Source organism: Mytilus edulis, chromosome 1 (assembly GCF_963676685.1).
Source record: "Mytilus edulis chromosome 1, xbMytEdul2.2, whole genome shotgun sequence".
Classification (NCBI taxonomy): domain Eukaryota; kingdom Metazoa; phylum Mollusca; class Bivalvia; order Mytilida; family Mytilidae; genus Mytilus; species Mytilus edulis.
Window position 1 is genome coordinate 46,461,861 of NC_092344.1, and position 121,336 is coordinate 46,583,196.

General features: G+C 32.3%; 2 protein-coding genes across 21 annotated transcripts; both read left to right on the forward strand.

The window, feature by feature from the left end:
- Nucleotides 1-55,057: 55,057 nt before the first annotated feature.
- Nucleotides 55,058-89,358, forward strand: LOC139513117 (ubiquitin-like modifier-activating enzyme 1). Of its 16 annotated transcripts, none has more exons than XM_071301332.1 (28): nucleotides 55,058-55,321; nucleotides 55,708-55,809; nucleotides 56,946-56,975; nucleotides 59,806-59,826; nucleotides 61,709-61,773; nucleotides 62,424-62,592; nucleotides 62,972-63,106; nucleotides 63,415-63,521; nucleotides 68,953-69,043; nucleotides 69,531-69,663; nucleotides 71,704-71,801; nucleotides 72,223-72,369; nucleotides 73,394-73,675; nucleotides 73,949-74,029; nucleotides 74,677-74,829; nucleotides 75,059-75,224; nucleotides 75,986-76,068; nucleotides 77,978-78,091; nucleotides 79,563-79,676; nucleotides 80,574-80,720; nucleotides 81,597-81,671; nucleotides 82,021-82,216; nucleotides 84,928-85,109; nucleotides 85,882-85,968; nucleotides 86,533-86,637; nucleotides 86,903-86,986; nucleotides 87,469-87,569; nucleotides 87,955-89,358. In XM_071301332.1, the coding sequence occupies exons 2-28, from the start codon at nucleotides 55,708-55,710 to the stop codon at nucleotides 88,094-88,096; spliced, it is 3,210 nt and encodes a 1,069-aa protein (XP_071157433.1). In that variant the 5' UTR covers nucleotides 55,058-55,321; the 3' UTR covers nucleotides 88,097-89,358. The 16 variants fall into 16 exon arrangements, with proteins under 16 accessions (XP_071157433.1, XP_071157411.1, XP_071157458.1 ...); XM_071301310.1 differs by lacking the exon at nucleotides 77,978-78,091 and adding an exon at nucleotides 78,144-78,257; XM_071301321.1 differs by lacking the exons at nucleotides 55,058-55,321; nucleotides 77,978-78,091 and adding exons at nucleotides 55,489-55,613; nucleotides 78,144-78,257.
- Nucleotides 89,359-99,210: 9,852 nt separating this feature from the next.
- On the forward strand, nucleotides 99,211-116,375 carry LOC139483431 (universal stress protein in QAH/OAS sulfhydrylase 3'region-like). Of its 5 annotated transcripts, none has more exons than XM_071267453.1 (5): nucleotides 99,211-99,582; nucleotides 107,380-107,460; nucleotides 109,315-109,424; nucleotides 110,786-110,809; nucleotides 113,674-116,375. In XM_071267453.1, the coding sequence occupies exons 1-5, from the start codon at nucleotides 99,510-99,512 to the stop codon at nucleotides 113,866-113,868; spliced, it is 483 nt and encodes a 160-aa protein (XP_071123554.1). In that variant the 5' UTR covers nucleotides 99,211-99,509; the 3' UTR covers nucleotides 113,869-116,375. The 5 variants fall into 5 exon arrangements, with proteins under 5 accessions (XP_071123554.1, XP_071123562.1, XP_071123557.1 ...); XM_071267456.1 differs by lacking the exon at nucleotides 107,380-107,460 and adding an exon at nucleotides 107,523-107,603 and having other exon boundaries at nucleotides 99,411-99,582; XM_071267469.1 differs by having other exon boundaries at nucleotides 99,433-99,582; nucleotides 107,380-107,603.
- Nucleotides 116,376-121,336: the final 4,961 nt, after the last annotated feature.

Sequence of the window (121,336 nt, forward strand, 5' to 3'; positions counted from 1 at the left end):
GATATCTAACAAATTAACGCAATAAAATCCTTCATAAATTTACAATGAAGGAAAGAAGGGGGAAAAATACAAAGTAGAGACGGCAGAAAAGAAGAGAGAAAAAAACGTGTTTCTTTGTGTATCGTTTTTCTTGCAATAATTCATTCCGTTTATTTTTCATTAATTTTTCAAATGAAATAATTTTTTAGTTGAAATAAAAATAATTGCAATACACGAACTATATTTATTAAATTATAAGATGATTTAATCAACTTCATGATTGGATTACAATAAATCATGATTAATAGACAAAGATGTTTGACAATACACACAAGCCCACGACACGAGACTGTTTTGACAATGGACTCGTGCCTAAACTAGAAACTCAAATTAATTACTCTATGATGTCATTACCCTGACGTTTCTCAATTTCAGGTGTCACTAGAAGAGCTATATAACCAATCCTTTCCAAAGAATCATCAGAACTTGTTTCAACTCTTATAGTGCTAACAACTACTACATATTCTTTATTAATCATGAAAGCTAAAGTACAAATGAGAAACCTCAACAAGAGGACCAAATTGGTTGAGAGCGAACGTCGATTCAAGAGAGCCTGTGAACAGATTGTCCAATTGAACTACTCTTTAGACGCACTTCAAAAGAGGTACAACAGAGCCAAGACTGACAACAACAAGTCTTTCAGATACTCGCTACGTCTACGCATAGCAGTTGTTGATGGAATGCGCAACATGTACTACGACTACGCTCACCAGAAAGCAGAATCCGTAGCCGGACTGAGACAAGAACTGTTTGGTGAAGTTGTCGACATTATTTCAGAAGATTCTTCAGCAGACATTGAGATGTATGACTAGAGGAAAAGCACCAGACTTCTTCAAAAAACGGTTCTTTTCAGAGCCACACACATTTTTCAAAAAGAATCTGAATTTGTTGTCATTAGTTTAGTTTATCTATAGTTCTGTTTCCATATATTATAACTGCAGCCCTTTTCCTTCCCGACTGAAAAAAAACAACAAAAAAAACAACAAAAATACCAAAAAAAAAAAAGAGGCTTAAATCCATAACTTTTCTATAAAAAAATGAATGCGTACACCTTATCTTGAAGTGCAACAGGCTATTTTATAAGAAATTGCGTACACCTTATTTTTGTAGCAGGCTTCAAATTTCGAACGTGTTTTTTGGGGGTTAATTTTCAAGTTTGAAAAATAAATAAATCAATGAACTTGGCATAAAATAATGATGAAAGTAATGTTTCGAACAAAATCCCCTCTCTCATAAAAGACTTAACTATTTTCGATATCTAACAAATTAACGCAATAAAATCCTTCATAAATTTACAATGAAGGAAAGAAGGGGGAAAAATACAAAGTAGAGACGGCAGAAAAGAAGAGAGAAAAAAACGTGTTTCTTTGTGTATCGTTTTTCTTGCAATAATTCATTCCGTTTATTTTTCATTAATTTTTCAAATGAAATAATTTTTTAGTTGAAATAAAAATAATTGCAATACACGAACTATATTTATTAAATTATAAGATGATTTAATCAACTTCATGATTGGATTACAATAAATCATGATTAATAGACAAAGATGTTTGACATTACACACAAGCCCACGACACGAGACTGTTTTGACAATGGACTCGTGCCTAAACTAGAAACTCAAATTAATTACTCTATGATGTCATTACCCTGACGTTTCTCAATTTCAGGTGTCACTAGAAGAGCTATATAACCAATCCTTTCCAAAGAATCATCAGAACTTGTTTCAACTCTTATAGTGCTAACAACTACTACATATTCTTTATTAATCATGAAAGCTAAAGTACAAATGAGAAACCTCAACAAGAGGACCAAATTGGTTGAGAGCGAACGTCGATTCAAGAGAGCCTGTGAACAGATTGTCCAATTGAACTACTCTTTAGACGCACTTCAAAAGAGGTACAACAGAGCCAAGACTGACAACAACAAGTCTTTCAGATACTCGCTACGTCTACGCATAGCAGTTGTTGATGGAATGCGCAACATGTACTACGACTACGCTCACCAGAAAGCAGAATCCGTAGCCGAACTGAGACAAGAACTGTTTGGTGAAGTTGTCGACATTATTTCAGAAGATTCTTCAGCAGACATTGAGATGTATGACTAGAGGAAAAGCACCAGACTTCTTCAAAAAACGGTTCTTTTCAGAGCCACACACATTTTTCAAAAAGAATCTGAATTTGTTGTCATTAGTTTAGTTTATCTATAGTTCTGTTTCCATATATTATAACTGCAGCCCTTTTCCTTCCCGACTGAAAAAAAACAACAAAAAAAACAACAAAAATACCAAAAAAAAAAAAGAGGCTTAAATCCATAACTTTTCTATAAAAAAATGAATGCGTACACCTTATCTTGAAGTGCAACAGGCTATTTTATAAGAAATTGCGTACACCTTATTTTTGTAGCAGGCTTCAAATTTCGAACGTGTTTTTTGGGGGTTAATTTTCAAGTTTGAAAAATAAATAAATCAATGAACTTGGCATAAAATAATGATGAAAGTAATGTTTCGAACAAAATCCCCTCTCTCATAAAAGACTTAACTATTTTCGATATCTAACAAATTAACGCAATAAAATCCTTCATAAATTTACAATGAAGGAAAGAAGGGGGAAAAAAACAAAGTAGAGACGGCAGAAAAGAAGAGAGAAAAAAACGTGTTTCTTTGTGTATCGTTTTTCTTGCAATAATTCATTCCGTTTATTTTTCATTAATTTTTCAAATGAAATAATTTTTTAGTTGAAATAAAAATAATTGCAATACACGAACTATATTTATTAAATTATAAGATGATTTAATCAACTTCATGATTGGATTACAATAAATCATGATTAATAGACAAAGATGTTTGACAATACACACAAGCCCACGACACGAGACTGTTTTGACAATGGACTCGTGCCTAAACTAGAAACTCAAATTAATTACTCTATGATGTCATTACCCTGACGTTTCTCAATTTCAGGTGTCACTAGAAGAGCTATATAACCAATCCTTTCCAAAGAATCATCAGAACTTGTTTCAACTCTTATAGTGCTAACAACTACTACATATTCTTTATTAATCATGAAAGCTAAAGTACAAATGAGAAACCTCAACAAGAGGACCAAATTGGTTGAGAGCGAACGTCGATTCAAGAGAGCCTGTGAACAGATTGTCCAATTGAACTACTCTTTAGACGCACTTCAAAAGAGGTACAACAGAGCCAAGACTGACAACAACAAGTCTTTCAGATACTCGCTACGTCTACGCATAGCAGTTGTTGATGGAATGCGCAACATGTACTACGACTACGCTCACCAGAAAGCAGAATCCGTAGCCGAACTGAGACAAGAACTGTTTGGTGAAGTTGTCGACATTATTTCAGAAGATTCTTCAGCAGACATTGAGATGTATGACTAGAGGAAAAGCACCAGACTTCTTCAAAAAACGGTTCTTTTCAGAGCCACACACATTTTTCAAAAAGAATCTGAATTTGTTGTCATTAGTTTAGTTTATCTATAGTTCTGTTTCCATATATTATAACTGCAGCCCTTTTCCTTCCCGACTGAAAAAAAACAACAAAAAAAACAACAAAAATACCAAAAAAAAAAAAGAGGCTTAAATCCATAACTTTTCTATAAAAAAATGAATGCGTACACCTTATCTTGAAGTGCAACAGGCTATTTTATAAGAAATTGCGTACACCTTATTTTTGTAGCAGGCTTCAAATTTCGAACGTGTTTTTTGGGGGTTAATTTTCAAGTTTGAAAAATAAATAAATCAATGAACTTGGCATAAAATAATGATGAAAGTAATGTTTCGAACAAAATCCCCTCTCTCATAAAAGACTTAACTATTTTCGATATCTAACAAATTAACGCAATAAAATCCTTCATAAATTTACAATGAAGGAAAGAAGGGGGAAAAAAACAAAGTAGAGACGGCAGAAAAGAAGAGAGAAAAAAACGTGTTTCTTTGTGTATCGTTTTTCTTGCAATAATTCATTCCGTTTATTTTTCATTAATTTTTCAAATGAAATAATTTTTTAGTTGAAATAAAAATAATTGCAATACACGAACTATATTTATTAAATTATAAGATGATTTAATCAACTTCATGATTGGATTACAATAAATCATGATTAATAGACAAAGATGTTTGACAATACACACAAGCCCACGACACGAGACTGTTTTGACAATGGACTCGTGCCTAAACTAGAAACTCAAATTAATTACTCTATGATGTCATTACCCTGACGTTTCTCAATTTCAGGTGTCACTAGAAGAGCTATATAACCAATCCTTTCCAAAGAATCATCAGAACTTGTTTCAACTCTTATAGTGCTAACAACTACTACATATTCTTTATTAATCATGAAAGCTAAAGTACAAATGAGAAACCTCAACAAGAGGACCAAATTGGTTGAGAGCGAACGTCGATTCAAGAGAGCCTGTGAACAGATTGTCCAATTGAACTACTCTTTAGACGCACTTCAAAAGAGGTACAACAGAGCCAAGACTGACAACAACAAGTCTTTCAGATACTCGCTACGTCTACGCATAGCAGTTGTTGATGGAATGCGCAACATGTACTACGACTACGCTCACCAGAAAGCAGAATCCGTAGCCGAACTGAGACAAGAACTGTTTGGTGAAGTTGTCGACATTATTTCAGAAGATTCTTCAGCAGACATTGAGATGTATGACTAGAGGAAAAGCACCAGACTTCTTCAAAAAACGGTTCTTTTCAGAGCCACACACATTTTTCAAAAAGAATCTGAATTTGTTGTCATTAGTTTAGTTTATCTATAGTTCTGTTTCCATATATTATAACTGCAGCCCTTTTCCTTCCCGACTGAAAAAAAACAACAAAAAAAACAACAAAAATACCAAAAAAAAAAAAGAGGCTTAAATCCATAACTTTTCTATAAAAAAATGAATGCGTACACCTTATCTTGAAGTGCAACAGGCTATTTTATAAGAAATTGCGTACACCTTATTTTTGTAGCAGGCTTCAAATTTCGAACGTGTTTTTTGGGGGTTAATTTTCAAGTTTGAAAAATAAATAAATCAATGAACTTGGCATAAAATAATGATGAAAGTAATGTTTCGAACAAAATCCCCTCTCTCATAAAAGACTTAACTATTTTCGATATCTAACAAATTAACGCAATAAAATCCTTCATAAATTTACAATGAAGGAAAGAAGGGGGAAAAAAACAAAGTAGAGACGGCAGAAAAGAAGAGAGAAAAAAACGTGTTTCTTTGTGTATCGTTTTTCTTGCAATAATTCATTCCGTTTATTTTTCATTAATTTTTCAAATGAAATAATTTTTTAGTTGAAATAAAAATAATTGCAATACACGAACTATATTTATTAAATTATAAGATGATTTAATCAACTTCATGATTGGATTACAATAAATCATGATTAATAGACAAAGATGTTTGACAATACACACAAGCCCACGACACGAGACTGTTTTGACAATGGACTCGTGCCTAAACTAGAAACTCAAATTAATTACTCTATGATGTCATTACCCTGACGTTTCTCAATTTCAGGTGTCACTAGAAGAGCTATATAACCAATCCTTTCCAAAGAATCATCAGAACTTGTTTCAACTCTTATAGTGCTAACAACTACTACATATTCTTTATTAATCATGAAAGCTAAAGTACAAATGAGAAACCTCAACAAGAGGACCAAATTGGTTGAGAGCGAACGTCGATTCAAGAGAGCCTGTGAACAGATTGTCCAATTGAACTACTCTTTAGACGCACTTCAAAAGAGGTACAACAGAGCCAAGACTGACAACAACAAGTCTTTCAGATACTCGCTACGTCTACGCATAGCAGTTGTTGATGGAATGCGCAACATGTACTACGACTACGCTCACCAGAAAGCAGAATCCGTAGCCGAACTGAGACAAGAACTGTTTGGTGAAGTTGTCGACATTATTTCAGAAGATTCTTCAGCAGACATTGAGATGTATGACTAGAGGAAAAGCACCAGACTTCTTCAAAAAACGGTTCTTTTCAGAGCCACACACATTTTTCAAAAAGAATCTGAATTTGTTGTCATTAGTTTAGTTTATCTATAGTTCTGTTTCCATATATTATAACTGCAGCCCTTTTCCTTCCCGACTGAAAAAAAACAACAAAAAAAACAACAAAAATACCAAAAAAAAAAAAGAGGCTTAAATCCATAACTTTTCTATAAAAAAATGAATGCGTACACCTTATCTTGAAGTGCAACAGGCTATTTTATAAGAAATTGCGTACACCTTATTTTTGTAGCAGGCTTCAAATTTCGAACGTGTTTTTTGGGGGTTAATTTTCAAGTTTGAAAAATAAATAAATCAATGAACTTGGCATAAAATAATGATGAAAGAAATGTTTCGAACAAAATCCCCTCTCTCATAAAAGACTTAACTATTTTCGATATCTAACAAATTAACGCAATAAAATCCTTCATAAATTTACAATGAAGGAAAGAAGGGGGAAAAAAACAAAGTAGAGACGGCAGAAAAGAAGAGAGAAAAAAACGTGTTTCTTTGTGTATCGTTTTTCTTGCAATAATTCATTCCGTTTATTTTTCATTAATTTTTCAAATGAAATAATTTTTTAGTTGAAATAAAAATAATTGCAATACACGAACTATATTTATTAAATTATAAGATGATTTAATCAACTTCATGATTGGATTACAATAAATCATGATTAATAGACAAAGATGTTTGACAATACACACAAGCCCACGACACGAGACTGTTTTGACAATGGACTCGTGCCTAAACTAGAAACTCAAATTAATTACTCTATGATGTCATTACCCTGACGTTTCTCAATTTCAGGTGTCACTAGAAGAGCTATATAACCAATCCTTTCCAAAGAATCATCAGAACTTGTTTCAACTCTTATAGTGCTAACAACTACTACATATTCTTTATTAATCATGAAAGCTAAAGTACAAATGAGAAACCTCAACAAGAGGACCAAATTGGTTGAGAGCGAACGTCGATTCAAGAGAGCCTGTGAACAGATTGTCCAATTGAACTACTCTTTAGACGCACTTCAAAAGAGGTACAACAGAGCCAAGACTGACAACAACAAGTCTTTCAGATACTCGCTACGTCTACGCATAGCAGTTGTTGATGGAATGCGCAACATGTACTACGACTACGCTCACCAGAAAGCAGAATCCGTAGCCGAACTGAGACAAGAACTGTTTGGTGAAGTTGTCGACATTATTTCAGAAGATTCTTCAGCAGACATTGAGATGTATGACTAGAGGAAAAGCACCAGACTTCTTCAAAAAACGGTTCTTTTCAGAGCCACACACATTTTTCAAAAAGAATCTGAATTTGTTGTCATTAGTTTAGTTTATCTATAGTTCTGTTTCCATATATTATAACTGCAGCCCTTTTCCTTCCCGACTGAAAAAAAACAACAAAAAAAACAACAAAAATACCAAAAAAAAAAAAGAGGCTTAAATCCATAACTTTTCTATAAAAAAATGAATGCGTACACCTTATCTTGAAGTGCAACAGGCTATTTTATAAGAAATTGCGTACACCTTATTTTTGTAGCAGGCTTCAAATTTCGAACGTGTTTTTTGGGGGTTAATTTTCAAGTTTGAAAAATAAATAAATCAATGAACTTGGCATAAAATAATGATGAAAGTAATGTTTCGAACAAAATCCCCTCTCTCATAAAAGACTTAACTATTTTCGATATCTAACAAATTAACGCAATAAAATCCTTCATAAATTCACAATGAAGGAAAGAAGGGGGAAAAAAACAAAGTAGAGACGGCAGAAAAGAAGAGAGAAAAAAACGTGTTTCTTTGTGTATCGTTTTTCTTGCAATAATTCATTCCGTTTATTTTTCATTAATTTTTCAAATGAAATAATTTTTTAGTTGAAATAAAAATAATTGCAATACACGAACTATATTTATTAAATTATAAGATGATTTAATCAACTTCATGATTGGATTACAATAAATCATGATTAATAGACAAAGATGTTTGACAATACACACAAGCCCACGACACGAGACTGTTTTGACAATGGACTCGTGCCTAAACTAGAAACTCAAATTAATTACTCTATGATGTCATTACCCTGACGTTTCTCAATTTCAGGTGTCACTAGAAGAGCTATATAACCAATCCTTTCCAAAGAATCATCAGAACTTGTTTCAACTCTTATAGTGCTAACAACTACTACATATTCTTTATTAATCATGAAAGCTAAAGTACAAATGAGAAACCTCAACAAGAGGACCAAATTGGTTGAGAGCGAACGTCGATTCAAGAGAGCCTGTGAACAGATTGTCCAATTGAACTACTCTTTAGACGCACTTCAAAAGAGGTACAACAGAGCCAAGACTGACAACAACAAGTCTTTCAGATACTCGCTACGTCTACGCATAGCAGTTGTTGATGGAATGCGCAACATGTACTACGACTACGCTCACCAGAAAGCAGAATCCGTAGCCGAACTGAGACAAGAACTGTTTGGTGAAGTTGTCGACATTATTTCAGAAGATTCTTCAGCAGACATTGAGATGTATGACTAGAGGAAAAGCACCAGACTTCTTCAAAAAACGGTTCTTTTCAGAGCCACACACATTTTTCAAAAAGAATCTGAATTTGTTGTCATTAGTTTAGTTTATCTATAGTTCTGTTTCCATATATTATAACTGCAGCCCTTTTCCTTCCCGACTGAAAAAAAACAACAAAAAAAACAACAAAAATACCAAAAAAAAAAAAGAGGCTTAAATCCATAACTTTTCTATAAAAAAATGAATGCGTACACCTTATCTTGAAGTGCAACAGGCTATTTTATAAGAAATTGCGTACACCTTATTTTTGTAGCAGGCTTCAAATTTCGAACGTGTTTTTTGGGGGTTAATTTTCAAGTTTGAAAAATAAATAAATCAATGAACTTGGCATAAAATAATGATGAAAGTAATGTTTCGAACAAAATCCCCTCTCTCATAAAAGACTTAACTATTTTCGATATCTAACAAATTAACGCAATAAAATCCTTCATAAATTTACAATGAAGGAAAGAAGGGGGAAAAAAACAAAGTAGAGACGGCAGAAAAGAAGAGAGAAAAAAACGTGTTTCTTTGTGTATCGTTTTTCTTGCAATAATTCATTCCGTTTATTTTTCATTAATTTTTCAAATGAAATAATTTTTTAGTTGAAATAAAAATAATTGCAATACACGAACTATATTTATTAAATTATAAGATGATTTAATCAACTTCATGATTGGATTACAATAAATCATGATTAATAGACAAAGATGTTTGACAATACACACAAGCCCACGACACGAGACTGTTTTGACAATGGACTCGTGCCTAAACTAGAAACTCAAATTAATTACTCTATGATGTCATTACCCTGACGTTTCTCAATTTCAGGTGTCACTAGAAGAGCTATATAACCAATCCTTTCCAAAGAATCATCAGAACTTGTTTCAACTCTTATAGTGCTAACAACTACTACATATTCTTTATTAATCATGAAAGCTAAAGTACAAATGAGAAACCTCAACAAGAGGACCAAATTGGTTGAGAGCGAACGTCGATTCAAGAGAGCCTGTGAACAGATTGTCCAATTGAACTACTCTTTAGACGCACTTCAAAAGAGGTACAACAGAGCCAAGACTGACAACAACAAGTCTTTCAGATACTCGCTACGTCTACGCATAGCAGTTGTTGATGGAATGCGCAACATGTACTACGACTACGCTCACCAGAAAGCAGAATCCGTAGCCGAACTGAGACAAGAACTGTTTGGTGAAGTTGTCGACATTATTTCAGAAGATTCTTCAGCAGACATTGAGATGTATGACTAGAGGAAAAGCACCAGACTTCTTCAAAAAACGGTTCTTTTCAGAGCCACACACATTTTTCAAAAAGAATCTGAATTTGTTGTCATTAGTTTAGTTTATCTATAGTTCTGTTTCCATATATTATAACTGCAGCCCTTTTCCTTCCCGACTGAAAAAAAACAACAAAAAAAACAACAAAAATACCAAAAAAAAAAAAGAGGCTTAAATCCATAACTTTTCTATAAAAAAATGAATGCGTACACCTTATCTTGAAGTGCAACAGGCTATTTTATAAGAAATTGCGTACACCTTATTTTTGTAGCAGGCTTCAAATTTCGAACGTGTTTTTTGGGGGTTAATTTTCAAGTTTGAAAAATAAATAAATCAATGAACTTGGCATAAAATAATGATGAAAGTAATGTTTCGAACAAAATCCCCTCTCTCATAAAAGACTTAACTATTTTCGATATCTAACAAATTAACGCAATAAAATCCTTCATAAATTCACAATGAAGGAAAGAAGGGGGAAAAAAACAAAGTAGAGACGGCAGAAAAGAAGAGAGAAAAAAACGTGTTTCTTTGTGTATCGTTTTTCTTGCAATAATTCATTCCGTTTATTTTTCATTAATTTTTCAAATGAAATAATTTTTTAGTTGAAATAAAAATAATTGCAATACACGAACTATATTTATTAAATTATAAGATGATTTAATCAACTTCATGATTGGATTACAATAAATCATGATTAATAGACAAAGATGTTTGACAATACACACAAGCCCACGACACGAGACTGTTTTGACAATGGACTCGTGCCTAAACTAGAAACTCAAATTAATTACTCTATGATGTCATTACCCTGACGTTTCTCAATTTCAGGTGTCACTAGAAGAGCTATATAACCAATCCTTTCCAAAGAATCATCAGAACTTGTTTCAACTCTTATAGTGCTAACAACTACTACATATTCTTTATTAATCATGAAAGCTAAAGTACAAATGAGAAACCTCAACAAGAGGACCAAATTGGTTGAGAGCGAACGTCGATTCAAGAGAGCCTGTGAACAGATTGTCCAATTGAACTACTCTTTAGACGCACTTCAAAAGAGGTACAACAGAGCCAAGACTGACAACAACAAGTCTTTCAGATACTCGCTACGTCTACGCATAGCAGTTGTTGATGGAATGCGCAACATGTACTACGACTACGCTCACCAGAAAGCAGAATCCGTAGCCGAACTGAGACAAGAACTGTTTGGTGAAGTTGTCGACATTATTTCAGAAGATTCTTCAGCAGACATTGAGATGTATGACTAGAGGAAAAGCACCAGACTTCTTCAAAAAACGGTTCTTTTCAGAGCCACACACATTTTTCAAAAAGAATCTGAATTTGTTGTCATTAGTTTAGTTTATCTATAGTTCTGTTTCCATATATTATAACTGCAGCCCTTTTCCTTCCCGACTGAAAAAAAACAACAAAAAAAACAACAAAAATACCAAAAAAAAAAAAGAGGCTTAAATCCATAACTTTTCTATAAAAAAATGAATGCGTACACCTTATCTTGAAGTGCAACAGGCTATTTTATAAGAAATTGCGTACACCTTATTTTTGTAGCAGGCTTCAAATTTCGAACGTGTTTTTTGGGGGTTAATTTTCAAGTTTGAAAAATAAATAAATCAATGAACTTGGCATAAAATAATGATGAAAGTAATGTTTCGAACAAAATCCCCTCTCTCATAAAAGACTTAACTATTTTCGATATCTAACAAATTAACGCAATAAAATCCTTCATAAATTCACAATGAAGGAAAGAAGGGGGAAAAAAACAAAGTAGAGACGGCAGAAAAGAAGAGAGAAAAAAACGTGTTTCTTTGTGTATCGTTTTTCTTGCAATAATTCATTCCGTTTATTTTTCATTAATTTTTCAAATGAAATAATTTTTTAGTTGAAATAAAAATAATTGCAATACACGAACTATATTTATTAAATTATAAGATGATTTAATCAACTTCATGATTGGATTACAATAAATCATGATTAATAGACAAAGATGTTTGACAATACACACAAGCCCACGACACGAGACTGTTTTGACAATGGACTCGTGCCTAAACTAGAAACTCAAATTAATTACTCTATGATGTCATTACCCTGACGTTTCTCAATTTCAGGTGTCACTAGAAGAGCTATATAACCAATCCTTTCCAAAGAATCATCAGAACTTGTTTCAACTCTTATAGTGCTAACAACTACTACATATTCTTTATTAATCATGAAAGCTAAAGTACAAATGAGAAACCTCAACAAGAGGACCAAATTGGTTGAGAGCGAACGTCGATTCAAGAGAGCCTGTGAACAGATTGTCCAATTGAACTACTCTTTAGACGCACTTCAAAAGAGGTACAACAGAGCCAAGACTGACAACAACAAGTCTTTCAGATACTCGCTACGTCTACGCATAGCAGTTGTTGATGGAATGCGCAACATGTACTACGACTACGCTCACCAGAAAGCAGAATCCGTAGCCGAACTGAGACAAGAACTGTTTGGTGAAGTTGTCGACATTATTTCAGAAGATTCTTCAGCAGACATTGAGATGTATGACTAGAGGAAAAGCACCAGACTTCTTCAAAAAACGGTTCTTTTCAGAGCCACACACATTTTTCAAAAAGAATCTGAATTTGTTGTCATTAGTTTAGTTTATCTATAGTTCTGTTTCCATATATTATAACTGCAGCCCTTTTCCTTCCCGACTGAAAAAAAACAACAAAAAAAACAACAAAAATACCAAAAAAAAAAAAGAGGCTTAAATCCATAACTTTTCTATAAAAAAATGAATGCGTACACCTTATCTTGAAGTGCAACAGGCTATTTTATAAGAAATTGCGTACACCTTATTTTTGTAGCAGGCTTCAAATTTCGAACGTGTTTTTTGGGGGTTAATTTTCAAGTTTGAAAAATAAATAAATCAATGAACTTGGCATAAAATAATGATGAAAGTAATGTTTCGAACAAAATCCCCTCTCTCATAAAAGACTTAACTATTTTCGATATCTAACAAATTAACGCAATAAAATCCTTCATAAATTTACAATGAAGGAAAGAAGGGGGAAAAAAACAAAGTAGAGACGGCAGAAAAGAAGAGAGAAAAAAACGTGTTTCTTTGTGTATCGTTTTTCTTGCAATAATTCATTCCGTTTATTTTTCATTAATTTTTCAAATGAAATAATTTTTTAGTTGAAATAAAAATAATTGCAATACACGAACTATATTTATTAAATTATAAGATGATTTAATCAACTTCATGATTGGATTACAATAAATCATGATTAATAGACAAAGATGTTTGACAATACACACAAGCCCACGACACGAGACTGTTTTGACAATGGACTCGTGCCTAAACTAGAAACTCAAATTAATTACTCTATGATGTCATTACCCTGACGTTTCTCAATTTCAGGTGTCACTAGAAGAGCTATATAACCAATCCTTTCCAAAGAATCATCAGAACTTGTTTCAACTCTTATAGTGCTAACAACTACTACATATTCTTTATTAATCATGAAAGCTAAAGTACAAATGAGAAACCTCAACAAGAGGACCAAATTGGTTGAGAGCGAACGTCGATTCAAGAGAGCCTGTGAACAGATTGTCCAATTGAACTACTCTTTAGACGCACTTCAAAAGAGGTACAACAGAGCCAAGACTGACAACAACAAGTCTTTCAGATACTCGCTACGTCTACGCATAGCAGTTGTTGATGGAATGCGCAACATGTACTACGACTACGCTCACCAGAAAGCAGAATCCGTAGCCGAACTGAGACAAGAACTGTTTGGTGAAGTTGTCGACATTATTTCAGAAGATTCTTCAGCAGACATTGAGATGTATGACTAGAGGAAAAGCACCAGACTTCTTCAAAAAACGGTTCTTTTCAGAGCCACACACATTTTTCAAAAAGAATCTGAATTTGTTGTCATTAGTTTAGTTTATCTATAGTTCTGTTTCCATATATTATAACTGCAGCCCTTTTCCTTCCCGACTGAAAAAAAAACAACAAAAAAAACAACAAAAATACCAAAAAAAAAAAAGAGGCTTAAATCCATAACTTTTCTATAAAAAAATGAATGCGTACACCTTATCTTGAAGTGCAACAGGCTATTTTATAAGAAATTGCGTACACCTTATTTTTGTAGCAGGCTTCAAATTTCGAACGTGTTTTTTGGGGGTTAATTTTCAAGTTTGAAAAATAAATAAATCAATGAACTTGGCATAAAATAATGATGAAAGTAATGTTTCGAACAAAATCCCCTCTCTCATAAAAGACTTAACTATTTTCGATATCTAACAAATTAACGCAATAAAATCCTTCATAAATTTACAATGAAGGAAAGAAGGGGGAAAAAAAACAAAGTAGAGACGGCAGAAAAGAAGAGAGAAAAAAACGTGTTTCTTTGTGTATCGTTTTTCTTGCAATAATTCATTCCGTTTATTTTTCATTAATTTTTCAAATGAAATAATTTTTTAGTTGAAATAAAAATAATTGCAATACACGAACTATATTTATTAAATTATAAGATGATTTAATCAACTTCATGATTGGATTACAATAAATCATGATTAATAGACAAAGATGTTTGACAATACACACAAGCCCACGACACGAGACTGTTTTGACAATGGACTCGTGCCTAAACTAGAAACTCAAATTAATTACTCTATGATGTCATTACCCTGACGTTTCTCAATTTCAGGTGTCACTAGAAGAGCTATATAACCAATCCTTTCCAAAGAATCATCAGAACTTGTTTCAACTCTTATAGTGCTAACAACTACTACATATTCTTTATTAATCATGAAAGCTAAAGTACAAATGAGAAACCTCAACAAGAGGACCAAATTGGTTGAGAGCGAACGTCGATTCAAGAGAGCCTGTGAACAGATTGTCCAATTGAACTACTCTTTAGACGCACTTCAAAAGAGGTACAACAGAGCCAAGACTGACAACAACAAGTCTTTCAGATACTCGCTACGTCTACGCATAGCAGTTGTTGATGGAATGCGCAACATGTACTACGACTACGCTCACCAGAAAGCAGAATCCGTAGCCGAACTGAGACAAGAACTGTTTGGTGAAGTTGTCGACATTATTTCAGAAGATTCTTCAGCAGACATTGAGATGTATGACTAGAGGAAAAGCACCAGACTTCTTCAAAAAACGGTTCTTTTCAGAGCCACACACATTTTTCAAAAAGAATCTGAATTTGTTGTCATTAGTTTAGTTTATCTATAGTTCTGTTTCCATATATTATAACTGCAGCCCTTTTCCTTCCCGACTGAAAAAAAACAACAAAAAAAACAACAAAAATACCAAAAAAAAAAAAGAGGCTTAAATCCATAACTTTTCTATAAAAAAATGAATGCGTACACCTTATCTTGAAGTGCAACAGGCTATTTTATAAGAAATTGCGTACACCTTATTTTTGTAGCAGGCTTCAAATTTCGAACGTGTTTTTTGGGGGTTAATTTTCAAGTTTGAAAAATAAATAAATCAATGAACTTGGCATAAAATAATGATGAAAGTAATGTTTCGAACAAAATCCCCTCTCTCATAAAAGACTTAACTATTTTCGATATCTAACAAATTAACGCAATAAAATCCTTCATAAATTTACAATGAAGGAAAGAAGGGGGAAAAAAACAAAGTAGAGACGGCAGAAAAGAAGAGAGAAAAAAACGTGTTTCTTTGTGTATCGTTTTTCTTGCAATAATTCATTCCGTTTATTTTTCATTAATTTTTCAAATGAAATAATTTTTTAGTTGAAATAAAAATAATTGCAATACACGAACTATATTTATTAAATTATAAGATGATTTAATCAACTTCATGATTGGATTACAATAAATCATGATTAATAGACAAAGATGTTTGACAATACACACAAGCCCACGACACGAGACTGTTTTGACAATGGACTCGTGCCTAAACTAGAAACTCAAATTAATTACTCTATGATGTCATTACCCTGACGTTTCTCAATTTCAGGTGTCACTAGAAGAGCTATATAACCAATCCTTTCCAAAGAATCATCAGAACTTGTTTCAACTCTTATAGTGCTAACAACTACTACATATTCTTTATTAATCATGAAAGCTAAAGTACAAATGAGAAACCTCAACAAGAGGACCAAATTGGTTGAGAGCGAACGTCGATTCAAGAGAGCCTGTGAACAGATTGTCCAATTGAACTACTCTTTAGACGCACTTCAAAAGAGGTACAACAGAGCCAAGACTGACAACAACAAGTCTTTCAGATACTCGCTACGTCTACGCATAGCAGTTGTTGATGGAATGCGCAACATGTACTACGACTACGCTCACCAGAAAGCAGAATCCGTAGCCGAACTGAGACAAGAACTGTTTGGTGAAGTTGTCGACATTATTTCAGAAGATTCTTCAGCAGACATTGAGATGTATGACTAGAGGAAAAGCACCAGACTTCTTCAAAAAACGGTTCTTTTCAGAGCCACACACATTTTTCAAAAAGAATCTGAATTTGTTGTCATTAGTTTAGTTTATCTATAGTTCTGTTTCCATATATTATAACTGCAGCCCTTTTCCTTCCCGACTGAAAAAAAACAACAAAAAAAACAACAAAAATACCAAAAAAAAAAAAAGAGGCTTAAATCCATAACTTTTCTATAAAAAAATGAATGCGTACACCTTATCTTGAAGTGCAACAGGCTATTTTATAAGAAATTGCGTACACCTTATTTTTGTAGCAGGCTTCAAATTTCGAACGTGTTTTTTGGGGGTTAATTTTCAAGTTTGAAAAATAAATAAATCAATGAACTTGGCATAAAATAATGATGAAAGTAATGTTTCGAACAAAATCCCCTCTCTCATAAAAGACTTAACTATTTTCGATATCTAACAAATTAACGCAATAAAATCCTTCATAAATTTACAATGAAGGAAAGAAGGGGGAAAAAAACAAAGTAGAGACGGCAGAAAAGAAGAGAGAAAAAAACGTGTTTCTTTGTGTATCGTTTTTCTTGCAATAATTCATTCCGTTTATTTTTCATTAATTTTTCAAATGAAATAATTTTTTAGTTGAAATAAAAATAATTGCAATACACGAACTATATTTATTAAATTATAAGATGATTTAATCAACTTCATGATTGGATTACAATAAATCATGATTAATAGACAAAGATGTTTGACAATACACACAAGCCCACGACACGAGACTGTTTTGACAATGGACTCGTGCCTAAACTAGAAACTCAAATTAATTACTCTATGATGTCATTACCCTGACGTTTCTCAATTTCAGGTGTCACTAGAAGAGCTATATAACCAATCCTTTCCAAAGAATCATCAGAACTTGTTTCAACTCTTATAGTGCTAACAACTACTACATATTCTTTATTAATCATGAAAGCTAAAGTACAAATGAGAAACCTCAACAAGAGGACCAAATTGGTTGAGAGCGAACGTCGATTCAAGAGAGCCTGTGAACAGATTGTCCAATTGAACTACTCTTTAGACGCACTTCAAAAGAGGTACAACAGAGCCAAGACTGACAACAACAAGTCTTTCAGATACTCGCTACGTCTACGCATAGCAGTTGTTGATGGAATGCGCAACATGTACTACGACTACGCTCACCAGAAAGCAGAATCCGTAGCCGAACTGAGACAAGAACTGTTTGGTGAAGTTGTCGACATTATTTCAGAAGATTCTTCAGCAGACATTGAGATGTATGACTAGAGGAAAAGCACCAGACTTCTTCAAAAAACGGTTCTTTTCAGAGCCACACACATTTTTCAAAAAGAATCTGAATTTGTTGTCATTAGTTTAGTTTATCTATAGTTCTGTTTCCATATATTATAACTGCAGCCCTTTTCCTTCCCGACTGAAAAAAAACAACAAAAAAAACAACAAAAATACCAAAAAAAAAAAGAGGCTTAAATCCATAACTTTTCTATAAAAAAATGAATGCGTACACCTTATCTTGAAGTGCAACAGGCTATTTTATAAGAAATTGCGTACACCTTATTTTTGTAGCAGGCTTCAAATTTCGAACGTGTTTTTTGGGGGTTAATTTTCAAGTTTGAAAAATAAATAAATCAATGAACTTGGCATAAAATAATGATGAAAGTAATGTTTCGAACAAAATCCCCTCTCTCATAAAAGACTTAACTATTTTCGATATCTAACAAATTAACGCAATAAAATCCTTCATAAATTTACAATGAAGGAAAGAAGGGGGAAAAAAACAAAGTAGAGACGGCAGAAAAGAAGAGAGAAAAAAACGTGTTTCTTTGTGTATCGTTTTTCTTGCAATAATTCATTCCGTTTATTTTTCATTAATTTTTCAAATGAAATAATTTTTTAGTTGAAATAAAAATAATTGCAATACACGAACTATATTTATTAAATTATAAGATGATTTAATCAACTTCATGATTGGATTACAATAAATCATGATTAATAGACAAAGATGTTTGACAATACACACAAGCCCACGACACGAGACTGTTTTGACAATGGACTCGTGCCTAAACTAGAAACTCAAATTAATTACTCTATGATGTCATTACCCTGACGTTTCTCAATTTCAGGTGTCACTAGAAGAGCTATATAACCAATCCTTTCCAAAGAATCATCAGAACTTGTTTCAACTCTTATAGTGCTAACAACTACTACATATTCTTTATTAATCATGAAAGCTAAAGTACAAATGAGAAACCTCAACAAGAGGACCAAATTGGTTGAGAGCGAACGTCGATTCAAGAGAGCCTGTGAACAGATTGTCCAATTGAACTACTCTTTAGACGCACTTCAAAAGAGGTACAACAGAGCCAAGACTGACAACAACAAGTCTTTCAGATACTCGCTACGTCTACGCATAGCAGTTGTTGATGGAATGCGCAACATGTACTACGACTACGCTCACCAGAAAGCAGAATCCGTAGCCGAACTGAGACAAGAACTGTTTGGTGAAGTTGTCGACATTATTTCAGAAGATTCTTCAGCAGACATTGAGATGTATGACTAGAGGAAAAGCACCAGACTTCTTCAAAAAACGGTTCTTTTCAGAGCCACACACATTTTTCAAAAAGAATCTGAATTTGTTGTCATTAGTTTAGTTTATCTATAGTTCTGTTTCCATATATTATAACTGCAGCCCTTTTCCTTCCCGACTGAAAAAAAAACAACAAAAAAAACAACAAAAATACCAAAAAAAAAAAGAGGCTTAAATCCATAACTTTTCTATAAAAAAATGAATGCGTACACCTTATCTTGAAGTGCAACAGGCTATTTTATAAGAAATTGCGTACACCTTATTTTTGTAGCAGGCTTCAAATTTCGAACGTGTTTTTTGGGGGTTAATTTTCAAGTTTGAAAAATAAATAAATCAATGAACTTGGCATAAAATAATGATGAAAGTAATGTTTCGAACAAAATCCCCTCTCTCATAAAAGACTTAACTATTTTCGATATCTAACAAATTAACGCAATAAAATCCTTCATAAATTTACAATGAAGGAAAGAAGGGGGAAAAAAACAAAGTAGAGACGGCAGAAAAGAAGAGAGAAAAAAACGTGTTTCTTTGTGTATCGTTTTTCTTGCAATAATTCATTCCGTTTATTTTTCATTAATTTTTCAAATGAAATAATTTTTTAGTTGAAATAAAAATAATTGCAATACACGAACTATATTTATTAAATTATAAGATGATTTAATCAACTTCATGATTGGATTACAATAAATCATGATTAATAGACAAAGATGTTTGACAATACACACAAGCCCACGACACGAGACTGTTTTGACAATGGACTCGTGCCTAAACTAGAAACTCAAATTAATTACTCTATGATGTCATTACCCTGACGTTTCTCAATTTCAGGTGTCACTAGAAGAGCTATATAACCAATCCTTTCCAAAGAATCATCAGAACTTGTTTCAACTCTTATAGTGCTAACAACTACTACATATTCTTTATTAATCATGAAAGCTAAAGTACAAATGAGAAACCTCAACAAGAGGACCAAATTGGTTGAGAGCGAACGTCGATTCAAGAGAGCCTGTGAACAGATTGTCCAATTGAACTACTCTTTAGACGCACTTCAAAAGAGGTACAACAGAGCCAAGACTGACAACAACAAGTCTTTCAGATACTCGCTACGTCTACGCATAGCAGTTGTTGATGGAATGCGCAACATGTACTACGACTACGCTCACCAGAAAGCAGAATCCGTAGCCGAACTGAGACAAGAACTGTTTGGTGAAGTTGTCGACATTATTTCAGAAGATTCTTCAGCAGACATTGAGATGTATGACTAGAGGAAAAGCACCAGACTTCTTCAAAAAACGGTTCTTTTCAGAGCCACACACATTTTTCAAAAAGAATCTGAATTTGTTGTCATTAGTTTAGTTTATCTATAGTTCTGTTTCCATATATTATAACTGCAGCCCTTTTCCTTCCCGACTGAAAAAAAAACAACAAAAAAAACAACAAAAATACCAAAAAAAAAAAGAGGCTTAAATCCATAACTTTTCTATAAAAAAATGAATGCGTACACCTTATCTTGAAGTGCAACAGGCTATTTTATAAGAAATTGCGTACACCTTATTTTTGTAGCAGGCTTCAAATTTCGAACGTGTTTTTTGGGGGTTAATTTTCAAGTTTGAAAAATAAATAAATCAATGAACTTGGCATAAAATAATGATGAAAGTAATGTTTCGAACAAAATCCCCTCTCTCATAAAAGACTTAACTATTTTCGATATCTAACAAATTAACGCAATAAAATCCTTCATAAATTTACAATGAAGGAAAGAAGGGGGAAAAAAACAAAGTAGAGACGGCAGAAAAGAAGAGAGAAAAAAACGTGTTTCTTTGTGTATCGTTTTTCTTGCAATAATTCATTCCGTTTATTTTTCATTAATTTTTCAAATGAAATAATTTTTTAGTTGAAATAAAAATAATTGCAATACACGAACTATATTTATTAAATTATAAGATGATTTAATCAACTTCATGATTGGATTACAATAAATCATGATTAATAGACAAAGATGTTTGACAATACACACAAGCCCACGACACGAGACTGTTTTGACAATGGACTCGTGCCTAAACTAGAAACTCAAATTAATTACTCTATGATGTCATTACCCTGACGTTTCTCAATTTCAGGTGTCACTAGAAGAGCTATATAACCAATCCTTTCCAAAGAATCATCAGAACTTGTTTCAACTCTTATAGTGCTAACAACTACTACATATTCTTTATTAATCATGAAAGCTAAAGTACAAATGAGAAACCTCAACAAGAGGACCAAATTGGTTGAGAGCGAACGTCGATTCAAGAGAGCCTGTGAACAGATTGTCCAATTGAACTACTCTTTAGACGCACTTCAAAAGAGGTACAACAGAGCCAAGACTGACAACAACAAGTCTTTCAGATACTCGCTACGTCTACGCATAGCAGTTGTTGATGGAATGCGCAACATGTACTACGACTACGCTCACCAGAAAGCAGAATCCGTAGCCGAACTGAGACAAGAACTGTTTGGTGAAGTTGTCGACATTATTTCAGAAGATTCTTCAGCAGACATTGAGACGTATGACTAGAGGAAAAGCACCAGACTTCTTCAAAAAACGGTTCTTTTCAGAGCCACACACATTTTTCAAAAAGAATCTGAATTTGTTGTCATTAGTTTAGTTTATCTATAGTTCTGTTTCCATATATTATAACTGCAGCCCTTTTCCTTCCCGACTGAAAAAAAACAACAAAAAAAACAACAAAAATACCAAAAAAAAAAAGAGGCTTAAATCCATAACTTTTCTATAAAAAAATGAATGCGTACACCTTATCTTGAAGTGCAACAGGCTATTTTATAAGAAATTGCGTACACCTTATTTTTGTAGCAGGCTTCAAATTTCGAACGTGTTTTTTGGGGGTTAATTTTCAAGTTTGAAAAATAAATAAATCAATGAACTTGGCATAAAATAATGATGAAAGTAATGTTTCGAACAAAATCCCCTCTCTCATAAAAGACTTAACTATTTTCGATATCTAACAAATTAACGCAATAAAATCCTTCATAAATTTACAATGAAGGAAAGAAGGGGGAAAAAAACAAAGTAGAGACGGCAGAAAAGAAGAAAGAAAAAAACGTGTTTCTTTGTGTATCGTTTTTCTTGCAATAATTCATTCCGTTTATTTTTCATTAATTTTTCAAATGAAATAATTTTTTAGTTGAAATAAAAATAATTGCAATACACGAACTATATTTATTAAATTATAAGATGATTTAATCAACTTCATGATTGGATTACAATAAATCATGATTAATAGACAAAGATGTTTGACAATACACACAAGCCCACGACACGAGACTGTTTTGACAATGGACTCGTGCCTAAACTAGAAACTCAAATTAATTACTCTATGATGTCATTACCCTGACGTTTCTCAATTTCAGGTGTCACTAGAAGAGCTATATAACCAATCCTTTCCAAAGAATCATCAGAACTTGTTTCAACTCTTATAGTGCTAACAACTACTACATATTCTTTATTAATCATGAAAGCTAAAGTACAAATGAGAAACCTCAACAAGAGGACCAAATTGGTTGAGAGCGAACGTCGATTCAAGAGAGCCTGTGAACAGATTGTCCAATTGAACTACTCTTTAGACGCACTTCAAAAGAGGTACAACAGAGCCAAGACTGACAACAACAAGTCTTTCAGATACTCGCTACGTCTACGCATAGCAGTTGTTGATGGAATGCGCAACATGTACTACGACTACGCTCACCAGAAAGCAGAATCCGTAGCCGAACTGAGACAAGAACTGTTTGGTGAAGTTGTCGACATTATTTCAGAAGATTCTTCAGCAGACATTGAGACGTATGACTAGAGGAAAAGCACCAGACTTCTTCAAAAAACGGTTCTTTTCAGAGCCACACACATTTTTCAAAAAGAATCTGAATTTGTTGTCATTAGTTTAGTTTATCTATAGTTCTGTTTCCATATATTATAACTGCAGCCCTTTTCCTTCCCGACTGAAAAAAAACAACAAAAAAAACAACAAAAATACCAAAAAAAAAAAAGAGGCTTAAATCCATAACTTTTCTATAAAAAAATGAATGCGTACACCTTATCTTGAAGTGCAACAGGCTATTTTATAAGAAATTGCGTACACCTTATTTTTGTAGCAGGCTTCAAATTTCGAACGTGTTTTTTGGGGGTTAATTTTCAAGTTTGAAAAATAAATAAATCAATGAACTTGGCATAAAATAATGATGAAAGTAATGTTTCGAACAAAATCCCCTCTCTCATAAAAGACTTAACTATTTTCGATATCTAACAAATTAACGCAATAAAATCCTTCATAAATTTACAATGAAGGAAAGAAGGGGGAAAAAAACAAAGTAGAGACGGCAGAAAAGAAGAAAGAAAAAAACGTGTTTCTTTGTGTATCGTTTTTCTTGCAATAATTCATTCCGTTTATTTTTCATTAATTTTTCAAATGAAATAATTTTTTAGTTGAAATAAAAATAATTGCAATACACGAACTATATTTATTAAATTATAAGATGATTTAATCAACTTCATGATTGGATTACAATAAATCATGATTAATAGACAAAGATGTTTGACAATACACACAAGCCCACGACACGAGACTGTTTTGACAATGGACTCGTGCCTAAACTAGAAACTCAAATTAATTACTCTATGATGTCATTACCCTGACGTTTCTCAATTTCAGGTGTCACTAGAAGAGCTATATAACCAATCCTTTCCAAAGAATCATCAGAACTTGTTTCAACTCTTATAGTGCTAACAACTACTACATATTCTTTATTAATCATGAAAGCTAAAGTACAAATGAGAAACCTCAACAAGAGGACCAAATTGGTTGAGAGCGAACGTCGATTCAAGAGAGCCTGTGAACAGATTGTCCAATTGAACTACTCTTTAGACGCACTTCAAAAGAGGTACAACAGAGCCAAGACTGACAACAACAAGTCTTTCAGATACTCGCTACGTCTACGCATAGCAGTTGTTGATGGAATGCGCAACATGTACTACGACTACGCTCACCAGAAAGCAGAATCCGTAGCCGAACTGAGACAAGAACTGTTTGGTGAAGTTGTCGACATTATTTCAGAAGATTCTTCAGCAGACATTGAGACGTATGACTAGAGGAAAAGCACCAGACTTCTTCAAAAAACGGTTCTTTTCAGAGCCACACACATTTTTCAAAAAGAATCTGAATTTGTTGTCATTAGTTTAGTTTATCTATAGTTCTGTTTCCATATATTATAACTGCAGCCCTTTTCCTTCCCGACTGAAAAAAAAACAACAAAAAAAACAACAAAAATACCAAAAAAAAAAAGAGGCTTAAATCCATAACTTTTCTATAAAAAAATGAATGCGTACACCTTATCTTGAAGTGCAACAGGCTATTTTATAAGAAATTGCGTACACCTTATTTTTGTAGCAGGCTTCAAATTTCGAACGTGTTTTTTGGGGGTTAATTTTCAAGTTTGAAAAATAAATAAATCAATGAACTTGGCATAAAATAATGATGAAAGTAATGTTTCGAACAAAATCCCCTCTCTCATAAAAGACTTAACTATTTTCGATATCTAACAAATTAACGCAATAAAATCCTTCATAAATTTACAATGAAGGAAAGAAGGGGAAAAAAAACAAAGTAGAGACGGCAGAAAAGAAGAGAGAAAAAAACGTGTTTCTTTGTGTATCGTTTTTCTTGCAATAATTCATTCCGTTTATTTTTCATTAATTTTTCAAATGAAATAATTTTTTAGTTGAAATAAAAATAATTGCAATACACGAACTATATTTATTAAATTATAAGATGATTTAATCAACTTCATGATTGGATTACAATAAATCATGATTAATAGACAAAGATGTTTGACAATACACACAAGCCCACGACACGAGACTGTTTTGACAATGGACTCGTGCCTAAACTAGAAACTCAAATTAATTACTCTATGATGTCATTACCCTGACGTTTCTCAATTTCAGGTGTCACTAGAAGAGCTATATAACCAATCCTTTCCAAAGAATCATCAGAACTTGTTTCAACTCTTATAGTGCTAACAACTACTACATATTCTTTATTAATCATGAAAGCTAAAGTACAAATGAGAAACCTCAACAAGAGGACCAAATTGGTTGAGAGCGAACGTCGATTCAAGAGAGCCTGTGAACAGATTGTCCAATTGAACTACTCTTTAGACGCACTTCAAAAGAGGTACAACAGAGCCAAGACTGACAACAACAAGTCTTTCAGATACTCGCTACGTCTACGCATAGCAGTTGTTGATGGAATGCGCAACATGTACTACGACTACGCTCACCAGAAAGCAGAATCCGTAGCCGAACTGAGACAAGAACTGTTTGGTGAAGTTGTCGACATTATTTCAGAAGATTCTTCAGCAGACATTGAGATGTATGACTAGAGGAAAAGCACCAGACTTCTTCAAAAAACGGTTCTTTTCAGAGCCACACACATTTTTCAAAAAGAATCTGAATTTGTTGTCATTAGTTTAGTTTATCTATAGTTCTGTTTCCATATATTATAACTGCAGCCCTTTTCCTTCCCGACTGAAAAAAAAACAACAAAAAAAACAACAAAAATACCAAAAAAAAAAAGAGGCTTAAATCCATAACTTTTCTATAAAAAAATGAATGCGTACACCTTATCTTGAAGTGCAACAGGCTATTTTATAAGAAATTGCGTACACCTTATTTTTGTAGCAGGCTTCAAATTTCGAACGTGTTTTTTGGGGGTTAATTTTCAAGTTTGAAAAATAAATAAATCAATGAACTTGGCATAAAATAATGATGAAAGTAATGTTTCGAACAAAATCCCCTCTCTCAGAAAAGACTTAACTATTTTCGATATCTAACAAATTAACGCAATAAAATCCTTCATAAATTTACAATGAAGGAAAGAAGGGGGAAAAAAACAAAGTAGAGACGGCAGAAAAGAAGAGAGAAAAAAACGTGTTTCTTTGTGTATCGTTTTTCTTGCAATAATTCATTCCGTTTATTTTTCATTAATTTTTCAAATGAAATAATTTTTTAGTTGAAATAAAAATAATTGCAATACACGAACTATATTTATTAAATTATAAGATGATTTAATCAACTTCATGATTGGATTACAATAAATCATGATTAATAGACAAAGATGTTTGACAATACACACAAGCCCACGACACGAGACTGTTTTGACAATGGACTCGTGCCTAAACTAGAAACTCAAATTAATTACTCTATGATGTCATTACCCTGACGTTTCTCAATTTCAGGTGTCACTAGAAGAGCTATATAACCAATCCTTTCCAAAGAATCATCAGAACTTGTTTCAACTCTTATAGTGCTAACAACTACTACATATTCTTTATTAATCATGAAAGCTAAAGTACAAATGAGAAACCTCAACAAGAGGACCAAATTGGTTGAGAGCGAACGTCGATTCAAGAGAGCCTGTGAACAGATTGTCCAATTGAACTACTCTTTAGACGCACTTCAAAAGAGGTACAACAGAGCCAAGACTGACAACAACAAGTCTTTCAGATACTCGCTACGTCTACGCATAGCAGTTGTTGATGGAATGCGCAACATGTACTACGACTACGCTCACCAGAAAGCAGAATCCGTAGCCGAACTGAGACAAGAACTGTTTGGTGAAGTTGTCGACATTATTTCAGAAGATTCTTCAGCAGACATTGAGATGTATGACTAGAGGAAAAGCACCAGACTTCTTCAAAAAACGGTTCTTTTCAGAGCCACACACATTTTTCAAAAAGAATCTGAATTTGTTGTCATTAGTTTAGTTTATCTATAGTTCTGTTTCCATATATTATAACTGCAGCCCTTTTCCTTCCCGACTGAAAAAAAAACAACAAAAAAAACAACAAAAATACCAAAAAAAAAAAGAGGCTTAAATCCATAACTTTTCTATAAAAAAATGAATGCGTACACCTTATCTTGAAGTGCAACAGGCTATTTTATAAGAAATTGCGTACACCTTATTTTTGTAGCAGGCTTCAAATTTCGAACGTGTTTTTTGGGGGTTAATTTTCAAGTTTGAAAAATAAATAAATCAATGAACTTGGCATAAAATAATGATGAAAGTAATGTTTCGAACAAAATCCCCTCTCTCAGAAAAGACTTAACTATTTTCGATATCTAACAAATTAACGCAATAAAATCCTTCATAAATTTACAATGAAGGAAAGAAGGGGAAAAAAAACAAAGTAGAGACGGCAGAAAAGAAGAGAGAAAAAAACGTGTTTCTTTGTGTATCGTTTTTCTTGCAATAATTCATTCCGTTTATTTTTCATTAATTTTTCAAATGAAATAATTTTTTAGTTGAAATAAAAATAATTGCAATACACGAACTATATTTATTAAATTATAAGATGATTTAATCAACTTCATGATTGGATTACAATAAATCATGATTAATAGACAAAGATGTTTGACAATACACACAAGCCCACGACACGAGACTGTTTTGACAATGGACTCGTGCCTAAACTAGAAACTCAAATTAATTACTCTATGATGTCATTACCCTGACGTTTCTCAATTTCAGGTGTCACTAGAAGAGCTATATAACCAATCCTTTCCAAAGAATCATCAGAACTTGTTTCAACTCTTATAGTGCTAACAACTACTACATATTCTTTATTAATCATGAAAGCTAAAGTACAAATGAGAAACCTCAACAAGAGGACCAAATTGGTTGAGAGCGAACGTCGATTCAAGAGAGCCTGTGAACAGATTGTCCAATTGAACTACTCTTTAGACGCACTTCAAAAGAGGTACAACAGAGCCAAGACTGACAACAACAAGTCTTTCAGATACTCGCTACGTCTACGCATAGCAGTTGTTGATGGAATGCGCAACATGTACTACGACTACGCTCACCAGAAAGCAGAATCCGTAGCCGAACTGAGACAAGAACTGTTTGGTGAAGTTGTCGACATTATTTCAGAAGATTCTTCAGCAGACATTGAGATGTATGACTAGAGGAAAAGCACCAGACTTCTTCAAAAAACGGTTCTTTTCAGAGCCACACACATTTTTCAAAAAGAATCTGAATTTGTTGTCATTAGTTTAGTTTATCTATAGTTCTGTTTCCATATATTATAACTGCAGCCCTTTTCCTTCCCGACTGAAAAAAAAACAACAAAAAAAACAACAAAAATACCAACAAAAAAAAGAGGCTTAAATCCATAACTTTTCTATAAAAAAATGAATGCGTACACCTTATCTTGAAGTGCAACAGGCTATTTTATAAGAAATTGCGTACACCTTATTTTTGTAGCAGGCTTCAAATTTCGAACGTGTTTTTTGGGGGTTAATTTTCAAGTTTGAAAAATAAATAAATCAATGAACTTGGCATAAAATAATGATGAAAGTAATGTTTCGAACAAAATCCCCTCTCTCAGAAAAGACTTAACTATTTTCGATATCTAACAAATTAACGCAATAAAATCCTTCATAAATTTACAATGAAGGAAAGAAGGGGGAAAAAAACAAAGTAGAGACGGCAGAAAAGAAGAGAGAAAAAAACGTGTTTCTTTGTGTATCGTTTTTCTTGCAATAATTCATTCCGTTTATTTTTCATTAATTTTTCAAATGAAATAATTTTTTAGTTGAAATAAAAATAATTGCAATACACGAACTATATTTATTAAATTATAAGATGATTTAATCAACTTCATGATTGGATTACAATAAATCATGATTAATAGACAAAGATGTTTGACAATACACACAAGCCCACGACACGAGACTGTTTTGACAATGGACTCGTGCCTAAACTAGAAACTCAAATTAATTACTCTATGATGTCATTACCCTGACGTTTCTCAATTTCAGGTGTCACTAGAAGAGCTATATAACCAATCCTTTCCAAAGAATCATCAGAACTTGTTTCAACTCTTATAGTGCTAACAACTACTACATATTCTTTATTAATCATGAAAGCTAAAGTACAAATGAGAAACCTCAACAAGAGGACCAAATTGGTTGAGAGCGAACGTCGATTCAAGAGAGCCTGTGAACAGATTGTCCAATTGAACTACTCTTTAGACGCACTTCAAAAGAGGTACAACAGAGCCAAGACTGACAACAACAAGTCTTTCAGATACTCGCTACGTCTACGCATAGCAGTTGTTGATGGAATGCGCAACATGTACTACGACTACGCTCACCAGAAAGCAGAATCCGTAGCCGAACTGAGACAAGAACTGTTTGGTGAAGTTGTCGACATTATTTCAGAAGATTCTTCAGCAGACATTGAGATGTATGACTAGAGGAAAAGCACCAGACTTCTTCAAAAAACGGTTCTTTTCAGAGCCACACACATTTTTCAAAAAGAATCTGAATTTGTTGTCATTAGTTTAGTTTATCTATAGTTCTGTTTCCATATATTATAACTGCAGCCCTTTTCCTTCCCGACTGAAAAAAAAAACAACAAAAAAAACAACAAAAATACCAAAAAAAAAAAGAGGCTTAAATCCATAACTTTTCTATAAAAAAATGAATGCGTACACCTTATCTTGAAGTGCAACAGGCTATTTTATAAGAAATTGCGTACACCTTATTTTTGTAGCAGGCTTCAAATTTCGAACGTGTTTTTTGGGGGTTAATTTTCAAGTTTGAAAAATAAATAAATCAATGAACTTGGCATAAAATAATGATGAAAGTAATGTTTCGAACAAAATCCCCTCTCTCAGAAAAGACTTAACTATTTTCGATATCTAACAAATTAACGCAATAAAATCCTTCATAAATTTACAATGAAGGAAAGAAGGGGGAAAAAAACAAAGTAGAGACGGCAGAAAAGAAGAGAGAAAAAAACGTGTTTCTTTGTGTATCGTTTTTCTTGCAATAATTCATTCCGTTTATTTTTCATTAATTTTTCAAATGAAATAATTTTTTAGTTGAAATAAAAATAATTGCAATACACGAACTATATTTATTAAATTATAAGATGATTTAATCAACTTCATGATTGGATTACAATAAATCATGATTAATAGACAAAGATGTTTGACAATACACACAAGCCCACGACACGAGACTGTTTTGACAATGGACTCGTGCCTAAACTAGAAACTCAAATTAATTACTCTATGATGTCATTACCCTGACGTTTCTCAATTTCAGGTGTCACTAGAAGAGCTATATAACCAATCCTTTCCAAAGAATCATCAGAACTTGTTTCAACTCTTATAGTGCTAACAACTACTACATATTCTTTATTAATCATGAAAGCTAAAGTACAAATGAGAAACCTCAACAAGAGGACCAAATTGGTTGAGAGCGAACGTCGATTCAAGAGAGCCTGTGAACAGATTGTCCAATTGAACTACTCTTTAGACGCACTTCAAAAGAGGTACAACAGAGCCAAGACTGACAACAACAAGTCTTTCAGATACTCGCTACGTCTACGCATAGCAGTTGTTGATGGAATGCGCAACATGTACTACGACTACGCTCACCAGAAAGCAGAATCCGTAGCCGAACTGAGACAAGAACTGTTTGGTGAAGTTGTCGACATTATTTCAGAAGATTCTTCAGCAGACATTGAGATGTATGACTAGAGGAAAAGCACCAGACTTCTTCAAAAAACGGTTCTTTTCAGAGCCACACACATTTTTCAAAAAGAATCTGAATTTGTTGTCATTAGTTTAGTTTATCTATAGTTCTGTTTCCATATATTATAACTGCAGCCCTTTTCCTTCCCGACTGAAAAAAAAAACAACAAAAAAAACAACAAAAATACCAAAAAAAAAAAGAGGCTTAAATCCATAACTTTTCTATAAAAAAATGAATGCGTACACCTTATCTTGAAGTGCAACAGGCTATTTTATAAGAAATTGCGTACACCTTATTTTTGTAGCAGGCTTCAAATTTCGAACGTGTTTTTTGGGGGTTAATTTTCAAGTTTGAAAAATAAATAAATCAATGAACTTGGCATAAAATAATGATGAAAGTAATGTTTCGAACAAAATCCCCTCTCTCAGAAAAGACTTAACTATTTTCGATATCTAACAAATTAACGCAATAAAATCCTTCATAAATTTACAATGAAGGAAAGAAGGGGGAAAAAAACAAAGTAGAGACGGCAGAAAAGAAGAGAGAAAAAAACGTGTTTCTTTGTGTATCGTTTTTCTTGCAATAATTCATTCCGTTTATTTTTCATTAATTTTTCAAATGAAATAATTTTTTAGTTGAAATAAAAATAATTGCAATACACGAACTATATTTATTAAATTATAAGATGATTTAATCAACTTCATGATTGGATTACAATAAATCATGATTAATAGACAAAGATGTTTGACAATACACACAAGCCCACGACACGAGACTGTTTTGACAATGGACTCGTGCCTAAACTAGAAACTCAAATTAATTACTCTATGATGTCATTACCCTGACGTTTCTCAATTTCAGGTGTCACTAGAAGAGCTATATAACCAATCCTTTCCAAAGAATCATCAGAACTTGTTTCAACTCTTATAGTGCTAACAACTACTACATATTCTTTATTAATCATGAAAGCTAAAGTACAAATGAGAAACCTCAACAAGAGGACCAAATTGGTTGAGAGCGAACGTCGATTCAAGAGAGCCTGTGAACAGATTGTCCAATTGAACTACTCTTTAGACGCACTTCAAAAGAGGTACAACAGAGCCAAGACTGACAACAACAAGTCTTTCAGATACTCGCTACGTCTACGCATAGCAGTTGTTGATGGAATGCGCAACATGTACTACGACTACGCTCACCAGAAAGCAGAATCCGTAGCCGAACTGAGACAAGAACTGTTTGGTGAAGTTGTCGACATTATTTCAGAAGATTCTTCAGCAGACATTGAGATGTATGACTAGAGGAAAAGCACCAGACTTCTTCAAAAAACGGTTCTTTTCAGAGCCACACACATTTTTCAAAAAGAATCTGAATTTGTTGTCATTAGTTTAGTTTATCTATAGTTCTGTTTCCATATATTATAACTGCAGCCCTTTTCCTTCCCGACTGAAAAAAAAAACAACAAAAAAAACAACAAAAATACCAAAAAAAAAAAGAGGCTTAAATCCATAACTTTTCTATAAAAAAATGAATGCGTACACCTTATCTTGAAGTGCAACAGGCTATTTTATAAGAAATTGCGTACACCTTATTTTTGTAGCAGGCTTCAAATTTCGAACGTGTTTTTTGGGGGTTAATTTTCAAGTTTGAAAAATAAATAAATCAATGAACTTGGCATAAAATAATGATGAAAGTAATGTTTCGAACAAAATCCCCTCTCTCAGAAAAGACTTAACTATTTTCGATATCTAACAAATTAACGCAATAAAATCCTTCATAAATTTACAATGAAGGAAAGAAGGGGGAAAAAAACAAAGTAGAGACGGCAGAAAAGAAGAGAGAAAAAAACGTGTTTCTTTGTGTATCGTTTTTCTTGCAATAATTCATTCCGTTTATTTTTCATTAATTTTTCAAATGAAATAATTTTTTAGTTGAAATAAAAATAATTGCAATACACGAACTATATTTATTAAATTATAAGATGATTTAATCAACTTCATGATTGGATTACAATAAATCATGATTAATAGACAAAGATGTTTGACAATACACACAAGCCCACGACACGAGACTGTTTTGACAATGGACTCGTGCCTAAACTAGAAACTCAAATTAATTACTCTATGATGTCATTACCCTGACGTTTCTCAATTTCAGGTGTCACTAGAAGAGCTATATAACCAATCCTTTCCAAAGAATCATCAGAACTTGTTTCAACTCTTATAGTGCTAACAACTACTACATATTCTTTATTAATCATGAAAGCTAAAGTACAAATGAGAAACCTCAACAAGAGGACCAAATTGGTTGAGAGCGAACGTCGATTCAAGAGAGCCTGTGAACAGATTGTCCAATTGAACTACTCTTTAGACGCACTTCAAAAGAGGTACAACAGAGCCAAGACTGACAACAACAAGTCTTTCAGATACTCGCTACGTCTACGCATAGCAGTTGTTGATGGAATGCGCAACATGTACTACGACTACGCTCACCAGAAAGCAGAATCCGTAGCCGAACTGAGACAAGAACTGTTTGGTGAAGTTGTCGACATTATTTCAGAAGATTCTTCAGCAGACATTGAGATGTATGACTAGAGGAAAAGCACCAGACTTCTTCAAAAAACGGTTCTTTTCAGAGCCACACACATTTTTCAAAAAGAATCTGAATTTGTTGTCATTAGTTTAGTTTATCTATAGTTCTGTTTCCATATATTATAACTGCAGCCCTTTTCCTTCCCGACTGAAAAAAAAAACAACAAAAAAAACAACAAAAATACCAAAAAAAAAAAGAGGCTTAAATCCATAACTGTTCTATAAAAAAATGAATGCGTACACCTTATCTTGAAGTGCAACAGGCTATTTTATAAGAAATTGCGTACACCTTATTTTTGTAGCAGGCTTCAAATTTCGAACGTGTTTTTTGGGGGTTAATTTTCAAGTTTGAAAAATAAATAAATCAATGAACTTGGCATAAAATAATGATGAAAGTAATGTTTCGAACAAAATCCCCTCTCTCAGAAAAGACTTAACTATTTTCGATATCTAACAAATTAACGCAATAAAATCCTTCATAAATTTACAATGAAGGAAAGAAGGGGGAAAAAAACAAAGTAGAGACGGCAGAAAAGAAGAGAGAAAAAAACGTGTTTCTTTGTGTATCGTTTTTCTTGCAATAATTCATTCCGTTTATTTTTCATTAATTTTTCAAATGAAATAATTTTTTAGTTGAAATAAAAATAATTGCAATACACGAACTATATTTATTAAATTATAAGATGATTTAATCAACTTCATGATTGGATTACAATAAATCATGATTAATAGACAAAGATGTTTGACAATACACACAAGCCCACGACACGAGACTGTTTTGACAATGGACTCGTGCCTAAACTAGAAACTCAAATTAATTACTCTATGATGTCATTACCCTGACGTTTCTCAATTTCAGGTGTCACTAGAAGAGCTATATAACCAATCCTTTCCAAAGAATCATCAGAACTTGTTTCAACTCTTATAGTGCTAACAACTACTACATATTCTTTATTAATCATGAAAGCTAAAGTACAAATGAGAAACCTCAACAAGAGGACCAAATTGGTTGAGAGCGAACGTCGATTCAAGAGAGCCTGTGAACAGATTGTCCAATTGAACTACTCTTTAGACGCACTTCAAAAGAGGTACAACAGAGCCAAGACTGACAACAACAAGTCTTTCAGATACTCGCTACGTCTACGCATAGCAGTTGTTGATGGAATGCGCAACATGTACTACGACTACGCTCACCAGAAAGCAGAATCCGTAGCCGAACTGAGACAAGAACTGTTTGGTGAAGTTGTCGACATTATTTCAGAAGATTCTTCAGCAGACATTGAGATGTATGACTAGAGGAAAAGCACCAGACTTCTTCAAAAAACGGTTCTTTTCAGAGCCACACACATTTTTCAAAAAGAATCTGAATTTGTTGTCATTAGTTTAGTTTATCTATAGTTCTGTTTCCATATATTATAACTGCAGCCCTTTTCCTTCCCGACTGAAAAAAAAAACAACAAAAAAAACAACAAAAATACCAAAAAAAAAAAGAGGCTTAAATCCATAACTTTTCTATAAAAAAATGAATGCGTACACCTTATCTTGAAGTGCAACAGGCTATTTTATAAGAAATTGCGTACACCTTATTTTTGTAGCAGGCTTCAAATTTCGAACGTGTTTTTTGGGGGTTAATTTTCAAGTTTGAAAAATAAATAAATCAATGAACTTGGCATAAAATAATGATGAAAGTAATGTTTCGAACAAAATCCCCTCTCTCAGAAAAGACTTAACTATTTTCGATATCTAACAAATTAACGCAATAAAATCCTTCATAAATTTACAATGAAGGAAAGAAGGGGGAAAAAAACAAAGTAGAGACGGCAGAAAAGAAGAGAGAAAAAAACGTGTTTCTTTGTGTATCGTTTTTCTTGCAATAATTCATTCCGTTTATTTTTCATTAATTTTTCAAATGAAATAATTTTTTAGTTGAAATAAAAATAATTGCAATACACGAACTATATTTATTAAATTATAAGATGATTTAATCAACTTCATGATTGGATTACAATAAATCATGATTAATAGACAAAGATGTTTGACAATACACACAAGCCCACGACACGAGACTGTTTTGACAATGGACTCGTGCCTAAACTAGAAACTCAAATTAATTACTCTATGATGTCATTACCCTGACGTTTCTCAATTTCAGGTGTCACTAGAAGAGCTATATAACCAATCCTTTCCAAAGAATCATCAGAACTTGTTTCAACTCTTATAGTGCTAACAACTACTACATATTCTTTATTAATCATGAAAGCTAAAGTACAAATGAGAAACCTCAACAAGAGGACCAAATTGGTTGAGAGCGAACGTCGATTCAAGAGAGCCTGTGAACAGATTGTCCAATTGAACTACTCTTTAGACGCACTTCAAAAGAGGTACAACAGAGCCAAGACTGACAACAACAAGTCTTTCAGATACTCGCTACGTCTACGCATAGCAGTTGTTGATGGAATGCGCAACATGTACTACGACTACGCTCACCAGAAAGCAGAATCCGTAGCCGAACTGAGACAAGAACTGTTTGGTGAAGTTGTCGACATTATTTCAGAAGATTCTTCAGCAGACATTGAGATGTATGACTAGAGGAAAAGCACCAGACTTCTTCAAAAAACGGTTCTTTTCAGAGCCACACACATTTTTCAAAAAGAATCTGAATTTGTTGTCATTAGTTTAGTTTATCTATAGTTCTGTTTCCATATATTATAACTGCAGCCCTTTTCCTTCCCGACTGAAAAAAAAAACAACAAAAAAAACAACAAAAATACCAAAAAAAAAAAGAGGCTTAAATCCATAACTTTTCTATAAAAAAATGAATGCGTACACCTTATCTTGAAGTGCAACAGGCTATTTTATAAGAAATTGCGTACACCTTATTTTTGTAGCAGGCTTCAAATTTCGAACGTGTTTTTTGGGGGTTAATTTTCAAGTTTGAAAAATAAATAAATCAATGAACTTGGCATAAAATAATGATGAAAGTAATGTTTCGAACAAAATCCCCTCTCTCAGAAAAGACTTAACTATTTTCGATATCTAACAAATTAACGCAATAAAATCCTTCATAAATTTACAATGAAGGAAAGAAGGGGGAAAAAAACAAAGTAGAGACGGCAGAAAAGAAGAGAGAAAAAAACGTGTTTCTTTGTGTATCGTTTTTCTTGCAATAATTCATTCCGTTTATTTTTCATTAATTTTTCAAATGAAATAATTTTTTAGTTGAAATAAAAATAATTGCAATACACGAACTATATTTATTAAATTATAAGATGATTTAATCAACTTCATGATTGGATTACAATAAATCATGATTAATAGACAAAGATGTTTGACAATACACACAAGCCCACGACACGAGACTGTTTTGACAATGGACTCGTGCCTAAACTAGAAACTCAAATTAATTACTCTATGATGTCATTACCCTGACGTTTCTCAATTTCAGGTGTCACTAGAAGAGCTATATAACCAATCCTTTCCAAAGAATCATCAGAACTTGTTTCAACTCTTATAGTGCTAACAACTACTACATATTCTTTATTAATCATGAAAGCTAAAGTACAAATGAGAAACCTCAACAAGAGGACCAAATTGGTTGAGAGCGAACGTCGATTCAAGAGAGCCTGTGAACAGATTGTCCAATTGAACTACTCTTTAGACGCACTTCAAAAGAGGTACAACAGAGCCAAGACTGACAACAACAAGTCTTTCAGATACTCGCTACGTCTACGCATAGCAGTTGTTGATGGAATGCGCAACATGTACTACGACTACGCTCACCAGAAAGCAGAATCCGTAGCCGAACTGAGACAAGAACTGTTTGGTGAAGTTGTCGACATTATTTCAGAAGATTCTTCAGCAGACATTGAGATGTATGACTAGAGGAAAAGCACCAGACTTCTTCAAAAAACGGTTCTTTTCAGAGCCACACACATTTTTCAAAAAGAATCTGAATTTGTTGTCATTAGTTTAGTTTATCTATAGTTCTGTTTCCATATATTATAACTGCAGCCCTTTTCCTTCCCGACTGAAAAAAAAACAACAAAAAAAACAACAAAAATACCAAAAAAAAAAAGAGGCTTAAATCCATAACTTTTCTATAAAAAAATGAATGCGTACACCTTATCTTGAAGTGCAACAGGCTATTTTATAAGAAATTGCGTACACCTTATTTTTGTAGCAGGCTTCAAATTTCGAACGTGTTTTTTGGGGGTTAATTTTCAAGTTTGAAAAATAAATAAATCAATGAACTTGGCATAAAATAATGATGAAAGTAATGTTTCGAACAAAATCCCCTCTCTCAGAAAAGACTTAACTATTTTCGATATCTAACAAATTAACGCAATAAAATCCTTCATAAATTTACAATGAAGGAAAGAAGGGGGAAAAAAACAAAGTAGAGACGGCAGAAAAGAAGAGAGAAAAAAACGTGTTTCTTTGTGTATCGTTTTTCTTGCAATAATTCATTCCGTTTATTTTTCATTAATTTTTCAAATGAAATAATTTTTTAGTTGAAATAAAAATAATTGCAATACACGAACTATATTTATTAAATTATAAGATGATTTAATCAACTTCATGATTGGATTACAATAAATCATGATTAATAGACAAAGATGTTTGACAATACACACAAGCCCACGACACGAGACTGTTTTGACAATGGACTCGTGCCTAAACTAGAAACTCAAATTAATTACTCTATGATGTCATTACCCTGACGTTTCTCAATTTCAGGTGTCACTAGAAGAGCTATATAACCAATCCTTTCCAAAGAATCATCAGAACTTGTTTCAACTCTTATAGTGCTAACAACTACTACATATTCTTTATTAATCATGAAAGCTAAAGTACAAATGAGAAACCTCAACAAGAGGACCAAATTGGTTGAGAGCGAACGTCGATTCAAGAGAGCCTGTGAACAGATTGTCCAATTGAACTACTCTTTAGACGCACTTCAAAAGAGGTACAACAGAGCCAAGACTGACAACAACAAGTCTTTCAGATACTCGCTACGTCTACGCATAGCAGTTGTTGATGGAATGCGCAACATGTACTACGACTACGCTCACCAGAAAGCAGAATCCGTAGCCGAACTGAGACAAGAACTGTTTGGTGAAGTTGTCGACATTATTTCAGAAGATTCTTCAGCAGACATTGAGATGTATGACTAGAGGAAAAGCACCAGACTTCTTCAAAAAACGGTTCTTTTCAGAGCCACACACATTTTTCAAAAAGAATCTGAATTTGTTGTCATTAGTTTAGTTTATCTATAGTTCTGTTTCCATATATTATAACTGCAGCCCTTTTCCTTCCCGACTGAAAAAAAAAACAACAAAAAAAACAACAAAAATACCAAAAAAAAAAAGAGGCTTAAATCCATAACTTTTCTATAAAAAAATGAATGCGTACACCTTATCTTGAAGTGCAACAGGCTATTTTATAAGAAATTGCGTACACCTTATTTTTGTAGCAGGCTTCAAATTTCGAACGTGTTTTTTGGGGGTTAATTTTCAAGTTTGAAAAATAAATAAATCAATGAACTTGGCATAAAATAATGATGAAAGTAATGTTTCGAACAAAATCCCCTCTCTCAGAAAAGACTTAACTATTTTCGATATCTAACAAATTAACGCAATAAAATCCTTCATAAATTTACAATGAAGGAAAGAAGGGGGAAAAAAACAAAGTAGAGACGGCAGAAAAGAAGAGAGAAAAAAACGTGTTTCTTTGTGTATCGTTTTTCTTGCAATAATTCATTCCGTTTATTTTTCATTAATTTTTCAAATGAAATAATTTTTTAGTTGAAATAAAAATAATTGCAATACACGAACTATATTTATTAAATTATAAGATGATTTAATCAACTTCATGATTGGATTACAATAAATCATGATTAATAGACAAAGATGTTTGACAATACACACAAGCCCACGACACGAGACTGTTTTGACAATGGACTCGTGCCTAAACTAGAAACTCAAATTAATTACTCTATGATGTCATTACCCTGACGTTTCTCAATTTCAGGTGTCACTAGAAGAGCTATATAACCAATCCTTTCCAAAGAATCATCAGAACTTGTTTCAACTCTTATAGTGCTAACAACTACTACATATTCTTTATTAATCATGAAAGCTAAAGTACAAATGAGAAACCTCAACAAGAGGACCAAATTGGTTGAGAGCGAACGTCGATTCAAGAGAGCCTGTGAACAGATTGTCCAATTGAACTACTCTTTAGACGCACTTCAAAAGAGGTACAACAGAGCCAAGACTGACAACAACAAGTCTTTCAGATACTCGCTACGTCTACGCATAGCAGTTGTTGATGGAATGCGCAACATGTACTACGACTACGCTCACCAGAAAGCAGAATCCGTAGCCGAACTGAGACAAGAACTGTTTGGTGAAGTTGTCGACATTATTTCAGAAGATTCTTCAGCAGACATTGAGATGTATGACTAGAGGAAAAGCACCAGACTTCTTCAAAAAACGGTTCTTTTCAGAGCCACACACATTTTTCAAAAAGAATCTGAATTTGTTGTCATTAGTTTAGTTTATCTATAGTTCTGTTTCCATATATTATAACTGCAGCCCTTTTCCTTCCCGACTGAAAAAAAAAACAACAAAAAAAACAACAAAAATACCAAAAAAAAAAAGAGGCTTAAATCCATAACTTTTCTATAAAAAAATGAATGCGTACACCTTATCTTGAAGTGCAACAGGCTATTTTATAAGAAATTGCGTACACCTTATTTTTGTAGCAGGCTTCAAATTTCGAACGTGTTTTTTGGGGGTTAATTTTCAAGTTTGAAAAATAAATAAATCAATGAACTTGGCATAAAATAATGATGAAAGTAATGTTTCGAACAAAATCCCCTCTCTCAGAAAAGACTTAACTATTTTCGATATCTAACAAATTAACGCAATAAAATCCTTCATAAATTTACAATGAAGGAAAGAAGGGGGAAAAAAACAAAGTAGAGACGGCAGAAAAGAAGAGAGAAAAAAACGTGTTTCTTTGTGTATCGTTTTTCTTGCAATAATTCATTCCGTTTATTTTTCATTAATTTTTCAAATGAAATAATTTTTTAGTTGAAATAAAAATAATTGCAATACACGAACTATATTTATTAAATTATAAGATGATTTAATCAACTTCATGATTGGATTACAATAAATCATGATTAATAGACAAAGATGTTTGACAATACACACAAGCCCACGACACGAGACTGTTTTGACAATGGACTCGTGCCTAAACTAGAAACTCAAATTAATTACTCTATGATGTCATTACCCTGACGTTTCTCAATTTCAGGTGTCACTAGAAGAGCTATATAACCAATCCTTTCCAAAGAATCATCAGAACTTGTTTCAACTCTTATAGTGCTAACAACTACTACATATTCTTTATTAATCATGAAAGCTAAAGTACAAATGAGAAACCTCAACAAGAGGACCAAATTGGTTGAGAGCGAACGTCGATTCAAGAGAGCCTGTGAACAGATTGTCCAATTGAACTACTCTTTAGACGCACTTCAAAAGAGGTACAACAGAGCCAAGACTGACAACAACAAGTCTTTCAGATACTCGCTACGTCTACGCATAGCAGTTGTTGATGGAATGCGCAACATGTACTACGACTACGCTCACCAGAAAGCAGAATCCGTAGCCGAACTGAGACAAGAACTGTTTGGTGAAGTTGTCGACATTATTTCAGAAGATTCTTCAGCAGACATTGAGATGTATGACTAGAGGAAAAGCACCAGACTTCTTCAAAAAACGGTTCTTTTCAGAGCCACACACATTTTTCAAAAAGAATCTGAATTTGTTGTCATTAGTTTAGTTTATCTATAGTTCTGTTTCCATATATTATAACTGCAGCCCTTTTCCTTCCCGACTGAAAAAAAAAACAACAAAAAAAACAACAAAAATACCAAAAAAAAAAAGAGGCTTAAATCCATAACTTTTCTATAAAAAAATGAATGCGTACACCTTATCTTGAAGTGCAACAGGCTATTTTATAAGAAATTGCGTACACCTTATTTTTGTAGCAGGCTTCAAATTTCGAACGTGTTTTTTGGGGGTTAATTTTCAAGTTTGAAAAATAAATAAATCAATGAACTTGGCATAAAATAATGATGAAAGTAATGTTTCGAACAAAATCCCCTCTCTCAGAAAAGACTTAACTATTTTCGATATCTAACAAATTAACGCAATAAAATCCTTCATAAATTTACAATGAAGGAAAGAAGGGGGAAAAAAACAAAGTAGAGACGGCAGAAAAGAAGAGAGAAAAAAACGTGTTTCTTTGTGTATCGTTTTTCTTGCAATAATTCATTCCGTTTATTTTTCATTAATTTTTCAAATGAAATAATTTTTTAGTTGAAATAAAAATAATTGCAATACACGAACTATATTTATTAAATTATAAGATGATTTAATCAACTTCATGATTGGATTACAATAAATCATGATTAATAGACAAAGATGTTTGACAATACACACAAGCCCACGACACGAGACTGTTTTGACAATGGACTCGTGCCTAAACTAGAAACTCAAATTAATTACTCTATGATGTCATTACCCTGACGTTTCTCAATTTCAGGTGTCACTAGAAGAGCTATATAACCAATCCTTTCCAAAGAATCATCAGAACTTGTTTCAACTCTTATAGTGCTAACAACTACTACATATTCTTTATTAATCATGAAAGCTAAAGTACAAATGAGAAACCTCAACAAGAGGACCAAATTGGTTGAGAGCGAACGTCGATTCAAGAGAGCCTGTGAACAGATTGTCCAATTGAACTACTCTTTAGACGCACTTCAAAAGAGGTACAACAGAGCCAAGACTGACAACAACAAGTCTTTCAGATACTCGCTACGTCTACGCATAGCAGTTGTTGATGGAATGCGCAACATGTACTACGACTACGCTCACCAGAAAGCAGAATCCGTAGCCGAACTGAGACAAGAACTGTTTGGTGAAGTTGTCGACATTATTTCAGAAGATTCTTCAGCAGACATTGAGATGTATGACTAGAGGAAAAGCACCAGACTTCTTCAAAAAACGGTTCTTTTCAGAGCCACACACATTTTTCAAAAAGAATCTGAATTTGTTGTCATTAGTTTAGTTTATCTATAGTTCTGTTTCCATATATTATAACTGCAGCCCTTTTCCTTCCCGACTGAAAAAAAAAACAACAAAAAAAACAACAAAAATACCAAAAAAAAAAAGAGGCTTAAATCCATAACTTTTCTATAAAAAAATGAATGCGTACACCTTATCTTGAAGTGCAACAGGCTATTTTATAAGAAATTGCGTACACCTTATTTTTGTAGCAGGCTTCAAATTTCGAACGTGTTTTTTGGGGGTTAATTTTCAAGTTTGAAAAATAAATAAATCAATGAACTTGGCATAAAATAATGATGAAAGTAATGTTTCGAACAAAATCCCCTCTCTCAGAAAAGACTTAACTATTTTCGATATCTAACAAATTAACGCAATAAAATCCTTCATAAATTTACAATGAAGGAAAGAAGGGGGAAAAAAACAAAGTAGAGACGGCAGAAAAGAAGAGAGAAAAAAACGTGTTTCTTTGTGTATCGTTTTTCTTGCAATAATTCATTCCGTTTATTTTTCATTAATTTTTCAAATGAAATAATTTTTTAGTTGAAATAAAAATAATTGCAATACACGAACTATATTTATTAAATTATAAGATGATTTAATCAACTTCATGATTGGATTACAATAAATCATGATTAATAGACAAAGATGTTTGACAATACACACAAGCCCACGACACGAGACTGTTTTGACAATGGACTCGTGCCTAAACTAGAAACTCAAATTAATTACTCTATGATGTCATTACCCTGACGTTTCTCAATTTCAGGTGTCACTAGAAGAGCTATATAACCAATCCTTTCCAAAGAATCATCAGAACTTGTTTCAACTCTTATAGTGCTAACAACTACTACATATTCTTTATTAATCATGAAAGCTAAAGTACAAATGAGAAACCTCAACAAGAGGACCAAATTGGTTGAGAGCGAACGTCGATTCAAGAGAGCCTGTGAACAGATTGTCCAATTGAACTACTCTTTAGACGCACTTCAAAAGAGGTACAACAGAGCCAAGACTGACAACAACAAGTCTTTCAGATACTCGCTACGTCTACGCATAGCAGTTGTTGATGGAATGCGCAACATGTACTACGACTACGCTCACCAGAAAGCAGAATCCGTAGCCGAACTGAGACAAGAACTGTTTGGTGAAGTTGTCGACATTATTTCAGAAGATTCTTCAGCAGACATTGAGATGTATGACTAGAGGAAAAGCACCAGACTTCTTCAAAAAACGGTTCTTTTCAGAGCCACACACATTTTTCAAAAAGAATCTGAATTTGTTGTCATTAGTTTAGTTTATCTATAGTTCTGTTTCCATATATTATAACTGCAGCCCTTTTCCTTCCCGACTGAAAAAAAAAACAACAAAAAAAACAACAAAAATACCAAAAAAAAAAAGAGGCTTAAATCCATAACTTTTCTATAAAAAAATGAATGCGTACACCTTATCTTGAAGTGCAACAGGCTATTTTATAAGAAATTGCGTACACCTTATTTTTGTAGCAGGCTTCAAATTTCGAACGTGTTTTTTGGGGGTTAATTTTCAAGTTTGAAAAATAAATAAATCAATGAACTTGGCATAAAATAATGATGAAAGTAATGTTTCGAACAAAATCCCCTCTCTCAGAAAAGACTTAACTATTTTCGATATCTAACAAATTAACGCAATAAAATCCTTCATAAATTTACAATGAAGGAAAGAAGGGGGAAAAAAACAAAGTAGAGACGGCAGAAAAGAAGAGAGAAAAAAACGTGTTTCTTTGTGTATCGTTTTTCTTGCAATAATTCATTCCGTTTATTTTTCATTAATTTTTCAAATGAAATAATTTTTTAGTTGAAATAAAAATAATTGCAATACACGAACTATATTTATTAAATTATAAGATGATTTAATCAACTTCATGATTGGATTACAATAAATCATGATTAATAGACAAAGATGTTTGACAATACACACAAGCCCACGACACGAGACTGTTTTGACAATGGACTCGTGCCTAAACTAGAAACTCAAATTAATTACTCTATGATGTCATTACCCTGACGTTTCTCAATTTCAGGTGTCACTAGAAGAGCTATATAACCAATCCTTTCCAAAGAATCATCAGAACTTGTTTCAACTCTTATAGTGCTAACAACTACTACATATTCTTTATTAATCATGAAAGCTAAAGTACAAATGAGAAACCTCAACAAGAGGACCAAATTGGTTGAGAGCGAACGTCGATTCAAGAGAGCCTGTGAACAGATTGTCCAATTGAACTACTCTTTAGACGCACTTCAAAAGAGGTACAACAGAGCCAAGACTGACAACAACAAGTCTTTCAGATACTCGCTACGTCTACGCATAGCAGTTGTTGATGGAATGCGCAACATGTACTACGACTACGCTCACCAGAAAGCAGAATCCGTAGCCGAACTGAGACAAGAACTGTTTGGTGAAGTTGTCGACATTATTTCAGAAGATTCTTCAGCAGACATTGAGATGTATGACTAGAGGAAAAGCACCAGACTTCTTCAAAAAACGGTTCTTTTCAGAGCCACACACATTTTTCAAAAAGAATCTGAATTTGTTGTCATTAGTTTAGTTTATCTATAGTTCTGTTTCCATATATTATAACTGCAGCCCTTTTCCTTCCCGACTGAAAAAAAAAACAACAAAAAAAACAACAAAAATACCAAAAAAAAAAAGAGGCTTAAATCCATAACTTTTCTATAAAAAAATGAATGCGTACACCTTATCTTGAAGTGCAACAGGCTATTTTATAAGAAATTGCGTACACCTTATTTTTGTAGCAGGCTTCAAATTTCGAACGTGTTTTTTGGGGGTTAATTTTCAAGTTTGAAAAATAAATAAATCAATGAACTTGGCATAAAATAATGATGAAAGTAATGTTTCGAACAAAATCCCCTCTCTCAGAAAAGACTTAACTATTTTCGATATCTAACAAATTAACGCAATAAAATCCTTCATAAATTTACAATGAAGGAAAGAAGGGGGAAAAAAACAAAGTAGAGACGGCAGAAAAGAAGAGAGAAAAAAACGTGTTTCTTTGTGTATCGTTTTTCTTGCAATAATTCATTCCGTTTATTTTTCATTAATTTTTCAAATGAAATAATTTTTTAGTTGAAATAAAAATAATTGCAATACACGAACTATATTTATTAAATTATAAGATGATTTAATCAACTTCATGATTGGATTACAATAAATCATGATTAATAGACAAAGATGTTTGACAATACACACAAGCCCACGACACGAGACTGTTTTGACAATGGACTCGTGCCTAAACTAGAAACTCAAATTAATTACTCTATGATGTCATTACCCTGACGTTTCTCAATTTCAGGTGTCACTAGAAGAGCTATATAACCAATCCTTTCCAAAGAATCATCAGAACTTGTTTCAACTCTTATAGTGCTAACAACTACTACATATTCTTTATTAATCATGAAAGCTAAAGTACAAATGAGAAACCTCAACAAGAGGACCAAATTGGTTGAGAGCGAACGTCGATTCAAGAGAGCCTGTGAACAGATTGTCCAATTGAACTACTCTTTAGACGCACTTCAAAAGAGGTACAACAGAGCCAAGACTGACAACAACAAGTCTTTCAGATACTCGCTACGTCTACGCATAGCAGTTGTTGATGGAATGCGCAACATGTACTACGACTACGCTCACCAGAAAGCAGAATCCGTAGCCGAACTGAGACAAGAACTGTTTGGTGAAGTTGTCGACATTATTTCAGAAGATTCTTCAGCAGACATTGAGATGTATGACTAGAGGAAAAGCACCAGACTTCTTCAAAAAACGGTTCTTTTCAGAGCCACACACATTTTTCAAAAAGAATCTGAATTTGTTGTCATTAGTTTAGTTTAACACATGGCAAGAGTTAAATCTCTTTGTTCTTACTGTGTTATAATCTGTATAATGCACAGCAAAGGTGTGCATTAACTACCTCAGATATACTGCACAGTTCAAATCTATTTTTATCTTAAGAGGCGGTTCCTGGATTTTAAGAGGGGCGTTATTCTATCAAATTAAAACAAATATCACCGAGTGTAGCGAGACTAAAGACAAAATTGACGATTTTAAGCTAAAACACGATACTTTGTCCAATCCAAGGGCTAAAGACCTGTTCCCCCCCACCCCCGAATCCGCTATCTGCCTTGAAATTACGACAAAGTTGAACTTTGTACAAACATCGTTAGTTTCAAAATAGGAAAACGAAAGGTTTCTCATTCCTTTTTTTTTTTATCTAAGCTGGGACATAAACTATTTTATTATATTTTGTGTACAACGTAAATCTAAATCAGTGTTTGAAAGTTAGAAAAAACAATTTTTGGTAATTTCTGCCAAAAAAGAAATGTATCTAAGAATATCCGAATAAAAGAAATCTGATTTGGATTAGTTTCAGACTCAATGGAATTATAACGACTTTTTTGATAGCTATTCCTATAAAAGGACTATTTTTGGATCGAATTTAATGAGGATCATATTTAAGTTAGTTTCAAAACGGGGATTAGCTGGTTAGCTGGAGATCAATCAGACTTTATTTAGATGAACGTGTCTTAAAAAGTAATACAGTAGATATAGAGGAAATTGGTTGGGGGGGGGGGGGGGGGGGGGGTAAATGATTTAAAAGAGAAATGTATTTTCTGTTTATTTAACATTTAAAATTTAGGTAATATCACATCTTCCTCGGTTATTTTTTCCTCTAAGCATATCATTGAGGGAAAGAAATTCAAAAGCAATTAATCTAATTTAAACTCAATAACACTTGAAGTTATTTTTCTTTTCATACACCAATTTGAAAGTACACAATTTGTCAAAGTCTTAACCGTCACTAATTAAATAAAAATTGGGAATAAATTTAACGGAAACGAAAAAAATAAATACACCATTAAATCGCAATTTTAGAATGAGTCTAAATATAAAAAAAAATAATAATTTTAAACTTACCAAAGTCGTATTTCCCCTACAAGAAACTTTCCTAGGATCAGTGGATTGCGGAATAACGTCCACATTTCTAAAACGTTCACGTAAATTGATTGCGTCATGTGTTAAAACAGTTATTGGCCAATCAAATCGGTATATGTAATTTAATCTGCACAGCACGAGATGACCCAATAACCCGAACTCCTACGTCGTTCGGGTTATTGGGTCATCTCGTGCTGTGCAGATTAAATGGCATATACCGACTTGCTTGGTCAATAACTATAACTTATCTATAGTTCTGTTTCCATATATTATAACTGCAGCCCTTTTCCTTCCCGACTGAAAAAAAAAACAACAAAAAAAACAACAAAAATACCAAAAAAAAAAAGAGGCTTAAATCCATAACTTTTCTATAAAAAAATGAATGCGTACACCTTATCTTGAAGTGCAACAGGCTATTTTATAAGAAATTGCGTACACCTTATTTTTGTAGCAGGCTTCAAATTTCGAACGTGTTTTTTGGGGGTTAATTTTCAAGTTTGAAAAATAAATAAATCAATGAACTTGGCATAAAATAATGATGAAAGTAATGTTTCGAACAAAATCCCCTCTCTCAGAAAAGACTTAACTATTTTCGATATCTAACAAATTAACGCAATAAAATCCTTCATAAATTTACAATGAAGGAAAGAAGGGGGAAAAAAACAAAGTAGAGACGGCAGAAAAGAAGAGAGAAAAAAACGTGTTTCTTTGTGTATCGTTTTTCTTGCAATAATTCATTCCGTTTATTTTTCATTAATTTTTCAAATGAAATAATTTTTTAGTTGAAATAAAAATAATTGCAATACACGAACTATATTTATTAAATTATAAGATGATTTAATCAACTTCATGATTGGATTACAATAAATCATGATTAATAGACAAAGATGTTTGACAATACACACAAGCCCACGACACGAGACTGTTTTGACAATGGACTCGTGCCTAAACTAGAAACTCAAATTAATTACTCTATGATGTCATTACCCTGACGTTTCTCAATTTCAGGTGTCACTAGAAGAGCTATATAACCAATCCTTTCCAAAGAATCATCAGAACTTGTTTCAACTCTTATAGTGCTAACAACTACTACATATTCTTTATTAATCATGAAAGCTAAAGTACAAATGAGAAACCTCAACAAGAGGACCAAATTGGTTGAGAGCGAACGTCGATTCAAGAGAGCCTGTGAACAGATTGTCCAATTGAACTACTCTTTAGACGCACTTCAAAAGAGGTACAACAGAGCCAAGACTGACAACAACAAGTCTTTCAGATACTCGCTACGTCTACGCATAGCAGTTGTTGATGGAATGCGCAACATGTACTACGACTACGCTCACCAGAAAGCAGAATCCGTAGCCGAACTGAGACAAGAACTGTTTGGTGAAGTTGTCGACATTATTTCAGAAGATTCTTCAGCAGACATTGAGATGTATGACTAGAGGAAAAGCACCAGACTTCTTCAAAAAACGGTTCTTTTCAGAGCCACACACATTTTTCAAAAAGAATCTGAATTTGTTGTCATTAGTTTAGTTTATCTATAGTTCTGTTTCCATATATTATAACTGCAGCCCTTTTCCTTCCCGACTGAAAAAAAAAACAACAAAAAAACCAACAAAAATACCAAAAAAAAAAAGAGGCTTAAATCCATAACTTTTCTATAAAAAAATGAATGCGTACACCTTATCTTGAAGTGCAACAGGCTATTTTATAAGAAATTGCGTACACCTTATTTTTGTAGCAGGCTTCAAATTTCGAACGTGTTTTTTGGGGGTTAATTTTCAAGTTTGAAAAATAAATAAATCAATGAACTTGGCATAAAATAATGATGAAAGTAATGTTTCGAACAAAATCCCCTCTCTCAGAAAAGACTTAACTATTTTCGATATCTAACAAATTAACGCAATAAAATCCTTCATAAATTTACAATGAAGGAAAGAAGGGGGAAAAAAACAAAGTAGAGACGGCAGAAAAGAAGAGAGAAAAAAACGTGTTTCTTTGTGTATCGTTTTTCTTGCAATAATTCATTCCGTTTATTTTTCATTAATTTTTCAAATGAAATAATTTTTTAGTTGAAATAAAAATAATTGCAATACACGAACTATATTTATTAAATTATAAGATGATTTAATCAACTTCATGATTGGATTACAATAAATCATGATTAATAGACAAAGATGTTTGACAATACACACAAGCCCACGACACGAGACTGTTTTGACAATGGACTCGTGCCTAAACTAGAAACTCAAATTAATTACTCTATGATGTCATTACCCTGACGTTTCTCAATTTCAGGTGTCACTAGAAGAGCTATATAACCAATCCTTTCCAAAGAATCATCAGAACTTGTTTCAACTCTTATAGTGCTAACAACTACTACATATTCTTTATTAATCATGAAAGCTAAAGTACAAATGAGAAACCTCAACAAGAGGACCAAATTGGTTGAGAGCGAACGTCGATTCAAGAGAGCCTGTGAACAGATTGTCCAATTGAACTACTCTTTAGACGCACTTCAAAAGAGGTACAACAGAGCCAAGACTGACAACAACAAGTCTTTCAGATACTCGCTACGTCTACGCATAGCAGTTGTTGATGGAATGCGCAACATGTACTACGACTACGCTCACCAGAAAGCAGAATCCGTAGCCGAACTGAGACAAGAACTGTTTGGTGAAGTTGTCGACATTATTTCAGAAGATTCTTCAGCAGACATTGAGATGTATGACTAGAGGAAAAGCACCAGACTTCTTCAAAAAACGGTTCTTTTCAGAGCCACACACATTTTTCAAAAAGAATCTGAATTTGTTGTCATTAGTTTAGTTTATCTATAGTTCTGTTTCCATATATTATAACTGCAGCCCTTTTCCTTCCCGACTGAAAAAAAAAACAACAAAAAAAACAACAAAAATACCAAAAAAAAAAAGAGGCTTAAATCCATAACTTTTCTATAAAAAAATGAATGCGTACACCTTATCTTGAAGTGCAACAGGCTATTTTATAAGAAATTGCGTACACCTTATTTTTGTAGCAGGCTTCAAATTTCGAACGTGTTTTTTGGGGGTTAATTTTCAAGTTTGAAAAATAAATAAATCAATGAACTTGGCATAAAATAATGATGAAAGTAATGTTTCGAACAAAATCCCCTCTCTCAGAAAAGACTTAACTATTTTCGATATCTAACAAATTAACGCAATAAAATCCTTCATAAATTTACAATGAAGGAAAGAAGGGGGAAAAAAACAAAGTAGAGACGGCAGAAAAGAAGAGAGAAAAAAACGTGTTTCTTTGTGTATCGTTTTTCTTGCAATAATTCATTCCGTTTATTTTTCATTAATTTTTCAAATGAAATAATTTTTTAGTTGAAATAAAAATAATTGCAATACACGAACTATATTTATTAAATTATAAGATGATTTAATCAACTTCATGATTGGATTACAATAAATCATGATTAATAGACAAAGATGTTTGACAATACACACAAGCCCACGACACGAGACTGTTTTGACAATGGACTCGTGCCTAAACTAGAAACTCAAATTAATTACTCTATGATGTCATTACCCTGACGTTTCTCAATTTCAGGTGTCACTAGAAGAGCTATATAACCAATCCTTTCCAAAGAATCATCAGAACTTGTTTCAACTCTTATAGTGCTAACAACTACTACATATTCTTTATTAATCATGAAAGCTAAAGTACAAATGAGAAACCTCAACAAGAGGACCAAATTGGTTGAGAGCGAACGTCGATTCAAGAGAGCCTGTGAACAGATTGTCCAATTGAACTACTCTTTAGACGCACTTCAAAAGAGGTACAACAGAGCCAAGACTGACAACAACAAGTCTTTCAGATACTCGCTACGTCTACGCATAGCAGTTGTTGATGGAATGCGCAACATGTACTACGACTACGCTCACCAGAAAGCAGAATCCGTAGCCGAACTGAGACAAGAACTGTTTGGTGAAGTTGTCGACATTATTTCAGAAGATTCTTCAGCAGACATTGAGATGTATGACTAGAGGAAAAGCACCAGACTTCTTCAAAAAACGGTTCTTTTCAGAGCCACACACATTTTTCAAAAAGAATCTGAATTTGTTGTCATTAGTTTAGTTTATCTATAGTTCTGTTTCCATATATTATAACTGCAGCCCTTTTCCTTCCCGACTGAAAAAAAAAACAACAAAAAAAACAACAAAAATACCAAAAAAAAAAAGAGGCTTAAATCCATAACTTTTCTATAAAAAAATGAATGCGTACACCTTATCTTGAAGTGCAACAGGCTATTTTATAAGAAATTGCGTACACCTTATTTTTGTAGCAGGCTTCAAATTTCGAACGTGTTTTTTGGGGGTTAATTTTCAAGTTTGAAAAATAAATAAATCAATGAACTTGGCATAAAATAATGATGAAAGTAATGTTTCGAACAAAATCCCCTTTTATTAGCTCATAAGACTAGCAGTTATTTGTGGAATGATTGGATGATCTCCCTTTGTTTAAGACGCCATGGACAAGCACCGGGAGATTTTAGAATATAAAGTACCAAATGTTGGCCAAATTGCCGGCAATGCTATTTTTAGCAATTATGTCCTCAAATGGCTCTTTGAATAAACTTTTTATGGAAAAACATCTGTTGTCTTATTGGAGGTCGATATCTACTTGTGATTTAATTGAAATTAAATATATATATGATCCCATGGTGATTTGTTTTTTTACGATACCTTACGATTTCGCAAAAAATTTTCCTTAATTTGGAACAGCATAAAAAAACATTTCTGGCCCTGATCATATACATTTGAGGTCAATTTTGAGCTTGCATGAAACTTTCTTCAAAATGCTTTTCAGAAGAAAAATATATAAATGATGTAACAACCAATCACAGAAAGCCATCTATTTTTATCTCTATGTCATGTTCCCTTCACAAATGGCTGCGCCCATGTAATTTTATTTATGACATTGTTACCATAAATGGGATACGATTTTTTTCATAAGTTTAAGCTTTTCAAAAAGATTACTTTAACATTAGCGAATATGTAGTTTATAGGAATTGATATTTTATAACGCAGGCACTATATAGTAGCCAATAAATATAGTATTACTCTTTTAGCTTTACATTAAAAAAAAAGTTGTACACCTAGATACATGACAGCGATGATAATACTTAAACCATCAGAATACAGGGCCGTAACTAGGGTTCGAATTCAGGGGAGGCAGGGATTTGGGGGCCGCCGATTGAGGCCCCCTAGATCCGCCGATTTTTTTTTCTCTCTCAGTTAAAATGGCTAAAAATTACCCGTTTTCCTTCGATTTCCTTACTTTAAGAAACATCAGTATTGCTGGATCCTTGAAGCAATTTTATGCAAACAATTATTATCTGTATTTAAAGATATTTTTGTAAGAAATCAAACTGGTAAGTTAAAAAAACATATAAAGCAAGATCATAGAACGCAAGATATTTTTTTTTTATCGAGAACCTTGAATTTCAATATTGTTGAAAGCTGGACAGACATGTATAAACTACAACCAGGGACTTTCTATACTAGTATATACTTAGTATAGAAAGTCCCTGCTACAACGAATGGGAGTGTTAACTAAGTAACTAAGGCATTGACCATAATGTTCTAGTATGATCGGGAGATGTTAAAAAAATTATCCAACAGCTGATTCAGCCGGTAACGAATTTCCGATATCATTAAAGAATCACAATACAAAGTGAATTTCCTCTGCTTAATTGAGCCCCTAAATAAATGTGAATAGTAAGGTTTTATTCAAAATTGTCGAAAGCAAAATTTCATATGTGTTCTCGTACGAATACTGAATAACAGACGGACGGCCACACGAAAAAATAAAAATAAAACATACTGAAACGGTTCACAATCAATCAAAAATCCAGACAATGACAGATATAATTATCATGAATCATGATAACACTGTTAAAACTGTAAACTTGTGTTGTTTATGATATAAATTCAAGTTTTTCTTGTACATATTGTCAATATTTCATTTTATTACTTTAAAAAAAAAATGGTGCAGAAAATTCAGGGGAGGCAGTTGCCTCATAGGTAGTTACGGCCCTGGAATAAGAACATATATGCTACGCCAGTGAATTGAATGTGGTTTATCATGTGCAGACCCAATCATCTTGGTTTAGTTTATAACTACGTAGGCATTGACTTTCGATAAAATGAAATATCTATATATAATTTTACCAACACTGCGTTGATATGTAGTCTCAAACACCGCACTGCTCCTGTTGAGTGAACTTTCCGATATAGAAACGACAAGGACACGGACGTGTGCGTATGATAACAATAAAAAAAAATTAGATAATTTAATTACAGAGAAGGTTATCCGTTCAGATATTTTTACTCTATTTTAATTACAATTTTAAGAAAAGGTGGTCTAGATTTTTGTATATGTATTTGCGGTCTTCTCGATGAATTAACACTCAATGTTAGCATCCGTTTAAATTCGCCTAATAACTTGACTTAACTTCAGCATAGCAATCAGTTCAGCGACTCTTGTTTTGGTACTTTTGGCCAAATTGCTCTGATTTAGTCCAACAGAGGTATACAACCAGCAATAAAGACATGAAGAATTGAAAGAAGTCAGAGACATATAATATAATACAAATGTCTCTGATAAAGTTAATTTGGTATTCCCAGATTTATTCGCATATCGGCATATAGTATACCAACATTTTGAACCAATTTTACACAAAGCTCATTATAAAGTTGATTGATTGTTGGTTGCCTGTAAAGGGGAGTAGTATGTATCAATTTAAAGTATATATTTTTAAAATAAGACAAAAAGTCCTTCAATATACTAAAATTCTAGACTAAAGCAAATTGATTATTTACAAATAAAAATCAACAGTAAGATAACGTTATAAAAATTAAAAACGACTTAAATATAATAACATTTTTATATTCTATAATAAATTCCAATTTCTTTGAAAAATGCAACAATATTTGTAAATGGAACATTATTAAATAAATCATACATATTATTGACATTGAAATGCTTCTTACGAATATCAGTATAGTCAATACAATTAATTAAAACATGTTTAATAGTATACTTGCAGTTGCAAGATACACATTGTGGTTCATCTTCATTTTTTAAAAGATACTCGTGTGTTATTCTAGTATGACCAATACGACATCTAGAAATAACACACTGATCTTTTCTGCACATAAAATTATTAAAAGGTTTGCCTAAATTAGCTTTAATTTCATGTTATTTATTATCATCTTTTTTACTCCATTCATTTTTCAAAATATTAAAAACATATTCTCTAATATTAGATTTAAAATCAGTATATGGTATATCACAGTTAGATAAAGGGTCACCCAGGGCATGCTTTGCCTCATTTTAAAGTCTACTGTCCTTGTTTTTTTTCTGTTTTAGTAAAGCAAATGATAATATTAATATGGAAATTTTATTTTAATCTAAATCTATTTTTATTGTACTTATCTATTAAAACAAGTAGATTTATAATTATTATAATTAGGTTTTTGTGAATCTTGCTAAATTACATAAAATTAAAATGATCAGTTTTATTTTTGAAAAAGTTATCCCGTCGCAATTATGAAATCATTGCAATAACCTGTGGTCGATTTTGATGAAAATTTTGAAAAGTTGAAACTGTTTGAGAAGCAAAAACCTTGAATTATGTTATTCGAGGTGTTGACTGAGGGTGTTGACACGTGTAGGTCCTTGTTTTACTTTCGTTTTCTCCTTTGGCCTCAAATTTGCATATTTCCCAGAATTCCCGGGGAGTGACATAGAAACAGGAAGTACTTTGTATGTCAGAAATATTATTGGAAATCACCGTAATCGTTGACTCATTTCTTTTGATAGTGTCTTTGTTCGAGACTTTTCGATAGCAATTTTCATATTGTTATTTATTTAAGATCCAACATAGAAGACTTATAATTCATCGGGTAGAAGAAAATCTGTCAAATATCATCGAAACTGAAGAAAGCCGCTCATGCAAGTCGGATGTTCATGTTGTGAACCCACTTGTTGGTTTGTTCATATATTATTATTTAATCTCGTTTATAGAATGATCTTCATACTGTTTTATTGTACATAGTTGTAACATTTTTTTTCTTTCTGGAATCATGTCATTTTAAAATTATGAAACTTGGCCTGTCAAAAAATTTATTTTGGGTGTTAACTGAGGTAAAGGCCCGAGTGATCGTTCTTCCGCACGTGTAGGCTTCCGTAACCTCCGCCATTTTTGTGGCGCTGAAACTCGTCTGCAACTTCAAAATCATCTTAGTTCCTTTAGATTTCCTTTAAATTTAGATTTAGACAGGTATTTCAGTTACAGCAAAGACCAAATTGTATTAAAAATCTTTGATTTATGCTTGAAATTACTCTGCAGTTGTATTTTCTTTGTGTTTTACCAGATGTCCAGTTGCACGGATTCTGAGGGTCCTCCTGCCAAGAAACAGAGACAAAATAACACAGAAAATAATAGTGAAAATTCCGCTTCAAACTCTGTAAAAGAAGTGAGTATATTTCAAAAGACGAAAAATAGCTTTCCGTTAAATATGCATGGATCAATAATTTCCTGAAAGTGAGCGAGATTTTTTTATATTTTACTTTCAGAGAAGCTTTTAAAATTAGTATAGACTGTCATTTGGAGTCAGTCATGTATTAGTTAAGAAATTGATGAGGACACAAATAGTTTTCTATATAACTTTTTAATTGTGTGAAATATTGCACCAAATCATGCAGGATTGATGATTGTATCAGTTTTGAAAGTGTATCAAAATATGGTGGGCTAAAGTAAAAAAGAAAGGATCCTTCCATATGAGCCCCACAACGATCTTACAGGTATCTTACAGGTAGAGACCACTTTTAAAAAACACTATCATTGTATCAAGTTGATAGTGATCATTAAAAGGGTTGACAGCTAGTTTCTACATAGGATTTTATGCATGTGCACAGAATACTAAAAATTATTATAATGTTTTAAGCTAGTGTACCCTCGTGTCGAATGTACCATGCATACATTTTTGTAATAGCATCATGAGCTCCATACACCAATTTTGAGTTCAGCAACATCAAAAGTTTTACTCTGACTTGCATGAACCTCATTTTTGAAGTTGTTAACTTATTGTCAGTATTTACCATATACATGATATAAAAACAATCTCTTAGTCTGAAACTAAAAATTGGAAGACAGTTCATTCAGTTGCAAACACACTTGATTTTGGTGAATTTTACTTGATTGAATTGATAGCCTACAAACATTTGAAGATGGAGCCTTTGTTTTTCAGTGCATTGCAATTGGCGAATCCAAATTGGGGAAGAGGGGTGTTCCCTTGAATGGAACTCCACTCCCCTTTTACCATTTTTTTTTTTTAAAATATGAACATTTCAAATGTTTCATGATGTTGCAGGAGTTAAAACTCCCTGGCAAAATGTTGGGATCTGTTCCTGCAGTGCAACATGTAGAATATAGAACACTTTTAACTTTGCATGTCCTTTACAGCTCATTGATTAGGCCAAAACAAAGTTACTTGTTTCCTGCCTACTTCAGAAAAAATAGTAGTAGATAGGTACATGTAAAAATTAAATTTTTAGTCCCCTACCGAAGAAGAAGTAGAATGTAATGATTGAATCTTATTTTTGTTGATAGGGATTTACAATGGGATCAAAGCCAGTAAAGGTACTTTTGCCCTTTATATCACTGCAGCACTGTCATGACTGGGTGGCAAAATGGAAAAAAAATAAAACTTTTATCTTTGTTTTCTGTTTTCTTCAAAATCTTATTTTGAACATGCTGAATTTTCATTTTGTACCCATCCAGCTTCTGTATTTAGTGTGCTTCTTTGGTGCTTTTCCTCATGAGAACCGTATTATGAAAACAACAAAGAATCTTAACATTTCCAGCTACTAGTCTGAATCAGAAATTCCAACATTTTCACTAAATAAGTAAACATAATTTCGTTAAATGATCACTAGCCTGAGTCAATTTATACAAGAGTTGGCCATGGTGCTTGGTTAAAGGCACAGACTGTCTGTTGTTATCCTAGAATAAATGGCTAGGACATATGTTGTTACTCATTTCAATAACCTTTTCATCACTTACTAAAAATTGTCTTGATATTTTTCTCTCTGCCTACATCATGTACAGATAATGGTCTGATCTATGTCCTAATTGGAATAAATAGGGATACTAATACAACAGGGGTGTAAACTATTTGTGTAAAGATTTATCAGTCAGAAAATGGATGAACGGGATGATTCATACATTATGTACAGATGCCTTATGCAGTGTTTAAGCTAGGATTTTGAGGGCTTTAGTCACTTTTGCGCGCTATTAAAATCAACCTTATTTCGTGTAAAAGCAATGGACGAATGATGTATATTACTAGCTTCATCTTTTGACTTAGTCAGATTTTTAAGGGATTGAGGCACCAGCAGGATTGGCAGTTATTGTATGATTTGACTGTATTGGCCATTATTATGAAAGATTCTGACATGGAATCCAGAAATTTAGTTCACAATTTCTCTTCAGTTTGTTCCAGGGGGTCATTCCTCAACAAAAGTTGGATTCTATTTTTTTTAAACAAGGAATCACAGCAAAAATTAATTTGCAATGATTATTTCACTGCATAATCATTATCCTTATAAAACGTCTCGGCCAATAATTTAAAATCATTTCTATCAAGTTGGAAATGTATAAAATCCTTTTTGGAACGATTATCATGACTGAAAGGAGGTTGTAAACAAATCAACAATTGATCACGTTTACTACTTTCGGTTTTAAAAATGAAACGAAAACGGGAAGTGACACGTGGATAATAAATTCAAAACAAGTCCGGATTCATCAAAAAATTATCATATTTCGATTTAAATTCCTTTAGTAAGAGATATATATTTGTCTCTCTCGTTTAATTGATTCTAAATGATTTCGTATTTTACGTTTTTAATGTCTATAAATAGTCAAAAGAATACTTTCACGCATGCGTAGAACACAATACAGGAAACACCTGTTTAAAACATTTCTCGTGAACTTTTTGAAAAAGCACATTAAAGTTCTTTATTTTAAATGAAAATTGCCGAAAGTTTTTGATGAAAATTTAAATCAAATATGACGAAAATGCCTTCGAATGACGAATCTACGACAAACTAACTTCAGATTGTGATCGTTTGGGAAATATTGAAATTCAAAAGCGAACTGTCCAGGTTGTTACATTTTTGATTAAAAGACGAAATTATACTCCTGGTTGTTGAAATGCCGACTGACTTTCCTGGGGAAATAATTATGATGGTCATTCAATTATGGGGTTAATTAATAAATTAAGGATAAGTGCCCCATCTGATGGCGATAAGCGGATTAGTTGTAATCACAACTTGTAACACCTGTTAAAAATGTTAATTACCTGGAGGTCATAAACTTGTCAAAAACATGAAGACAGGTAGATTTATAGTTTTTATTGCGATTTTTTTTTTACACTTTCAAAATTAAAGTGACGAAATTGATTTGAAATACTTTCGTCAATGAGAAAACCCTTTCGTAAAATACGAAAGTGACGTGCGCTAGCAAAATCACTGCCTTATGTTACAAAGTTTCCATCTGTCTTATGTCAGTTTTCCGTGACCTCATTTTCAGGGTTCAACAACTGCTTATAAAACTATAGATTTTTGTTGAATTTCTAACTTTTAATGAGTAATAAGAAGAAAGTTACATGACCATACAGTCTTTGATGATTGAAATGTGCGGCTTCATCAGACTTTACAGGTGTATGTCATGTCAAGAGTTGAGTCAACTTGTAACAATTAATGAAATGTAAATTAATTCAGTGGAGACAATTGGTTTCATTCACACAGACAGAAGTAACCACTTCCGATATATCAAATAATCTTTTAGTTTTAATAATTTTGCCATCCCTTTGTGTCATTTAGTTTTGAGTTTGAAATCTTGCACAAATTGTCCATTTTCTTATTTGTTGTTTGATTGCACTGAATGTTGTTTTGTTGTTGCTGGAATTGCATCATATTATATGTGCTGAGATTATGATACAATGTAGTAGATTGTTAAAGTAAAAAAAAATCTGTTCAAAATAATGGTGGTTAGGTACAAGTGTAATTTTCATGTGTAGACAAAATGAAAAAAAAAATGTGAAATTGGTAAAAGGCTCACTGCTTGCTAAAAATATCTGCTTAGACTGACACAATTGTATGGGGTATACAATTATAAAATACAAGCCAATGAGATGTTGGTGCTGAATATTTGTATTTGTTTATATCCTTGATTAGCGAAAAAAAATAATGATAAATGATTTAGCATGTACATTTTGTAATCATATACTTGACCATGTTTACTAAACATATTTCTGTACGTGTTTTTGAATTACAATCCAGAAATAACTTTGTTGTAAGACCAGCAACTTACTTGGTTGTTTAGAATTGAAAATGTACATGACCTTGAGAGTTACATTTGTACTTATACATAAAAAGTATTTTAATTTATGAATATTTTCAAATTTTAGAATTCAAATAGCCCCAAAAAGGTAAGATAATAATCTGCTTGCCTGTAGTTGGATAACAGGCCAGTCACAGCTATTACACTAAAAACTTCACACAAATATAACTAAGTACTCTTGATTTCCACACTTTTTTTCTCTTTCTAAACTCACTGTGATAAATACCATTGCAAAGTTTTCTGTGTGAAAGAGCTATTTTAAAGTTCATTCGATCCTTCATTAAGAAAACCAAACTATTATCATTTATTGACTTATTTTATTAAGCAAACCTTTATAAGGATAACCACTGCTTGCAGGGATTGATTTTGTATGGTGATCTGTTGCTTGTCAGTGTTCTAGCCAGGATTTGAAAAGGGCAATTTTACGTGTAAATTTGTTTTAGCCTCATAATTTTTATCATGCATTATTGAAACATCAAGTTTCAGTTGAAATTGAGTTATGTAATTTATGTCTTTTGGGACAATTTTTTTTTGTAGTTGACCTCATACATCTATGGTCATGACCCATTTTTCTATTGGGAATTCTTCATTGCAGTTGATAGATCAATTAATGGGAGTACAATCACAAAATATAATTTTCAAAATATTTGTTTTTGAAGTGTATTCAAGTGAAAATATGAAAAGAAACAAGTAATATATTGTGAACAGGTGATAAATAAGGGGAAGTAATCAAATTGTTTGTCAAACTTTTTTGGAATTCACAAATTATTTATGACATAAAGGTAAGTTAATTTGTGTTAATTTACAATGTGTTTGACACCAAAGCTGCGCCCTGTTCAAATGTTGTAGCTAGAACACTGCTTGTTATTCTAGAAGTCTGTTCAACAGTGTCTAAAATGGGGCAATTTATAGCTTATTTACAATGGCATGTTCGAAAAAATGTTGGTTGCAAAATTTGCTGGCAAGCATTATAATTAAAAATGCACCTTAATTGAAGTAACTGCTTGTCTCGGCCAAAAGTCCCCCAGAATATTTGCAGGTGAAGGTGATGAAATGCATAAAATTTTTGATAGGATGAAAAATATATTTAAACACAAATGTACTTGAAATACAAACATTTGCTTATTTGTTACACAAGGGCTTTAACTGCTTTGGAATTCTTTTTGCATATTTCAGGCAAATCACATGCACAAGTATCTAGTACTATAAACATGATAAATATTGTACAGATTTTAAAAGATGCTGGACTCCTCAAAATATATCTATTTGCTTTTTTATGCTAAGAAAAGAAAAACCTACTTGATTCTAGTTGCCTTCCCATCTTTCAATTCTTGGTGGTGACACAAAACGTTGTCCTAAATTTCTGATGAACTAAAGTTCTAATTGTTTTGATTTCTACATTGCTGCCATTACTTTATAATGCTGATTATAAACATGTTTTAAATCTTTCTTGAGAACTGTAAAATAACATTTTAATACACCATGTACACCAGGCATCATATAATTATGTCATAATAAAATATATGAACCTGGAAGTTGTTAAATAGATATTAAGACACAATATGAAATTTGAATTTTGATATTGTTTCAGTCCCAATTTCAGATTTTTCATCAGTAGGTTGTTAAAAAATTATTATGAGGAAATAATGTTGCTTTTGGAATTAAGGACTTATATCCTGTGATTTAATCTCAAGTACTAGCTACACATATGTTGTTTCTGTGGTGTCCATTTGTTTTGATAGCAGGCACCATTATATTTTCACATTCAACACTATATAAAGGCTGTTAAATTATAGTAGCTCTGCTGGTAGAAACTAAATAGAACATTAACATTCTGTGAAACCATTTGTTAAAAAGTGAGTATACAGCATTACAATTAGTGATTCTCTTGGATCTTCTTTAATTTGTATTATTGTAATGAATTGTATAGAAAATTGACTTCATTTAAGGAAACTTGATTTTTGTTTTAGGTCAACATGTCACAGAATGGGACGAGTGAAACTGACATTGATGAAAGTCTGTATTCCAGACAGCTGTAAGTAAAAAATGTTGAGAATGTTAAAGTTTGGAAGCTTATTTTTACCTATAACCCACAGTTATATTTTGCAAGGATAGGATTTCTTCCTTATAGCTAAATTTGTATTGTCTACTTAGAATTATAAAACCAAGTTTAAACTTGATATTTTTATAAGATTGTGGGTTTTTCTATTTATAAGTGTTATTACTTCCTCGTTTTTTGGATAGATGTTATTTTTTAAAGAGATTTCCTCTTCAACATATTTTTATCAATGATTATGATAGAATAACGGTGTTTTCCTCTGATTTTGCTAGTGTCAAATTACAATCCTGAAAATGGTATATCCCTTTTTTTTTTTGCATAGAAAAAAAATATAAGAGACAGACTAGATATTTTCTCAGTTAATAAATAATAATTTTGTTGTAACTAATGTTATTTTCAATGAAATACAGAAAACAGGCATGCTGCAGGTAGTAAATTTCCTGATAAGTTTGGAAGAAAAATGAAATTTTTGTATTCTGGCTTTGAAAATAGATCATAAAGACACACCATAAGAGCTGGAACAAATATATACTGTAAGGCATTTTTGATAGAAAAATTTACATACATGTTGCATGTAAAGGTATTGCCGTAAATGTTATTGCACTTTTTTTCTACATTTGTTTTAGATATGTACTTGGTCATGAAGCCATGAAAAAGATGGCCAACTCTAATGTCCTCATTTGTGGAATGAAAGGATTAGGAATAGAGATTGCTAAAAATGTTGTTCTTGCTGGTGTTAAATCTGTTACTATACAGGACACAGAACAAACAACCTGGTATGATCTCAGTTCACAGGTTAGTATTGATATATGAATTATAAATTTCTAGAATATATATCCAAATAACTCTCTAAATGTGTTTGTATTTATTTAAAGTTTTGAGTTCTTAGCATTCTTGGCATTCTACTTTTATATTGGTTTCTAGAAATCCAAGTTCTGCTATACTGAACCTCTACATGTTAATGCACACGAAAACATAAATTTTGTTTAGGGTATTTCATTATTCTATAATTTACATTAAAGAGAAGATCCTGCTGAAAACAGAGAACATATTATATTTTCCCCCATATTTAAATGCGATAATGCAACTTTGAAATGTTAATGACAAAGCAAGGTGATTAACTGTAAAACAATGTATAATATATATATAAATAACAATCTTTTCAATTTTCTAGTTTTTCTTGAGAGAGAAGGACATGGGGAAGAACAGAGCTGCTGCTTCTCTAGATAGACTATCTGAATTAAATAGTTATGTACCTATTAGTGCAAGCATTGATCCCTTGTCAGAAAGCTTTCTCAAAAGCTTCCAGGTAAATAGATTGTTCTTAAATTTGAATTTTGTATCAAATTTTCTTGACAAATGGTAGTAAAGTAAAGTAATGGGGTCTAACCATTTAAGCAATTCTTCATTGTTTTTCATTTTCTTATTGGACTGTTTCTCCTTTTGAATCAGTATTTATTTAACAGGATATTTGAAATGTGTAAGCTTTTGAATCCTTGTTTGAGATGTTCAAGCAACTGCCAGAATGGGGTATTTTAAAGTATGTCATGGTTTTATTGTCTCATATAACATTCACCAAATATAGGTCCTTTAACCAAAAAATGTGTTATATTACAGGTTGTAGTACTGACCAACTCTCAACTTGATGAGCAGATAAAGCTTGGTGAATATTGTCATGCAAATGGAATCAAACTGATAGTAGCTGACACAAAAGGTTTATTTGGGTAGGTGAATAGCATATACGTTTATGTCACCCTTGTCTGTCTGTACATCACAACTTTAGGTTGCCTCAACCAAATATTATGAAACATATACACAATGCTTATTACCATAAGGCCATAAAAAAGAATAGTTTTTTTTGCCCAAACCCTACCTACCCAGAAAAAGCTGCCTACTTACAATCTTTTATTGTCCTGATTTGAAGAATTTTTTTTTTAATCAGATAGGCATGAAGACTTATAAACATATGATTTGAAATTTCTTTAAAAAAAAAAAAAAAAAATGCCTACCTACCTACCCACTGTCTCAACCTCGGGTAGGGTTTGGGCAAACCAAAATATTTTTAATTGTGGCCTAATTCACAGATCAAGATTTGGGTGGCATCACTTATACATTTCTATAGATATGTTCCTTTTTAAATTTGATATGAAAGCAGGGGGTCAGTGGTGTTGGATACATTCTCTATTTATTTGTTACAAAAGATGTATAGCCATTACCAATTAATATGGACTAGTACCACTTAAGTCAATATTATAAATGTATGGCCTGTCTTTGATTGTGCTGTCTGGGTTGATTATAACAGAAAAAGATGTTGTATGATTGCTAATTAAACAAATATCCAATTGAGTTCAAATAAGTGGATGTAAGCAATTATAGGGCACTACTGCCTTCAACAATGAGAAAAAAAAACAACATATAAATGTCTAGTTGGTTTATATTAAAGGTCTTGATAAGAAAAACTGAGAACAATTCAAGTGAGAAAGTGAGCAGCCATATAGCAAAACAATTTATGAAAAAAATCAAATATGACAGACATGAATCAACAACAAGCAATTAAGAACAGGTTACCAACTTAGGACAGGCACATACAAATTTTGGATTATGGTAATAATATTTTGCGGATAAACCAGTAATTTATATAAATAAAGTATGAGTCTCTTGTCTATTGTAGAAGCTGGCTAAAATACTTCTCCATTAAGTTGGCCAACATAATTAAGTAGTTTTTATACGACCGCAAAATTTGAAAAATTTTTCGTCGTATATTGCTATCACGTTGGCGTCGGCGTCGTCGTCGTCGTCGTCGTCGTCCGGCGTCCGAATACTTTTAGTTTTCGCACTCTAACTTTAGTAAAAGTGAATGGAAATCTATGAAATTTTAACACAAGGTTTATGACTACAAAAGGAAGGTTGGTATTGATTTTGGGAGTTTTGGTCCCAACATTTTAGGAATTAGGGGCCAAAAAGGGCCCAAATAAGCATTTTCTTGGTTTTCGCACTATAACTTTAGTTTAAGTGAATAGAAATCTATGAAATTTTGACACAAGGTTTATGACCACAAAAGGAAGGTTGGGATTGATTTTGGGGGTTTTGGTTTCAACAGTTTAGGAATTAAGGGCCAAAAAAGGGCCCAAATAAGCATTATTCTTGGTTTTCGCACAATAACTTTAGTATAAGTAAATAGAAATCAATGAAATTTTAGCACAAGGTTTATGACCACAAAAGGAAGGTTGGGATTGATTTTTGGAGTTGAGGTCACAACAGTTTATGAATTAGGGGCCAAAAAGGGGCCCTATTAAGCGTTATTTTTGGTTTTTGCACCATAACTTTAGTATAAGTATATAGAAATCTATGAAATTTAAACACAAGGTTTATGACCATAAAAGGAAGGTTGGGTTTGATTTTGGGAGTTTTGGTCCTAACAGTTTAGGAATAAGGGGCCCAAAGGGTCCAAAATTGAACTTTGTGTGATTTCATCAAAAATTGAATAATTGGGGTTCTTTGATATGCCGAATCTAACTATGTATGTAGATTCTTAATTTTTGGTCCCGTTTTCAAATTGGTCTACATTAAGGTCCAAAGGGTCCAAAATTAAACTTAGTTTGATTTTAACAAAAATTGAATCCTTGGGGTTCTTTGATATGCTGAATTTAAAAATGTACTTAGATTTTTAATTATTGGCCTAGTTTTCAAGTTGGTCCAAATGGGGGTCCAAAATTAAACTTTGTTTGATTTCTTCAAAAATTGAATAAATGGGTTCTTTGATATGCCAAATCTAACTGTGTATGTAGATTCTTAATTTTTGGTCCAGTTTTCAAATTGGTCTACATTAAGGTCCAAAGGGTCCAAATTAAACTAAGTTTGATTTTAACAAAAATTAAATTCTTGGGCTTATTTGATATGCTTTATCTAAATATGTACTTTGATTTTTATACGACCGCAAAATTTGAAAAATTTTTCGTCGTATATTGCTATCACGTTGGCGTCTGCGTCGTCGTCGTCGTCGTCGTCGTCGTCGTCGTCGTCGTCCGTCGTCCGAATACTTTTAGTTTTCGCACTCTAACTTTAGTAAAAGTGAATGGAAATCTATGAAATTTTAACACAAGGTTTATGACCACAAAAGGAAGGTTGGTATTGATTTTGGGAGTTTTGGTCCCAACATTTTAGGAATTAGGGGCCAAAAAGGGCCCAAATAAGCATTTTCTTGGTTTTCGCACTATAACTTTAGTTTAAGTTAATAGAAATCTATGAAATTTTGACACAAGGTTTATGACCACAAAAGAAAGGTTGGGATTGATTTTGGGAGTTTTGGTTCCAACAGTTTAGGAATTAGGGGCCAAAAAAGGGCCCAAAAAAGCATTATTCTAGGTTTTCGCACAATAACTTTAGTTTAAGTAAATAGAAATCAATGAAATTTAAACACAATGTTTATGACCACAAAAGGAAGGTTGGTATTGATTTTGGGAGTTTTGGTCCTAACAGTTTAGGAATAAGGGGCCCAAAGGGTCCAAAATTGAACTTTGTGTGATTTCATCAAAAATTGAATAATTGGGGTTCTTTGATATGCCGAATCTAACTATGTATGTAGATTCTTAACTTTTGGTCCCGTTTTCAAATTGGTCTACATTAAGGTCCAAAGGGTCCAAAATTAAACTTAGTTTGATTTTAACAAAAATTGAATCCTTGGGGTTCTTTGATATGCTGAATTTAAAAATGTACTTAGATTTTTAATTATTGGCCTAGTTTTCAAGTTGGTCCAAATGGGGGTCTAAAATTAAACTTTGTTTGATTTCATCAAAAATTGAATAAATGGGTTCTTTGATATGCAAAATCTAACTGTGTATGTAGATTCTTAATTTTTGGTCCAGTTTTCAAATTGGTCTACATTAAGGTCCAAAGGGTCCAAAATTAAACTAAGTTTGATTTTAACAAAAATTAAATTCTTGGGCTTATTTGATATGCTTTATCTAAATATGTACTTTGATTTTTGATTATGGGCCCAGTTTTCAAGTTGGTCCAAATCAGGATTCCATATGAAATATTGTGCAATAGCAAGAAATTTTCAATTGCACAGTATTGCACAATAGCAAGAAATATCTAATTGCACAATATTGTGCAATAGCAATTAATTTTCAATTGGAGTTATCTTTCTTTGTATAGAATAGTAGTTGATAATATATGTTGGAAATTTGCCAGACATGACTATGATGTCATTTTCTATTTTTATTTGCCAATAACTTTATGTAAATGACTTCATTGGAAATTTGCCAATATAAAATGTTGCTGATGAAGCTTTTTTTCCTTATCTTATCTAAAATGTTTTTAGATAATGTATGTTGGACATTTGCCAGACATGACTATGATGTCATTTTCTATTTTTATTTGCCAATAACTTTATGTAAATAACTTCATTGGAAATTTGCCAATATAAAATGTTGCTGATGAAGTTTTTTTTATTGTTTTATACAATAAACAATGTATATTCACTTTTACTACCAACCAATCTTTACCATTCAGTGATAACAAGCACTTTATTTTACATTTTAATATTTTATGATGTATTTAAAAGAGTAGTTATTGTTGCAAACTCCATTAGAAATTTGAATTGATATCAGTTTTGGAAAAAGGGAAACGGGGATGTGAAAAAAAAGGGGGGGGGGGGGTTAAATTTTTCTCATTTCAGATTTCATAAATAAAAAGAAAATTTCTTCAAACATTTTTTTGAGAGGATTAATATTCAACAGCATAGTGAATTGCTCAAAGGCAAAAAAAAACTTTTAAGTTCATTAGACCACATTCGTTCTGTGTCAGAAACCTATGCTGTGTCATGATCAACTATTTAATTTTAGATTTAAAAAGTTTGAAGAAGAAATCTTTAATTGATTTGTAAAATCTTGACATTTGTTTTGTGTAAAAAAAAACCATGTAATGTCAAAAATTTGATCACAATCCAAATTCAGAGCTGTATCACGCTTGAATGTTTTGTCCATACTTGCCCCAACTGTTCAGGGTTCGACCTCTGCGGTCGTATAAAGCTGCGCCCTGCGGAGCACCTGGTTGATTATTGGCCCAGTTTTCAAGTTGGTCCAAATCAGGATTCCATATCAAGTATTGTGCAATAGCAAGAAATTTTCAATTGCACAGTATTGCACAATAGCAAGAAATATCTAATTGCACAATATTGTGCAATAGCAATTAATTTTCAATTGGAGTTATCTTTCTTTGTATAGAATAGTAGTTGATAATATATGTTGGAAATTTGCCAGACATGACTATGATGTCATTTTCTATTTTTATTTGCCAATAACTTTATGTAAATAACTTCATTGGAAATTTGCCAATATAAAATGTTGCTGATGAAGCTTTTTTTCCTTATCTTATCTAAAATGTTTTAGATAATGTATGTTGGAAATTTGCCAGACATGACTATGATGTCATTTTCTATTTTTATTTGCCAATAACTTTATGTAAATAACTTCATTGGAAATTTGCCAATATAAAATGTTGCTGATGAAGTTTTTTTTATTGTTTTATACAATAAACAATGTATATTCACTTTTACTACCAACCAATCTTTACCATTCAGTGATAACAAGCACTTTATTTTACATTTTAATATTTTATGATGTATTTAAAAGAGTAGTTATTGTTGCAAACTCCATTAGAAATTTGAATTGATATCAGTTTTGGAAAAAGGGAAACGGGGATGTGAAAAAAAGGGGGGGGGGGGTTAAATTTTTCTCATTTCAGATTTCATAAATAAAAAGAAAATTTCTTCAAACATTTTTTTGAGAGGATTAATATTCAACAGCATAGTGAATTGCTCAAAGGCAAAAAAAAACTTTTAAGTTCATTAGACCACATTCATTCTGTGTCAGAAACCTATGCTGTGTCAACTATTTAATTTTAGATTTAAATAAGAAGAAATCTTTAATTGATTTGTAAAATCTTGACATTTGTTTTGTGTAAAAAAAACCATGTAATGTCAAAAATTTGATCACAATCCAAATTCAGAGCTGTATCACGCTTGAATGTTTTGTCCATACTTGCCCCAACTGTTCAGGGTTCGACCTCTGCGGTCGTATAAAGCTGCGCCCTGCGGAGCACCTGGTTAGAAAATAATGTACACTTTAATACCAATGTTTATATTTTATATAGAGAAGTGTTCTGTGATTTTGGAGAGAGTTTCATGGTAAATGATTCAGATGGAGAACAACCAATCAGCAACATGGTGGCTGCAGTTACAAAGGTAAAAAGTTTCATTTAATGATTCAAAAAGACAAAAACTATAGTTCTGTTAATTCAAATATAAAAGAACAACATGTGTTAATTGAAAGCCTTGATGGTCTCCTGGTAATATGCTTTTTATTTGTGTGGGATGGTGTAGGTTAGAATCCTAGCCTGGTCAGACAAAAGACTTATAAATTGGTTTTGTCTGCATCTCAACTTAGCAGGAGTAAGAACAATTGTCTTTGTAGCATGACATGTCTTTTAGTGGATTACGATTGTGATTCAGGGCATTAAAAACTAGCTCAGGGGTCTAGCATATTCTCGTCCTGAATTTGTATGTACCTTATACAGCCCTCCTTCATAGCTATTTTTAAGATGAAATTATATATCAGAACAAATGTTAAAAAGACTTAATAAATAGAGTGATGGTTACATAACCTGACTAATTTTAACAGCATGTAATCATCTATGAATGTTGACATTTTCTCTGTAACCACTATTTATAGGACAAGGAAGGTGTTGTGACCTGTCTGGATGAATCTCGTCATGGTTATGAAGATGGTGATTATGTAACCTTCTCAGAAATAAAAGGAATGACCGAGTTGAATGGATGCGAAGCTCGCAAAATTAAAGTTTTAGGTAACTATGAACATATTTTCTAAAGCACTTTGTAGAAGTATATATGTTCCAGACCGTATGAATATTTGGACCGTACGCGTACGGTCTGACTGATATTAAGAAGCTGGTCAAGCTTATTAGATACAAATGTATATAACAGATCAACATGACTTATATCTCCAATTAATATAAAAAGTTCAACAGCATTTGACATAAAAACTTAATATTTTAACTATTTAAAAAGATCACGCTTATTTAATCTGTTAATCTCCTGTATTTTGCAGGCTGGTAATTCATTAATTGCAGCTCAGTATGCTCATTGAAATTGAAGTTATCGGAAGTAAACATAATGTTGGAGGACAATTGTTTTAGAATATTTATGAACTTTACAAAAGAAATGCATACGCAAAGGAACATGCATTAACAAAACATGTAAATGTAAAAAATACGACGTTCTTATTAGAAGCAATTGTCACCTTCGGCCAGAGTAACAAAATAGAATTCACTGATATACATGTACAATTAAGCAAATATTTAATTTCAATTGTTCGCTTATTCATTTATCATCGGCCATATAACAATCTGTATAACTAAAAATAAAGATTTTGATAAATGTTTGTTTAAATTTAACCCATATGATCCCAAAACGTATGATCAGCTGGACCGTACGCGTACGGTCCAAATACTCGTATGGTCTGGAACATATACATAATTTTTGTGAAATGGATTTGATATAAATGATTTGAGAAAGCTGAATATTTGTGAAAGTTCTGTCTGACTTCAAATTTTATACTTATGTAAGGTTAAATAACAATGATTTTTAACCAGATTTTTGTGACAAAAATGTCAAGTATTGATTTGGGGATGTACGGCGGGCGGTCAGGCTGTCAGGCAGGCGGCAATCAAATGTTGTCCGTGCATTAACTCATGAACCGTTCAACCAAAGCTTTTAAAATTTTAATATGTTATTACTGACAACTATACAAAGGTCAAGTTCAATAATGGCGATTTTGACTTTTACCGTTCAGGAGTTATGGTTCTTGAAAGATTGAAAAATGGAGTTTCCAGTCTTGTCTGTGCATTTACCAATGAACTGTTCTACCAAAGCTTCCCAAATTTTAATATGTTGTTACTGATGACAGAATGGAGGTCAAGTTCAATAATGACGATTTTGACTTTTACCGTTCAGGAGTTGTGGTTCTTGAAAGATTGAAAAATGGAGTTTCCAGTCTTGTCCGTGCATTTATGCATGAACTGTTCTACCAAAGCTTCCGAAATTTTAATATGCTGTTACTGATGACAAAATGGAGGTCAAGTTCAATAATTACGATTTTGACTTTTACCTTTCAGGAGTTATGGTTCTTGAAAGATTGAAAAATTATGTTTCCCGTTGTGTCCGTGCATTTTCTCATGAACCATTCAACCAAAGCTTTTGAAATTTTAATATGGTGTTACTGATGACAAAATAGGTCAAGTTCAATAATGACGATTTTGACATTTACCGTTCAGGAGTTATGGTTCTTGAAAGATCGTAAAATGGCGTTTCCATTCACGTTGTTGCATTTACTCATGAACCATTCAATCTAAGCTTTTCAAATTTTAATATGTTGATACTGATGACAAAATGGAGGTCAAATTTGATATTGACGATTTTCACTTTCACCATTCATCAGTAATGGTTCTTGTGATATTGCCAGGACACAAATAAATGTTAATATATCCGGTTTGCTGTCGTTGTGACAGCCTCTTGTTTTGTATTCTCAGACCTACACATTCTCAATGATGGAATAGTTTATCACTTTAGAAGACTCTCATTCATGGTAAATGTAGATGTAGTAAAAAACAGTTTCACAAAAATGTGGGGGAAAAAACTAACTGTGAAAAGGTGCATTAAAATGAACTCAGAAAGGGAATAGCATTGTACACATTATTGATACAAATCCCCCACTGAAATATTACATCCATGTAAATAGCTGATAAGAGAGGTGCTTCAACATGTTCAAGAAGAATATTTTGTTGAATGTGGACTATTATATATATATTTTTTTTTTTCTTTAACAGGCCCTTATACATTTAGTATTGGAGACACAACTGGTTTATCCACATATGAGAGAGGAGGAATTGTTACACAAGTCAAAAAACCAAAAGAAATGAAATTTGTAAGTTTTTAGAATATTTTTATGATGGTATAAGATAGTTACATTGTCCATATGTTAATCTATCATAGATATGTTTCTGGATGTTTTTCTAAAGACTCCTTAAGATTAAGTTTGCTATGCACCGGTAGTTAAAACAAATTTGATTTTTAACATAAATGTTGAAATTAAAGTGATGTTCAATATATACAGTTAGCATTAATTATTTTGGAATCATGGTCCTGGTAATATCTTCTATATAATTGTCCTCCGAGAACAGGTTGCAGGGGACATAGACAAATTTGAGAAAACAAATTGTTTATCAGTTTTAGACATTTCATATGATATATATAATTCAATGTGATGAACAAATGCATTTTCAGATATAAATAATTTATAATTTATTTAGATTTTGTATCTTAAACTTTGTTGAAACTTTTTGTAGAAATCAATCAAGAATGCAATGAATGCACCAGAGTTTGTTTTAACTGACTTTGCCAAATTTGATCGACCAGGACAGTTACACATTGCTTTTCTAGCACTGTCTGAGTATGTGAAGTCTAAAGGACAATTGCCTAGAAGCAGATCTAAAGTAAGTTTTGAGTCTGAAATTCAAAGTAATTTTAAGTATTTGTCAGGCTTATAAAGTTGCAAGTCCAAAAAGATACCTATATTTTTTATTATTTTTTTCAAATGAACTGTACTTAAACTAAACTACTGTAAAATGTAAGGGATTTCTGTAATTTAGTTCTTTTTTTTTGTTTCCATTTTATCTTTTTTTTTCTCCTATTAGTTCAACAGAAAATAAGTACCTTTACAGAAATGCATGCTTCTTTCAAAAGCAGATTGTGAGCTTAAATGAAAGGTGACCCCATATTTTTATGCCCCACCTATGACAATAGAGGGGCATTAAGTTTTCTGGTCTGTGTGTTCGTTCGTTCGTCTGTTCGTCCGTCTGTGTCACTTCAGGTTTTTTGTCAAGGTAGTTTTTGATGAAGCTGAAGTCCAATCAACTTGAAACTTAGAATACATGTTCCTTATGATAAGATCTTTCTAATTTTAAAGCCAAATTAGACTTTTGACCCCAATTTCACGGTCCACTGAACATAGAAAATGAAAAAGCGAGTTTTAGGTTAAAGTTTTTTGTTAAGGTAGTTTTTGATGAAAAATGGTAACATCACCAAACATTCTATTAAAGTTGATAAGTTAAATTTATTTTTTGGACTATAACACATCACAAAGTATTGAAAGCACATTGAGATTGATTATTTTCAATTGGGATCCAATTACCTTGTGACTGAAAACCTGAATTTTCCATAACCTAAATCGTTTAATTTTGCTGGGTTTTATATGGGCTAAGTCAAAGAAAACTATGTTATTTTGATAGATAGGCAAATATAAACTTTAAAAAATTTCTTCAACTCTATTAGATTGAGATTTTTAGATAAAAATATTTTTTAAAAAAGTCCAAAAAGAGTAGTTTAAAAGAACCTTGGTTAATTATAAAAATGTGCACGTTTCTTGGCAAGACTTATATTACAGTGTTGTTGTCAAACATAAAAAGATAAAATCATTTAAGTTACCAAACAAATGAAATTTTTAATACAATTTTTTAGGCTGATGCAGATGCCTTTGTTGCTGTTGCCAAAGAAGTGAACAGTAAATCAGGAGCTAAGGTTGATGAGCTTGATGAATCTCTGATGAAGGAGTTCTCTTATTCTGCTAGAGGAGAGTTATGTCCCTTGGCAGCTGTTATTGGTGGAATTGCAGCACAGGAAGTAATGAAAGCTTGTTCAGGAAAATTTGGTCCAGTTAATCAATATCTATATTTTGATGCTTTAGAATGTCTACCTGAAGAGAATGCAGACAGTATACTTACAGAAGAAACTTGCAAACCAGTAAGTTTATTTTTGATATTGGCAGGATGAATAATGGGGGATTTAAATCTTTCATTAAAACCAAGGAATTGCTTATTATGATTGATGAGGGAGGGAATTTGATGTTACTGAGCTCTCAGGTGAAAAAAGAGATTTTGAAATAACTGGATTCCGCGAGACAATGATTAACATGTTTGAAAAGTTAACAAACGAATATGAAAATGATTATCAGAGATATATATTTTATTTTTAATTATTCAACTATCCTTAACAATATAGGATTTTCTTTTGTAGCTAAACTGTAGATATGATGGTCAGATTGCAGTATTTGGCAAGGATTTTATTAAGAAAATGGGTGCACAAAAGTACTTTCTGGTGAGTAGATATATTCTCAAAGGGAATTTCCATTTTCATAAATCCTCATACATACAATATATTACATGCATCATTTAAAAGATAGTAAATTAGTTGTGAGGGGAAATGGCAAGTTTTAAGTCAAGAAAAACATACAACATAATAAATGTCAGACAATTTACATTTTAAAAGAATACTGTTGTTGAGCATGCTTCATTTAGATAAAAAGAATCAATATAAAATAAGGTATTTTATGTTTAAGATTACTTCCAACAACAAATTTGAATACAACATTTTAAGAAATTATTTGAATGTTACACTGTAAATTCAGAAATTATTGCATGCATTTATTATTGCGATTTAGCATTTTAGACTTCAATGCGATTTTGATGATTGCGATATGGAGAAAAAATCCTGTTTAATTCATACAAAAAATTTCAAAATGGGAGTTTAAATTATTGCGATAATAACCCTGTCGAATTTTTTGCAATAATAAAATGAACACAATAATTTCTGAATTTACAGTAATTTATATGTACGGATGGATTCTGGTTTTGTTCAAGTAGGATTGGCTGGTTCACAGCATCAACAGTACTTCAGTGTCAATGAAGTTTGATGTCATGAAAAATGAAGTTTGATGTTATAAAGAATGTATGTTTTGATAACAGGTTGGGGCCGGTGCAATTGGATGTGAGATGTTGAAGAACTGGTCTATGATGGGACTGGGTTGTGATGGAGGAAAAGTAATCGTTACAGATATGGACATCATAGAGAAATCTAACCTTAACAGACAGTTTCTCTTCAGACCATGGGATGTACAGGTTGGTTCTCGTAAAAGTCATAACTTTTGTAGAATTTTTCTACAATAAAAGAGAAAACAGTGAAAACCTTTACATGTAACATCAAAAGTTCATTTGCCAATATTTCTAATTTTTTTATATTTTTATTTTGCTATCTTCAATATCTTCAACATGTTATTAAAAAAAAGAATGAACAAAAATCACAAATCTGAATAAAAGTATATTTTTATTTTTATATTGTCTTTTTAAGAAACCAAAATCTGGTACTGCAGCTAAAGCTGCTAAGGAAATGAATCCTTCTTTTAACATCATATCACAGGAGAATAGAGTAGGTGGAGAGACAGAAAATATTTATACTGATGAATTTTTTGAAGAACTAGATGGTGTCACAAACGCTTTAGATAATGTTGATGCAAGTGAGTAGTCATTGTATATTTTGCATGAGATCTGTTAAATAATGGGACTCAAGTGTTAAATGTTGGATTATTATGTTTGCAATAAATATTTAAATAACTCACTAATTAACTCTTAATATAAAAAAAAAGATGTGGTATGATTGCCAATGAGACAACTCTCCACGAAAGACCAAAATGACACAGAAATTAACAACTATAGGTCACTGTCGGCTTTCAACAATGAACAAAGCCCATACTGCATAGTCGGCTATTAAAGGCCCCTAAATGACAATGTAAAACAATTCAAATGAGAAAACTAACGGCCTAATTTATGTACAAAAATGAACGAAAAAACAAAACTAACACTTAAACAAACAACAACCACTGAATTAAAGGCTCCTGACTTGGGACAGGCACATTCATACAGAATGTGGTAGGGTTAAACATGTTAGCAGGATCCTCCCCCCTCCCTTCCTCCTATCCTAGGACATATAAGATTTGTGCAAAATTAATATTAATATTTGATTTAGATTTGTTTGATTAGCAAAACAAATCTAAACTTTATGTTGTAAAAAAAAATTCATTCTTACATCATTTGTTTTCAATTGAGGGTATTTGGAAATGTGGTTGGTATATACATGAATCAATTAATTGCGAGTTGCGACCTAACCAATATCTTTTTCATACAAACTTTGATAATTTTTTTCTCAGATGCATTTTGTCAGATTAACTCTTGAAATTATTTAAATGACTAACTATTTTATATGGAAATGAACTTTTAGGAATGTATATGGATAGACGTTGTGTATATTACTGTAAACCCCTGCTGGAATCAGGGACATTAGGAACAAAAGGAAATATACAAGTAAGTTTTCTATATGGACATTAACAGTTTTATATTACCCTTTAAACATTGGTTTGTGTTTAGGAAAATTTAGGTCTTAATACTCAAAAGGAGGAGAAATTTGTTTTATATTAAAAAAAACTATTGAATATATATGTACGCATTTTAATAGTTCAGTATCAGCACTTTATAAAAATATAAATGAAGAGCACTCAGTAGTAGTAAGCTTGACTTTTCACATTTTTATACGACCGCATATCGTATAATGCTATCATGTTGTCTGTGTCGTCTGAAGACACACTTAGTTTCCGGACAATAACTTTAGTTTTAGTGAATGGATCTTTATAATTCTTTACCAGACGGTTAAATACCACTTAAGGAAAATTGGGATTAACTTTGGGGGTTATGGTCCCAATAGTTTTGGAATTAGGGGCCAAAAAGGGGGCCCAAACTAAACATTTTTGTAGTTTTCAAACAATTACTTGTGTTTAAGTGTATGAATCTCTCTAAAATTATACTACAATTTTCCATACCATGAAAGGATAGTTAGTATTGATTTTGGGGGGTTATGGTCCCAATAGTTAAGGAATTTCAGCCAAAAAGGGGGCCAAAAATGAGCATTTTTGTAGTTTTCAAACAATAACTTGTGTTTATGTATGAATCTCTCAGAAATTATACCACAAGTTTCAATACCATGAAGGGATAGTAAGTATTGACTTTGGGGGGTTATGGCTCAAAATGTTTTGGAATTAGGGGCAAAAAAAGGGGGAAAACTAGGTTTTTCTGGTCAATGGACATTGAATTAAGACAATTTAAAAGCAGTATAAGGGAGGTAATTCAAAAACATTTAGCATACAAAGTTTGGGTATATTCAGATTTACCTACATAACTTGTAAATTATGTATAAAGAAATGTCAGGCTTTGGACTAATTGCAAAAAAAAAGGGTGGTGGTAGTAATTTTCAATTTTTTCTCCAAATTTCTCAAATTTCAAATTTTTGAAAATTTTGAAGAAGAAATCTTTAATTGCACAATATTGCGCAATAGATTTGTAAGATCTTGACATTCGTTTTGTTTAAGAAACCCATATTATGTCAAAAATTTGATCACAATCTAAATCCAGAGCTGTATCAAGCTTGAATGTTGTGTCCATACTTGCCCCAACTGTTTAGGGGTAGACCTCTGTGGTTGTATAAAGCTGCGCTCTGCAGAGCACCTGCTTATAATCTCTTAAACCATTTCAATGTATGTTTTTTGTTGTGAAAAAATATGCAGCTTTGTCTTAACAAGTTGTAAAGGACAGATTTAGGCATGGTGTTTACAGCAACAGCAATGTAATATGGTGTGATGTGTTGAGGAATGATACTACTAAATGTAGGTCAATGATATTTGGAAGGCAGTGGTATAAGCTTTATCACATCTCATTTCCATGGAGATTATGTGGCTCAGCCCCTGCAGTTATGGCCTATTGAATTTGAAACTTTATTTTAAGTGTTATAGTTTGCGATAAGGCAAGTTCAAGGGTAGCCGCTATTGGTCAGTAAAGGATATTTGGTGTGCAGTTATGTTAGCTTTTTTACATCTCCTTTTCCTGCACTCTGAATTATTTAATTGTTTACATATTAAAAGTTTTACCATTTTGACCTCAACATCTTAAATAATATTATCAAAATCCATTCTGTTTAGACATATCTCTAGGTCAAAAGTGTATTGTTAAAATATTCTAGCTTCATCTAGCAATTAGTTACTTCTATTAATTATAATTGACAGGTAGTTTTGCCATATGTGACAGAGTCCTACACTACGGACCAAAAAGAAGAGTTAGTTCCTTTTAAATGTCTGACATTTCCTCAAACGATTAATCATGTTTTACAGGTAGAAACATTTTATAAATTTGTCTGGTATTTTACTGTGATCATTTTAATTGGTAGGTAATTTTCCCACACATGACTGAATCATACTCCTCATCGCAGGATACAGCAGATGAAACCTTCATGTCGTGCACACTCAAATTTTTTCCGTACGTTATTGACCATACTTTGAAGGTAATGTAAAGAACTATATTTATATACTCAAGACTTTTGTTTTCATCAACAGGTTGTTCTCCCACACATGACAGAGTCGTATTCATCGTCACAAGACCCTCCAGAAAAATCCATTCCCATTTGTACGTTAAAAAATTTCCCAAATGCTATTGAGCATACATTACAGGTAAGAACAGCATGATCCCTCCAGGTGTATGTTTTTTTTATGTTGTACAAATGTAATTGTTAGCCTCTATTTTCCCAGGATGTGGAAGGTTGAATGTGTTTGCATGTTTTTAGATTACAAATTAGCTTGGGTATATAGTTTTGACCCATCTTTCCATCTGACCACTAGTTCATCAGTGACAATCATTTTGGTTTCCAGATTCTTAATAAAATAATTTACATAGGTTTGCAACCCTAATGGGATAAATGATCACATATAATGGGAGGAAGATCCTATTGATTTTGAGGTCTATGTGTCTAGGTCATGGTGACTTAAAATAAATATTAATTTGTCAAGAAAATTGTTTTCTGGATTCTAACAAATTACCTAAAATGGGGTCACAACCTTACTAATTTAAAGTCACTGTGTCCTAGTTAAATTTTACAATTGCTAAAAATAGACAGAAATTTGTCCAGGACAGTGTTTTTGGATGCTTAATCAGATTGCCACTTATTAGAAATATGGTCAAGCTTAATGAGAAGATTTTGAGGGGACTACCTGTGGCCATTGCCATAGTTAAAAAAAGACTTAAATTTGTGCAAAAAAAATTGTACCCAGATGCTAAAATCAATTATTTGATTCAGATTGCAATGTTACTGGGATAGGTGGTTATATATAATGAGAGGAAGAATCCTAATGATATGTTAATGCTTGGTCTAAGGTCAAGGTCATAGTTGCTTAACAAAATTTGTTAGACAATATTTCTGTTTTAATCATAACAGAAAAGAATTATACTACTCCCCTTTACAGGTGTGAGCTTAGGGTCCCTTTAATTCTGACTCTTTTATGGACCTTGATTTTAATTTTTCACAATTTGAAGCATGTGTTACTTGTCTTAATTGCACTTCATTAAATATTTACAAAAAAAATGCACAAAGTTAAGTTAAAGAATTACAAGATATATTTATCTGATGATCACTCAAGTTTGCTTATTGCTTATTTACAACATGTTTTAATAGTTCTATAAAGAAATACAAAAAATTCAAACAAGTTTGATTTATTGAATATTTAAAAAAGACAAAAAAAAATTATTTATAGATGCAGGCACATTTCAATTTTATGATTTTTACAATGCAAATATAAGCAATTTCAAGCCTTATTTTGTCAGTTAGAAAGAAAAAAAAGTTTTCTACTGCAAATTGTTACCAAACTGAAGGTCCAAAGGTTCTTGGCTACTCAGAATATGATTCAACTTTGTAAAAAATTATGCATTTAAAGTATTTAGTATTTGAAATAATAAAAATAATAATGATTTGAATTTTTCAGTGGGCCCGTGATCAGTTTGAAGGATTGTTTAATCAGCCAGTAGAATCAGCTCTACAGTACCTCATTGACCCTAAATTTATGGAAAGAACATTGAAATTGCAAGGAACTCAACCAGTAAGTACACTTAATGTCATTTGTAGATGGTGTTCTCCTGACAACCTCAAAATGAGTGTACACTGTATATGATTGTATACAAGACATAGTTCATTATTGTAAATATATATAAAGAAATTATGTATGCCATGAATTCATCTCAAAACCCTAAAAATAATATGTCCATGCTTTTATCAATCACCACTATGGATGATGTTGCAGTAATCTTTGTTTATAAGTATCTATTTAAAATTTCCTGTATATCCAGTTTTGTGCAAGTCCTGCTTTTAAAAAAAAGAATAGTGTAAGTTTGATAGGTTCCAAATTGCCACTGCTTTAAAACTGATTAGGAATTAAAGGACATTTATTCCACTGAAAATAAAATCATTTCAGCAATGATGCTTTCCAAAATATTTGCTGGTTTTGAATTTATAATTTTGATATAACAAAGAAAAATCATAGATGTTTGGGGTAGATTTAAAGTTATTAATGAATCATTTGATTTTTTTTTTTTTTTTATCTATGTCCGATTGATATAAGGAACAAAAAATGTTTTTATCTGCATTGAGTACAATCATAAAAATTGTGTTGCAAGGATAGGATATTTTAAAAGATATTATGTTGATCTAATAAACTTTTACTGTGGATTGACTTATTTTCGTTGGTACCAATTTTCGTGGGTTGAGGAAGAACTTGTATTTTAATGGATTTTTGACTTTGTTGCTTTGCCAATCTCTTTGTCAAAGTCTATGTAAAATTTGTAATTCGTTGAACATTTGAATTCGTGGTTCACCTTTGACCACGAAACCAACGAAAATTGGTATCCAACGAATAATAATGAACCCACAGTAAATAAACTTTAAATGTGGAAATATTTTCTTACTCAATGTTTGATGTGTCATATGTTAATTATTGTAGACTGAAACTTTGGAGACAGTAAAGAAAGCTTTGACCACAGAGAGACCAAAGGATTTTCAAGACTGTGTAGCTTTTGCTCGTAATCTTTTCCAAGAGAATTATAATAATTCAATACGACAGCTTCTGTTTAACTTTCCATCAGATCAGGTAACCTATTGATTAGTTACTTCATAATGTTATAGATGTTTATTTTTAGCTATAAGACCAGTATGGTAAATAATGTGGATTCATTATTATTCATGGGATACCAATTTTTGTGGAATTCATGGCTATTTGTAAACCACAAATTAAACTGCAGACTGGAGTAAGTCCACAAAATACAATTGCTACTTATTCCACAAAAATTGGGAACTAATGAAATTAAATGAAGCAACTGATATGCAATAATACAATATAATATACCTTGCAAACAATTCATCTGACATTATTTACTTATCTCAGTGCAACCCATGAATATATGATCCATGAAACTCTGAGAGAAACTGGTATGATTGTGTCTGTTAGAAGGATATTACAACCAAAAATCTGCTTTAAAATCTAAATTATAAACAGTCAGTTGTTATTTTCCGGGTACACTGTTTTAAAAAGTTACAGACATTCATCAAATTGTTTGGTTTTTTTTTTTATTTTTAACCGGACTTTTGTGACAAAAATGTCGGTTATTGATTTATTTTTTTTTTATAAAGTTTTCATCTTTTGTCATGATTTGTAGCCATCCCATCCCATTGCAATTTTGATTGGAAGGTGTATAAATCTTTATATGCATAAATAAATAAAATCCCTTTGTTTACAGCTTTTCTAGTGTTTGTATTTAATACAGATAAGTAATCATTTACATGTTTTGTGGTGAAAAGTGAATTTGCACCAGTGTGATCCACCCATGTGAAGTTTTTAACAAAATTGTATAATATGTATATGGATACTTTATCAGATTAAATATGGGCCAATGAAGGGCATGTTACATACACTGATTACTAATTGACATAAGTAAAGAAAAAATAAGTGAATTGTTTCCTTTTGCAGGTTACATCATCAGGGGCACCGTTCTGGTCAGGACCCAAAAGATGTCCACATCATGTAGAATTTAGTATCAATAATGTAAGTAGTATACTGCAGTAAGAATAATCAATTCAAACAAGTTATTGCAATAGTGTTTACAGTCACTGATACAGGGTATGATTTATTTTAATAGCTTGTAAGAAGTCAATTTTTAAATACAATTGACAAAGTGTAATTTGTACAAAAGATATGTTTACAGGGTCTTACAAATTTTTCAAAAACTGAAAAAATACATTCAACCCTTTGAGAAGGTGTACAAGTTTTACAAGGTATATATTAATCTTCTTGTGGTAGTAACTTAATCACCTCTAAAACTGGAATAGATTTTCAATCAATCATGTTTGTGTGATCTTGTATTTAACTAAGATCTACATAAACTTTTTTACAGGATGTCCATGTTGATTTTGTTGAATCATGTGCTAATCTACGTGCTGAAATGTATGGAATACCACAAGTTCGTGATAGAAACGCAATCAAAAGTATGATTGGGAAGGTCAAAGTTCCAGAGTTCACACCAAGGTCTGGAGTCAGAATAGATGTGAATGATGCTGACATGGAAAATAACAGAAGTTCAGGATCTTTTGGTTAGTACACAATACCCAAGGTGGAATATTAAACAGCTGCTGCTTTCTGTTTGTATGCCATTCTGAGTAATCAAATTTGTTCACTTTATAAGTGTGGTGCACCACTTAAGTTTAATTGAATTCCAATCAATGGAAAAATCGTAATCTGTACGGTGTTTTCCTCGAATGCCAACATTTTATATGTTACCTATTCCTTGAACGCCAACAAAAATATTTCAATAGATGTTTATATAATAATAATAGACTTACTTTGACTTAATCCACTTCGTCCCATGGGGGACATAGGGCGACCACAGTAGCTTTCCATCTTTTCCTGTCCTTTGCCAGTTTCTTTGCTTCACCCCATGTTTTCCCAATTTTCTGAAGATCAGATGTTAAATCGCTGCGCCAGGTGAATTTTGGTCGCCCTCTTTTACGATGGCCCTGAGGATTCCAATCTAGTGCCTGTCTTGTTACATTTGAGTTGCTTTTACGAAGAGTGTGTCCAATCCATTTCCATCTTCGTGTTGTTATCGTTCTTTCTATTGGCTCTTGTCTTGTCCTTTTCCATAACTTTTTGTTGCTGATTGTGTTTGGCCACTTGATTCCAATGATGTTTCTTAGGCATCTGTTCATGAAAACTTGTAATGTTTTTGTAGATGCAGCTGTCAGTCTCCAAGTTTCTGACCCATAAAGAAGAATAGATTTTACATTTGAATTGAAGATCCTGATTTTGGTGTTTGTTCTGAGCACTTTGCTCCTCCAGACTGGTTTTAGGATAGCAAAGGCTTGTTGAGCTTTTCTTTTTCTTGATTGGATGTCTTCATCTGTCCCACCTGATGTACTTATGACACTTCCAAGATATGTAAACTCATTGACATCTTCAACTTCAGCATCTCTCACTTTGGTTTTGTTAAGTTGGTTTGTGTTTACCCTCATAGATTTTGTCTTTTTTGCATTTATGTAAAGTCCTTCTTGTTTTGCAGTTGTTTCAAGGTTGGTTGCTTGCTTTTGTGAGTCTTCATGGCGATGGGAAAGCTGGCGAATAATAATAGGTGTTTTTATAACTATTTAAATGTATTTATAAGTAATAAACTGTTAAAAATAATTAGTGAAGTTGATAAAATTGTAACAATTTATCAATTTTTAATAAGAAAAAATAATAGATTTTGGGGTTGAAATTATTATTACTTTTTATTAAAAAAAAAGATATTTTGGAAATGGAAATGTTTATTAACTTAAGACATATTAGAAATATTAATGAAATTTTAGTTATATTCAATTATTTCAAACTTAAAAAGGGATATTAGAGATTTATTTAATTCCATATCATTTTAATTAATTAATTTAGTTAATAGTTAATATGAACTTACAATAAAAAGGGGTGTAATATTATCCAAGAAAAATATTCTGAACAACTGGACAAAATAAAACATAGTAATCTAACACGAGATACAAAGTTTCAAGAAATTCGATCAAGTAATATGGGAGGATATTACAGCACACACAACTATAGAAATATTGAAAAGAAACATCAAAGTCCAAAGAGTCTAATGTAGAATTTGTACAAAATGGAATTCCTGACATTATGCACATGTTGACTTTGTGATGCAACACTTTTCAAAGTTTCATTTTAAGAGAATCCATATTTGTTCAAGCAGCAACAGTAAAAAATGATTTTCAACAGTTGACAAAAACGAACTAGATTTAGCTACCTGTAATTTACCTATCTGTGAATTAGTATGATTGTTTTGATAAGCATGTATTTTTGTTGTGATAACTACTTATACCTATTCCTCGAACGCTAACATAATTTTACAGGTAAATTGTCGGTAGATCAAAGGATGTTGGCATTCAAGGAATAAACCGAGGAATTGTACATCAGTATTTAGTTGTACAGATGGTTTATTCCTTGAGTACAACTGAATACTGATGTACAATTCCTCAATTAGACATTGCAATAATATCCTAGATATAGTTTTGTTGAGCCTTTGACTTTTGTTAAAAGCAAGACATAGCAATCCAACATTCCATCATTGTCTTCGTCTGCAGCATCCACAAATATTCACTCTGTGGTTAAAGTTTTTGAAATTTTAATAACTTTTTTAAGCTATCCTGGATTTCTACCAAACTTGGACAGAAGCTTGTTTATGATCATGAGATAGTATCCAGAACTAAATTTGTAAAAAAAAATTGTTTTATCTGTATTTAACTTATAAATGGAGTTAGTTTTTCTTCCAGTTAACATTACATACAGTCTGCAGTTAAAGATATAAAACATTTATTAAATTCATAAACTCCTTGATATTTACCAAACTTGAACAGAAGCTTCTTGCAATAAAAAGATAGTATTGAAAGGAATATTTTTATTATTTTTTTCCTCATTTTTGTTGAGCCTGGGATTAACAGCAAGAGTAGGCATAGGCAAGACACTGGGTTCCACGGAACCCTTACAAATTTTTATGAAAATACTCGTGGCCATTACCCTGAGATATGTTAAACTAGATCAGAATGCATTATTTTATTGCATTGGTTTCTGTCTAATTCTATTGCTGCATAATACATTACCCAGAAAAAGTTCTAAAACAATCCAAATAAGCCAGGACAACCATGCAATCAGACATGAATTTCTCCACCCATTCGTCTCACATGTGCTTATGATTAAACATTTGTTATGCTGCAATTCACTTAAAAATTTCAGTCACCTAACAGTATGTACATACCTATTTCAGATGAAAATCAATTAGAAGAATTACAAAAGTCAATACCACCCCCAGAAAGTTTAAAGGAATTAAAATTAACACCTATAGACTTTGAGAAAGATGATGACACAAATTATCATATGGACTTTATTGTTGCTTGCTCAAATTTACGTGCAGAAAACTATGATATCCCACCGGCAGATAGACACAAGGTTGGTATATTTGTACAATACTACAACACTTAAATAACAATGAAATGAATAAATCTGTATTTACAACTACATGTATATGAACATACACTTTAATGCGTTTCATCTTTTTTATGCTGACAGAAACGTCCTGAATCTCAAACAGGCAGACAATTTGTCTGAAACTACTTATTTCCCCATCTTATCTACAATATTAAAGTTCATTTTGTGCATAGATCATGTAAAGAACAAATGAGATGTAACCTTTTAAGTGTACCTATGTCACGACAAGCCTACATGGAATGTATTATAGATTTTATTTTAGTAGAACTTGATATTAATTTATATAATTATTGTACCCCCGCTTTTAAAAAAATGGGGTTAATCTGTTTTACAGTCTGTCCCATGAATATTTTCATCACATTTTTCTCCGGAACTCAAATACAAGATTTATGAAATTTGGTTTCAGTGTTCACATAAGTCAGCTATAATGTGTAATGCGTTTTCAGATTCATCACTCAACAACTTCCTGTTTACGGAACACTTTTATCATTTTACACATCCTAGCCATGTTGAAAATTTTTGACACATTTTTCTGGAGAACTACAATACAAGGATTTCTGAAATTTGATTTCAGGGTTTATATAAGTCAGCTATACTGTGTGATGGGTTTTCAGATTGTCACTCAACAACTTCCTGTTTATCAAAATAGTTCAGTGGTTGTGTCAGTGAGCAGTAGCTCACAGTTTTACTTGTTAATCAAAATAATTAATTGTGTTGTTGACATATATTTCAGAGTAAATTGATTGCAGGAAAAATCATTCCAGCTATAGCAACCACAACAGCTTTAGTAGTTGGTCTTGTGTGTATAGAATTGATCAAAGTAAGTTGTCTACACCAAATTCTTTAAGGATGTTGTAGACTTCACATATTATCTTTCATTGTAGAGACTAAAGGTATATGGTCTTAGAGAGCTATTGCATGACAAGCTCACAGATTAAACACCTAGATAACACATTAAATAGAGCCCTACATATTTTCAGCAAAAAACTTTATAAATGAGGCTGTTACAAATCACACCTGCTTTGTGTATCTTGAGTACCATGCAGACACACCCCATTTTAAAGGTTTTTCATTTTCATAATTTGTATAAGCTTGATAAACAGAATGCTTTAAGATGGTTATAATAAAAGTAACTATGTTAGCGTAGTTTGAATAACAGTGACACCAAGTACTTGGATTAGTTAATATAAAAGTTTATTACACAAAATTCCACAGTTTATAAGATATAAGACAGCTTATTGAAGCTCAAAGAGAAAAGTTTTAAATGAAAAACAATTATTCCTTCAAAAATTTAAATACTGCCAATAGATTTGCTCTTGATGTTAAGTCCAAAGGTTTTTTTCTTTAAACTTGATTTTTTATTATTACTTATTTTATTTTTCAGATAGTACAAGGACATAAGAAAATGGAGTCTTACAAAAATGGTTTTCTGAATTTAGCATTGCCATTCTTTGCTTTTTCAGAACCAATTGCCGCCAAAAAGAGCAAGGTATATTTAACCTGAATAGATTTGTGATCATAATTTAACAAAAAATTATCCAATATAATAGTTAAATAATTTGCTGATATTGTTCATTTTTTTTCTATTTCATAGGATAAATGTAGAAGGAAGACTTATTTTAAATATTCCAGATTAAAAAATTGATTTATGATTAGCAATTTATTTTAATTTACTGATCTATTATTTCAAACTGGATGTATTAGCATGATTACAATTTTGTTCTTAATATATAAACTGTACTTTTATTTTCCAGTATAATGATGAAGAATTCACATTATGGGATAGATTTGAAGTACAGGGTGACATGACTTTACAGGAATTATTAGATTACTTCCAGGTAAGGAGCATATTAATTTGAAAAAAATGAGTTTAGTTTTTAAAATATTAAGGTTTCAGTTAATGTACTGAAGTTTAATTTCTGAAGTTACCAATTATGCTACTACAGTCATTGAAACTTTGTCTCCTTTATTTACCAATTGTTCTAAGTACACTATTCGTGTGTAGCTTATAGTTTATAAACTAGAAACAGTTTAATATCTTACAGAAATATTAAGGGGAAGCTGTACTATAAACTTTGAAGTACACCAGTCTAAAGAAGGTCATTTGCACCAAAATTTTGAAATTTCCCCAACTTTTACTTTAACTGGACCTGCAACCGGAAATTGTCGTTGCTAGGTGTATTTTGATAATAAACACTATCAGTAGTTATTTGCCTTAGGGTTTACACTATTTGTCAAAGTTTCAGGCATCATAACTTGGTGTTTCATAGTATCTTCTATGAGAATGCATAACAACTAATTTTGAAATTGTATTTTTCAGAAAAATTACAACTTAGAAATCACAATGTTATCACAGGGAGTTTCCATGCTGTTTTCATTCTTCATGGCACCAGCAAAAGCTAAAGAAAGGAAAGCTTTACCGTAAGTTATCTTTTTTTACACTTCAGCAAGAAAGAGAGTTAAACGAATTTGGTAACCTGTTATAAAAAACAACAACATTATATTTGTCTTCCAAATAATACAGAAATATTTCAGTGTTATTTGAATCCATAAGTCCCTGATATATTAAATTTCAAGCTTTTACATATCACAAATTGTCGAAGTCCTAATTGGTTGTAAACTAACTGTAAAGGTCAGTCAAGTTCTTAAGGTTTGTATATTTGAGATATATCAATCCATTATAGATTCATTATTTGACATTGAACATTCAAAATTAGCCTTTAAAAGACCATGTCTGTATAGATTCTGTTTCTGATATTGAACAGAATAATATTGTTTTCTTAATAGAAGTCTTTTATTTTTGTAGGTTAACAGAAGTAGTGAAGAGAGTATCGAAGAAGAAAATTCCAAGTTATGTACGAGCTCTAGTCTTAGAAATTTGTTGTTATGATAAGGATGGAGAAGACGTTGAAGTTCCATACGTTAAATTCAATCTACCAAAACAGTGATAGTATATGACAATTAGTTGTACAGTTAGCATTCAGTTAGCATTCTATTACATTCATCAACCGTGTTCACTATCCAGTAAAAAGCAAAACGCATATACACTTTTTCTAGAATTAACAAAAGCAACAGACTTAATTCTGACTGATATAGTATCTTAGAATTGCATAATATAGATTTAAATCTATGAATAAAAGTGCTACATATATTATTCATGTTTTGGACGAATACCTTTGTCAGAATTGTGTTTACTACAAAAAATTGTTAATTTATTGATATAAAACATGAATGTTTAAACGATATTGTAAATTAAGCGCTATTGGCTTCATTGAAAGTTGCTGGTTGTTAGTCTCATTTGTGATAAATATTTGATCCATCATTTTTTTTTGCATTTTGCACCCCTCATTATGTGTTTCATTTCTTGTCATATAATTATTTATTTCACTATGTATGTGATAATCACATTAAATAAGCTTAGGTGTTGGAAAAGTAGTTCATACATCATCTCTTTTGTGGGCAATATGAATATTCAGTCTTAAATCCAGTATTTTGGTCTGGATGTTGCTTTTCTTTATCTCTTTATAGGAATTGATCTATATACATTTTCTAGTGGGAAGACACAAAATTACTATGAAATTATTAAACCATTTCATGACAAAACAGTTGTGAAATATATATTATGGAAAACCTTGTGAAGATTTTTTTCAAGCGAATATTTAAAAAAATACTTGCATGGAATGGTGCACATAATTCGTTTTAGTTTTCAAGTTAAAAAAATAGATTTCTCATACATTGATATGTATATATGATGTTTTGTAGGCAGAGCCCATTTTCATACTTTAATATTTGTTTGTGCAAATAAAACTATTATTTTTCTATGTGAACAATGTGTATATGAAATAGATTGGATTTTTTTCTACAGTGCATTGGGAAAGAATTTGATGGTAGAAAAGATGTACATTTTTTTTCTGAACTAGGTCCTTTATTTTGATGACCTTTCTCTTAAGGTAAATAGTGCTATTGTAAAACAAAAAAGTGCTTAATAGAATTTTTCTTATTAAGATTATTCAATAAATGCATTTTATGACGAGATAAAAATCTTTATTGGTATGCATATCATCAGTTTGTATTTGGAATATATTGAATATATATTTATATATATGTATTTCTTTCTGAACAGCTTTATTTATAATTGGTATTCTTTTTCTGTTGTCTGGTTATACAGATATGAATATACAGAAATTACAAATTAAAATGCACTAGTAGATATGTGTCTTTGCTTTATTATTATACCTACTGTGAAGGAGGAGTATACTGGTTTACTCTGTCCATCCCATCAAATTTCGTGCACATTTTTCTCAAAATCTACAAATCAAGAGCTTCTAGATATTTGTTAGATGGCTTCATGTGAATATGCTTTATAGTGAAATTGGTTTTCATATTCTTTCATCTTAAGTGACCTTCTTCTCAGTTCTACTTCTTCCATATTCTGCTCACACTCAACTTTTTGAATATACTGGTAAAATTTGTTCTGCATGGTTAATAACAGGTAAAAGCAAATGTTAATCTTTAGTTTGTAAGGTTGGTCACTTGAGATTTGAATGTCTCATGTCAAATGTTAATCTTTAGTTTGTAAGGTTGGTCACTTGAGATTTGAATGTCTCATGTCAAATGTTAATCTTTAGTTTGTAAGGTTGGTCACTTGAGATTTGAATGTCTCATGTCAAATGTTAATCTTTAGTTTGTAAGGTTGGTCACTTGAGATTTGAATGTCTCATGTCAAATGTTAATCTTTAGTTTGTAAGGTTGGTCACTTGAGATTTGAATGTCTCATGTCAAATGTTAATCTTTAGTTTGTAAGGTTGGTCACTTGAGATTTGAATGTCTCATGTCAAATGTTAATCTTTAGTTTGTAAGGTTGGTCACTTGAGATTTGAATGTCTCATGTCAAATGTTAATCTTTAGTTTGTAAGGTTGGTCACTTGAGATTTGAATGTCTCATGTCAAATGTTAATCTTTAGTTTGTAAGGTTGGTCACTTGAGATTTGAATGTCTCATGTCAAATGTTAATCTTTAGTTTGTAAGGTTGGTCACTTGAGATTTGAATGTCTCATGTCAAATGTTAATCTTTAGTTTGTAAGGTTGGTCACTTGAGATTTGAATGTCTCAAGTCAAATGTTAATCTTTAGTTTGTAAGGTTGGTCACTTGAGATTTGAATGTCTCATGTCAAATGTTAATCTTTAGTTTGTAAGGTTGGTCACTTGAGATTTGAATGTCTCATGTCAAATGTTAATCTTTAGTTTGTAAGGTTGGTCACTTGAGATTTGAATGTCTCATGTCAAATGTTAATCTTTAGTTTGTAAGGTTGGTCACTTGAGATTTGAATGTCTCATGTCAAATGTTAATCTTTAGTTTGTAAGGTTGGTCACTTGAGATTTGAATGTCTCAAGTCAAATGTTAATCTTTAGTTTGTAAGGTTGGTCACTTGAGATTTGAATGTCTCATGTCAAATGTTAATCTTTAGTTTGTAAGGTTGGTCACTTGAGATTTGAATGTCTCATGTCAAATGTTAATCTTTAGTTTGTAAGGTTGGTCACTTGAGATTTGAATGTCTCATGTCAAATGTTAATCTTTAGTTTGTAAGGTTGGTCACTTGAGATTTGAATGTCTCATGTCAAATGTTAATCTTTAGTTTGTAAGGTTGGTCACTTGAGATTTGAATGTCTCATGTCAAATGTTAATCTTTAGTTTGTAAGGTTGGTCACTTGAGATTTGAATGTCTCATGTCAAATGTTAATCTTTAGTTTGTAAGGTTGGTCACTTGAGATTTGAATGTCTCATGTCAAATGTTAATCTTTAGTTTGTAAGGTTGGTCACTTGAGATTTGAATGTCTCATGTCAAATGTTAATCTTTAGTTTGTAAGGTTGGTCACTTGAGATTTGAATGTCTCATGTCAAATGTTAATCTTTAGTTTGTAAGGTTGGTCACTTGAGATTTGAATGTCTCATGTCAAATGTTAATCTTTAGTTTGTAAGGTTGGTCACTTGAGATTTGAATGTCTCATGTCAAATGTTAATCTTTAGTTTGTAAGGTTGGTCACTTGAGATTTGAATGTCTCAAGTCAAATGTTAATCTTTAGTTTGTAAGGTTGTTCATTAGAGATTTGAATGTCTCAAGTGACCTTGCTGTGGCAATTTTCGGGGGGAAGCTTGTTCTTGTTTTTGGTGGTGTTCACAAAGGGACCATTTCCTGCAGTCTGGTTGCTGTTTGTTCCATGTATCCAAGCTGTTGTGTGTGTCTGGATAGTCTAGTTTGCCTTTGGAGGTACATGTTTTTGTTGATAGCTACTTTGTCTTTGATGATCTTTAAATCATTGAGAGCCTAGCCTCTGCAACGTTCATGTAGACTTAACCAACCCAATTTGGTGATCATATCATGACACTTGATCCATTTCTGTGGTGCTTGCTGACGTATCACATAGCCCTCCTTTGAACATTTTAATTTGATCAATATGTTTTTGATGAAAGGGGTCCCATAATGTTGGGACCTTACTTGAGTTTTGTATTCTTACTCTTTGAAGCTTTTAGAGCTGTTGGTTTAGGTGGAGAAAACCAAGGTTTTCTGCTGGCTTTGCTGGTAATGTTATTGATATGTTCTCCCCAATCTAGTTCGATTGTTATGGTGCAGCCCAGGTACTTAATTGATGTACTGTATGGCGGGTTATCTTTGTGAATAGAACAAATTTAAAAGTGTATATGCAAAGGTATTGATAAAAGTTTTGAGTCCGCCAAAATAATAACCGCTAAATATTTCATTTACCTGATTCAATGAAAATCGTGAAAGTAACCCGCTATTTGGTACATACTTTATTCCCATTTGATCGACTTTTTCTTACTGGAGACAGTTGGCACAGAAGTGTTGATTTTATGTCTATCGCTAGGTCATTTATATGAGGAAAAAATAGACTAGGGCCTAAGACTGACCCTCGTGGAACTCCAGATTCTACCTTTGTTCTGTCTGACTTGTTTACGCTCAACTACTACTACCTGGGTTCTATTTGTCAGGAATGCTTCTATTCAGCTGTTGGTTTTTTCCCCGATTCCATAGTGGTAGAGTTTATGTTGGGAGTAGGCTATGGGATACATTGTCAAATGCTTTTCCCAATTTAAGTTTCTTTGTCAGGTCGTCAATGCATTCTAAGCGTTGCGTCTCAGGATTATTTACCTAGAAATCCATGTTCTAGTGAATATTGACTGTTGTTTGCCTCTGCGTGTTTCATAATGTGGCTTGTTACAATATGTTCGGTGATCTTGCATCAGAGACATGTAAGTTGATATTGGTCTGTTAGTTGCTGGCATGTACTTTTGACTCTTTTTTTATGCTGGTGTGACTGTTGCTGTCCGCCAGTCATCTGGTACTTTGCTCGTCTCTATAGAAATATTAAATATGATGGTAAGTATAGGACCGATTTGGCAGGCAAGTTCTTAAAGAGTACCATTGGTCTGATGTTATCCGGTCCAGTGGCTTCGTGTGGATTAAATATTTTGAAGTTTGTTACAGATGGGGAACATAGGACTGCTATTCTTACAGTGAAGTTGCTGTTAATGAGATATACATAGTTTAAGGGAATGACCATTTGACTTCAAGGGGGGTGGGGAGGATTAATTTTTCACAAAAAAAATATTGTGATCAAGCAGATGACCATACCATAAACGGAAGGTTGAGATTGATTTTGGGGGATAATGACCTATCTTTTGGAATTGGTGCGAAATTATACCACAAGATTCCAATACTCAAAAGGTAGGTTGTGATTGATTTTGGGGGTTGTGGCCAAAACCTTTTAGAAATTAAGGGTAAAAATAACAATATTTTTTTTCTGGTTTCTGTACAATGAGGTAAGTATGAGTGTAATGATCTCTATGAAATAGTTCTAAAAATGGAAACTTGGGGTTGAGTTTTGGGAGTTGTGAGGCCAAAAACAGAACTTTGCTATTAGTAGAAATTGCTTATTTCTTAACCAATATCAATGGGGTTAAATCATAGTCTTATGAAAACTACATAACCAAAATTTGATGTTCAGAATGGCAAGATATATACCAGTACCTTCAGACTACGTTTTTCCCCCATCTTAACCTACCAGATTTCTTGTAGAGATGTGACTCGTGTTAAAAAAAGTTGTAACTTTGTTCCAATAGTTATCAAAGGTACCAGGCTTATAATTTAGTACGCCAGACTCGCGTTTCGTCTACATAAGACATATCAGTGACGCTCATATCAAAATATTTATAAAGCCAAACAAGTACAAAGTTGAAGAGCATTGAGGATCCAAAATTCCAAAAAGTTGTGCCAAATACGGCTCAAGTAATCTATGCCAAATGGAGGAAATGTTAACACTGTAACCAAACATGGTGCGGCTTATACCATGCATCACTTTGTGAACTTTGGCATTATTCAATCGTCGTGTCCGAAATGTGAAAACATAAATCTCACGCCTGAATCCCGATGCAAAACTGTGGCAGTCGGTTTATATATGGATATAAATCTATGGTGTATCGTTTGTTCTAAAAATGAAACAAAAAAGCAAAAACACATTTTAAGCGGCGACGATGCGGCTTGATGGTTCTGTTCTCACGTGAGGCAAGAACACTACAAGGACGCTATACTAGTTGCTCATGATGCTAAGGCTTTCGATCTCTATCCAATACTAGAAGTACTGGTTGACCAGCACTCTGTACGTCCTGATAAGATCATATCCAACGGAAAGAAAGTCATGTATATTCATATAGCCAAGAAACTCAACTTAACTTTCGTAGATTCTCTCAATTTCATACCTAAATTTCCAAAAGCATTCTGGCAGGAAAAATTTAAAAAAGGTTACTTTCCACATTTCTTTAATCGAAAAGAAAAACGAAGAATACATATGGCATCTTCCAGAGACTAATGATAACATGTGTCATTATAAGAATTCTTATAGAACAAAATCTTTAAAATGGCACCGCTCCAATGAGAATTAACCCTGTCAAGAATGACTGTCGGAATTCCAATAGAAACCAATTGTGCCCCTCTTCTTGCTGACTTGTTTCTTTATTATTATAAGGCTGACTTCATACAGGAACTTCTTAGGATAAAAAGATAGGAAAACAAATTTCTCCCCTTTAAAGGAGGAGCGAAAGATACCAAAGGGAGAGTCAAACTCATAGATAGAAAATAAACTTACAACGCCATGGCTAAAAAAGGAAAGAAAAAAACCAAAAGACAAATAATAGTACACAGCATAGAAAACTAAAGATTTATCAACACAAATCCCACCAAAAACTAGGGGTTATCTCAGGTGCTCCTGGAAGGGTAAGCAGATCCTGCTCAACATGTGGCACCTGTCCTGTTGCTTATGTTTTTACAAATCCGGTAAATAGTCTAATTCGGTAGGTCATATTCGTTTAAAGGGAACGGAATTGTAGCTACAATATAAGAAACATATCCGATATCATCTGTGAAACTGTTATTCCATAACGGTCAACCAACCCCGATGGCGTCTGCAAAATTTACGAAGGAATGATTTCAACTTAACCATTTGGAACTCTTGGTTTAATAGCTTCCTTGTAAGTTGCAATCCTCTATCAAGGAAATCATGATAGGAAATACAAGCCCGGGAATATCGTATCAATTGGGAGATATAAACTCCGTATGCAGGTGCTGCTGGAATGTTGCTACATAGAAATGGAAAGTTCACAATTGGGAAGCTGAAATCATCTATTTTGTCGTAAAGTTTTGTTTTCAACCAATCCTCATTGTCAATTTCTAGATGTGAGTCAAGATATGAGGCAGACTTAACTGTATCTGTGGTATCCTTTATCCCCAGTTCGATGGGATAGATACGTTCAACATAGTCACCAAATTTTGTATTATTTAGTGAGAAAACATCATCTATATAGCGGAACGTAAAGTTAAAGGATATTGCTAACTTCTTATCTTTCTTCCTAAGCAGTTCCTGTATGAAATCAGCCTCATAATAATAAAGAAACAAGTAGGCAGGCTAATTTTTAAAAACAGATTCCTGTTGCTTCATTTTCTGTGTTCTATTTGTGGTATTTTTGTTTTTAATCTCTGCTGTTTCTATCGATATCGGTCTTGTTGTCCTTTGTCTAGAAAATGGGGTTCTCATTATTCAGTTAATATTCACTTACTATAGAAAGTGCTTGTACCTCGGGTTCATATTTGGTAATGTAAGACCATTGTTTGATGCTTTGTCAGATGTATTTCATCAATGGATTTTAACATGAGTATATCGGCCAACATTTTTTTTGAAATATATTGGTATAGATTTTTGGAGCAAAACTTCTACCCGTCATGAAGTATGCACAGGTTATTACTGATTTTATATAGGCACTAAGTCAATATCTGATTTTTCTGAAGAAATGTCTTTCTTGAATACTAGTAAGATATTAAAACTATATCTCTTGTGGCATCATTAATGTTTTCAAACTTCATTTCAATAATGACCGTCTTCTGTTTGTTTGCAGCTCACAACGAAATTCAATAATAGGGAATACTGGTTCAATGTATGTACGATTTGCAGATTTTTTTCCGAGCTTTTCTTCATATACCTATTTCCAAATGGTACAAGTTCGTGTCGAGGAATTAAATACTTTTTCCAAAGATTTCAAATGTTCCTTCTCATATATTTGTTTTGGCATTTTTAATTGTTCATATCAAACGCTATATTTTGATTGAGATAAAGATATGTGAAATCTAGCCTCTTTTTCATACTCAAACAGCAGATATTCAACAGAGGCGGGTCCATGACATTTGGAGAGGTTTGCGGTTAGAAAAATGTTGAACATTTTGACATGAACAATGGAGTCTACTTTGCCTTGTATTATACTATATTATATTGTTTATTTTTAAGAATGAACTCGTGTACACTGTTGTGTCAGCAAGATACAGTGGCGGATCCAGAACTTTTCCTAAGGGGGGGGGGGGGGGGGGGGGCGCTGACTGACATAAGGGGGGCCCGCTCCAGTCATGCTTCAATGATTCCCTATACAGTGAAACCTGGGTAAACCGAACCCTGATAAAACCGAATTTCAGTTTAAACCGAACAATTTTCAAAGTCCCACACAATTTCCTTATCAATTAACGTTAATCTAACCTGAAAAAACCGAACCCTGTCAACACCGAATTCCGAACGCTTTTTGAAGGCTCGTTAGTAAATTTATATTTAAAAATTACCTGTCAAAATCGATCAATACCAATCAAAACACTAAAATATTATTATTTATTTGCATGATTTAATTAAACAAACACAGGATGGCAGAGTATCTCCGAGGGTATTTGAGGTTTAATTAACTTGTGAGTTGTTATTTCAAACTAATAAGCATGTTTGTGTCCATGTATAAAGTGTTTCTTTTGTGTACCCCTATCGCCGATAATGACAAGAAAGGAACTTTCCCTCAGATAAATTAAATGCACGTTACTCAAATAATTACGGCCAAAAAATCGTAACTGCCATTCTGTAGCTAAACTGTTTTATTAAATAAGAGTTATAAAGCCTTTCACTGGATTAAGAAGTCGTGCAACACAACAAGGTCAATGGATTTTGATATCCTGATTCCCTTTAGAGGCCCTATATATTTAATTCGAATGCTCCCGAAGACCTCCGTTAGCTATTTAGCTACGATAAAGTCCAAGAATAAACTGGACCCCTGCTGTTGTTTGACTCTTATCGTGTGCCGAAGTATCAATCAGAGGGTGACCAGTTTAGTCCGAGAACTCGTCTGTACAATGACGTTCCCGATTCAACTACGGAATCGTCATTTGACAGTGACTGTAAATCTGAATTGGTTAGTGAATGAACGGATGAAAAAATGATTATAAAAAATAAAATCGCTCCTCGTCGGACATCTTTATAAAGACGAGCGTGATGGACGCACTGGCGTTTAATTTATAAACAAAAATGCAGCAAAACGTCTATCTTCATCTTCTTATATTTTTACATTTAGATCTAAATCAACACAAAAATAAACTGTCGTCTGTTGTGTCATCTGTTATCCCTTGTCAGTAAATGCCAACATTATTTTGGTGTCGACTTCCGTTTACCTCTACAATCCGAACACCTGTGAAAACCGAACAAAACGCAAAATCCCGTGGGAGTTCGGTATAGACAGGTTTCACTGTATAATCAACCAAATCACCCCCCCCCCCCTTTCGGATCCGCCTATGAGATAGTTATATGGAATGTTAGAAAACCTTCTGATCCACCATATCTACTAAGAGCATTATGATTTACTTTCATTTATTTTGGGAAATGTCTACCTCTGTACCAAAAGTTATTGATTCTTTTTTATTTGTGGCATCATTGTCATCTGTCGTGTTGTGAACTGTTTTATTTTATGACGCTGAGAGATGAATTATGCAAGGGTGCACCAAAAAAATCTCCCCTAAAATCCGAAAAATATTCACATCGCTCGGCACATTGTAGAGGGCAATTAGAAGTAAGAGGAAATGCTGGTCGACTCGAAGTCATATTAATGTGTCTGGGCATGGTGGTAAGTCCTTCTGTTACCCTGCCAACTAGCACGATAAACTCCAACTCAGCTTGTTTGTCTAGTCAAAGCAGTGCTCTTATCCATAGCACATTTATAACATGTAACCCGTGTACATAGTATTTCCCACTTAACGTTTAAAACCAATCCATCTGTTATCTTTTCGATTGAAGTAAATAATTTCCAAACTAGGATTAAAAGGGGGTGTTTCAATCATATGTCTCCTGTCAAAAGCACTGTTCGTAAAACATAGGGTAGTTACAACCACTCACCACCTCACCTTGGATTCGCCACTGGTTTTCGTCGGTCTGTCAGACCGGTTGTAGTTTGGATGCTTCATCTTTGTTGTTGTTTCTGTAGATGATGCTGTCGTCGGCAATTATCGGTAGAGTGTTGTGTTCGGTTTGTTTGACGTCATCATGATTGTCTTTCTATTATTTGACTAGCTATATGATATGTGGTACTTTTGTATGTCCTTTTCGCTCATTTGTTCATTACTGATTTTTGGTTTGCGGAAGATTCTGTGGTGAATGACTTTAGAATGTTTGTCTTAGCTATGGCTTAATTATGTGTTCAGACACAATAAGCATGCCATCTAATCGAGTCATTTGTTAAGGTATTTTAAGGGCAGATGATCCAGATGATCAATTGCTATGCTTTTGATATATATGAGGATAAGTTTAGGTGTGAGCCTTTTGGTGGTGCTACAAAGTTCTTGAATTGGAAGGTCTAGAGCATCACGTTTTCTTAAGTGCCAATGATGCGCCGAGCAATGTTATTTCTTCATTTGTTTGTTTCATAAACTGGTTTTGAGTTATAAATGCATTTTTCTTTGATTTTTTTATGGAGACGTTTATCTCACCGTTAATTTTAATTCTAAAGCGGTCTGTCACGGATACATGACAATTTCATTTGGTGTTTTTTTTGTGTTTTCTTGTGGTCCGATGTTTTAGCAGTGACGGTTTGTATAAGGCCTTGATGGTCAACTATATACCAATAGTTACCGTTGTGTTACTTTTACCATACATATAGTTTTGATGTCCCTGTTAGACGTCTGTTATCATTTCAAAATATTTATCCAGTTTGATGTCATTTCGAGTTCACCCACTACAAATTTAAAATTTCACAATAATGCATCAAGATGAAAGAAGATAAAAGTCATAAAAGTGGCTTACCAAAATTAGTGCGGATTATAATTATTTCAAAATTTTCATAAAAGGAACGTTTCCCATTTTAAGTTTAATAACCTGAAATAAATCAAACATGGATTTGTTTTAGATCAAAATTACTTGGTATTTAAAAATATTTTGATTATATATCATATTTCACGTATAGCATTAGGCCTATATCTGTAAATGTTAATTATTAACTGTTACCAAAGATTTGTATTATATTACTTACTAGACAAATCCTTGCTTTTACCAAACTTTGCCGGTTATGTTGATTAAGGATCAAGGATTTTCGACACCAGGAACACTTCGGTTCAATTTGACAAAATCTTTCGAAATTTTGAGTCTAAGTTAACTCTTCAACATGTTCAATGCGCTTCAACTTTTTTTGATTTTAGAATTTCCTCTAAAAAAAAAGGGGGCGTCAGGCTTAAAAATATTAATCTTAGTATATATGATGAGTTTGTTTTCTCACAACGACATTGGCTTTCTTTTTCTTGATTTTTGAACAGAAATATAATTTTATAAGACCGAATAATAATAGAGACATATTTATATACAATACGTCACACAATATTACCGTTTCCGGATGTCACATTTATATCCGCCCGTACTTCATTCATAGATTATACGCGCCTTATTAGAATAGGGTTGTGACCTCCATTAGTTTTTATCCAAAATATTTCAACTTTACTCCAACAAAAAATGGCAGAAAGTGAATCAAGAGTAGTTATGATAGCAGTTGATGCTAGTGCTCAAGCAGATGAAGCCTTTGAATGTAAGTTATTCCATTACTTTTCTTGTAAAATACTACAAACCATACAACGTGTTTGACATTTTGTAATAACCACCACTTCAGTTTGTAGCGTTTCTCGAGAGGATACCCGCCGAAGAGAACGATGATTGAGTGGATACCTGAAGTCGGAGCCAGACATAAAGTGGAACAATTTGTGGGAGATTAGTTTATATAATATATCACAAATACCCAAGTTCATAATTACTGAAAGGTACCGTACCGTACTATGGTCCGTAGATCTATGAGAAGTGAAGTGTTGTACCGCTCAATCAGGCAGTACAATTAATTGTCTCTTAATACATGAGAATTGTAAATTTGTATCTGTTAAAATCACTTACATTCGAATTTTGATTTACAGTCAGATAAATGTTAATGACAGGCTATACTAAATTTATTTATATGCCTCTGATGACACTGGTCAGGTTGAAATTGAAAAAGACCAAGTTTGATGAGTCAGGATATTTTTACAAAATACATGTACAGTACACTGTTCAATAAATAAATTAATACATGTCTAGGTACAATGTAAGTGAATTGTATTGACAGAAAGGTCATGTCAGTTTTAAAAGCTTACCTTATGTTTGTAAAGTAACATGTATGCACCTATTTTAAATAAAGATTTTGATTTGAGGACAACTAGGTATACTCATTCCATTAGGAAAGCTCAATGTACTTTAAAATCGTTTTTTAACTTTTCAACTTTTTGCTGTGACACATTGTAAGAATGCCTTAGAACAAAAGATAGAACTAGGGGAAAGGAGGGTGTCATTTGCCTCCCAACAGAAGGCAGTACTAAACTATTTATTAATTTCAAAATGTTTTCAAATAAAGCAGTTAGAGCAGAGTAAATTAGTAACAGGTTTAAAACCACTGGACACTTTTGATATACATGTATATATGTCTGTATTTGGCTTAAAAGATGTACATGTATTACCTTATAGATACATTTGTAAGTATCTTACTGTCTTATATTAATTAAAATATAGTATGAAATTCTACACACTTCACAATTAGGAATCTCACCTTTATACCTTGATACAGTATATCAATTATTCTCTAATTATACATTTTGAAGTAGATTATCATCTAATCTAAGATCAATCTGAATCATTCTGCGCATTTGGATAAAAAGCAGATACTAAAGCTGTGACCTTGACCTTTCACTGTTTATAAATAGGTTATTAAAATTGGTTCATTTAAATTCTCAAGATACCAAACATAACAAATACTAATCAATACTACAGGTATTCATTAAATTGATTTATAATAGAATGTATACTTCAAAATATTCAGAGTTGAATAGTATTATTGGCCAGAAACTGTTAATAAGAAGTTACTTGAAAAACTAAAAATCTTTATAGTTGTTTGTAATTTTATTGGAAAATAATTAACAGGAAATAAATGTTAAATTCAGATTCTTACATGGCCATTTTAACCTTCTTTTCCAAGTAGTCCCAATCCATATTTGATTAACCCTTACCTAACCTTAACACAAGACCCTACTCAAATGTAGAACAAACCATAACCCAACCCTAATGTTTAGGAACTACTAAAGTACATGTAAGAAAATGCCACTGTTTTAGATTTGTTTTGCATTATAAGAAATTCTTTAATTTTGCAGTTGTTTATGGCCAAAATTATCCTTATGGGTGTTAAGACAATATAACTTCCACATTTTATCTCAAAATATTTCAAGACAAGTTTTTCAAAGAGATGCGTCTCTGTCAGATTTTAAGTACCAAATGACTGAGTTTATTTTTGCCATGTCAACAATATGACAAACTACAGGTACAAAAAATCCTGTTAATCTGAATAAATGTCATTCTTAATGTAAAACAAAGTACAATCAATGAAAGTGACCTTGCTGATATTAAATTCTCAGACTGCAAAATGAGCAAAAGCTGGTACAAATGTACATGCATCTTTTTCGTACACTGTAGCTTTTGTTTCAATATATATATTATTTTGAATATTATCATCACTGTACCAGGACAACTTACAGGGAGTAAAAATCATTAAAACTACACCTGGTGCAGTATTTGCTAATGTATTTGTACTGAAGGGCTATTAAAAGTTATTTATTAGTGTTTACATGTATATATCTATTTACATGCACCTAAAATATAGTGTATTCATTTACATCCTAGAATGACAGTTTAATTGAGGATCTGGGTCATTAGAGCTGATAGCCCAATACATATAGCTGGTCAAAAGGTTACTCTGTCCTACTGGCCTTATTCAACAGTGCTACAATGATATATTAAACCAAAATCCCTCTGGCCTTTATATGCAACTGTGTTATGATGGTTAAACTGTTATGAAAATCAATAACATTGCTACAGTAAATCTACCTGAAAAGAAGAAATTAAGTTCAATGAAACTTGTTATAAATTTAAAAAGAATAAACACTTTGATATGACAGGGAAGTATTCAGAAAATTTATGTAAAATTGTCCTTCAACAGAGATTAGAATATGAAAGATATTTCTTGTTTACTTTAAGTGGCTAGTAAAATCTAGTCAGAAAAAGTGATTTTTACATTAAAATAAAGTTACACTATATGTACATTTTCAGTGTAGCAAAGCAAATACTTAAATCCATAAATATTCCTTAGGTCTATCTGTATGACCTGATATATCACTGGACAAAATCATTAGTAAGGATCTTATGAGTAAAAACTGAAAAAAATATTAATGGAAACTAATAAAAACAGGTTCTTTAGTGACCTGAAAATAAGAAATTTTAATAGGTGATCTTGTAAGGTTTTTGTATATATAATATACAAGTGTACTATGAGGCAATATTGAATTCATTGATGCTGAATTTCCTTTTCCTAGAATAATCTAATCTATTTAGCTAAATTAAAAGTTCAAAGTCATTGTTTCAGACTTTGCACATGTCATGCATTAAAACATCAATAAACTAATTATTATTTTTATTATTATTGACTTTGTTTCCTCTTATACAGAGATTATATCACAACATACATACAAATGTACATATTAGAACAAAACACAAAAAAACATATAATATTATTTAGACAGTTCAAAGTATCAAAGGCACATATTTAAGCAATTTTGATTGTCACTCATGATCAGCAGTTTATCGATAAAAATGTTTACATGTGCTGTAGACATGCTGGACACAAAGTTTTGAGAATACAATACTCTCGTCGTCATCAAGCTCGTATATAGTGTCACAGGATAGAAGAGTGGCTGTGAATTCTAGAGACGATAGGCTGTCCATATAGACACTAAACTGGATTGGGTTTACATGTATGTTTATAATGTCTCTCCACATTTCATTTCTGTAATCAAGAACAAAATCACATGAGCATAGTATATGTTCTAAAACGTTTGAAAACAGTTTCCCGCATTTTTCACATAGGAGTTGTTCAGCTTCAATACGAACAATAGCGCACAAGTCGATTATGTACTTTGAAGCTACTCTTAAATCTGGATATCTCTTCGCAATTATCCATGATTTATGTAACTTAATGACTGGATGGATAAGTTTGAAAAAGTTAAACTCGCTGTCGTTTGAAATCCTTTCTAGCCACTTCAATTGTTCAGTCTTGTGAATGTTTTGCGACACTACATTGTTCCAGACAATTTTTGAAGGAAAAGACCCAAGTTCAATAAAATTTACAACATATTGCAAGAGATTGTACTTAATAAATAGTCTATACATATCAGGAATGAAACCAAGCTGATTGTCCACACATGTGTATTTAAACTCTAGCAGTCTGGCCATCATGATCTGCTTTGGTAGGTGAGTTGAGTTCAGTCTACATAATCTGCCGAAAAATAAAAGTTTGCATTTGTCAATATAACACTCAATGCAGAGCCATCCAAGAAGGCTGGTACACTTGTCTGATCTGGACCTTTTAGGTAATCCTTGTACCACTTTACATACGAATCTGTGAGCTCGTTCGAGCAATAGTAATTCAGATTTGGTAAGGGAAATGCCTTTCGGAACTAAAAACTACATGAGAATTGGTGAACTATGTAAAAATATATATATTTTTAAAGTGATCTCATATACATGCATTTTATTGTTATAAATTATCATATATTTCATATATATATATTGATATTATACATGTTGATTGTATAAACAATAAAAATTGAAATTTGAACATATCCTACGTTTGACAAGAAAATATCAAAACACATTGTCTAGATTGATGGGTTGTGCTGAATTGCTCCTGGTGCATAATAATTGATGATCAGTAGTAGACTTATATCACAGGTAGTTAATGAAGCAGTAATGCAGATATCCATTATCAAACTGGTGTTGCAAATTAAGCAGCACATTGCCTAATAAAAAGTATATCAAGACCTGTAAATATAAATATAAATATATCATCATGAAACCTGACTTAGCCAGTGTGGAGTAGATTATGTATATAATCTGTAAATAAAGATTTATGCAAGTCTGAATTGAAAACAACGATCAAACCTATGATTGTAGATATATCATATATGTATATACATGATTGCGTGTAACCCGATTTTGTTAAAACATATACACATACATGTATGATTACTCATTTGCCACTTTTCTTTATTGGTCATGTCCCTTTTGGTGCCTCTTCAATCGTTATGTTTGTAAAATGAATAATTTCTCATAGATATTTAAATATAAATATTCAGGGATGTTGACAAACTTCAGAGAATAAAATAGGGTTCAATTCAATAATACTTTTATATAAGAGAATAAATTGTTAAAGGAGAAAGTTTGTTCAGCCTAAGGAACAAAGACGTATGAATTTTGCATTAAAATAAATGAAGGACATGCAATTGTATATGCCAAGTCTTCGTGTATTATGATTTTTAACTTTAAAAACTTTAAACTAGATTTAAAAGTTAAAAAAATGACTCAGAGTTAAATTGATAATTAGAAGATTTAATTTTTCTTAAACAATATCCAAAATTGTTTGTTTTAGCATATATTTTTTGGTGGAAAACTATTGAACACACAAGACAAACATGCATACATAGATATATAGACAATGCAAACATTTTGATTTTCTCGTGGGTTTGAACCCACCCCCACTGAAAAATGGTCATTTTCCGTCTATTTTCCGATTTTAAAACGACCTTGAGAGGTGAACATTAACCAGACTGTGTTTCTTTGTCATTCAAGTATTACCCTATAGTTACAGCAGTCCATGCATGCTAACTGGGAGTATATGGGACTTAAGTGTCTTGCTGGCAAATTATTATCGTCAAGTCAGGTCTGCCTAAATGTCCATTTTTACGGATTTTTTACCTAGATTTTACAGACTAGATTCCTATTGGCCATAGTATACCTCTTTGTGTTCCTATACCACCTATGCATGCATTTATGATAATAGTTTATACCTACAATGACTACCAGTTAAGTAGTGGCCATCAAAAGATGCCCACCCCCACCTGATTTTGGCTACTTTTCACGTTTTTCCGATTTTGAACTCTTAAACGGCTTTCAACATGCCATATTTTCATAAACAGCAGTCTGCACCAAAAACTTTTTCATTTACTAGTCCGGACACTAAATATCAAAACTTGTCCCTATATGACTATAGAAAATTTTGAGAATTTTCACCAGTCCGAATTAATATTTACTAGTCTGGGGCATCGGACTAGTGGCTAACGGTGCAGACTGAAACAGACGTCTGAGAAGAGTTTATGGACCATGAACTGCTTGGTTGAAGTCCCTGCTATCATGACAGTTCAGGTGGGGCAGTTTTAAAAAGGAATGGAGGGTCATACGGGCCATCAAAGAATGGTTGTCGCCATGACGTCATTGGGGGTTAATGGGTTAAGGGGGAGGACTGCCTGAGTCGACCTTTCCATCAATCTGCTTCTGAAAATAAGGATAAGGGGTATGCACACCAATTAGAAAACTATCCAACAGAAACCTGTGTTTAAAGATACTTATATATTCTTATAAAAGTTATTTTGAATGAACGTTGTGTTCATTTTTACCTAGGATAAAAAAGATGTTTATTTTTTACTAAAATGACTTTCAAGGAGCATATATAACAATATAAGACATGAGATATATTTCAGTGTACATGTAACATTTGGTTTATTTCAGGAAGGCATCTTTTAACACATTAATAATATTTTACACCCTGCCATAAAAAAATGTACAATTGATATATGATCCGGTAGGAAATGTCATCTCTCTAGTGTGTTACATTTATCTTACAGTACATATCTTACTATAAGTTTTATTTTGATAAATTATATGTAGATTTGTAGGTAACTGGCCAAGAAACCAATTTATTTACCTAGAGTTTAAAATGCAGGTAAACAAATGACTGCCATCAGAAATAGGCACATTTTACAAATTTTTGGTTAAAGGTTTATCTAGATACAAGATGGATATTTAAATGTCATCCTGTTTAATTAAATTAAATACATGTATGAATGAAAAGGGGATGGAAGAATGTATTTCTACCTGTGTGAAAATTTTACCTGTTACTATAGCTTATTCATTACACTCCAGTCCTACAGGTGATCAAGTTCAAGGTGACCTTAATGTCATTGGGGATGTTTTCTACTGTCCTCTTTGTCATTGACAGCAAAGTCAGATTCAAATACATGAATAAGGGAAAAATCACTACAACATTTCACTTAATATGTTCTTTATTATACCTGTCCAAATGTATTACATGTGCATACATATATATGTTAACATGTCCTATGCCAAGAAATATTAAATATTAGTTATATTAAGATGTTGATTAAATGGTTAGATAAATGTACCTGAAAAACACGTGGGTCATGCCAATGACCTAGACAACTCAGAATTTCTATTTCTGATTTATTATAAAGTTAGACCATTGACCTACTTATGAGAAAGAGATGCTATTTAGTTTTTTAGTTGACTGTCACAATCAGGGAAAATTGTTTTTGTTCTACATTTATGTACTACTTGCTAGGATAATTTTGACACTAGATGCCATAAACAATTTTGAGGAGAGAACATCAACTCTTGTCAGTATGGAATATAAAGCCTGACATAGCAGTTTCTTATATCTGAAAACAGTACAACTACAAGAAGATTTTTTCCTATCATCTTCAGTCTTCACGCTGAATGACAGCCCAGGCAGCCCAGGCTTGTAAAATTGCTCTCGGGCCTGTAAAAATCATTCTACAGGCCAACAGAATCTAACTAAAAATTTTCAAAATTTGAACTGTGGGCCTGTAGATTTAACAGTTCATCATGAAGACTGCATCTTAACAGTTCTCAAACTTTTAATATCACTATGAAATATAAACCTAAAATCCAGTGATACTGGGCCCCAGGGATTTCAAGATAGGATGTCTGGTACAGACATGCAGCTGGGATTTCAAACCCCACCCCTGCTGCCATTCAAATGTTGACAAGATATCTTGAAATTGCAACCCATTGTTATTGACTTTAAAAAGTGACTTGTTCCAGTCAAACATCAATGTTGACCTTCATAAAGGAAGAGACCAACCCTTCCCTGTCCAGTCCTTGCTTTTTGACATTGCAATTACTAACATCCATTTAATTAAAAATTGTGAGAAAGAAATAAAAACAAACTGATATTCATTATTTACTAATTGTGTGTATAAAGTAAACTGCACTCTGGTTTAAAGAGTCTTATTCTGTATAAAATAATTCTAATATTGAGTAGATTTTATACTAAAAATTTTAAATTTAGATATTGACATATTGTTCTATCTTTTTTTGTACAATGAAAATTGTTGAAATTGCTGACTAACAATTTCCAATAATTACTATCTTTTTTAAATTTTAGGGTACCTGAATAACTTGGCAAGAGATTCTGACAGTGTGAAGGTCGTCCACTGCGCTGAATTTCATTTAGGAATGTCCGTTGGTAAGAAAATAACTATATATAAAATAAAGATTTGATGTAATAGTTGTTGTTCTGATTTTCAGGGTACCTGTCAAACATGGCGAGAGACTCTGATGATGTAAAGGTCGTAAACTGTGCTGAATTTCATTTAGACCTTTCTGTTGGTAAGAAAACACTGTGTTGTCATCTTCTGTTTTCCTTAGAGATGTGTGTTTGTGGTGTTCTAGTCATTAATATTTTATTTTCTTTAGTTGGACACAGTCTTGTAGTATGCATTAACAATTGCACCTATACCCAGACAAATAACAAATTTAAAGTGTATACATTTTCCTTCTGATAGTAAATATAATCAGTTTTATTAACAGTCATGTCTCCCAATCCTAAAAACAGAAAAATACATGTACCAGTATTGTGAATTTAAATTAATGAGGGGTAATAGGAGGGGTCCTGATCCTGAAATCCTGGGCTTAAAAACATGAAATCCTGAGGTCCCAAACATAAAAAAATTAAAGTCCGACATCCCGAAAGTCGAAAAAATATAATTCCTGGATCTCGAAAAAGTCAATCCCGAAATCCTGAGCTTAAAAACACCCGATCCTGTAGTCCAGATAAAGGTCCTATCCTCCCTCATTAACCATGCAATTAGAATAAGCTGTCCTTTCTTTTAACAGTAATAGTGTCTTTAAAGAATGAATTAGAAAGAGCTGTCAGAGCATCAAAAGCTTATCGGCTATTGCTCTTGATAAATTTTTTTTATTGGAAATATATTTTTTAGCGTGATTTGTTGATAAATGTATAGTCCAGACTCAGGTCTGTGTTGTTTAATCAGTTTGTTGGATGGTATGAACCAAGCTATTCTTTTACTTGATTTGAATAGGACAACAACTTTTCCTTAAAATATCCATAGGGTAGCATTTTGTATGCAATTCCTTTGACAAAAAAAATGTATTTGATTACTTTTATTATTGAAGTTTTTTAATATCATGCATGATATATATAGGAATTTATATTTATTTAGTATTTAGAATTTTTTTTGTATACAGCATGTGACATATACCTTGATTATACTCTTGACTTATTTGTTGATTTCAGACTAGACTAACCTACAGTTACCATACATGTATAATTGATTCTATTGCAGGTGGTCAATTCTTTCTTCTGATTTTGTCTAGAACTGTTTTATTAATGTTACCATATTTGCTCAGGTGGAGCATGGGTGAAACTAGAGCCAAGTCATCTGAATTCAGCTGTTTATTCCACTTCAAAAATATTACTAACTGTGGATTCATTATTTCATGGATTCGTGGATATAGTTTAAAAAAAAATTAAATGTTCAACAAAGAAGAACTTTTTAAAGACATGCCAAATTTGTCAAAAGCACCAATTTAATTATCAATGATAACACAATCTTTTCTCAAACCACAAAAAATTGGTACCCATAAAACAATATGAATCCACAGTACATTTTGTGAAGTATAATAATACTAACATATAGACTTTGTTAATGATTATTAAAATGAACCAGCAAATATCTGAAAATAATGTATATATACTGAATAGAAAAATAAAACACAGAAGGCAATTAAAAATAAACTGTAAGTGGTTTTTGAAAATGACAAACAGACTATATATCTTTAACACTAACTTTCCTCTACATGTACCTACTTGTGTATTTTTGATATTTTCAACACTGTAGCAATAAGCATAATAAGACAATAGTCACAATACACAAGAAGACATACATTTCAAACAGTAAGTGGAAAATGGGGAGATCAAGTGTTACTTGAAATACACAGACAAGGTTTGTCTACTTCTCACAAATTGCAGATTTCTTACATCATACTTTTAAACATTTTATTTCCTATTTTCTTTTAGGAATAAATTATGATGAGAAACAAATTGCTCAAATAACCGAACAGGTGAAGAAACAACAGAATGAGGTGGATAACCTGAAGAGTAAATTTGTAGATAAATTGAGAGGAAAGGTAACATTGTTTTATAGCATGTGCTTATCACTTATATTAATCAAGAATTCATTGACAGTTATTCTTCACTAGTTGTTACTGGTTCAATCGAAAAAATGTTACTCCCACATCATGTTGTATAATTGTAAGTTCACTTTGTGTGACCTTGCAAATGGCTGGTTGTATTAAACACATACATTTTAACTATAATTGGAGTCTCTGGAAGTCATAATCAGTCTGTTGTGATTATTAAAAATCAAGGAAATCATAGTGTTTTAAAATGTTTTGTGTGTTCAATTTAATATTAACCAGTTAACTTGGATCTTATTGATAAAAAGGTCTCACTAAAATCCACAACCTTGTTGAATATCATGACCCTATTTGAAAGAATGGAGTTTGAAAGTGGTTCCATCATGAATATTTAACTTAAGTTTTGTAGCATTGGTTACTGGTTTCTTCTTATGATTTATCTTTATTAAAAAAGTAATGTAATTTGATTGTTAACAATTTCTATCTTGTTACAATGTCAGTTATGTTAGATGGCTGATAGATTTATCAATCTATAATCTTAAGGTTTATGACCTCGTCTGTAGCTATGTGAATTACGAAATTTTCAAACTACAGTAGTATCAAAACAGCAAAGATAATGAATAGTAGAGATAGACCATTTTGTACATATACCAAGGGGAAACACCCTGCAAAGCTTTATTTTTTATTGTTTTGTTGCATTTTATAGCAAAATTGGATTTTGTGGCAAATAAATCCAAGATTTTTGTTTTCCCCTTTTACTCCCATATTTGACAATTCTGTGCTTGATAAATTGAGGATTATTGCAAATATATATATGGACCAATTCAAGTATACCTTCTAGTTTGCGTTCAACTTTAGTGACTCAGCACAAGGTTTTTTTTAATTTAAAGGTTGTTAAGGACTTTTTGTAAAAAATAAACACTAGCAAATCATAGAAAAACAAGTGAGTGATCTATGTTTAAAATATTATAACTAAAATTTCTGTGGATTTTCTACAAAAATCTTGTTTTATTTGCCACAAAATCTCCTTTATATATTAAATGCAATTAAACAATAAAAAATAAAGCTTTGCATGAAGTTTTCCCTTGGTATATTTTTAAAATGGCCTGTCTCTATTATTAATTATCTTTGCTCTTTTGATACTATTGCAGTTTCAAAATTTCGTAATTCACTTGGCTACAGAAGGGGTCATAATCCTTATTTAGGAAGTGACAAATTTATCTTTTAAAGTTTGATAGTGACTGATAAAACCTTGACTTCCAAAATATGAATCTTCAACTGTGATATTTATGACAAGTTTTTATTACATACAAATAATGTATTTGGTATTGCACTTTTTGCATTGTTAATAGGGACCAAATGATCAGGCATTTAAGGTAAAATATTTTAGTCTTCTTATTTTAAACAATATTGCCATGCATGTCAGTTTCTTTTGAAAATTAGGTCAGTACTGTGTATGCCCCTGCAAGTAAAAGGTGTGATGTGTATAGATTATCAGGTTTTCTGCATATAGATATAAAATATCAGCTTCGAGTCATAATGAGAATTATGGAGTGACTGAGCAAGGTGATAAAGGGAAGCATGATAATTGTTTTACCTGTCCTTCTGATATAAAATGTAATCAATACTATTGAGAAATGCTTGCAATAAAACTGCTGAATATTATGAGATACAAAACAAATATATGCATTACGTTTTGATTGGCTTACTTTTGACAGAAAATGGCTCCTGGACATATCAAATATACTGAAAATTGCCCTTGGCCAGACTGTTTTGCTATGATTGCATTGCAAACTTTCTTAGCCATGTTTAGATATAGAACTGGTATTGGTAGTGAGTTGTAAATTGATAAGTTGGAGACCGTTCTAACTATGCTGGCTTATGTATGTGTGACAAAAAGCATGGCCCTTAAACTTAGAAAATATAGAGATTTGGTTGTAGGCAGGTTATTATCATCTTGACATATCTAGTATTTTAGCACCATATGGAACCAAAACGTGAAAAATTCAGTGTAAAGTTGAAATATTGATTGATTGGTATTTTCTTAATGTTCAGTGGCAAATATTTCATATATATTGAGGACGAAAAAGTTAACAGTTAATGAAATAGGTAGGTTATGTTAAGTTGGTTGACTTGGACATAAGGCTGGATTTTAATCTATCACTTGGAAATGAGAGAATGTTTGGGGAGTGGCAGAAATTTGCCTGGCATCAGGCCCTCTCAGGATTTTTAAAAGAGTTATCGCAATTACCTTCTTTTCACACAAGGCATCAGTTTAAAGTACACATTTGAACCATAAGTGGTGAAAATATAGGTCCCACAGTCCCACACAGCTTAACGACATTGTTAAGCAAGGGTTTTACATTAACGACTAACTGCGAAGTCCATGGAAGACCATATTTCTATACAGTAACACTAATCCTTGGATCTTTAAAGCTTTCTTTGATGCCTCTATTTCAAATGAAACCAGATTCCAAATGAAGTCCCTGATGCTCCAGTACTCCCCTTGGTATAACATAACATTATCAAAAGTATGAAGAAAATTTTTAATTTCAAGAAACTATCTATAAAAGAATAATTTATATAAACCAGTATTGGAATAATCTAACTTAGAAAATGTGGTTTGTACTGAAGATATTGTCTTCTGTTATAAGTCAAAATGTTAGGGTAAAATTGACATGTATAGTAATATTTAATGAGGGTTTTAGATTTTTTATCATCTTTGGCATAACAGACACTGCTTATGTAAATTTACATGGCTATGGCTATTCGTATGATTTAATGAATCTTAGAACTGATCTGCAGACAGCTTGTTTTTTCTAGGTATTATGTTAAATATTATAACACCTATTTTCTTTTTTGCTTTGAAAATGTTTGCTTACATCACCAAATAAGCTTTATAACCTACATCCTCCCATAGCATACAAATGGTTGTAGTATAGTCAGGTGTGATTTGTAGTAGGTGGTAAGTGTCACATCTTCTAAGGCAAAACTTTTTTAAAAGGCTTCTTCACATATTTTAAAAGACAAAATTTCAGATGAAGGCCTAACAAAAAGCTAAAGAACTTATACTGAATTAAAAATAACCTGCACTTGATCGTAAAAAAAAAAGAATTTTATTGTTTTATAAGTTAATATTATAATACTAAATGTGGAGACCTGTTTATGTATGCCTTCTCAAACAAACAATTTAATTAATCATTATGACATTGTGACCTGAAGCTAGTATGCACACTGTAGTGTGTTATCACTACTATACGTTACTTAGTTTGAATCATACAAGGAAAATGTTTAAAAAGAAATGTTTTTTGATGTCATGATTAATTTTAGTATTTCTGTTTCCAATGTCAATGGTCTCAGAACTAAAGATACGACGAAAAAAAAACAATCAACACTAAAACCATTAACATGATTGGACCTAAATCAGTGTGTGTTTCCACAGTTGAAATACATGTACTACTAGTAATTCTGCTCTAGAAAAAAAATAAACTATTACCAAATTTTAATTAATCGCTGTTTCTGATGCTGTTACATTTCTTGTACAATAGTTTACTAACAGCTACACCTTCTTTGGTAGTGAAGTTATGTGTGATTATTAAACATAAGTTATAAAACATCTATAATTGTCTTCATTACATTAAATATCAAAGAAACTTATATATATTGGTTTAGGAAGCACATTTCAATTTTATTTTTTTTAAGTATGTGGGAAAACATGAAATCAAATGATTTTTGTGTGAATTTTTTTTATTTCATATTATTCTTAATTTATTATCATGAACATCAAACTTTAATGTTACGTCATGTAGAAAATATAGTTTTGAACGTACTTGCTCTTTGAATGTGTACAAAAATATATGGGAAATGGTCATTTTGGTACACATATAATGTCACATCAAAATGATATTTGTATACAAGGGCGGATCCAGCCATTTAAAAAAAAGGGGGGGGGGGGTTTCCAACTATATGTCCCCATTCAAATGCATTGATCCTCCAAAAAAAAGGGGGGTTCCAACCCCAGGAACCCTCCCCCTGGATCCGCCAATGGTATAATTAAGTAAACATCTATCTCTTCCTCATTTAAGTATGAAGGACAGAAGGTATCACAATTTTGAACAGATTGAAGAGTTTTGATCTTTTCTTTACATTTTTCACTTCAGGGACCGAATAATTGCACAAGTTATACATTTTCTTATAATTCCTATTGTATTGGTTTTGAACTTTATATTTATACTTTCAGATTAAGGGTGAAGCCTTTATACTGACTGGTAAGAAACCAGGAGAAGCTATCATTGAGGCTGCAGAAACCCACAAAGCTAACCTTATCATCTGTGGAACCAGGGGATTGGGAAAGATCCGTCGTACCTTTATGGGAAGTGTTAGCGACTTCATTGTTCAACACGCAAGATGCCCTGTTGTGGTAGTCAGGAAATGATGAACTTGAACTTAGAAGATTTGAAATTTATGTCTTGAGATAGTTCTCTTGAACAGGATTTTTATTAGTAAATTTATTGTTTATTTTTGTGCTTCAATCTCTTTTTTTTCATGGTTGTATTTGCGGTATCAATGCTCTTGGTCATAATAGTAGATTCTTTAGGTAAAAATACTTTGAAATTAAGATATTTTGCATTATTTTAGATTTTGTTAGAATACTTGTCATATCTTTAGCTTATTTGTGAAATAAATAATTTGTTGAGTAATTGTATTTTACAGTTCATGTCAAATTTTAAGCAATAGTTGTTTGTTTTGATTGCAGTAAAATTTTGTATTTGTTAATAATAATGAAGATGTATTGGTACTAAATATTAGATTTTTTACATTAATAATTATTCTGAGTAGATGTAGTATAGATCAAGAAGTAGTCTTGCCAAACTATTATGGTTAGCTGGAATTAAAATATGTAACATAATTGCATATCAAATGTTTTAAATTGTTATCAATAAACTGAGGTGTTCTATGAATTGATCATAGGTGATTGTACAAAGCATCTTGTACCAGCTCAGATTTGATTTTGATTTTTGAATTTATAGATTTTTTACAGAAGTGCAATTTTAATTCCAGCTTCAAATAGTGACCTTTTTTAATACACTTTTATTCTTACTTTGCATGCAACGATAACATGTAACATTCCTAAGGTTTTTAAGACCACTATATATTGAATTATAATATGTTCACTATTTATTCTCTGCCAAATTTTGTACTTTGATTCACATTATCCTTTTTCTTTATTTTAATGTAAATTATCTCCCCTTAGTCACATAATCATTTGATTGAGTGTAACTTCATATGTTGTATATATTTCTCACTAGATCAGCTGTGATTTAACAACTTCATTGATAATAACAAAAAACTCATCAAATTGATTGAATTAAAATGACATAAAAGAGTTTGATTATTATAGGATAGTTATGATGATGAAATTTGATGTAGATTTAGATTCATATTTTCCACAAATGCAAAAACAAGCTATATTTTGAAAACTGACCCTTGAAATGAGTGTGTAAATAATATTGTAACAATACTAACCAGAGTTATATATTGAAAGAATAAGAGCTAAAGAATATTTGATAATTTCTGAATGTGAAGACATGATTGATTCCCCAATGACATCTAGGTCTATGATGTCAAAGAAATTTAAGGCTGTATGAACATTTTCTTGTAGATTAAACAGCCAGATGAATATATTATGATTATCTTAAAATGCTTAGTTTTTTAGGTAATCAGGCTTTTACTCAAATTTGATGACTTTAGGTAATGTAAAACTAAGAATTTAATGATTAGATAAAGGGAAATAACTGCTATTTAACATTCTATCATGCACATTTCTAAGTTGTGAAATATGATTTTGCTCAAGAAAAGATTTATAAAATGAGAATGGGAGGCCCTGTCATAATGGATAAAGATACTACCTCGTTTTATTGCGATGTACCTTTTTTATACAGCTGAACAAAAGCCAAGCCTTTATATTGATGTTAATTTATGAAATTTTTTAATTATTTGAAATATAGACTATGTGTTCTGTACAGTCGCTAGTGCATTCTAGAAAGAGGATTATGTGGCAATTTCCATAAAAATGCTTTAATGACCTAATGTATACTGTGGGATTTTTTGCGCATGCAAAAATATCAACATTGAAGTAAATTAAAAAGATATGGTGTTCAATTGTGACTTGTAGCATGTAGACAAAGCTCTTTAGAATTAGTCATTCCTTTTCATATACACATCAACGAACACCACTACCTTGTATACTGATTGTTCTAGTTGTAGATTAAATTAAGATGGATAAGAATTCTCAAAAAAAGACAGAATCTCACAAAAGAATAATAAAATATAACCGGTGCATTTGTTACTATGTGAAAATGAATGTTTTTTTTAAGGAAGTTGTTCTTATGTCATACTGTTCAGAACATCAAATGCTCAGAAAATACATAATCGGTTTTGGTGCAATTTTTTATTTGTAGAAGAATACATGTTTTGTAGTACATTTTAGAAAACTTATTTGTAAACAACATTGCACTTTTCATAAGCAGAAAGTAAAACTATCAGAAAACGCAAAAAAAAAAAGATGTGTGTTGAATGATATCATAGAACATCTGAAAAACTGATCAAGAAAAATGGCAACATAAGAAAAAAACAACTTTTTTTACAAAATATTGGATGTACACTTTTGTCATTATACTTTATAAATTAATCCAAGTAATAATTGTTCAGGAACCCTTTATCTTACTAGTTAACAATTGATGTATGTTTGCCACCATTGATAGATCTGTTTTTACTCTACTTATGAAAATGTAACTGTCTTGTGTTTACCATTTTATATTTCTTTGCTTGTAATTGTTCACATAATTGTATGGTATCTCAAACCATTCACTCCTTCAGCTTTATATACAGACAATAAAGATTTTGTAGAAACACTAATTCATAATAAATATCTAGGCAATGTGTCAGTGTTCATTACTAAACTGCCACGAAAAGGTCACACAATAAACTATCATTATACTTCAATCAGCCAATCAGGGGTGGACGGATATTGATGAAAATTTACACAGTTGCAAATTATTACTTTTGGACATCATGTTAAAAGGGAGATAAACAGATTTACTAGCTTCAATATGTAGTAATAGTCTTTTTAATAATAAGGGAAAGTCTTCTTAAACAGCATACCGGTACATGAAAATGAAGAACTTTAAAAAGTCTTAGAATGCAAACTGAGGACATTATTCCTGGCTGCCCTACATTGTCTCTTGGTATTCTGGCTTCGCTACATTGTCTATTGGTAACCTGGCTTTGCTTTGTGGTAATACTATAATTTCTATATATGTCACTTCATCTTAGTCCTCTTATTAGTCTGTTTTAAAGTTATCTTTAAAAATCAAAGAAAAGCATTTAGTTATTAAGTAAAATTGAGAATGGAAATGGGGAATGTGCCAAAGAGACAACAACCCGACCATAAAATAAAACAACAGCAGAAGGTCACAAACAGGTCTTCAATGTAGCGAGAGGAGGCGTCCTCCAGCTGGCCCCTAAACAAATATATATTGTAAACCGGGAAATTTTCGCGTCGTCTTTATTTCGCGTCGTCTTTATTTCGCGATTTACTAACACAATCTCAATTCGCGCTGTTTTGAATTCGCATTTTCCTAGTCACCTATACAAATATTTTTGGAAAGAGAACATCTTTATCTTAAATCAAGTGATAAAATCAATCAGAAATCTTTTGAATTCGGTTTATTAATGTTAAAAAAGATTAAAAGTTTGTCATGATAGCTTATAAAAACACATACACAGTCACATAAAAGTCACAAATTGCAAAAGTGAATATATATATTGTTTTCATGTAATGAAAAGAGTTTTCTTTATATTTTTGCGGGCGTTTTATTTTCGCGTTTTAATTCTTACTGCGAAAATAGCGAAAATAAAACTGCCGCGAAAATTTCCCTGTTTACAGTACTAGTTCAGTGATAATGAACGCCATACTAATTTCCAAATTGTACACAAGAAACTAAAATTAAAATAATACAAGACTAACAAAGGCCAGAGACTCCTGACTTGGGACAGGCGCAAAAATGCGGCGGGGTTAAACATGTTTGTGAGATCTCAACCCTCCCCCTATACCTCTAGCCAATGTAGAAAAGTAAACGCATAACAATACGCACATTAAAATTCAGTTCAAGAGAAGTCCGAGTCTGATGTCAGAAGATGTAACCAAAGAAAATAAACAAAATGACAATAATACATAAATAACAACAGACTACTAGCAGTTAACTGACACTTCAATCAAACTGACTGAAAGATTATGATTTCATCATATGAACATCAGGCACAATCCTTCCCGTTAGGGGTTTAGTATCATACCATCATAACATATATGAGAAGAACATAACCTGTGTCATGCCAACAACTGGTTTTTGAAGGACTTTTTTTTTTCCCTTTTCTGCAGTACAATGTATACTTTTATTTTGTGGCGGTCAGTTTGTACTGGTGGAGAAAGCTGGAGGGAACAGTGAGAACCACTGACCTGTAAAACTGACAATCCTCAATTAAGATTGGATTTGAGCTCACAACCTCATTGCTGATAGGCCAGTGATACAGTAGTTCATAGACTACTTGACAAACAAGGCCAAGTCTTATTTGAGAGGTATTGAAGAATTGAAGAACTAAACTCCAATGTTAATGTATGCACTTTTCTAAAAACAGGACAAATGCTTTGCTCAAATTCCAGTTTATAAAAATTAATTTTATATTCACTTGCCATGTACATTTTGTATATAGAGTTGCAGGGGTTATCTACCTTTCAGAGAAATGGAATGTTGTTTTTGCCTCATCTAGTCTTGATCAGTCTTGTGGACAAGCTACACCAATATATGTTGACAATTTCACAGGAAGCACTGGTTAACTAGTTCAAAAAACCTTACAAAATATTTAAAAGAATAGATAAATCAAAGTAAGACGGTATGATATTTTGGTCGGTACTGAAAGGATGTTTTATTTTTGACTCTTGAAAATTAGCAAGTTTGGTACATGTATGAAGAATAGATATTTTGGTCCATCAAATAATTGTTTCTTCTAAGATCAAAGATGGACGCAGAGATCATATCCATTCCATACATGCTCCGCAATACTACACTTAATATTGAGTGTAGTGTTACGCAGTATTGAAAGGAACAGATATGTGATCTCTGCGCCAGAGATTGGGACTTTGCTATTCTTTGAATGTCCCTTACAGTTTCTTATTATTTTGTACTATTACACAACTGTCACTGGGTAAGGAAATTGTTAAGTGCTGGCAAACTTGTCAAACCAGGCCATATTATTTCTGTGCCTCAGGAAGTCGGGAGAACTTTAATTCGGTGGTTTTTGTTGGTTTGTTTTTTTTGTAAAAAAAAAAATATAATTTAGCTGTTGGTTTGATTGTCAGTAGCAATTCTCACATTTAGTTTCCTACAAAATCTCTCAAGATTCATTGTTTCAATCAGTTGTCCCTTATTTCCTCCATTTTTCTCTTCAGGAGCATGGTTATTGACAGGGTTTGTGTTTGCTTAACTTTAAAGTTTTCTGTCTAATAATAATATTTTGTACTCTTTTGGGTGTTGTGTAGTCATACTCCCAAGAAGAAACCTTTATTAATTTCAGGTCACCAGTCATGAAAAACAATACCACATCATCAATAAAAGACTGATAAATTTGGTTTTTAGTCATCTTCTTTTGAATCGGAGGTCAATTTTGTGCATTTAAGTTTTGGTGAAAAATATAATATAAGGAGATGTAGTATGATTGCCAATGAAACAACTACCCAACAAAGTTCAAATCAAGTGGATTTAAGCAACAACAAAAAAACAACCTGTACTGCCTTCAACAATGAGCAAAACCTAATCCCACATTGTCCGCACATACCCATTCTGTAAAACCTATATCTGTTGATTTTGGAATGATGGTCCCAAGGTAAACTGAAGTATATTATTGGGTCTAATGAGTTTGAATATTGAATGCTGTAGTTTTAGTTTTTAGTTTTAAACTTTTATTTATAGTGGATTGGGAAACAGTTTTGCAACTTATATAATCCCTTTCCACTTTGCAGGTGCGAATGCTGCCTTGTAGCGGCATTAGCTTACTCTTTTTCGAAATCTACAAGGGTCTAAAACTTCAGTCATTTGTTCTAAAAATAAGATTCTACTATGCTGATTAATAAGATTTTTTTTACTGGGGTTTAGGAAAATTTCAATATCATATTTTTTTGTAACACTCCCTTTAAATGAATATGAAGAAGTAAATAATGATTTTTTTGCATCTAACTTCTAATTTTACAGCCTAGTTATCAACAACCAGTTGGAATAGATGTAAGCAGTGTTTACATTTAATCTTCTTGATTATTGTCTCGTCTGCGACCAAAGTTGCAGTATGCAAGTCATAGGTTTCACTTTCTGGTGATGACAGCAGCATACACCATTTGTTTAAAGCTGGTTATTTCAAAAGGGAGAAGACCTGGATGCCTTATATCATGTATGCAGATACCTTCATAGTTTCCGTCTGACATGTGACCAATGTCCCTGACCTCAATTTCATGGTTCAGCTTCTGCTTGAATTGTTTTTTTTAGTTTTTGTCGTGAAAATTTCTCACTTATGAATATTAGGATAACCATATATGGTATATAGATTCCTTGCAACGTCTTAAATTACGTCAAGACGGGGTTCACTTCACTTTCATGTATCAGTGATTATGGTTAAAGTTACTTGATAACGTCTGTTTTTCAAATATTGTAAGCAGTAGATCAACTATATGTGTTGTATGGAATGACTGTAATGGGTACAACCCTTATGAAACTGAAGTGTAGCAGACTTGCTGCAAGCTTGCGGCAAACAAAAAGTTTGCAGGAACACAGAAAATAGTGTTTGCAGATGTTTGCCGCTAGCTGCAAACTTCCGGCAAACATTGCTGCAAGTTTGCAGAAACATCAATGTTTGCCGTAAGATTGCCAGAAAGTTTAAAATAATAAAGTTACTTGATAACGTCTGTTTTTCAAATATTGTAAGCAGTAGATCAACTATATGTGTTGTATGGAATGACTGTAATGGGTACAGGTCAGTCTGATAGAATTAACCTGACCTTGACCTCATTTTCATGATTTAATAAATATTAATGTTAAGTTTATGTGTTTTGTCTATTTTTAAAGTACATGTACTTTAAGCAACAGATCAACTTTATTTGGTGTATGGAATGATTTTAAGATGTAAATGTCTGTCTGGCAGTTATCAACCTAATTGGCCTCATTTTATGGTTCATTGGTCGATGTTATGTTTTTTGTGGTTTGGTCTTTTTTTCAATTATCATAAGCAACTATATTTGGTGTATGGAATGACTAATGATCACATGTTTGTCTGACAAGTTTCAACTGACCTTGACCTCATCTTCATGGTTTATTGGTCAATGTTTTTTTTGGTTTGTACTTTTTTTCAAGTTCTATAAGCAATAGGTCAACTATATTTGGTGTATGGAGTGGTTGTAAGGTGTACATGTCTGTCTGGCAGGTATCATCTAAGCTTGACCTCATTTTAATAGATTATTGGTTAATGTTAAGTTTTAGGGTTTGGGTCGGACTTTTAAGTACTCTAAGCAATAAGACAATTATACTTTGTGCATAAAAAAATGAAAGGTGTATATGTCTGTCCGACAGCATTCATCTGACCTGAGTTTCTTTGATTTTTTTAGTTAAACCTTTATCTTTTAGACTATCAACATAAATCAATGGTCAGTAAAGCAGGCAAGACATTTCAGTGTTTCACTCTTGTTTTAGTTGAGGCTACCAGGAACATGTACTGATTCATTTAATATGTGTTACAGCAGATCAATCATTACCACTGTTACTTAGAAATTCCACTATAAAAATACCAATAGAAACCCCATA

Coding starts and splice junctions, on each gene's coding strand:
- LOC139513117 (XM_071301332.1), top strand. CDS start 55,708: ATGTCCAGTTGCACGGATTCTGAGGGTCCTCCTGCCAAGAAACAGAGA. Junction 56,976..59,805: donor TGGGATCAAAGCCAGTAAAG/GTACTTTTGCCC, acceptor TTCAAATTTTAG/AATTCAAATAGCCCCAAAAA. Junction 74,830..75,058: donor TCAGACCATGGGATGTACAG/GTTGGTTCTCGT, acceptor TGTCTTTTTAAG/AAACCAAAATCTGGTACTGC.
- LOC139483431 (XM_071267453.1), top strand. CDS start 99,510: ATGGCAGAAAGTGAATCAAGAGTAGTTATGATAGCAGTTGATGCTAGT. Junction 99,583..107,379: donor AGCAGATGAAGCCTTTGAAT/GTAAGTTATTCC, acceptor TTTAAATTTTAG/GGTACCTGAATAACTTGGCA. Junction 109,425..110,785: donor TAGATAAATTGAGAGGAAAG/GTAACATTGTTT, acceptor CATTGTTAATAG/GGACCAAATGATCAGGCATT.